The sequence below is a fragment of the Ipomoea nil genome, unplaced genomic scaffold (assembly GCF_001879475.1).
Source record: "Ipomoea nil cultivar Tokyo-kokei standard unplaced genomic scaffold, Asagao_1.1 scaffold0415, whole genome shotgun sequence".
NCBI lineage: Eukaryota > Viridiplantae > Streptophyta > Magnoliopsida > Solanales > Convolvulaceae > Ipomoea > Ipomoea nil.
The window spans coordinates 1557384-1695257 of record NW_017616843.1 but is presented as its reverse complement, the minus strand read 5'-3'; the positions used below and the strand labels follow the sequence as shown (position 1 = coordinate 1695257).

At 36.8% G+C, this 137874-nt stretch overlaps 8 protein-coding genes, 1 long non-coding RNA gene, 1 other non-coding gene and 1 pseudogene across 12 annotated transcripts; 3 read left to right on the top strand and 8 right to left on the bottom strand.

Annotated features, from left to right (window-relative positions):
• Positions 1-42759: 42759 nt before the first annotated feature.
• On the bottom strand, positions 42760-46075 carry LOC109172185 (protein FAR1-RELATED SEQUENCE 5-like). Its single transcript, XM_019321333.1, has 3 exons — positions 45918-46075; positions 44324-45519; positions 42760-42806 (listed from the first exon to the last, which is right to left on the bottom strand). The coding sequence occupies exons 1-3, from the start codon at positions 46073-46075 to the stop codon at positions 42760-42762; spliced, it is 1401 nt and encodes a 466-aa protein (XP_019176878.1).
• A 7515-nt stretch (positions 46076-53590) lies between these two features.
• On the top strand, positions 53591-57427 carry LOC109172137 (calcium-transporting ATPase 12, plasma membrane-type-like). The gene is made up of 2 exons (XM_019321281.1): positions 53591-54238; positions 54863-57427. Exons 1-2 carry the CDS (start codon positions 53975-53977, stop codon positions 57308-57310), a joined length of 2712 nt encoding a protein of 903 aa, XP_019176826.1. The 5' UTR covers positions 53591-53974; the 3' UTR covers positions 57311-57427.
• A 2756-nt stretch (positions 57428-60183) lies between these two features.
• On the bottom strand, positions 60184-60905 carry LOC109172184 (putative B3 domain-containing protein At1g78640). Its single transcript, XM_019321332.1, has 2 exons — positions 60798-60905; positions 60184-60639 (listed from the first exon to the last, which is right to left on the bottom strand). The coding sequence occupies exons 1-2, from the start codon at positions 60903-60905 to the stop codon at positions 60184-60186; spliced, it is 564 nt and encodes a 187-aa protein (XP_019176877.1).
• Positions 60906-67968: 7063 nt separating this feature from the next.
• On the bottom strand, positions 67969-68596 carry LOC109172182. The gene is made up of 3 exons (XM_019321331.1): positions 68483-68596; positions 68292-68396; positions 67969-68184 (listed from the first exon to the last, which is right to left on the bottom strand). The coding sequence occupies exons 1-3, from the start codon at positions 68594-68596 to the stop codon at positions 67969-67971; spliced, it is 435 nt and encodes a 144-aa protein (XP_019176876.1).
• Positions 68597-72186: 3590 nt separating this feature from the next.
• Positions 72187-72258, bottom strand: TRNAM-CAU. Its single transcript has one exon. It is a non-coding gene; the product is annotated as a tRNA-Met (tRNA).
• A 4364-nt stretch (positions 72259-76622) lies between these two features.
• On the bottom strand, positions 76623-86710 carry LOC109172267 (calcium-transporting ATPase 9, plasma membrane-type-like). Its single transcript, XM_019321433.1, has 3 exons — positions 86706-86710; positions 82851-82855; positions 76623-78395 (listed from the first exon to the last, which is right to left on the bottom strand). Exon 3 carries the CDS (start codon positions 78201-78203, stop codon positions 77202-77204), a length of 1002 nt encoding a protein of 333 aa, XP_019176978.1. The 5' UTR covers positions 78204-78395; positions 82851-82855; positions 86706-86710; the 3' UTR covers positions 76623-77201.
• LOC109172268 lies at positions 78405-80630 on the top strand. Its single transcript, XR_002052703.1, has 3 exons — positions 78405-79499; positions 79604-79708; positions 80225-80630. It is a non-coding gene; the product is annotated as an uncharacterized LOC109172268 (long non-coding RNA).
• Positions 81416-84641, bottom strand: LOC109172264 (pentatricopeptide repeat-containing protein At5g64320, mitochondrial). Its single transcript, XM_019321428.1, has 3 exons — positions 84475-84641; positions 84067-84400; positions 81416-83926 (listed from the first exon to the last, which is right to left on the bottom strand). The coding sequence occupies exon 3, from the start codon at positions 83759-83761 to the stop codon at positions 81599-81601; it is 2163 nt and encodes a 720-aa protein (XP_019176973.1). The 5' UTR covers positions 83762-83926; positions 84067-84400; positions 84475-84641; the 3' UTR covers positions 81416-81598.
• Positions 86711-98472: 11762 nt separating the features above from the next.
• On the top strand, positions 98473-101928 carry LOC109172265 (heterogeneous nuclear ribonucleoprotein 1-like). Its single transcript, XM_019321429.1, has 4 exons — positions 98473-98709; positions 99244-99466; positions 100167-101352; positions 101440-101928. Exons 2-4 carry the CDS (start codon positions 99251-99253, stop codon positions 101451-101453), a joined length of 1416 nt encoding a protein of 471 aa, XP_019176974.1. The 5' UTR covers positions 98473-98709; positions 99244-99250; the 3' UTR covers positions 101454-101928.
• Positions 101929-107459: 5531 nt separating this feature from the next.
• Positions 107460-108584, bottom strand: LOC109172181 (annotated as a pseudogene).
• Positions 108465-112164, bottom strand: LOC109172266 (ras-related protein RABA5a-like). 3 transcript variants are annotated; one of them, XM_019321431.1, is made up of 3 exons: positions 111810-112164; positions 109302-110018; positions 108465-109010 (listed from the first exon to the last, which is right to left on the bottom strand). In XM_019321431.1, exons 2-3 carry the CDS (start codon positions 109639-109641, stop codon positions 108679-108681), a joined length of 672 nt encoding a protein of 223 aa, XP_019176976.1. In that variant the 5' UTR covers positions 109642-110018; positions 111810-112164; the 3' UTR covers positions 108465-108678. The 3 variants fall into 3 exon arrangements, with proteins under 3 accessions (XP_019176976.1, XP_019176975.1, XP_019176977.1); XM_019321430.1 differs by having other exon boundaries at positions 111814-112164; XM_019321432.1 differs by having other exon boundaries at positions 109302-110013; positions 111814-112164.
• Positions 112165-137874: the final 25710 nt, after the last annotated feature.

Genomic DNA, 137874 nt, shown 5'->3' with positions numbered 1-137874 from the left:
CGACACCGTCGCCCCCACCACTGCCACCGCCACCACCACCTACCACCCCAGCACCACCATCACCACCGCCACCACCACCATCACCTACCACCCCAGCACCACCATCACCACCGCTACCACCACCATCACCACCGCCACCATCACATATTTTTATAAGGGTATTTATGTCTTTTAAAACATATTTCATTTCTATTCCTTAAATCAACCAAACACTGTAATATAATTCCTAAAGTCTATTCCTTCCGCGAACCAAACAATAGAATACAATTCCTATTCTATTCCTTGCCTATTCCATTCCTTATGGAATAGCATTCCTATTACCTCAAAATTCATTCCGTGAACCAAACGTGCTGTAATAGCATTACTTAATTTCTATAGTTTCTTTATTTCCCTTATTATTAATCAAATAATGTTGAAAGATAAATTATTTTATTTATTTTGTACCTATCACCATTAATGTATAGAAAATAGTAATTTCTAATTAAACTAAATGTGAAATTCAACTTATTAAAATAAATTAATATTAAATCCAAACTTTTATATATATATATATATATATATATATATATATATATATATATATATATATATATATTGAAAGGTCCCCGTGCGGTTGTGCGGTTGATTAATGCGCGTGAGATTTGTATTCAATGTGTGTGAGTTTTGTACTTAAGGTGTGTGAGTCTTGTGCCTAAGGTGCGTGAGTTGTGTGTTTAATGTGCGTGAGTGTGTTCTTCATCCATTGCTGTGAAAATTATGCGCATCCACTGTTGCATTTTCTTCTTGTTTTTGTTTCGAAGTGGTGGAGAAATGGATTTTGTCTTGTTTTTCTTTGCATACTGAGGGACCTTTTGAGTTTTCTTACCACCCTCTCCAGTCTCCGATCCTTTGTTTCAGCCTCATTCACAATGTCTTTTATGCTCTCACAGATTGAAACATTTTCGCTCTCATTAGCATTCTCTCTCTCCTGTACAGATAAAACATAAAATCAGAACAGCCATATGTGCGTATATCGATCCATTCACACACAATCAGAAAAGCTTCACCCACCTTCTCTTTCTGTTCTGCTTCCTTCTAAGCTCGTAATTCTGAAATCAAGTCACGCACATTATGTTTGTGTTTTGAAGGTTGAAATGATTATACTCGGATGTTATGCTTGCTTTTAGGAGTTAAATTTATGGTAAATTAGGATTTTCTTGCTCATGTACTCTTATTCTTCCCGTGGGGTTCTTTCTCCATCTTGCTTTGAGTTTTTCTTCTTCTGCATTTTTTTTTCAACTTTAGACTTAAGTCCATTTTAAAAAAAAATTATATATCATTTGTGTATAATATTGTCTATATTTGTTATTAACATATGTGTAGTTTTTGCGTACAATGTACCGGTGTGAACTGTGGCTCCGTAGGATGTTTATTTGCATTGTCTATTCGTTGCAGTTGGGTTTTCGTCATATGTGTATACCTCACCGTGGCCTAGTGTGCATTTTGTGTTCATGTGATGTGTGTATGCATTGTAAACTTGACATGTGTGCACTATAGTACATATGCATGTGCATTTACTTGTAGTATGGTTTGCATCTAATGATGTGTTTGTGCACTAGTCAAGTATGTAAATCAAGTGGATTTTTCATCCTTGTTTTCTTTGCTGGTGGTGGTGGTGCATGATGCGTATGTGTGCATTTCAATGCGAGCGTGTACACAATGCAATTTTAGAGTGTGTACAATGCAATGTATAAATGTGGCATGTGTGCACTATAGTACATACGCGTGTGCATTTGTTTGTGGTGTGGTTTGTATCTAATGATGTATTTGTACACTTGTTAGGTACATGAATCAACTGCGATTTTTTATCCTTGTTTTCCTTGTTGGCGATGATGGTGCATGATGTGTATGTGTGAATATAAATTTGAACGTGTACGCAATGCAATATTGCAGTGGGGGACACAGACAGTGCAATGTATAAGTGTGCACAATGCAATATAGATGTGTGCACACTATTTCGACAACAGTGCACACTATTCCGACAACAGTGCACACTATTCCGACAACAGTGCACACGATGTTGTGCATGTAGTCGTCCAGAGCACAACAAACACCCCCATTTGTTGTTGTTTTTACTCCGCGTGTTTGTCTCGCTAAATTAAAACTCTGACATTAACAAAACAATTAGATTTTCTTATATCTTTTCTTTTTTAATATAATATAGCAGCAAGAAATGACCAATGAAACCCGCATGGGCAGCTCAACTGGTCATAGAGGTGAAATGTTGGAAGAATGACCAGGGATCAAGTCTCACCAGCGACAGTGTGGGAGCTACCCCTCCTTGTGCGCAGTAAGCAAAGGTCTAGCATCTATGGTTCATGTCTAGTTAAATTACCATGATTTACATTCTCCCACATGCTCTGTCGGGGTTGGGGTTCAACCTTTTGGAAGAAGAAATGACCAATGAAAATGGTTAGAACTCCCGCCCAAAGAAAACGTTACCATTTTGGTCATCTTGGTTGTTAAGTTTTTGGACTCTATTATTATTATTATTATTATTATTATTATTATTATTATTATTATTATTATTTTGCTTTTCTTCTTGCTAATTGGATATATTGCTTTTTCCTATCAATGTAATGTGTGAGTTTAAATATAGGCATTCTGAAAGTTTTAAATGATCGTTTTCCTATTAAATATAATCCTATTAGGCTTCTAATGGTGATCTATTACCAATCTTATTGGTTTAAAAGCTATTTATGTATTTTTTTTTAAAGCCATCATTTGTCGTGAGCACTTATTTTCATCTACACGGCATGAAGTAAGCGTAATCATGCATGTTTTATAATACACAATGATACAAACGTGTGTATATATATAGATAAGGTTTACAAGCAAAAAACAAGGGCTATTACATACATTCTGCGAAGATTGCTCCATTTTAAACAACACTAGTTCAAATGTATTGGGTCTCAAATCCACCATAATCACACTGCATTTAGTGCGCATCTAGAAGTTTCTAAGTCGAGAACAAAAAAATAAAAATAAAATAAAAATAAAAATAACGAATGTTTATTTCATGATGAAGAGGTAAGTAATGCAAGTTTCAATATTTGTTTTAAGAATATCAATGTTTTGTTGGTTCTCAAATAACTTAATTGTTGTTTTACCTTGAGGAACTTTTATCCATGCTCATATTCCTAAAGAACATGTTAATACAGAAATCAATTCAAGGAAGGTAAGGTTTATGGCATCACGAATTTTCTCTATATTACAATCTTATTAAAATGAAAAGCAAGCACACACCATTATGATATACAATTACGAAGGAGTACAAATGAATAGAATTCTCTAAGCAAATGTTTCGTTTAAAGTGTTTCAAAAAATGATAGGCAAACAAGCTAAGGACTTGATGAGAAGGAATTGATAGGTACTCTCTCTCTCTCTCTCGTTGTTGAAGTTTCAAAGCTAAAGATTTGGGAGGCTAATGGCCAATATATTAAAACTATTTAGAAGCTCTCGACCCAAGAAGGTATGGCATGTTGGAAATTTATATAGTAATGGAGATATTTCCAAAGAACAGTTTCCTATTACGGAAATATTTCTAAATGAGATTTTCAAATTTGGTGGTAAGGATGACACAATCTATAAGCTTTAATGTTATAAACCTGTGATCATTGATCTTGTCTTGAAAGTTTTGAAGGCAAGATGTTAGGCGTGAAAGAACAGTTTCCCATTACGGTAAATTTTCGGAATGAGATTTTGAATATGGTGATGGGAGGATGACATAAATCACTTTTGGGTTTGTCTTTGTTTATATACAAGAAGATTTTTGTGTAGATGTTTGCATGGTGTTCATGGCAGGTCGTGTGCATGCAGTACATATGGATTTGATCCATGTTATGCAGTTTTTGTTTTCATCTTCACTAAAAGTCATGAGGCGTCAAGTGATGCCAAGATGATTAGTGAGATGTGTAAAATGATTTTATTTAAATAAATCATTTTGTTAGCCATGATTAATTGGCATAAGATGTGTACTTCCCTAGAGTGAGTGTGCGGTTTCAGTGTATCAAAGGCCGGAAGTGATGATTATCAAGGCAGATATAATTTACAGGATGAGATCGGTACAGTACCTTTTATATCTTTGTCTCGGTCTTGGCAGGTACGTAAGTTTTATTTTACTTACTGGTTAAGTTCTGGATTATGTCTAGAAGATATGCATGAGATTCTTTTGAATTTTGCATAGCCTGTTAAATACAAGGATATGTTTATGCATGTATATAAATATTTTATATTGTGACTTTGTCTCGGTTGCATGCATAGTATACAAGCACTAATTTCCAACAATGCATGCATAATATGTTGTGACTTTGTCTCGGTTGCATGCATAGTTTACAAGGTACATGATAATATGTTGGATCTTGAGGTGCTGTAAATCTGCCAAATTTGAATTAATTTGGTGTTATCAATTTTTTTTCTTATGCATGGTTACAATGATTACTGATTGTAAGTTGAAATTAATTTCAATGTCATGCATGAAATTATTGATAACGTTAGCACACAGATAACTTTATCCTTGTGAAAGTGTGAAATACTATGTTATATATATTTCTGAGTACGGCAGGAAGCCTTTGAAATATCTTTATTATATTTTTGATAAAGGAAGAAAACTCAGGAAATATTCTGTTATATTTCTTATAAAGACATGCAGTAACTTTTATGCATGAGATATGCATAATGAAATTCATAAAATTTATGAATGTCTTTAACACAAAGTTTCTCATATTGAGAATGTGTTAAAATATTGAAAAGTTTATGGTTTATCTAGTATGAAAATTAGTAGTGAAAAGAAAGTTTAGATTTAAATAATGGATTATGATTTAAGATGTCATGATTCTTCAGTTTAGAAGAAACATGAAAAGTTAAAAGCTTAAAATCAAAATGGTTTATTCTCCAAAGTTGATGTTCTCTGAATGGAGGAGGTTTATTCTCCAAAGTTGAATGACTCAAATGGAGGAGGTTGAATTTTTATTTTAAGGAGTCCTCACTGCTAATAAGTTCAACTTGATGATTGAAAATCTTGGTTATAGAATTTGCAATATTTATTGATTGTGAACCTATAAAGGGGGTTCCGGTATAATCAATTGAATATTTTATTTCACCAGTTCATTAATAGAATATTAAAATTTTATCTATCAATCATGTTTAGTTGGCTAAGTGGATGAGATTAAAAGGAATTTTGATATACTTGAATAAAACCATTAATTATGGTTTAGTATATTTAATAGAAATTTTCATCCTGAAAAGATATTCTAATGCCAGTTGAATGTGTAATCATGAAACTTGTTCCTCATTTAGTAGATGGATATTTCTGCTTGGAGGAGGTGTTGTTTTATGGGTTTCTAAAAGTAAAGTTGCTTTTTCAACTATGGCATCGGAATTTCTTGCGTTGGCTTTAACATGTAAGAAGTTGATTGGCTAAGGAATTTAATTATTTAGATTTCGGTTTGGCCAAAACCGATGTCACCAGTTTAGTACATTATGACAGCGCTACTACACTGGCCATATCATATAAACAAGTGTTTATAATGGCAAGTGAAGACACATGGGCTTGAGACTTAGCTATGTGGGAAATCCTAGGTAATAGTGTTGTAGCACTGGACTTGGTACAGTCCCGGTTTTAACGGATCCGTTTGCAAGAGTCATTGCAAGGGACATGGTTCATCGGAAGGGATACGGAAAGCCTAAATTAAAATTGCAAGTGAAGGAAAGCTCAACTCACGTCTAAGTTATTACGTTAGACCTTGAGTTCAATGTAGATGAGTACTTCATTTTGTGATTGCAAGCATCTAAAGTTTAAATTAAAAATTGTATCCCAAGAAAAGGTGATGTTTGGTTCTGCATTGAAGTAGGGATGAGTTTTTACTCTTAACTGATCTTTTGAAAAAATGCAAGGTGCAGTGCATGATATAAAAGATTAGCCTCTGTGAGCATGAAGTGTGGCCGCTTCAAACAAGTTTGGGCTTTACTTGGTATGTGCTCATTAATGGATACGGACACATGGCCATAATAGTGTCAAGTTACAGTGAGTTGTAATGACTGTAAAACTTGTGTGTGTTATATCTACGTTTCTTCAAAGAGACCGCGTGATTCAAGGTTCGTCCATCACTATAATCCGAATTAATGTAACGCATATAATACTATGTGAAAGTTCAATCTCTAAGACACTTTCATTTATGCATAATTTTTGGATTTATCTTGGTACAATATTAATTTTTACCATATAAATGGAGGAGGAATGTTGGAAATTTATATAGTAATGGAGATTAATGTTTCAGATGAACTACCATGAAAGCTTAAATAATATTTGGAGTTGTGGAGTTATAAATATTATTTTAGTTTGGTAGAAAGTAAGTTGGGAAAAATGATTTGGAACCGAAGTTTCATGATTCGTTGGTGTTAACGATTCGTTAGTTTTAAACGGATCAATGCTTTCGGTGTCCATCAAATTGACTGGCATCTGCTTTGTTGATTTGGTGTGGTTATGCATGCAGTATGCATGGAATATATATATATATATATATATATATATATATATATATATATATATATATATATATATATATATATATATATATGTGTGTGTGTGTGTGTGTGTGTGTGTGTGTGTGTGTGTGTGTGTGTGTGTGTGTGTGTGTGTGTGTGTGTGTGTGTGTGTGTGTGTGTGTGTGTGTGTCCTTTTTTACTCTTTGCATGGTCACATGCACTCAAGTAAAACATAGGTTATGCCGACACGATATCCGCCATACCAAGGTCTCCGTGGCGTATCCGCAGGCCAACGGGCAGGTCGAAAATGTGAATCGGACCATAGTGGACGGAATCCGAAAGAAATTGGAAGACATAAGAGGAAATTGGGCGGATGAGCTCGACCGAGTCCTATGGGCTTATCGCACCACGCAGCGGCGAGCGACCGGAGAAAGTCCATTCTCCCTCGCGTACGGCTTCGAAGCCAAGGTCCCGATTGAAGTGGTCGAACCCACTCACCGGGTCCACACTTATTCTGACACGGAGAATGAGAAAAATCTTCGAATTGAGAAAAATTTCCTAGAAGAAAGAAGAGAAGCCGCGAGTGCTCGGATGGTCGAGTATCAACAAGCGGTAAAGAGATATCGCGATCGAAGGATTCGCCCACGAACCTTCCAGGTCGGCGATCTCGTACTACGAGACCGGCAAGCAAGCCAGCCCACGGAAGGTGGTAAGTTTGCGGTAAAGTGGGAAGGACCCTATCGCATTGCCACGGTGGTCCAGGTCGGCACCTACAAGCTCGAAACTCTGGAAGGCAGGCCCGTAGACCAGATCTGGAACGTCGTCCACTTGAAGAAGTTCTATCAGTAGAAAAGGTTAGGCCATGTATAGGCCCGAGGGTCTTAAACGACTTGAATAAAAGAATACGAATTACTGTTAACCACCGCCTGGGCTCGGTGAGAGAAAGTTAGGAAACAAGGGCCCAGACCCTTAGTCGTTTCCGAGAAAAAGCCAAGAGGAGTCGCCTCGACTGAGGGACTCGGCAAGTATATAAAGAAGCTATGGGCACTGACCCTAAACGTTTCTGAGAAAGAAAAAGCCTAAGGGGTCGCCTCGACTGAGGGACTCGGCGAGAGAAAGTTAGGAAACAAGGGCCCAGACCCTTAGTCGTTTCCGTGAAAAAGCCAAGAGGAGTCGCCTCGACTGAGGGACTCGGCAAGTATATAAAGAAGCTATGGGGCACTGACCCTAAACGTTTCTGAGAAAGAAAAAGCCTAAGGAGTCGCCTCGACTGAGGGACTCGGTAAGAGAAAGTTAGGAAACAAGGGCCCAGACCCTTAGTCGTTTCCGTGAAAAAGCCAAGAGGAGTCGCCTCGATTGAGGGACTCGGCAAGTATATAAAGAAGCTATGGGGCACTGACCCTAAACGTTTCTGAGAAAGAAAAAGCCTAAGGAGTCGCCTCGACTGAGGGACTCGGCGAGAGAAAGTTAGGAAACAAGGGCCCAGACCCTTAGTCGTTTCCGTGAAAAAGCCAAGAAGAGTCGCCTCGACTGAGGGACTTGGCGAGTATATAGAGAAACTATGGGGCACTGACTCTAAACGTTTCTGAGAAAGAAAAAGTCTAAGGAGTCGCCTCGACTGAGGGACTCGGCGAGAGAAAGTTAGGAAACAAGGGCCCAGACCCTTAGTCGTTTCCGTGAGAGGCTAAAAGGAGTCGCCGCAACAGCGGGATTTGGCGGGCACCCGAAGAGTTAACAAGGCCTCGATCCTAAGTCGTCCCTCAGAGTTAGCAGGGCCTGATACCTTAAGAATATTTCTTTGATTTGCAGAACCATTAAAGGTTAAAGAAAAAGCGTCGAGTCCAAGATAACACGGGAAGAAAGAGAAAATGGGAATTTCATTAAAATTAAAAAAGGCCCGAGAAGGAGGCCAGCCTTTACAAAAGGGACTATCATAAAATAATAACCCTAAACTACTGGGGAGGGGGTGTCGACATCGACCCCTTCAACTTGTGCCCCCGCCGTTGGTCCAGCTGGAGGAACAGAAGAAGGGTCCCCTGCCTGAGGGGAGGACTCGGTAAGATCGGGAGGAGCCGCCGCAGGGAGAGCCGCTGGATCAACAGCCGTCGCCGGACCTTCAGCCGCCGGGAGAGCGTCTATAACCGGCTTAAGGCCCCAGCTCTCGGGGGTAAAAGAGGAGTCGCGGACCAGCAGGGCGGAGTGAATTTCTGTCTGCGCCTCGCGGAAGCCGAGGCGATAGTCGCGCTCGCCCAAATCCAGAAGGAAGTCGTCACCTTCCGGCGTCGCCAGCCACGCCTTGGCGATCTCCTTCTGCCGGACCTCTATCGCCGCCTTCACGTCTGCCTCGAAGGACGCCGATTTCTTGTAGTCTTCCATCGAGGTCGCGGCAATGGTCGCCACCTTGTCCCGCTCCTCCTCCCACTGACGAGTGACCCTCAGCATCTCGGAGTTATGCACCTCCACCGCCTTGGCGTGCTTAGCTTGCTCCTCCAAGAAGGCCTCCTCCATTTTGTGCACTCGGATAGCCATAGACTTCAGCCCGGTCTTGTACTCCCTCAGCCGCCTACTCATCTCCATTTGGAAAGTGAGGTTCTCAAGGTAAACCAGAAGTCAGATAGTGAAAGAAAAAAGAATGGAAAAAGAGACGAGTCGGAAACACTTACGCGGTATGATGATGACCTCGTCCCCCAGGCCACCAGTCACCGCCACGTCTTTGGGGAGAAGGACGTTCGAGGCCCACTTGCGGACGGAGGAGTTACCTTGCCAGATCTGGGCATCCTCGTCCACCTCGTGGCTCAACCGGATCTTCTTCGGAGCCGGCATGTCCGTATGCTCGGCCGGCCGTTTTGAGCTCGGATTCTCAGAGTGAGGAGGAGGCAATTGTCGAGTCGGCGACACGATGGGCGACGACGTCAGGTCGACCACGTTATGTGGTAGTGGAGGAGTCGACCTTGGAGCCGGCGACGGTTGGGAGGAAGAGGCAGCAGCAGTGCCGGAAGCGCGCTGGGTCAACCGACGCCTCATCTTTTCAGCTCTGTCCGTCATCTCTGGAGTCGGTTCGGCAGCCTCGTCGGAACTGGAGGAATCGGAGTCGTACGGACCTGCGAAAGAAAGGAAAGTCATAAGTATTCCGAGTCGGAAGGAGACAGAATAAAAAGAAGAAGAACGAGAGGCAATGAAAACTACCTACAGCGGCCGCACCCTCCGGCAGCAAGCCACGCTTAGCCATGGCCCGGACTCGGGACCAGTACTTGACGGAGTACGGCTCAAAGCCCTTCAAGAACTCGCCGCCCCGGACCGCATCGTTGGTAGGGACGACACGCCGGAGCAAGGCTTGAATAGAGCGACAGGCCACAGGGTCGGAAAGGTGAAGGAAGAGAAAGCAGGTCGGACAAAGAAATAGAGGAGTTTCCAGTCCTTAATGGAGTCGGACAACCCCTCGAAAAGCTGTCGCCCCGGGCGAGCGGCGACTTGAACAAAGCCCGGCGAGTGCGAGCCGACCTTGTTCACGGTAAAGAGATACCGGAACAGGTCTAGATCCGGCTCGCACAACCACCAGTGGCAGAGGTTGACGAAGCAGGTGAGGAGTCGGTGAGAATTGGGCACTAATTGGCCCGAAACTAAGTTGTAATGGCGATAAAAAAGGGAAAGGAAAGGACACGGAGGAACTCGGAAGCCAAAGGCAACCGAGTGCAGATGAATGCCGACATAACCCTCGGGTGGGTCGTAAATTTGCCGGCCTTCCGGGGCAAGGACTAAGGCTGAAGGACCAAGAAAGTATTGGGCCATTTCCAGGTCCGCCGCAGTAACGACGGACGGTGGCCCGGAAGGAGGGACGATTGAATCGAACTTGCCCCGCGGCCATCCGATGCCGTCCGGCAGAGCCGCCACCGTCGTTAAAGGAGCGGGGCTCATCGGAGTAACCGCCCCCGAAGAAGAGGGGGTCGGAGGAAGAGAAGACGTCGATGGAACGTCCGCCGGAAGTTCCATACGACGGGGAGGAGAAGAAGAAGACGAAGAAGGAGAAGAAGAAGAGGGGGAAGTCGCCGCCGGGTTATCGACCGAGTAACGACGGGAAGAAGAAGGGTACAAGCAGTAAGGAGCTTATTACAACAAGGAAAATGAAAATGCTCCTAAATAAGACCCCTCGGCAATATGAGGCCGACTCCGGCCAAGACGATCACTCGCCAGGCGAGGAAAAGCCGCTCCCGAAGGATCCCCCCGATGGTCCAGGTGGAGATGGACAGAACGAGTCCCAGAAGGCTGGCATAAGTGGTGGCACAATCGGCTCCTCATCATCCGGATACGTCTCCAGGTAGCGGACGTAATCCTCATCATTCATTAGGCCCGTAACCGGCCCGTCCAAGTCATCCAGCGGAATGGAGAAGGTCATGCGGAAAGTTAGCTGCTCTGGAACGGCCACTTCAACGAAGGACCCGTCCTGAGAAGTCACTCTGGCAGTTGTGGGAGTAGGCAGATGGTGTGACGACGGGGCGACCTCGCGTCGAGAAGGAGTCGGCGGCTGAGGAGCCGAGGGAGTGGCGCCGGCAGGAGACCTTTGGGAAGCCGGGCGAGGAGTCTTCTTTTTGTGCTCTCTTTCAGGACGAGTCCGCTTTGAGGGTAGCGGACGCCAGGGAGACCCAAAGTCAATTCGTTTCCCCCTCAGAGGTGAACGACCCATGTTGGACTTATGTATGAGAGGAAGAAAATGGGAGGACTTTTATAGGTGCCAAGTCAAGCTGGGATGATCCAAACGGTCCCACAGAATCCGGGAGAGGGGCAAAGAATCCGGGCGTTACGAGGGCTATTCAAGGCACGGATACGGTGATGGAAGGAGACGGACGGTTACTACTTTTCCAAACCCAGGTTAGCGGACCGGGTATGGAAAAGTGAGGGACTAGTTGATGGGGTAAGGACCCCGGCCCAGGAAAGATTGGCCCACAGAAGAGAGCCCAAGGCAATAAAGGTGGGCTAGCATCGGGAGAAGCCCAGAGGGTGCTTGGGCCGAGGTCAGGAATCGGCCCAGGCCCAAGTACGAGGACCTAGCTCAGGATTGCTAAAGAAGAGCCCAGCAGGAGCTTGGGCCGAGGGTGAGGAGTCGGCCAGGCCCCAAACCCAGAGAGAGATTCGGCTCAAGGAGCCGTTGGGATCATCAAAGAGACTCTTAAACAAGGAACCGTTAGAGCATTAAAAGGTTGGACTTGGTCCGGCTGTTACGAGCTTGAGAGAGCCGTTGGCCGACTCAGTAAAGGCGACCAACGGCTCGATACTTAATTAGTCTTGAAGTCGGCTAGTAAAGGCCTTCAAGCCAGTGGGGGGGGGGGGGGGGGGGGGGGGGGGGGGCTATATAAAGGCTCCTCCACTCTTGTAGAGGACAGACACAAAAAAAGAGGACCCGGAGAGGGGAATAGGAGAAATTCTGAGCAAGCACTTTCTTTCCTTTGAGACACTCATTTTATTGAAAGGTGTATCCTCCAGCTAAAGGTTGTGTTGGACCTCCTTGGGCCTGAAAACCCAAAAACCATCACTACTAACTAATGTATTTTCAATATATTAAAAATAATTATTTATTCATGGTTCTTAGTATTTTTTTAAAAAATAAAGAAGTTAATTCATTAATCATATGTTGAAACGTTTACTATAAAGATTCATGGAATGGTCAAACATTCCATATAGTCAGACATAGAAACAACTTCCTTATTAATGCTACAGAAAACTTGATTCCCAAACTGTTTCACAAATTTGAAACTGAATTCTTTGGAAGAACTTAAACTCCTTTAATGATTTGGTCAAACGTACCAAAGACTGACACTGGTTTAATAGTATTGCACACCACTTGAGTATCTATTTCTATTCTTCTATCCATTGACAATATCTCCATCGGGTTGAACTGCATATCATAGTTTAAAGGAGTCTCTTTTTCATTGTCATATTTGTCACCCAGGATGAGATTCACATACGCCATGACCAGTTTTATCGTTTCACGGGTTATGAAAAAAAACTCGCCAAGTAAATGAGATGAACAAACTCGTCAAAACAACGAGAGGAAAAACACAAAAACTGCAAACAAAATTAAATCAATAAAACAAAGTAAAGGGAAACAATAGTACAAAAATAAGGGAGAAATGACCGGTAGCGGTGGAGATGGAGCGGTGGGGCAAGGCGTAACCGGTGGTGAAGGCGGAGAATGGAAGAGAAGACAGTGAAAGCAGAGAAAATTGACATGGAGGTGACGGCTATGTAGAAAATTGAGCGGTCGAAAACCAGAGACTAGAATTCATGGTTCTTAGTATAATTTGCTTATGGCATCTCCAAATATTGTTGTATGTTTCTGTTGAACTCTTTGAAGACCAGAATAGTTATTTTTATATATTTTCATATTCTTATATTAAAAATCGCCCATCTTAGCTGGAAGCTAAGGCTCTTCATTGAAATTAAAATATATACAAGCCCTTCACCAAGAACAAAATTTTTAAGTCCAAAAACCCTTCAAGCATCAGCCATCATCAAGGAGTCAAGCTGTTAAAATTAAAGAATATTTAAAATTTCTAGTGAAGAATTAGGAGATAGAGATATTAATGTATTCACATGTTTTTCATATATTTATTGTAACAAATTTTGGGTTGAATATATAAATTTGAAAATTTGTGTTTACAATAATTATTTGTAGAACGCAACAAAACGGACAATTTCCCATTTTAATATGTGAATTCAATAAAAGAAAAAGAATATTAATTCCACAATTTTACCTAACACTTTTACAGAAGATCCAATTATGACATATAGTAGATAATCATAATTACAAATTATTTTATATTTAAAAATAATATTAAATTAAGTTATCGACTATACACGTACACCTACTTTTACTACTCATAAACAATTACTACTTATCACATTTGATGAAAGATTAAATGAATGGGGTCATGAGTTTAATTCTTCCCAACACTTTCTTGGTTCAACACGTTACGTTTTGTTTTCCTAGGCCTTGTAGAGTTTTCAAGCTATTAGATAGAAGTAAAATTTATCATGTCCACGCAGAAATAATGGTTGCACATTTCCTCATTACCAAAAAAAGAAAATTTTAAAATTTAAAAAATAGTGTATAGTATTTTGCCACATCATTATGTAATTATTTTGAAAATAATAATTGTATGGGTAGTTATCATTTTCCTTTTATTTATTCCATTAATATGGCGTTTGGTTGTGCGGAAGGAATTAAGGAGGAAATGAATTGTAATTCGGTGGAAAAAGAATAAATGTGAAAGTAAAGTAGGAATTCAAATTACATTATTTGGTAGAGAGGGATAAAATTATTGAGAATATGAAGGAAATAAGTAAAGACTAAAATGTCTTTATGTAATAATAATATTAATAATAATCAAAGGTAAAATAGTCTTTCTCTTCCTTTTTCTCTTTCCTTTCCTAATCGAATTGCAATTCATATGAGGAAAGTATGAATTGGGATTCAACAAAATGAAGGAATTAACCCAACAGGATAACTCAAGTTGTAAATGAGTTTTCTTTGTAGGAGAGAATTTATGGATAATCCAAATTCAATTTTCAAAAATAACAATACGATTCTGTTTAGATCAACTTCCGTTACCCTAACCTACCAAGCTACCGGATCTAAACCGTTAAACAGACGGATAGAGAAAAACCCAAACCTCCCCACGTAACCCTCCTAAACATTATTCTTCAATCTTCACTGCGCGCGGCGCGGACTACAACTTCTTAGTAACGACAAAATAAATATTTGAATATTGCTCCTTAAATCCTGTGAAATTTCCAATTGACCCCATTACTTTTCTTTTTCTTTTCCTTGTTAAGCTCCAACAAATACATCACCTGTGGTGTCTCTAGCTTGCAAACCTACCGACAGCACGCAAAAGAACTTAATTGCCACCTCAGACTGTTTTTTTTTTTTTTTTTTGGGTTTTTTTTTTTTTTTATAATTTTCCACATTTTTTTTTCCAAATCAATCTATCTTGTTTATGTTCTTGTTTTTCTAAAACGTATAAAAAGGATAGATTAATTGCTAAGCTTGAGAATATAGAATAATGCTATTTTCTCTTTCAAATTCTCCAATTATTGTATACATCTCAACGTTACAATACAATTATTTTTATTTATTCAGTGTTTATAAATTAATTGATCTCAGATCATCATAAGCTTTTAAAAAATTGACTTAATAATCAAATGTTAGAAAATATAATAATAAGATAATGCCACCACTGAGAATATAATGAGTCTCTCTCATTCACTGGAACATTAGCATAAATAAATAAATAAATAAATAAATAAATAAATAAATAAATATATATATATATATATATATATATATATATATATATATATATATATAAGGACTTTAAAAATGTTACAAAATAAAATGAAATTTAATACTAATAATATCTATATCACTGCGGAGAATTATGGAATTTCCGACCACTTAAAAGTGATCTTAAATCAAGTAAAAAGTGGTCGCGAAAATAGCAACAAAGATTTTTCCTAATATCAAAAGTGGTTGGAAAAGACTTTCGACCTGATTTAAGATCAAATTCAGGTGGTCGTGATATATGAGAAAACAGTCGTCTACGTATTCAGCCTTTCTATTTTTGGACGTAAGCATAGAAGTAGCAAGACACCATCAAAGAAAAAAATATAATTCATATGTATATATATATAGAGAGAGAGATGCAATGAGTAGTTTATTAAAGTGGATACAGATATATATAAGATTATGTTATAGAATTCGATCCATTAATTTGGCTAGAGGTGAAGAGAAGTATCAACATCAGGATAAGGATCATGGTCATGTTTGATCACGACCATAGGAAGAGTGCTATGCGCCAAGTTCATGTCGTTGATCCGCCTCTTGCCGGCAGAACACTGCGGCGCTCCTTGCCGGGAACAGCTTTCCGGGGAGCTTGCCGGCGGCCAGAGGGAGAGGGAAAGTTGAGAAGATGGCTTGGTGGTGGCGCTGCCGGGAGGAAAGAATAAATCATTAGTGTGGAAAAGCGCTTTATGTTTGGGCGGCGGCTCGTAATGCATTTGATCGCGATGGTGATGAGGGTACGATGGTGGTGATGATGACGGTGATGATGATGACAACGAGGACGACGAGGATAGCGTTTTCAAGAGCTCTCTCTCTTGCCTCATCTCCTTTGCCCTTTGCAACTGCCTAAATCTTTCTTGAAGCAAGGCAATGGAGGAGTGATGAAGAGCTATATGGTGATGGTGATGATCACCACTAGGTCTTCCCATTCCCATTTGTGTGAGAGAGAGAGAGAGTATTTTGAAGCAACAATAATATATAATTGGATCTTTTCCTTTTCTCCTTCAATCTAATAAAAAAAATGTTATAATGTGTATTGGTAGGGTTTGTGATGGGGGGAGATGATTGGTCATGGGGGTTGAAGGCATGCAAACTAAGGGTATTTATATGCATGGGAAGTGGGTGGGGGCGGGGGCATTTCGGTAATTGCAGACTCCATGCATGTACATATATAAGTAGACATGCAGTGATGAAAAGGAAGAAAATAAGGAGAATCGGCCACAAAGGTAGAAAGTCCAAGAGGAAAGGAGTTGGGAACCCAATCTAAGAAGTACTTTGTTTGAGGATATTTGAGGGGTTTGGGAGAGGATGGAGGCCAAAGTGGAGGTAAAGAGAAAAATGGTGTGAGGAAAACTCCAAAAGTAGGTTAAAGAGTAGCACATGGAATTGTGTGTTTGGTGGAATAATAGGTTGGGTGACTCTCTGTCACTTTGTCCCCAAAGCCTCCCTTTTAACTTTGGGGAAGATGATGGTGCCTCTTTGGGTGCATATATATCAAACCTTTTACCTTTTCAACTATTAATTTCTTTTATATTTTTTTTTAGCTCAATATAGTTAAATCAAAAAAAAAAATTCTCCAACTTAGTTCTAAATTCAGTTCTCGATTATGAAACTGATTAGATTTAAGGGGTGTTTGGTAAATAATTGTTAACTGATTGAGTTAGTGTCTTTTGACTAGTTGAAAATAACATTAGCTATTGTAAAAAAAAATGTTTAATAAATTAACTGTTAACTGATAGCTAATAGCTGAATACATGTAAAATTAACTTTCTTAAAAAGCTACCAGGACTATGTGGTCTAATGGTACCCGGGTTGGACTTCCATTTGGAAGATTATAAGTTTGAGCCTCAGTGGAGGCGTTATTGGTTCTTTGTGTTTCAGTAGGTTGAGAAAGTATATGAATAGATACTACAATGTAATAGAGCCAGTAACTTTCTTAAAAAGCTGATTGAAAAAATTTGTTTTGAACAGTTTTTTGAATTTTAACATTTTAATTAAACGAGTCAAAATTAACTGATAAGTTAACTATGTTATCAAATAGGGTCTTTGTGATTACTCTTACCTTTCGATCTGAAGCCACAAATGCCACACAAGGGAACATGGCTTACGGTTGCCGGATTTGACAAGAATGCCCCTCTATTTAACGTTTGTTAGGCAAAAAATCTCACCAATGATTAAAATTATATTGTCTATCAATAATCAATGACTAAATTTGACCACTTTAATAGTCGAGGATTGAACTTGAAACTATTCTTAAAGTGGGAGAACCATTATCAAATACAAGGTCACATATCACAAACTTCAATATAATTATAAATAAAATGAATTAAGTGTAAATTATTTTAAGCAAAATTAACCATCTTATTCAATTCAGCCTAGTACATGTAATAATTTTTACTTAACTTTTATTGTTAATAACGGATGTTAAAAGTTCAGATATGAATTGTTATTTATGTCAAAATTAACTTCAACAATTCCTTCCTCTCTCAAAAGGTTGAATCCTCAACTCAAGGACACCTTATACCTCGGCCCGATAGAGAATTTGAAAGAATGTGAATCACGGTAACTCAATGACTCAGTAAATATAGTCAAATGTCAGTGTGCAAAAAGATATCTGCCCACAAGGGAACTTCAACAGTACAATTTCTTAGCTTCCTCACCAGATGGGGGACTATTTTTCTTGTTATTGTAGATTTGGAAGGTTGTGGTTGGAAGGAAGGGGAAAAGAAAGGGGGAAAAGGACAAGCATTAGCAGTGGGAATAATCTTAGGAGGTCATGATTCTTTGATTGAAACCACAATATATTTGTACTATTATACATTTTAAAAGTTTTAAAAATTTTTAAAAATTTGGGCTAACATTCCTCCTATATAGAGATATTATATATATCTATCTCTTTGATATTAGAAAAACAAACCAACATTCTTCCCCTCTCCTCCCCACCCACCCTCCACTACCCCTTCCCAAATTAAATCAATTTTTGTCTTCAAATAATTGGATGGTAATGGCATGCAGGGATGAAAGCTGCAGATGCTAGTGTTGATAATACATTTGCTTTATGAATTATTTTATGATCCAAAAATGACCCCTCTTTTATTATTATCAAATATTATCTTGGAATGTCTTTAACTTTGGAAAACGAGTTTCTGTTTAATTTTATCTAAAAGTTAAAAATTGGTAGACAAGGCGTGCATTTTACATTTATTTTACATTTGTTTTGTATGGTATGTGTATATAGATTTGCATTCATATGAGAACATCCTCATTCATAAAAATTATGAACAAATTTACTCTCTAAGCTATTTAGGTGATGTGTGTAGTTGTGATTTTATGGTTTTTATTATGTTTTTTAAATTTTAATCATTTTCAAAATGGTAATTGGTGTTATTTATGTTTGTTTTAAATAAATATGCATAATATTTTATATGGCTATTATGTATGATTTTGGGGAAAAAATTTTATGGTAGGTTTGAATTTTCTTGTTGACCTACTCTCCTTCTGCGTGTAGAGATCTTTCTCCATCTTGCTTTGGAGTTTTCTTTTTCTACGTTTCTTTTATTCAACCATGAATTGAAATTTATTTTTGTGTTTTTTAATTGTCTATCATTTGAGTATAATATTGTCTATATTTGTTATGGACCTATGTGTAGTTTTCACAGGCAATGTATGGGTGTGCACTGTGACCTCTGCGTGTGCATTGTAAACTTGGCCTGTGTGCACTACAGTACATATACATGCGCATTTGCTTGTAGTAGTGCATGATGTGTATTTGTGCATTTCAGTATATATCAACGTGTGTACAATGCAATTTTAGAGTGTGCAGAGTATAACGTAAGAGTGTGACTTGTTGCGCGTGTGCACACGATTTTAGCAACATCCTATGGTGCACACCATATTGTGCATGAGTGCACAAAATCGTCAGGAGCACAATGTCACGTGTTTATCTCGCTAAATTAAAGCACCAGAAATTAATGAAACAATAACATTTTCGTATATTTAAATTATAACGTTTTCAAAAAAAATTAATAACAATAATTAATTATTTAAATGAGATGATTTAATAATATAGAAACTCAAATTTTATGTTAAGTTACTTATTCATACGGAAGTTTATACTTTTGCTTGGAGTGATTTTTCCCTTAATTCATATTTATAGGGATTGGATTGCTAATTATGCGCATGAATTTAGGATGTTGATTTTTAATCATAATCGTTGATTACTTTTTTCTTGACTAAGATTTGTCCCTAGCTAGTTTATATGTGGGAGGTGTTTTCACGTGAAAGAATGCATATATATATATATATATATATATATATATATATATATATATATATAGTCAATTCTATTTTTGGTCCTACTGTTATCGGGGCGTTTCCAATTTTAGTCCACCTTAATTTTTTTTGCCACTTTACAACCACTGTTATTGAATGTGTTCCACTTTTAGTCCACCGTTAATATTTACGTCAAGAGGTTGTATAATCCAATGGTATTTTCGTCTTTTTATGTTTGTCTCTTCTCTTTTAATCCAGGCGCTTTGGGAAGCCAAAGCTACATCTTTTTGTTCGTTCCAACATGGGCCGGCGAGGCTTCTTAGCTTTTAGGTTTAATATTCTCATTTCTTTAGTCAAACATAGTCTTGGATGAGAAGAAAAGTCAAAATACCCCTAGATTACACGATCTCTTGATGAAAATACTAACGGTGGGACTAAAAGTGGAACACATTCAATAATAGTGGTTATAAAGTGGCAAAAAAATTTAAGTTGGACTAAAATTGGAAACACCCCTATAACAGTAAGACCAAAAATGGAATTCACTCTATATATATATATATATATATATATATATATATATATATATATATATATATATATATATATATATATACTAGTATTTCATATGCGCGATGCGCAAAAATATATGCCAAATATTAATACGTAATGTTAAAATCTTAGTTATATAAATGTGTGTGTGTGTGTTTATATATATATATATATATATATATATATATATATATATATATATATATATAATTGTAGAATTCATATTAATATTAATGAAGTAAGAATTATAGAAATGGTATATTACTAAATATAACTATGGTAACATTTAATTAAGATCTAAATAAAATCAAACTTACCAATTGAAGAATGTAAGAAAAAGATATTGTGTATGCAAGTGCATGATAATAATAATGTGAAAGATAACAGAAGTTATAACGGCAGGGATATTTTTGTCTAAATAATTATGTAGTACAACATTTATAGCATAAGGTACAAAAAAAGTTAACAGAAAAAACGGACATAAACCAGGGACATAACCTGGATTGAAACTTATTATGTTTATATATATATATATATATATATATATATATATATATATATATATATATATATATATATATCAGATCACGTGGATCATGTGAAAAAGAAGCCTTAGGTGAAAAATAGGATTTAATCTCATCTATTGATTCAATCCAGATCAACCGTCATAATGAAGCAATTTTAAAAAAAAAATGCAGTGTCATTATGGTAATTTTGTGTAAGTTATTATTATTATATTTTTGTTGTCTTTCAGAGCATTTTTCCCTTCTTGCAGAGCACATTGTTATGTCTTCCAGAGCACAGTGCTGTGCCTTCCAGAACACAATGATATGCCTTCCAGTACACTTCGCTTTGGGTAAATAAGTTATCTTTTTAATCTTCCAGTGCATTTGAGCACATTGTTGAACCTCCAGAGTCCATTTTTGTGCCTTGTAGTGCACATTGTTGTGCCTTCAGTTTTAAGATCATATAGTAGGTGTTATTTATGTACATACATACATACATACATACCTTGTAGTGCACATTGTTGTGCCTTCAGTTTTAATATCATATAGTATGTGTTATTTATGTACATACATACATACATATATATATATATATATATATATATATATATATATATATATATATATATATATATATACTATGTATTTAAAGAGCATCTGATCTTGAATAAATCAGTAATTACTAATTTTAGTTGAATATTGTGATCGTTTATGATTTGTGTTGAAGATCATGTATTAAATTTAGTCTTTTCAATAATTATTTCATATTTTTCTACCTTACAATGCACATTTTTTGCATTCCAGAGTTCCAGTGCATATTGTTATGCCTTGTGCTTTTCAGTTTTAAGATCGTAGGTGTTATATATATATATATATATATATATATATATATATATATATATTAGAAGCATTTGATCTGGACGAATTACTAATTACTAATTTTAGTTGAATATTGTGATCGTTTATGAATTGTGTCGAAGATCATGTATTAAATTTAGTGTTTTCAATAATTGTTGCATATTTTTGTGGCTTACAGTGCACATCTTTGCCTCCCAGTGCATATTGTTATGCCTTTCATAACACATTGTTGTGCTTTCTGGTGCACATTGTTGTAGATCGTAAATGGCGATTTCTTTTTTAAAGATGAGTTGATCTAAGCCTGAGATTCAACAGCATGTTTCACTTGCTTCCTTCACCACACCTGAACCTAAGCGAGTATGTATATATATGTGTATATATATATATATATATATATATATATATATATATATATATATATATATATATATATAGTGTTAGTTGGATATTATTACATTAATTTATAATTTCAGAGTTCAAGGGTAGATTTGGTCATTTCAAGCATGAGCATTGAGCAATGTATATGCTCTATCACTGTAAGAGTAGTTGAAGACTTGAAGGTTGACAAGAAAAGAATATATCATAAATACTGTATTCTAATAATGTGGCTTAAATGTTTGGCCTAATTAGGAATGTTGGAGCCAATAATGAGAAAAATTGTCCAAAATTGGACAAGTTCTAGAGAATTATTAGATAACTGCCATTAGTCTTATGACAATTAGATATGTTTTAAGGCACCAAGCACCTTGTACTCAGATGATATTTCTGTGTCTTTTTTTAAGGGAAGGTCACATGATTGAATTTCGGTGGTGAAATATTGAGTAGTGGTGGAGAGCTCAATAGATAAAGAAAATATAAATTAAACATATACCACTTAATATGTTCCGAGGCTATCCTTATTCTTAAAATTTACAATAATAGTGATGAAATATAATAATTTTTTTAATGTGATGTTAAATGTGGGTTCACCTTTAAAAATGTGTTGAAAATGCATGAATGTAGAGAAAATAGTGAAGAATTACAAATATGATAATGTGGAATTTTGAAAATGAGAAAGCATTGCAGATATAAGGATTGCCTGAGAAATTTGTATTTTGGAAAGGGAAATGGTTGTTTTACCCTTAGTTGTGGTTTAGGTGTAAATTTAGTCTCATGATTATTTTTTATTTTGGGAATTAGTCTCATGATTATTCATAATGTGTATTCCATAAATTCTTAGTTAAGTGACGGATTTGGTTACTATAATTTTAATAATATCTTAATTTCAAAGATCAAATCACTTCATTTGAATGAGTATTACATTTCTATTTAAATCTGACTAATCACACAAAAAATGATCGTGAGATGGTTTCACCGTAGACGTACTATGGAATATATATATATATATATATATATATATATATATATATATTCTATTATTATCTAGTCGTGATTGGGGTGAAGCATTTGAAGTATGAATTGTTTAATTGCTAAGCCGAAATCAAACAGAATATTTTAAATAGACATTTTTACAAAATATTTTGATTTGATTTTAAGGCGAAATTGAAAAAAAAAAATCAATTCAAATATAATTGGTATAAATAAAAATTTTTAAAATTTGTTCAATTGTGGAATAATGGAATACCATAGTTATGTATTAAATTTTTATTTGTCATATAATTTGTTATTTGTGGTTAGGTACTAAAAGTTGGTATAGTTTTAGTATCGTGTTTTCATATAGTTCATTAAAAATTTTAATTCATAAAAGATGAAATTATATATATATTGCATTAAGCGTTTGTTCAATCAAATTTGTTTAGGCAGAAGAGTCAAATAGGCCTATGTACTAATATTGATTGTTCATCTAGCCTTATGAATAAAAACTAGTTCATTTACGCGCTTTGCGCAAATGAAATAATGCCCAATGATTATTTTTTAATAAGTATTTTCAAGTATATCAATTCAATATTATATCGGAGATGTTTATACATAGGTAAATAAATATTGAATTTGTTTATCAATGCAATATTATATCGAAGATGTTCATACATAGGTAATGTACAATTGTACCATTATAAAAATACATACAAAAAATATTAATACTATAACGACCTAAATCATACCAATAATGAAAAGTATAATTAAAATATTAAGTTTGTTATGATCTAAATAGTCAAAAGAAGATTAATTAAACAAAAAAAAAAAAATTAACCTAAATTTGTTTTTTTTTTTTCTAAATGCATAAAAATCATATGATTTTTAAAGTTTTTGATTTATAATCTTTGATGCTTAACTTTGAACGTTATGTATTTAGCCGGACTAATTATTTGAACAAAGTTTATGTTAAATTTTATATTATATATTTTTAAAAATATTTTTTAACATATTCGTAGTATATGTTTAACAATTATGTCAACTCTAATTGGGATGATGTTCGAACCTAAGACCTTTCTTATCGAAATTAATAAGTTAAAAATAATAAATAGTTAACGAAATATTCCGTTATTAAAGTTTATATACTAACGGAGTTTAGGTTATTTAATGTAAGAAAATAATATAATAGAGGGTAAGTAAGGAAAATCATTAAAACATACTAAAATCAAAATAATATGAACCATTCATTTTAAAAAACAATACTATCGACATTTTTTTTTGTTCTAGTTAAGGGCCTAACATTATTGGCTCTTATTAGAATTGTAGATGTAGATATGGTCCATCTAAGTTATCATACTCTCAATTATTTGGCAATTTATATCGTGCACCCCCGAGGCACAAAACATGTGCGTTTCATGCTGACATCATACTGACATCACTCCGTCCATCTGAACATACCAAACCTCATTATGTGTATTCAGTTAAATTTTATGTATATTGTGTTAAGAGTTTATGTGTATTCGGGTAAGAGTTTATGTGTATTATGTTAACCAAACCCATTATGTGTATTCAGTTAAAAGTTTATGTGTATTATGTTAAGAGTTTATGTGTATTATGTATTATGTTAGATTATGTGTATTCTGTTATGAGTTGATGTGCATTCAAAACAGGGGATTTTTTTTAACAACTTAACAAAACGACGTCATTTTGGGAGGCGCGAGGCGCACAATGCTATGTCCGCCCTGGTGCACGGTCTAACGATTGCAATTATTTTTCATCTAACATTTTTAGCAAGTTTCTAACAAGTAACCCATCTAATTTACTTACATGGCCAAAAAAAAATGCTGACATGTTATTTTTTCATCTAACTTGCTATTTTTGTCACTTCTTTTATCTGCAGAAATATTCAATTTTTTTTTTTTTACGTATTTCTGGATTATGTTGATTTCTGATATGGCTTGAAAGATTCCAACTCCTGCTCTATTGCGAGTGTTGAGTGTGAAAACACGTAGAGGTATTCTAGCGGAATGCATCCATGCTGTTGTTACCATAAATTGGCCCTGCAAAATATATATTTTTGTCGTGGTGGGGGTACCCCATCGGCTTAAAAAAACATGGTCGCTTCCCTCGGGGACATATGATGGTCTCATTTCTTCGCTGTTTATCTCTTTCTCTTTCCAGTGCTACACATTATCTCATAACGCTTAGCTTCTACTTCAGTCAAATTGTGGCTGCAGCCAATAAATGCAAGCATGTCCGTTTAGTATCTACACTCAAAGGAAGTCAGTTAATTAAGTTACACCTCAAACATTAAATCAAAAGTTGTGTGTGTTATTATACTTCAAATGAATAGCAATATACAGATCATCGTTGTCCCTTAGTTTATTAACTAGCTCTTTTCTAAGCTTCTCAATCTCAGGTATGTACCTAAGAGCCTCATAAACGCACCATCCAAAACTAAAATAAAAACCAATGCCAATGCCAATAAATGAGTTCAAAAACCACAAAAGCAGTAGCATACTTATTTCACAGTCGGTGGAAAAATAAATTCACTGTTTTCTAGAAAGTTTATAGAAGAAATCAACATAATCTGGAAATACGTAAAAAAAATTTGAATTTTTCTACAAAAAAAAAAAAAAAAAAAAAAAAGTGACTAAAACAGCAAGTTAGATGAAAAAAAATAACATGTCAACATTTTGTTTTTATTTTATTTTTTCATGTAAGCAAATTAGATGGGTTACTTGTTAGAACCTTGCTAAAAATGCTAGATAAAAAATAATTGAAAGTATATTAGTCTAGATGGACCATATTTTAATTCATGATGCTAGATGAATGGTAAATTATGCAGTGGACTCGTGTCCACAATGCATTGTGGACACGAGTCCAAAACGACGTCGTTTTCAGGAAAAACGCGTCATTTCAGTTAATTTTTTTTTTTTTTTGATTTTGTCGCGCCGTTAACGCTGTTAACGGCGTTATTCGTTTGTGCCATTATGAATGTACAGTTATGGGATTATGAATGTACAGTTATGGAATTATGAATGTAAGTTATAAAATTATGAACATCGAGCTCTAAAATTGTGAACATCGAGCTTTGAAAATTATGATTTTACAGTTATTGCATTATGAATGTACAGTTACGGAATTATGAATGTACAGTTATACAATTATGAATGTACAGTTATGAAATTATGAACACAGAGCTCTGACATTATGAACTTACAATATGAACATATAGTGATAAAATTATGAACATGTGAACATAGAGCTTTTAAAATTATGAAGTTACACTTATTGAATTATGAATGTACAATTACGGAATTATGAATGTACAGTTATGGAAGTATGAATGTACAGTTATGGAATTATGAACATAGAGCTCTGACATTATAAACTTACAATTATGAACATATAGTAATAAAATTATGAACATATACTCCTATAACAAAGCGGTCTGAAATTTAAAAAAAAAAAAAAAAAGAAAAAAGAAAAAAAGAAGAAGATAACAGTGCCTACGGTACTGTTACCCGTGTCCAGCATGCATGCTGGACACGGATCCATAAAATAACGATTGTAGATGAATAATCAATGTTAGTATATGTGCCTATTTCACATTTTGCCATTTATTTATGATTTGATTTGACGATTCAGATTATGGTCTTATGGGGTTTATCTTTGATTTATTTATTTTAGTTTTAAGTGGATTCGAGAGTAAAATACATATTTTTGGTTTTGGTTTGAATTACTTTTGTTCAATCATTATTGCATGGAACACGTTCCAAATAAATATTATTCTAATATATAAAATACATTATTCTCACTCATAAAATATACGGAGTATTATCTTATCCATAAATTTTATTATTCTAAATTTCTAACACATAAAGTACATTATGCATTATTCTAACTCATAAAATATATTATCTTACTCTAAAAATTTCATTATTCTAATACATATAAAGTACATTATTCTAACTGATAAAATACATTATCTTACCACAGAATGTTAATTATTCTAACACGTGTGCAAAGTAAGGATTTTTTTTAACATCAAGACGACGTCGTTTTGGACTGTGGTGCACACAATAATTTGTCAAAATTTGAGGCAAATTATACCATGGACTAGGGTCTACCTTGCATTGTAGGTCCAAAAATAACCTTCAGATTTTGTATATATATTTGACACATTTTGTACCTGCAATTGATAGTTTCTGTACCCGTAGCTATCATATTATGTAACCTTCAGATTCTGCATATATAGTTGACACATTCTGTACCTGCAGTTGATAGTTTCTGTATCTGTAGTTATAATATTATGTGTCAGCAATTATCAATTTATTTGTTTACATGTACAAAAATTGTTAACTGTAGGTACAAAATGTGTTAACTAAAGGTACAGAATTTTTGTATCAAGGTTCATAATGCCAATGATTATTGAGTTAATACCCAAAATCGTCCTCGACTATAGTGGTTTTTCTCAATTTCGTCCTAAACGACTTTGGTGACCTAATATCGTCCCAGACTTTTGTGTTTCGCTCAATTTAGTCCCAGACTTTTGTGTTTTTGCTCAATTTAGTCCCTCATTTGTTATTCTGTCCATTTGGTGTTAAATAAATAGACAATTCAGTAATTTTAATATTGGCATCTCTTTACTCATAGACATGTGAACTGCGAAATCCTTTTTTTTTTTTTTACGAATTACTCCCAAAAATTACTCCTAAAACTGCGAATATAAAATTTGATTTGCTGGTCCGGGAGTAATTCTGGGTGTAATTCGTACAAGAAAGAGGAATTTCGCACTTCACAAGTTGAAAGTAAAGAGAGATCAATATTGACATTACTGAATTGTCCCTTTATTTAACACCAATTTGACGGAATAACAAATGGAGGACTAAATTGAGCGAAACACAAAAGTCTGGGACGATATTAGGTCACCAAAGTCGTTTAGGACGAAATTGAGAAAAACCACTATAATCGAGGACGATTTTGGATATTAACTCAATGATTATTACATGGACCATGGTCCACATAACTGTCTGGACCATAAATAAAAATACATTTTTAATATACCAAAATTATATTATTTATGTACGTAAAGTAAATTATTTAAGTACTACTAAAAGTATATTATTTTATATACTATCAAATAATGTACATTAAGTATACAAATAATATACTTTTACTATATAAAAAAATATATCTTATATTCATAGTCCACACAATTATGTAGACCAGAGTCCACAATCGAAATTTGGTGTGTGGCCAGTGGGCTTGCACGCCCCCCAAGCCTTGGCCGGGGTGGGGCGGTGTAGTATTTTCTAGGCCCACTTTACTTTGCTATTTTACTTTGACAGTACTATGCTAGAGTAAATTATTTGATTCAAATGTTTTGTTTTTATTTGTTAAAGCTTTGTTTCATTGACTTAGAGGTTATTAAGAATGCCATCTAGATGAGTAAATTTGAATATCTAACTCCGAATTCAACTACATAACAATTATGTTTGCCAATGACCTTATAATTTAGTGGCACCATGTTGTTCTTCTATATAAAAAATTGTGGGTTCAGGTCTCAATGGAAGCGGTATTGACTCTTTATACTTCAGTAGATTGAGAAAATAATTATGAACAAATACTGCATTGTAACAGAGTTAATAGTACTAAAAAAAACATTTATGTTTGGGATAAATCCAAGTATTAACAACAAAACTCAACTCATACTTAGATAATTAGGTTCCTTGCTGGCGCGCACATACTTAATCACTTAGGGGGTGTTTGGTTGGATGGAAAATGTTTTCTTCAAAGTGAAGGAAAATGTTGGTTTATGTTGTTTGGTTGGATGGAAAACATTTTCCATTAGAAAATGGATTCCTCAAAGTGGAGGAAAATGAATTCTTTGCAAAGGGGTGGGATTTTGTTTTCCACAAGGATTGGGAAGAAAAATAATATTAGTGGACCATTTTACCCTTATGAAAATTTCTTAATTACATAGACACCTATTTATTCATTCATCTTTTTAAGGGCATATTGGTCTTTATATTCATTATTCCTTATTTTTCTAAACCCAACCAAACAATGGAATCCATATTCCCAGTAATTTCATTTCCACCAACCAAACAATGGAATCAATTTTCCTGGAATTCATTTTCCATGGAATTTCAATTCTATTTCCCTTCAAATATTTTCCAGCGAACCAAACGAGCTGTTATAGTTTTATTTTTTATTTTTATTTACTTATATAGTTAATTCTAAGAAATATCACTTGACTATTACTCCGTAATATTTATAATTTTTTTTTAATCTTCGACTATAAATGATTATTTGATTATTGATTTTGTTCAAGATTTAATCATCCGGTTAAATATCTATTTATTAAGTATTAAATTTAAGGGTAAAAATATAAAAATTGGATGGTTGTTAAGATGAACAAATTGAGTTCATAAACTTCATACACTAGGTTCATCATTAGTGGGATGTGAAAAACAAGTTTGATACATAAGTCAATTTTTACTAAGCTATTGATAAGTCTTTGTCCCATATTTGAGGCAAGTGTTTCAAACACTCTTAAATATGCAAATTTTGAGATGCGATTCTACTAGCTAATTTTTAAATTCTTATCGCCTAGTTAATTTTTACATTAGTACCCTTAAATTTAAGGCATATTAAATGAATATTTTAATTGAATGACCAATTTTGGAACAAAACCAATAACAGCCAATGGATCGATTATAATCAAAGTAAAAGTCGATGATAAAAATTAATAGTCAAAATACCATTTTTGGAATTAACTTTTATTTATATGTTGTACTTTGTTAAATGGACAAGTAATTGCTTTGCTACCGTCCCTAAAACTTATAATTAATTAACTTTCATGACAGGATCAGAGCAGTAAGAGACCTTTAACTACCGTCCCTAAAACTTATAATTAATTAACTTTCATGACAGGATCAGAGCAGTAAGAGACCTTTAACTCTTTAAGTTTGACGTTTAAATTTGTAATTTTTTTTTGAATGCTACTGACCGCATTACAGTGTAGTATCTGTTCAAACATACTTTCTCAACCTAATGAAGCACAAAGAGTCAATAACGCTTCCACTGACACTCGATCTCATGACCTCTAACATGAGAGATGTCACTACATGCCATTGAGCACAAGGTGCTTGGCAACTTGTAATTAGTTATATGTTTTTTTTTTGTTTTTGAGGAGGGGAATGAGTTTCTAGTTGTACTCTTGTATTATTATTATTATTGTTGTTGTTGTTTTTATTACAAAGGAAGGGGGATACCCATACAATCTATGCCTACACTGAGGCTCGAAACCTAAACCTCCCACATAGGGGAGCAATCCGATACCAGTGGACCACAAGCCACCGGTAATTATTGTTGTTGTTGTTGTTTATTAAAATTAAGAGTTTGTAATTCTTTTATAAAATTATTATACACACTATTGTAAATTTTGGACCAGCTGGACAACTTAACAAACATAAGTACACTATGACTATGAGCGAGTATGACAATCTATATGGTTCTCAACATAAAAAAGTTTAGTAACAGTGAACATGAAAAGATACCTTATGGGGAACACTTTTGTCCCGCAACATGGTCCGCATGTTCAAGTTGAGGGTATAACATGTTTATTTTAATGCTTTGCCACATTCTTTTGTATTGATTGATGAATAAATTGTTCACATTTGACCTGATATTTATATTCAATTTTTTTTTTTTTTTGGTGTTCTTATACTGTACTAATTATATATTATGATTATAAATTAAAATTTATATACTTAATTAGTTATAAAGATTAATAATTTTAATAAAAATATTTAAATAAATAATTTTTTGTTGTGAATTAAGGGGTGTTACGTTGTTGCATGAATCATATATAGAAATGAAGGGAAGACAAGATAAGAATAAGAGTAGAGTATCATCAATAATCTATTCTTATTCATTCTTCAGTCCAATACATATTGGATATATAAAGCTCAATCAACATATATAAGTTTATGTAGGATAAAGATGTATAATAACAATATAAGCCCTCTAGTAATGTATGCATGCATGTATTTATTTAGAACACTCACCATTGGATATTATTATATTTCTATATCATTCTATGCCATGTTAAAACCTGACAACTATACTCTCTCATATTCATTACATGGTTTTATCAAAATTTCTCTGGAAAAAAAAACATATTTTCCGCTGTATAATTTGTTAATTTTGACTATTGAGTTAAGAAGTCAACATTATTGTCTTTCGGACGTGTTGATCGAAAACTTAACTTAATTAGTTAAGAGTGAATTTTAATTATTTAATTACTTTGAAAATTTTAAAAACTCTCTATTAACCCCACGCTTACCCCACCACCTCACCACCTTTAGACTTTTTAGTCAGTTTAACCGGGACCAATCCAACAAGAAAACATATGGTGAAGAAGAATAATGCAGCAAATTAAAGGTTGAAATATTGGTGTAAATGAGAAGGCAACTTGGGGGAAAATTATTACCATGTTATACGAACAAAGCAGATGGAATTTTCAAAAAAAAAAAAAAAACAAAAAAAACAAAAAAACAAAAAACAAAAAACAAAACAAAACAAAACAAAAATGCAAAAACAAAGCAGGTGGAAATATTGAATAAATTTTGAGGACTGAAGCACAATTAGTTCAGAATTCTAAAGGAAGGCAATTAGGTTCCAAAACGACACCTTGAGGAATGATAGTTAATTTAGTTATGATCAAATTGTCCATTTTGCCTAGCTCTATTAGTTACGTTGATGCAACTATACAAACCATTAAACAAGGATTTATGTTATTTTGAGGTGTTTGGTAATTAGATGATAGTTGGTTGGTTTAGTTGATAGCTGATTAAGCTATTTATTTTGATTAATTGATAGTATCAACTACTCAGTTAGTTATAAAAAAAGGTATTCGGTAAATTAACTATTTACTTTTAGCTGATTATATGAAAAAGATAATCTATAAGGGAATAAATATATTGTGCTATTTACTTAGTGTAAAATTAATGTTACAATTTATTATTATTAGTTGTAGTATTGTTTTTGTTATTATTGTTGTTGTTGTTGTTGTTGTTGCTGCTGTTGTTAATAATTTTTAACTATTATTTTTTGTTTTATTATTAATATATAATGTTATAATTATAAATAAATAAATATTCCGTAGTTAATAACAATTCAATATTATAAATATAAATTTAAATAAAAATAGAATAAACATAAGTTGATAAAATACTACAACTTATATATATATATATATATATATATATATATATATATATATATATATATATATATATATATATATAATTGTAATTTTTGTCCTTCTATAATATGTCAATTATCAATGTCATCCCTGGATTATTGCTAGTATAAATGTTGTCCCTTAATTTTCAAAATAGTACATATATTGCCCATTTCGTACCGTACGGGCCGGGAGGGGCAATATATGTACCATTTTGAAAAATGAGCGGCAATATTTACACTACTGGAGGACACTATATGTACCGTTTTGAAAATTGAGGGGTAACAATTACATCACTAATAATTCAGGGGTGACATTGATAATTGACATATTATGGAGCAACACAAATTACAATTTTTCCATATATATATATATATATATATATATATATATATATATAGAGAGAGAGAGAGAGAGAGGGGTTTGCATTCAAGTGAGAACCACTTCTTAAGTAAGAACTGCGAACTTGTACATGAATGCACACACTCCAATATACCAGACACACAATGGACACAATCTACCATGGAGTAGTTTGTGTACATTCATGTAAGGGCCAGATTTTAGGCTGCAAAATGCCCAAGCGCATATGATAGGGCCCAATATTTATTTTTGACCTAGCTACTTAAAAAAAATGCAATCAATCATGAAACTCCACAGTTTTTTTCCCCAAATCACTCCTCTCTTTTAATAATTAAGACCTAATTAATAGAGCATGCCGCAAGGCAAAACCTTTCTGCTTTTTCCAACGACACACATGATTCTCAAGCCTTGAATTTGCAGGTTAATGACAGAAATATGCAAAAAATAAAGGAATTTGACAAAATAGGAAGCTTTTGAAAGTTGGACAAAAATAGAAAAAATTCATTTGCCAAATGCGTTTTTGACTTTTTTTTTTCCTTAGATATACTAGACACGTAAGTCCCACATGCATGTTTCCTTGACCAGCGAATTGTGGCCAGTCAAAAGCGTCTCTCAGTACGGCAGGGAGAGACGCAAGTCCCACTTGGTCTCTCCTTGCGTTTTGATTTTTTTTTTTTTTAAAACACTTATACTCACTGCGCTCAAACACGACAACAAAAACACCACCACTCTAAAAACAACAATCTCCACCTCAAAGCAGACTCTTCCCATTGGGGATATTTGAAAGCTAAAATCAAAGAGTCTTCTTCCACTAACACTAAAACTGGAGACTAAGGTGAAAGTGAAGGTCAAGTTGCCTGAAAACCAAGATAGTTGGCATCAGAGTCACCTACGACGGCATCCGCGTGAACGTTTCAGGAGGAAAGTCGCCGTCAAAAGCCACAAACTCCAATGTCGACTGCAAGGTTGATCTTCAAATCAAGATCAGGAAATGGACTCTCTGACTAAAAAGATCAATGAGTATCATCTTATTATCAATTTGTTTTTAAATTTTCAAAAGGCAAGGAGAGAAAGTCTCTCCATACCGTACTGAGAGACTCACTCACTTGCGTGTCTCGTATATCTACGAAAAAAAAAAAAAAAGAGTCAAACATGCATTTGGAAAATGAGTTTGGCCTATTTTTGTCCAACCTTGAAAAGCTTCCTATTTTTATCAAAATTCTTTGTTTTTTTGCCTATTTCTGTCATTAACCCACAAAGATAACTTGAAACATGTATGATTCACTAGTTCACCATCAATTCCTCTTGAGAAATTGATTATTCTCCCTAACGATTCGTTCTACTTCCATTCCAAACGATAGCGGCAGCTAAGCGGGTAGCCACTAGCCAGGTAGTTTCAAGATGTTTAAAAAAAAATTTTGTTTAATTATTTGGATTTAGAAATAGTAACTTAGTAGGATTTTTTTTGGTTTGGTTTTAAAGATTGCGCTTATACTTTTGGTATGGTCTCATTTATTTACAAGAACTAGGCCACAAAAATCTAAAAATCGATCCTGATCCATGTAGTAGATTGTATGCATTCATGTGGTTCTCACATTCTTACTTAAGGATTAGTTCTCATTTGATCATTATATATATATATATATATATATATATATATATATATATATATATATATATATATATATATATATATATATATATATATATATACATATATATATGTATATATATATATATATACATATATATATATATATATATGTATATATATGTATATATACATATATATATATATATGTATATATATATATATACATATATATACATATATATATGTATATATATATATATGTATATATATATATATATATATATATATATATATATATATATATATATATATATATATATGTATATATATATATATATATATATATATATATATATGTATATATATATATACATATATATATATATATATGTATATGTATATATATGTATTTATACATATATATATATATATATATATATATATACATATATATATATATATATATATATATGTATATATATATATATGTATATATATATATATATATATATATATATAGTGGATTAGGTGCTAATATATCTTCCCGTGTGGTTGTGCGGTTAACACAAAAAGACGCACCTTAAGCACACAAACAAAGCACCTTAAGAACACAAACCACGGATCTAAAGTTTTAAAATTGCGCACCTTAAGCACACAAACAAAGCACCTTTAAAATACAAACCACGCGCCTAAAGTTTTAAAATGGTGCACCTTAAGTTTCACCAACTGACGCACCTTAAGCATACAAATCACGCACCTTAAGAAGGAAAACAATGCACCTTAAAAAGGAAAACCATGCACCTAAAGCTTTAGCCCGGCGCACCTTAAGTTTCAACAACTGACGCACCTTAAAACACACAAATCACGCACTTTAAGAAGGAAAACCACACACCAAAAGCTTTAGATCGACGTACTTAAGTTTTCAACACCTGATGCACCTTAAGCCACACAGTACAAAAATCACTCACCTTAAGCACAAACCCACGCACCTTAAGAAGGAAAACCACACACGTTAAGAAGGAAAATCACGCACCTTAAATTTGACCTAAATACAAAAAGACCAAATTGTCACCACCCGTTTTTTAATCACTGTTAATCTTGGACATTGATTTAAGCAAGATCAATGACTCATATTTAACCGCACAACCGTAGTCAACTGCACGGGAACCAATTTCTATAAATAAATAAATATATATATATATATATATATATATATATATATATATATATATATATGTATATATATATATATATATATATATATATATATATATATATGTGTGTGTGTGTGTATATATATATATATGTATATATATATATATGTATATATATATATATATATATATATATATATATATATATATATGTGTGTGTGTGTATATATATATATATATATATACATATATGTATATATACATATATATATATATATATATATATATATATATATATATATATATATATATATATATATATATATATATATATATATATATATATATATATATTGAGGATCAAATGAGGACGCATTCTTAGGTGAGGACGTGAGGACTAATCTTATGCGTTTGTTTTTTTTTTTATTTTGATGGCCCAGATTTGATTTCCTAAGATGACATGGATTGATTTTTTTGTTAAAGTTGGGTAGTAGTGTCTTTTCTATTTTTTTTTTTTAAGTGTGAAAGCATGTGTAATCCTTGCCTTAATTGGTTTCCTATTTTTTTTGGATCACCACCGTCGCGATTTGGAGCTGCGATTTCTTCACCATTGATTGAGTGTTCGCCCATGCAATGTAATCGGTATTTTTTATTTTTTTTCGCTCGTTCTTTTGAATATAATATTGTCTATATTTGGATGATCGTGTATATGTACAAATGCCTGGATAGTACGATTGTGCTTTCGTGTGTGCTGGTTGTGCAACCTAGTGTTATAAGTTGTGCACCGTGGGCTGGTGAGTTGTGCATTAGTGCACATATTTCAGTGCACTGTAGGACATTGAGATGTCCACTGTAGGATTTTTAGGTGGTGTTTAAATGCACAACTTTAGACTTATCGATGCACAATACTTTGTATAGTAATGCACAATATTTTGTATAGTAATGCACAGATTCTAATTTACCCATAAATTTATATTTTTAAATATTTTAAAGGGATTTGTTTCCTTAATCCATGTGATTTGTTCCTTTTAATCTCAGCCATACTTTTATTCTGATTTAATGGTTTAGATTAATCCTCACGTCCTCACCTAAGATTATGTACTCACTTGATCCTCACCATATATATATATATATATATATATATATATATATATATATATATATATATATATATATATATATATATATATATATATATATATATATATAACAATCGTATAGGAACCCGTTGTTAGATAGGAACGTAAGAACTAATCTAAGCCGTTTATTTAATTTAATCCACGGTGTATGTTTTATTATTTTTTTAATTTTGTTTTACGGTGGAGTGGGTTTAATTTGGGCGGGTAGGGGTCGTATGGTCATGTCATGGGCGCGTGAAGGGTTTTTTGATTTTATATCTCTTTTATTTCGCGTTGGAGTCCCGCAGAAGTTGGCAGGTTTCCACACGGTCGAAGCTCTCCAGAGAAGGTCGAGAAGGTCGAAGCTCTCCATATTCCTCCACAGCGTCGCACACTCGATTGAAGTCCGGTTTTGATGGCTCGCACTGTGACTCGGAACCCCTTGCGTCCACGGCCGGCGGCGAGGTCGGCCGCTGCTGCGTCGCCCCGTGGGTCGGAACCCAAAGCGTCCACGGCCGACGGCCAAGTCGGCCGCTGCTCCAGGTCCATTTTTTTTTCTTTTTTAATTTCGGATATATGAGGTGTGTTTTTGTGGGCATTGTTTTGATATATGAGTTGTGGCTTCTTTGTTATTTGATTTTGGGGTTGCTGCTTTGGTTGGGTGGTTGTGCCGATGGGTGGGGTGGCAGTCGGGGGGGGGGGGGGGGTCTTGGGGGTTTTGGCTATACTGTGGTGTGTTTTGGTTGGGGGGGGGGGATGCCATTGATGAATGGTCTATTCCTTGGGTTTTTTTTTTTTTTTTTTTTTTTTTTTTTTTTTTTTTTTTTTTTGTTAATTGAAATGGGTAGGAGAGCCATGATCCACCATGAGGTAGTAAACTTCCTTCTCAAACATCCCAGATAGTCTGTGTATGTGTGTTAAAGTACTGAAAGTCGAAGAAAATTGAAAGGTTTTTTTTTTTTTTTTTTTTTTTGAATGGAAATTGGTAGGTTTTGAGTCCAAGTAGATAAAATAATGTAAAATAACATATCACAGCGTGGTTTATGTGTTTTTTGGGTGTGTGTATTTTAGTACTGTTGTGGGTGCCATTATGGTGTCTTGGAGGTGGGCTGCTCCCGCTGAGTGCCTTTGTGGTCTCTGTTGTGTGCATTTAGAGTAATACTGTATGGAATTTAGTCTATTAGATTATTTGTCCTTGGTGTGCAGTGGTGGGTGTAATGGTAATGGATTTTGTAAGTGTGCCGGTGTGTTCTTATGTGTGTGCATTTCAGTGTTTGATTTGGGTGTGTGTATTTTAGTACTGTTGTGGGTGCCCTTGTGTTGTGTTGGAGGTTGGCTTTTCCCGCTATGTGCCTTTGTGGTCTGTGTTGTGTGCATTTAGAGTAATACTGTATTGAATTTAGTCTATTAGGTTATTTTTCCTTGGTGTGTCATTGTGGGTGTAATGGTAATGGATTTTGTTAGTGTGCCGGTGAATAATGGAAAATAGCATATCACAGGGAGGTTTATGTGTTTGTATTTTAGTACTACTGTGGGTGCCATTATGTTGTCTTGGAGGTTGGCTGCTCCCGCTGTGTGCCTTTGTGGTCTCTATTGTGTGCATTTAGAGTAATACTATATGGGATTTAGTTTATTAGATTATTTGTCCTTGGTGTGCAGTGGTGGGTGTAATGGAAATGTATTTTGTAAGTGTGGTGGTGTTTTTTTTTTATGTGTGTGCATTTCAGTGTTTGATTTGGATGTGTGTATTTTAGTACTGCTGTGGGTGCCCTTGTGGTGTCTTAGAGGTGGGCTTCTCCCGCTATGTGCCGTTGTGGTCTTTGTTGTGTGCATTTAGAGTAATACTGTATTGAATTTAGTCTATTAGATTATTTGTCATTGGTGTGCACTAGTGGGTGTAATGGTAATGGATTTTGTTAGTGTGCCGGTGTGTTCTTACGTGTGTGCATTTCAGTTTTGATATGGTGTATTTTGTTTTTCCAGAGGAACAACCTGAGGTTGAGGCAGCTGTGCCGGAGGATGATGATGTTGATGTGTCGGAGTATGAGTTGACTCCAGCGGAGGCTTCTCGGTTCGAGAGTTTGAAGACTAGGTGCTCTGCACGCATACTTGTTAAGGCTCGTAGGAAGTTCTCACGCCGGCAGCGTAGTGCAGTGTGTGATTTGGGGTTTGGGAAGTTGTTAGAGTTGGAGGTTATGGAGACTCCTGGACGCATGGGTCGTTGGATGCTGGAGAATTTCGACCCTGGTACGATGTCCTTGCGTTTGGGGAATGGTGTGTCGGTGCCTATTCGTGAGGAGGATGTAGAGGCGACGCTTGGGCTTCCTAGAGGTGACATCACGATTACCAAGCGTGGAAACAATGATGTCAGTGACTTTTTGCTGCTTTGGAGGGCCGAGTTTGACACAACCACCCATGACATTACGCCTACCCGTATTGCATTAAGGATGGATGAGTTGCGTGGTGGGTGTGAGTGGTTTAAGCGCAATTTCACTGCTTTGATGGTGAGTACTTTGATTCAGTGCATGCATAATGGGTATGCATACCAGATGATTGTAGATGATTATGAGGAGGTTGAGAAGATTGGTGATTTGAACTGGTGTAAGTTTGTCCTGGATAGTTTGGTTGAGACTCGCGCGGCGTGGTTGGTTAACAAGAGGCAGCGGTTTGTTGGGCCCCTATTGTTTTTGACGGTAGTGTCTCCGTTTTGTTTCATTTTGTTTATGTTTGTATTTTTGGGATGTAGGGTTTGATGTGTGTGCACGTGTGTTTCGTAGGTTTTCTATGTGGATCGTGTTTGTGGTGCCGCTCGCGCTGTTCCCAGAGCCGTTCCAGCCTTTTTAGGTTGGATAAGTCAGTTGTTGCGTGAGCGCGAGTTTGCAGAGATTAGGGGTGGTGGGTTTGGTGGAGGGGTTGTTCAGCCACGGTTTGTTGATGTTGGTGCTGTGGGGGCCTCGGATGGTGTCAATGTGGGAGTACTGAGTGGAGGTCAAGGTGGTGCATTGGATGGCCACCGTGAGCCAGAGAGTAGCAAGGTAAGGCTATGTTGTCCATTAATGCCTTTAAAGTTTTGTTTGCTTTTGTTGGCACACGACTGCCTTCTGAGTGGTTGCCTGTGTGCACCCACTCGGGGACGAGGGTTCACAAAGTGTTGGAAAGCAGTTGTGGGTCTCTTTGGGTGTTTTATATATTATAGTTGTTGTTTTTTTTTTTTGATTTTTTTTTAATTTTTAAATGTCATGTTTGGATGCTTGGTGGGTTAGTCCATTTGATGTGGGCGTCTGGTTGTTAGGTTGGTGTGATAGTGGTTTTTGTGCTGATGTGCACAGACTTAACATGTGTTGGGCTTTTTCGGAGTTTAAGTTGTTTCTGTTGTGGTAGTTATGACTTTGCCATTGGGGTGCACACACTGATGTTCGTGTGTGCTCACTGGTGGGCCATTTGCTTGGTAAAACATACTTTCTTTGTTAGTGTGTGGTTTATGTAGTTGTGTAAGTTGGTGTTCTCTTTTTCGCAAACCTGTGATTGACTGTTCTCTGTTGTTGTTTTATGCTGGTGGTTGCAGCCGTTGGTTGTTCGGGTGATCGAGAATACACAGGCTACGGCCACATCTATGCTTCGGTTGATGCAGGTTTTACAGGAGGCTTATGGTGCTGGGTCTGATTTGCAGACAGACAGTTTGGTCCAGGTGTTAGATGCATCGCGCGTGATGCTCGGTGTTGGTCATGCCACTGGGGGGTCTACCATGACTTCTCAGCCGACTTCACAGTCGTTGTTCACGCCGTCTCAGGATGCGATTTGGGCTGACCCTGCGAATTTGCATGCTCTCGAGGAGGTTGAGCGAGCGATCCAGTTGCGGAATGCTATGCATGATATTCCATCTTTTAGCTTGGGATTGACGCAGGATTTTCAGGTGCAGCAGGGGGCTGATGTTTTGGAGGTTGCCCATTAGTATGGGTCAGGTGATGTGGCTGGTGGTTCTCCGCCTGGTTGTCCGTTGCGTGTCCCTGATGTTGCAGTAAGTATTGTCTACAAGCGTAGGAAAGCTAAGGGGGCGGGTTTGTAGGGTTGTGTACTGGGGCTTTGTTTTGTTGTTGGTGGGATGTTTCTGTACTTGGTGAGCAGTCTCCTTGTACTGTTTTTTTGCTGTGCTGCGGTAGTTGTATAGTGTTGATAACTTTTTGTTTTGTACTATGCACATGCAGCAAGTTATTGTACTTGGTTTTAGATGTTATATATCTTGTTTCGTATTAGTTATGTCCGATCCGGTCGTTGTGTTTTGATTTTAGATGAGACTTGCAGAGTGTGTGTGGTCTTTGTGCATGTTTAGTTTGGCCGTGGGAATTACGCGATTGCTCCTTGTGGTTTTAATTTTGGAGTTTTTTCTTGCCCATTTAGTATTGTTAAGTTGTGGGGGGGGGGGGGGGGGGGGGGGGGGGGGGGGGGAGGGTTCGTCCCGTTCACAATGCTTATGTGGTTGGTGCATGAATATGTTCTTATGCATATGCACAGGTGCACACACAGTTCTGTCAAAGTGCACAGGCCACACTGTGTCTGCTTTGCGTGCACTTGCGTAATAACGTATGTGCACGTGCTTCTAGTTCTGAAAGTACACCTAGGTATTTATTTTTTTATTTTTTGTTCTTCAGCCTTTGCGTGGCGCGTCAATGCATGCTGTTGTTGGCATCGCGAATCCACCATCTGGGGGAGTTGCTTTGCCAGTAGGTAGTGGAATTGTTGGTGGGGTCTGTTCAGTAGCTTGTGATCTGCAAGTGCTTACCCCCGTAGCGGTATTTTTCTTTCTTATAATTTTTTTGTTTATGCTATGTTTTCGTTGGTGGTGATTAATATTTGTATGTAGCAAATTATGCCGCGTGTTGGGGATCTATCGGCTCAAGTATGTGCGCCTCAGTTGGCTGCTCCAGTGAAGACGCGGCGCCCTCACGCGGTTGGGGGCTTAGTACGAGGTGGTGATGGTTTGATATCCAGATATTTGCCTAGTGTCCCTGATTCGCATGTGTTTTATGACTGGATCGTGGACAATCCCCGGGCTCACATGTAAGTTTTCCACTTTCTGCTTTTGTTGGGTAACTGTTTGTGTGGTTGCTTATGTTATGTGTTTGTTATGTTTTTGTTCCAGCCACGAGGAATTATTCAACTACAACAGGTGGGCAGCGACACGTGAGGATTTGTTGTCCTTGAAAATTGGATCTCAGCTGCATGTGGCCGTAATTGATAGTTGGTCATGTATTTTGAACGTAAGGGAGTTGGCTCGGACGGACGGTGCTCCTTGCAGATTTTTTGCTTCGATTGAAACTACGGTACGTTCACTTGTATTGTTGTTGTCTTGTTTTAAAAATATTGTGATATGTAGATAAATCTGGTTTGCGATTTTGTGTTGTGGTTATGTGTAGCTCAATACAGTGGTGTCTCAGTCTCAGTCACGTGCACGTCGACTTGATTGGTTCTCTCAGCGCATGGAGGCGGGTTTAAAGTTGTCTCCTTATGCGTCATGGCGCAGCATTAACATGGTATTTGTAATTGTTTGTTTGTTTTCTGTTGTGTGGTGGTGCATTAGTTCTCTGTGTGGTTTTGTGTCCGTGTGGGGGTTAGATTAATGTGTATGTCTGTCTTGTTTTTGGATGTTTGTAGTCGTTATGGTTGTTAGCTAATTATTTTTCTCTTGTGCAGTTCATTTTCCCCATTCTTCAGAGTGAGCACTATTATGTTATTAGTGTTGACATGGTTCGGAAACGCATTGACATAATCGACAATTCGTCGGCTAGTGGGACTAATGGGAGTAAGTATGGGGGTACACCTGATGTGCTGGTATGTTATTGAATTCCCACTGCATGTAGTTTTGGTTATGTTGTTTGCTATTCGTTGCGGGCAATATTGTGATGCACTGTATCCGACTGATGTGTATACGCACACAGTTGCCTGTGGGGCACACAGTTGTTCACTGAGGTGCACCCGGTGTGCGCCTACGATTCTGTGTTTCTGTGGGGGTTATATGCTTTGGCACACACGGATACTTCTATGTGCTCACACTGTTGCTTAGTGGGTTTCATTTCCCATCACCTGTGTTTTTAGGAATGCTGTTTGTTGTGTTTTTTTTTTCCTGTTGCTTCCTAACGCTGTTGTGCCCTTTGACAGAAAGATTTCTTGTCTGTGTTCCTTGATGACGTGGTTGACGAACGGTATGAGTATATTGTACGGAGAATTATCCCTAGGAGAATGCAGATGCGGTGGCGGGATGTGCATAACAAAGTGGACTGTGGAGTCTTTGCTATGCGGCACATGGAGTGTTTCTTGGGGCAGCCCGTTAATGCATGGGATTGTGCTCTACACAAGGGGGATAGTGGGGTCCTTGATTTGCTTAGGGCAAGTTATATGTGTCAAATTTTGACGGCCGAGTTGAACGTTCACCATTCGAAAAACATTCAAAGTGCTGTTGAATATCGTGACGATGGGGGTGCAACATAGATTTGTGTGTAGCTAGTCCGTTATCTATTTTTCTTTGTTTCTCTGCTCGTGGTATTATGGACCTTATTTTTTGATTCATTTGACACATTTTTCTCTAAATAAATGGTGGGGTGATGGTCGTTGGTGTTAGATTCCCAGTTTATACGCGTGCTAATTAATTTTTGAGTATAGTAATGCTTGTTACGCTGTTATTAATTCTTGGGTATAGGAATGCTTGGTGCCACGCGTTTGGGTCATATGTGCAGCGGTGCACAGACACATACAAGTATGTGGTCACGCAATGTCTAGCTCGGCACACTCATACCTTCACATGTGCACACACCAGTATTCTGGTCGGGTGCCAAGTAGCACCCCCGTACCCGGTTTGGTATGTGTGGCACATTCTGTTTACTAGGAGTGCACATTGCCATGTACATCTCCTACTAAAAAAACTGCATCTGAAACATTTTTTTTCAATGATTCATGATATCACGTATATAGATATGTGTTGAAACAAATTCGTTGACAATTATTCGTACAGTAGTGCAGTATGACTGGATGGCACACACGTGCAGTCTCAGGTGCTCACTGTTAGCATGTGGTCTCACTCCATACAATACTACAATAATACCGTTTGGGGAAACAATACTGCACTCTAGTGTCGTTGGGAGGCACCTAGTATTGTGGTGAGGTGCACAAGAGCCCCCCCTTAGCCAGTTGATGTGTGTGGCACACTCTGATTACTGGGGGTGCACATTTCCATGTAACGCTCCTATTACAAACGCAACATCTCAAACATTTTGTATGTTTCACGGATACATGATGTGACGTATACAAATATATGGAAAAAAACAAATTCGGTGACAATTAGTCGTACAGAAATACACTTATAAAGAATGAGGTTAATAAACTGTTATGCATTAGGGCTGGATGGCACACTCTGTCCATCTAAGGTACTCACTGTCAGCATAAGGCCTCTTTCCATTAGTTTTTTATTTTTTATTTTTTTATTGTTTGGTTTTTTGGTGGCATCTGGCAGGTGCGGCTATCCTTATGTTCATATGCCTAGAGATTTTACCAACCCAGTTGGGGGGGGGGGGTGGTGGTGGGTATGGTGGACTCACCTTGTTAGTTTGTTATTAATTCTTTCGTGGGGTAATTCTTGGTGTCATGCATTTGGGTCGTATGTTCATAGGTGCACGGACACATACAAGTATGTGCTCACGCAATGTCCAGCTTGGCACACTCAGGACTTCACATATGCACACACATGTATGCTATACCTTCATCCACCGCACAATCTGCTATTATTTGTTGGCCGCCATTTACATCGCCACGTATCTATTGCTGCCAAATAATATTGGCGGTCGGGTATTCATAATCAATTGCAATAAAATCATTTTGGGGCAAAATACTACATTCTAGTGTCGTTTGAAGGCACCCAGTACTGTGAATGGGTGCACAAGAGCACCCTGTACCCAGTATGAGGTGCGTGGCACACTCTGTTTACTAGGGGTGCACATTGGCATGTACATCTTTCATGGATTCATAATGTCACGTAAATATATATATATATATGTAAAAACAAGTTCAGTGATAATTATTCATACACAAATACACTTCTAAAAAATGATTGTAAAAAACTGTTATGCAGTAGGGCTGAATGGCACGCACTGTCCATCGCAGGTGCTCACTATCAACATATGGCCTCTTTCCATTAGGCAGTTTTCTTTTGTTTTTTGTTTTTGTTTTTTTGGTCGTAGTTCGCAGTTGCGGCTATCATGGTGTCCGTATTTGTTGCAAGTCCAACATTTCCTTACATCCTTTGCAGCTACATCCGATGCGATTTTCTTTACTGATTTCAATCGCTTTCCCGAACCTTTGTTCTTTGCAACGGCGGGGGGGGGGGGGGGGGGGGGGTGGTGAACCAAAATGTTTGGTGTTGAGGTTGACCCACAGAAGCTACGTATCATACCAGTTTTCTTTGCTCTAGTTTCCATTTGCGGCATGCTTTCTGTTGTCTTTTCTCTATACTCTTTCAATATTTGTGCTAGCTCTGTTATTCGATCAGTGTTACCGTACGCGTTCCCAACACACTTGAAGAACTCATCGAATACGGTACCCATTCGCGTATCCCCACTTAAAACTTCTGTAGGCCCGCCTTGTTCGGGGTTTGCATAAAGCTGTGCGTATGGCCAACATGTAGTGCGGGTCCATCGTGGAGTGATATATTGTCCTGGTATTCTTTCTAAACATGCATCCTTAAACGACAACAACGCATGCCTACACTGTAGCCCAATCCTATTGAACATGTTGCATGTGCAGTGTGTTGTCCGGGTGGCAGAATTGTATTCCACTGAGTGCATCATCTTGTTTGTATCCTCTATTTCAAGTCTGACAATGTTTCCTTCAACTGTTTTGTTAATGATTTGGGATGAGAAGCATGCTTCAAGTATCTCTTTTTGGACATCATAGAACACAGCGATTGTATATGTTGTAGCAGCTTGACGCTCTAGCAATAAAGTTGTCTTCAACTCTGGGAATTTGTCCTCACAATCTGCGTTTAGCCTTGTTTGGGTGTGGCGTTGTTTGTCTATTGCTTTCTCAAACTTTATGAAGAAGTCCGTTAAACTTAGATGTGGGGAAGTGCAGCTGTTGAAGACGTTGTTCTCCGACTCCGACCTTGAGGTTGTTTTCATTAAGCCACCCATGAACATGTCGTTAAAGAATGCTGGTATCCAATATTCACGTATCTCAAACAAGTGGGTAAACCATCTGTGGTCAACCAGTTCATGTTTTTCCATTACTGTTTGCCATGCTGCTTCAAACTCACTAATTGTTTGCGTCTCATTCCAAACCACACTGTTTAGGCTTCTTAAGAAATCTTCGTTCCTTGCTAATGTGGGCCCTACCTTTTCGCAAACCTTTGTCATGATGTGCCACATGCAGTATCTGTGGCGTGTTGTATCAAAAACACGCGATATTGCCACTCTCATCGCTGGATCTTGGTCGGTAACTGTGCACGTGGGTACTTTACCCATTGCCATTTGGAAGTGTTCGAGCAGCCAGGTGTAGGAGTCCACATCTTCTTTGGCAATTAATCCGACTGCGAATGTCACACTCTTCTTGTGGTGATCCACCCCGGTGAATGGCACGAACACCAACTTGTACCTGTAGTCATCACATGGTGTATAAAAATTTAATGGTTAGTTACTAAGTGGGGGTGGTGACAACCAGAAAGCCGTAGCAGAACTAGCTGGTTTGTGTTACTAGGTGGCTGTGTGCACTACTAGCCTCTGGGGGTGTGCACATCTGGCCCCGACTCTGTGCCCGACGGGGTCAGACTATGTGCCCCACTCAGCAGGGTCATGCCCAGTCTCCATGGTATATTGTAGTGCAGACAGCACTCACCCTTAATGGGTGTGCACCCCGACTGGGCCTGCCATATTGGAGACCATTTGTGGTGCCAGGGCAACCATTCGCACTAATTCTGTGCACTCACTTTGTAACATCATATGTGAACATGGGTCCATGAGATCATAAAGGGAGGCGTAGGGTGTGGTATGTACCTGTTTGTACTGTATGTGGCGTCGAAGGACATAACATCGCCGAATAGTTTGAAATTGTGTCGAGCTTGTGGGTCTGCCCAAAATATTCGACATAGTTGGTCAAGCTCATCAACATCGTGGGCAAAATAGAAGTCGGTGGACACTTCTTTCTTTGCCATGTACTTGTCAATCACTAATTGGGCATCTGCGCCTTTTATGTACGCCATTATATCTCTTTTGTAATTCCCGAAATCGATCTGTTACTGTAGCTCCAACATTCTCAAACCCTCCAACCATCTCTTCATATAGTGTAAATGATTTGGTGTACCCGATATTTGCCTTGGCACAATTGATGATGAAGTTTTGGTGCCCAAGGTCTAGGTTCCGGTTTGCCTTCATGAAGGGCCTAGAAACTGCAGTGCACAACAAGTGGGTGTGGCGCTTCTCAATTGCCGCTACCTCATAACCATTACCGTCCTTTGCTCTCTTGAATATTATTTTAGCGTTGCACCCCACCCTATTCGTGACACGGCGCCTTTTAGTTGGGGCATTATCTTCGGCTGATAGCACCCCTACCCCATCCCCTTGGCCGGTAGGGAGTTTGAAGCCAGAACGTGAACACAACACATACTTCCACGTGATTTGCCCTTGCCGGTCCGTTTTTTCGGAAGCGCGCCGCACATCAAACCCAGTAGTAGTGGCATAAGCTTTGTAGAACTCAATTCCTCCCTCCAAAGTAGTGAACACTTGTCCCTCAAAAGGCGTTTTGGCTGCTTCACACTGTGGGGTCCAGTACTTCGTTGATCCGGGGGAAATGTTCATCAAACACCCAGTTGGTTTCCCTGTTAAGCCGTCTTCACCTGTCAAGGGGTGCAAATTTGTTAGTTCAATATATTTTGGACTTGTGTGGCACTCAGGGTATAACCAAAGTGCACGGCCGTTGGGTTTGACCACCCGGTTGGCACATTAATGAGACCGTAGGTGCACCCACTGCCGTCACGTGCGTCCCGACTACGGGGATTATGCCATGAGCAGAAGTTAGTATCACTAGTCCGACATTGTGGCTAAGTTTGTGCCCTTATGGGCGAATTGCTGTGCACATAATGCTACATGTGGGTTCGTCTGTGCACTTCCTCTTAAATGTGGGTGCACATAGTCGCGTATGCCTAGGGCAGTGTGTGCCCCGCAGCGTTTCGGGTGATGCACATTAGGTGTCCAAACCCAGTAGGGCAAGACATGCACAACACTGTTTCCGCCTGAGTGTATGCGTAAACACTCCATTACCATTCCCCACCCCCCAATTTAAATTGCATACAAAATCATGGGTACATATTCATAAATTCTACTTACTGTTGTTGTATTCTGTTGACATCTTGCTGCTTTGGATGCTTCACTTGGCCGGCCGGAATTCGCAAAGGGTTGTCGGAGATTATGTGGAGCAGGGTTGTCGTGCAAATACCAGTTTTGGTCCCACGAGTATTAGTAAAATGACGATTTTGGTCCACATGTTTAATTTCTACCAATTTTCATCCACGACTATTGTTTTAGTACCAATTTTAATCCACGACTATTATTTTAGTACCAAAATTCATCACGTCGGTCACCCATTTATTTAAGACATCCCGAAATCTAAAAATTTTAAGGGCATTTTCGTCCTTTTCAACTTAAGATTTCAATTTGAGCATAAATAAATTAATTTAAGCCCTAAGATCGATCTCAATTCGCAGTTCTCCTCCTCATCCTACCTTAATTTGAGGAAAAAAACTACGAATTGGGATAGATCTTAGGGCTTAAATCCCTTTATTCATGCTCAAATAGGGATCCTAATTTGAAAAGCACGAAACTACCCTTAATAATTTCATATTTCGGCATGTCTTAAACGAATGGGTGACCGGCGTGATGAATTTTGACACTAAAACAATAGTTATGGATGAAAATTGGTACTAAAACAATAGTCGTGGATGAAAATTGGTAGGAATTAAACATGTGGACCAAAACTGTCATTTTGCTAATACTCGTAGGACCAAAATTGGTATTTGCTCTGGCGTTATTTGTAGTCAAATTAGAGTCCTTGAGCGTTGCATCTCCTAAATTATTGGGATGATATCTATTTAATATTAATTATTAATTGGTTGGTGTTGAAAATTACCCTAATATCTTTTTAATTATATCTTTTAATGATCTCCTTGTTAATGTTTAATCAATCTAACGCATTGATTAGATGGGATTCAAAGGCCTGGATTAGTTCTTACGTTCCTACCTTAAGATGGTTCTCACTTGAAGCTCTCCCTATATATATATATATATATATATATATATATATATATATATATATATATATGTGTGTGTGTGTGTGTGTGTGTGTGTGTGTGTGTGTGTGTGTGTGTGTGTGTGTGTGTGTGTGTGTGTGTGTGTGTGTGTGTGTGTGTGTGTGTGTGTGAGAAAAATTGTAATTTATTCCCCTCCATAATATACCAATTATCAATATCACTCCTGAATTATTAATGGTATAAATATTGTCACTCAATTTTTAAAACGGTACATATATTACCCCTCCCGTACCGTACGAGATGGGCAATATATGTACCATTTTGAAAAATGAGGGACAATATTTACACTACGAGAGGACACTATATGTACCATTTTAAAAATTAAAGGACAACATTTATACCATTAATAATCATATGTGACATTAATAATTGACATATTATGGATGGGCATAAATTACACTTTTCCATATATATGTGTGTGTATTCATTCATATTGTACAAAAGTCATGGACGCGTCCACAAATCGAACACGCCTCTGAACTAAATCCCGTATAGTGAATTTTCATGAAAATTCTTTATGGAAATCGGCTGGTTTAATTTATGGTCTCAAATATACAACACACAGGCACACCGACTCTTATATATCAGCCCACTATTACTACTACGTAACGCAAGGCCGCCATTTAGCTTCAATGAAATTACATTTGCTTTTCCTGTTCTCTAACTTATGAGAAGCTTCCTAACGCCATGGAATGACTTGTTCAAACTTCGAGAGCCAGAACTACTGATCATTCAATTCCATACTCATCATCAGTAGCTATATATATATAAGGGCAGCTACACATACCGTACCCATCATTCGTTTCTCATAAACATCTTTCCCTGATAAAAGTTTGTGATACGTACTTTTGTTGTTGTCTTGTCTCTGATCTGCGTGCGGGCTTGGATACAGGCGGAGAAAATATATATGGAGGAAGGCGACACGAGCACGGAGATGGAAATGAATGAATGTCCACTGCTTACAGCATCTGATGATGATGATGATCATCATCATAAGACGAGGCAGAATTATCTGCTGAGAATCATTTTGTTTTTGCAGTCCACAGAAATCTTCATTGCCGGAGCAAGGGCGCCAGCAAGCCGATCATCTTCCCTGTCTAGGGTGTCATCTTCCCTCACTTCATATAGCGTTCTTAGCGCCACTGATGCTAAAGATGGACTGGTACATACATACCTACCTAGCTAATCATCTTTAATTTGTCTTTGCCTTTTGAAGTTTTGATATATCTAGCTTTATATATTTGTGTAATTGTTAGTGTTGAGATTATCAAGAACAAGAAAAATAATAATGATGGCAGAAAGGTAAAGAAGACAAGATTTACGTGGTTCAGCAATGTGCCTACATCCACGGGAGTGAAAGTATTTGGTGACCCACCCCTTTAGGGATACAACCAATACATTTATAGGCATCCAATCCCTATACAATAGGTCTACCCGTTTCACTCCTACTCCTGATATGAGACAAACACTTATTCCTAATCCATATATGAGACAAACTCAACAGTTAGGATCAAGTGCTTATCGTTACGCCAAAAGCATTTTTGCTGCTGCTGGGACTGGTAACCTGGCTCTAGCTCTGATATCACTTGTTAGAAGTGAGCTACGCAAAAAGCTATAGCTCATCGTAGCAAAGACGCAACTTTATTTTCTTACAGACCATCACGATGCTGGACTTGATCCTTTGTTGGTCTCTGTCCAACAATCCCTTAGCCACCAATTGATGGACTTGATCATTTACCGACTTCCGCTCAATAGTAATTATAAATCTTTTGTTCAGGATTTGGAAATTGTAGTAGTTGATGATGATGATGATGGACCTGAGCCTGCAGTTTTTGGGCATAACAATAGTTCAGCATCTCAAACAGACAATATTGGTGTTGAACTGCAACGCCAGAGCAGGAGTTTCAAAAAGATTTTCAGAGAGAAGAACCTGCAATCTCTTGATGATAGACTTGGTGGAGTGGCGGGCGTTGCATATGCATTCAACACTGACCTGGGAACTGGAATTTCGGATAACAGTGAACAAATTTCCCAGCGAAAGATGATTCAAGTTTCTCAAAACTGGGCTCTATCACAGAACTACCTCCATTTCCTCAAAAAATCATGCAAGAGTAGGACTATTGTGCTGCTCTCTTTGGCATGGGTGCTGTCCCTTGGCTTTGGCATTAAAGAAGAAGGCTTCCAGAGTGGTTGGATTGATGGGGCAATAGTGATGCCCCGGTTATGAAAGAAGCAGATATTGGATTGGCTATAAAGAGCGAGTACTCAGAGAAAACCACACAGAGTGCTAATGTTATAATTATGAAGGGGAGCTTCAGTTTGTTGATTGACATGATCATTTGCGGAAGAAATGAGAATTTGCAGAAGTTTATCCAAGTCGAAGTGATCATGACCATAGCTAGCTCACTCATAAACTTCATATCAGCAGTTTCCTCGGGTGACACCCCATTATCCCCAATCCAACTATCCTGGATTTACTTTCTTGTCTCATTCCCAGGAGGCCTGGCATTGCTGTCTGGCCAGCCAAACAAAAACCTCCAGGACACAATTAGACCAACTGGGCCACTTATAACCAAGGCAATGTGGGTGAACATTTTACTCCAATCCTCCTATCAGACTGCCATTTTTGTGACCCTTCAGCTCAAAGGAACAGCTATCCTTGGAATCAGTCAAGTGGCTAATGAATCTATGATCTTCAACGCCTTCGCCTTCTGCCAGTTGTCTAACATATTCAGTGCCAGGGGGATGAAAGAGTTAAACATTTTCAAGGGCATCGGTCAAAATCCCTGGTTTTGGGTTGGATCAGCTGCTTTTATGGTGTTTCATCTTCCATTTGAAGCAGTGTATCGGTTCATTACGCGTGGTGCAGGATTGAATTGGAAACAGTGGCTTGAGTGTGGTTTAATTTGGGCTGTTTCATGGCTTATGGATTTGATAGCGAAGCTCCACATCACTGAAATAGCCAGACATTGGGCTTCAGAGCTCATCAGAATAATGAGCTTGACATATATCCAACACAGTTCAAAGCAACAGTTCAGGTTGACATATATCTTACACTGCTAGAGATAGATGTTCATCTGCAGCAGTTGAGGGCTTAATCTTACATTTCTAGGATAACCATGTTAGATGTTCATCTGCAAACACTTCAGACTTCAGAGTGTTACCTTATGCTTCTCTATTCTTTTATTTCATTTCATTGTTATTGTTCATCTTTCACATTCTGCAATCTTATATTTGTATAATTCTTTCCACTTTGGTTTCAACACTTGTATGTCCAAGTTTTTTTATTAGACCACGTGATGTTCTGGGTAAGTCTTAACTATAGGAGTGTTGGGTGGAGGCTAGTAAAGACCAAATCTAACATTTAATCGTTGGGGGATTGTTGGGCAGAGGTCGGTAAAAGGGCTTAAAAGGCCAAGTCCAACACTCAGTGTCTTGAAAATGTGTGCGCAATATAAAGAAATAAAGTTGCGTCTTTGCTACTAACTATAATTTAATTCTAACAAATGGTATCAGAGCTAGGTCACAAGTTCGAATCCCAACAATAACATTCAATTCTGGTTGATGTTGGATTAATTTGATAAATATGATTAGTTTTTAATATTAGTATATTTGAAATATTTTAGATAATATTAATATTATCTAATTTGTTAATTAGATAATATCAAAAGAGTTTGAATACCTATCAAAACTCTTCTATCCTTAAACTATAAATATGAGTTCTTATTTCTATATATCCATCCTAGGAAATAATCATGTAAACATCCTGAAAATATTATTCAGAGATCACAATAAAAATGTGATCCTGAAAGTAAAAAAAAAAAATAACACACGACAACAAAAACACCACCACTCTGAAAACAACAACCTCCACCTCAAAGCAAACTCTCCCCGCCGGAGATATTTGAAAGCTGAAATATATCAAAGAGTATTATTCCTCTTACGCTAAAACTGGTGACTAAGGTGAAAGTGAAGGTCAGGTGGCCTGAAAACCAAGAAAGTCAGCATCAGAGTCATCTGCGGCGGCATTCGCGTGAACGTTTTAGGAGGAAAGTCGCCGTCAAAAGCCACAAACTCCAATGTCGACTGCAAGGTTGATTTCCGAATCAAGATCAAGAAATGGACTCCCTGAATAAGAAGATCAATGAGTATCATCTTATTATCAATTTTTTTTTTTTAAATTTTTAAAAGTTAAGGAGAGACACAAGTGGGTCTCCCTGTCGTATGAGAGACGCACTCACTTGCGTCTCTCCTGACTGGCCTATTTTTGTCCAACTTTCAAAAGCTTTCTATTTTTGTCAATTTTTTTTGTTTTTTGCCTATTTTTGTCATTAACCTACCGTGATAACTTGAAATCTGTATCATTCACTAGTTCAACACCAATTCCTCTTGAGAAATTGATTATTCTCGCTAACTAATCGTTCTATTTGCATTATAAACGATAGCAGCAGCCAAGCGGGTAGCCACTAGTCATGTAGTTTCAAGATGTTTAAAAAAAATCATTTTATTTGGACTTTGGAGATAGTTTTTTGGTTTTGTTTTAAAGATTGCGCTTATATATATATATATATATATATATATATAGTAGATCAGGTGCAAATATATCTTTTCCTGTGGTTGTGCAGTTAACACAAAAAGACGCACCTTAAGCATTCAAATGGTGCACCTTAAGTACACAAACCACGCACCTTAAGCACGCAAACAAAGCATTTAAGAACACAAACCACGCACCTCTAAAGTTTTAAAATTGCGCATATTAAGTAAACAAACCACACACCTTAAACACACTAATAAAGCACCTTAAGAACACAAACGACGCATCTAAAGTTTTAAAATGGCGCACCTTAAGTTTCAACAACTGGCGCACCTTAAGCATATAAATCACACACTTCAAAAAGGAAAACAACGCACATTAAGAAGGAAAACCACGCACCTAAAGCTTTAGCCCGACGCACCTTAAGTTTCAATAACTGACGCACGTTAAACACACAAACCTTGCACCTAAGGAAAACCACGCACCTAAAGCTTTAGATCGACGTACTTAAGTTTTCAACACCTGACGCACCTTAAGCCACACAGTACAAAACCACTCACCTTAAACACAAAACTCACACACCATAAGAAGGAAAATCACGCACATTAAATTTGACCTAAATACAAAAAGACCAAATTGCCACTGCCTTTTTTAAATCACTAGTAATCCTGGATGTTGATTTAGGCAAGATCAATGACTCAGATTTAACCACACAACCGTGTGTGTATTCATTCATATTATATTGTACAAAAGTCATGGACGCGTCCACAAATCGAACACGCCTCTGAACTAAATCGCGTATAGTGAATTTTCATGAAAATTCTTTAGGGAAATCAGCTGGTTTAATTTATGGTCTCAAATATAACACACACTATATATTACACACAGCCACACACACTCTTATATATGATATATGATAAAGCAGCCCACTACTACAACGTAACGCAAGCTCGCCATATACATTCAATGAAATTACATTTGCTTTTCCTGTTCTCTAACTTCTGAGAAGCTTCCTTTAACTAACGCCATGGAATGACTTCTTCAAACTTCGAGAGCCAGAACTACTCATCATATATATAAGGGCAGCTACACATACCCATCATTCTATTCTCATAAACATCTATAACTGATAAAAGTTTCTGATACGTACTTTTGTTGTTGTTTGTCTGTCTCTGATCTGCGTGCGGGCTTGGATACAGGCGGAGAAAACATATATGGAGGAAGGTGACACGAGCACGGAGATGGAAATGAATGAATGTCCACTACTGCTTACAACATCGGATGATGATGATGATCATAACGGTAATACTACAACTAGGCAGAATTATCTGCTGAGAATCATTTTGTTTTTGCAGTCCACAGAAATCTTCATTGCCGGAGCAAGGGCGCCTGCGAGCCGATCACCTTCCCTGTCTAGGGTGTCATCTTCCCTCACTTCATATAGCGTTCTTAGCGCCACTGATGCTAAAGATGGACTGGTACATACCTACCTTTTTTTTTTTTTAATGCTGGTGACTCTATTACAATGTAGTATCAGTTTACAACTACTTTTCCAACCTACTAAAGTACAAAGCCAATAACGCCTCCACTGAGGCTCGAACTCACAACCTCCCATATGGGAGTCCAACTCGGGTGTCATCCTCCCATATGGGAGTCCAATCCGGGTGCCATCTGAGCACAAGGTGCTTGGCGGTACATACCTACCTAATCATGTTTGTCTTTGCCTTTTGAAGTTTTGATAAATCTAGCTATATATATTTGTGTAACTATTAGGATCAAACGCTTATAGCTACGCCAAAAGCACGCCCAGCACCTGGCAGTTTTAACTACAAAATTTTTGTTGTTGCTAGGAACCTGTAACCTGGTTCTAATACCACTTGTTAGAAGCAAGCTACGCCAAAAGCTATATCTTATCATAGCAAAGGCTGGATTTGACCCTTTGCTGGTCTCTGTCCAACAATCCCTTAGCCACCAATTGATGGACTTGACCATTTACCGGTTTCCGCTCAATAGTAATTATAAATCTTTTGTTTTTTATTTCTGACCTGGATTTGGAGACCAGAGAAGTTGATGATGCTTTTTGCTATTGGATTTCTAATCAGGATTTGGAAATTGTAGTAGTTGATGATGATGATGATGATGGACGTGGACCTGCAGTTTCTGGGCATAATAATAGTTCAGCATCACAAACTGACAATATTGGCATTGAACTCCAGCGCCAGAGGAAGAGTTTCAAAAGGATTTTCAGAGAGAAGAACCTGCAATCTCTTAATGCCAGGCTTGGTGGAGTGGAGGGCGTTGCAGATGCATTCAACACTGACCTGGGAACCGGAATTTCGGGTAACAGTGAAGAAATTTCCCAGCGAAAGATGATCCAAGTTTCTCAAAATTGGGATCTGTCACAGAACTACCTCCATTTCCTCAAGAAATCATGCAAGAGTTGGAGTATTGGTCTGCTCTCATTGGCTGGGGTGCTGTCCCTTGGCTTTGGCATGAAAGAAAAAGGCTCGCAGAGTGGTTGGGTTGATGGGGCAATAGTGTTTGTGACCATATTTTTACTCCTCCTGTTTAGCTCAATACGAAACTGGTTCGAAGCAAGAAGAGCTAAGGAGAAACCACAGAAGGATGTGAAGGTAGGTGTTGTTAGAGGAGGAAAGGAGGTTCTGGTTTCTGTCTCTGATCTGGTTTATGGCGATTTAGTTTGTCTAAAGGCCGGGTGTCTAATTCCTGCAGATGGCTTATTCGTTTGTGGCGAAGGGTTAGAGATAGATGATGGCACATTATGCAGTGTATCCAATGAACAAAACCCATTCTTGTTTTATGGATCAAGAGTGGTTAAGGGTAGTGCCAAGATGCTGGTTATATCGGAGGGCTTGGATGATACCGTGTTGGGGGAGATGATGAGGGAGGCAATGAACTCCTCGTCGTCTACTCAGAAAAAGACGAATATTGAGACTTCCATTGACAAGTTGAGCGAGTGCATAAACGTAGGAGGGATTCTAATCTCGATTCTCATATGTGTGGTGGCGTTCTTGCGGTTCATGAAGGGGAAGATAGATGATGACTCTGGTGGGAACAGACCAGATTCTAAGGGAGCACCTACTGAGCTTGAAAGGATACTCCACTCCCTTAAGGTCATTTTCGCAGTATCAAAGGGAAATGCAAGAGTTTTAACAACCTTACTAGGTGTCTTACTGGTGGGAATCATGGAAGGGATACCTTTTGTTGTAGCAATAGCAATCGCACGGTGGAACTCAACGACACTATCGGATAGGGCCTCAGCCAAAGACGTATTGAGTTGTGTCAAGATGGCAAAGGTTACCACGATTTGCACCGACCAGAATGTTGGTTGGCTAAACCATACTACTCAGCAAGAAACACGAGACCTCGTGGAAAGTGGCATAAAGATCATACTTTTCTCCCAAAATGATGATGTTGCCGAGGTCAAAATGGTTAGCAGAGAGTGTGGGATATGTGAAACCGATGCTGAGGTACTTACCGGTGATGATTTGCAGAAATGTACCACCAACGAAGAGATGTTTGAGATGTTGGAAAGTGTCAAGGTTGTGGGGAAATGCAACTCGGCTCTCAAGCAACGTATCGTGAGGTGTTTAAGAAGTAAAGGTGAAGTGGTAGCGGTGGTGGGAGAGCGATCTTATGATGCCCCGATGATGAAAGAAGCTGCGATTGGATTGGCCATAAAGACTGAGTTCTCAGAGATAACCATAGACAGTGCTAATCTTGTTATTGTGAAGGGGAGCTTCGGTTTGTTGATAGACATGATCATTTGTGGGAGAATTATCAATGAGAATTTGCAGAAGTTTATCCAAGTTGAAGTGATCATGACCATAGCTAGCTCACTCATAAACTTCATCTCAGCACTTTCCTCGGGCGACACCCCGTTATCCCCAATCCAACTATTCTGGATTTACTTCCTAATCTCATTCCCAGGAGGCCTGGCATTGCTGTCTGGCCAACCAAACAAAAACCTCCAGGACACAATTAGACCAACCGGGCCACTTATAACCAAGACAATGTGGGTGAACATACTACTCCAATCCTCCTATCAGATTGCCATTTGTGTGACCCTTCAGCTCAAAGGAACAGCTATCCTTGGAACCAGCAAAGAGGCTAATGAATCTATGATCTTCAACGCCTTCGTCCTTTGCCAGATGTTTAACATATTCAGTGCCAGGGAGCTGAAAGAGCTGAACATTTTCAAGGGCATCGGTCAAAACTCTTGGTTTTGGGTCGGATCAGGTGCGTTCGTTGTGATTCACGTTTCGTTGGTTGCAGTGGATCAGACCATTGCCAGTGATGCAGGACTTAACTGGAAACAGTGGGTTGGGTGCTGCTTAATTGGGGCTGGTACATGGCTTCTGGATTTGGTAGCAAAGTTCCACACCACTGAAATGGCAATAAGACATTGGACTCCAAAGCTCATCAGAATTTGCAGTTCAACTCCAGAGTCCATTATGTCTAATCTCCAAAACCCACTTATGACTACTGGATCAACACCCAACACAGTTCAAGGCAACTCTTCAGGTTGAATCTGTAGCTACCTAGCTAGTTCTAGTTTCAGGGCTTAATCTTACATGTCTAGAATAACCTTATGCTTTCTCTGTTCTTGTAATTCACTTCCATGTATAGTTCCTCCCACTTTGGTTAGTAATGCTATGGCATTCACAGTGATACTAATAGTCTAATACTGTCTCACCCCTTCACGCATAATTGTTCTACTATCAAATTAAACTATAGAATGCATAAAGAAAACCATGAAATAAGACACTAATAGGTAGGGAAATGCAATTTTGGTCATAGGGGTGGTGGAGTATTCATATCAGAGAGAGAAATTTTGGTCTTACCTGAGATTGGGTTAGCAGAAAATGGAGAGAACAAATTGGGAGGGATGAAAGCTTTGTCCAGAGTAATACACAGTTTGGAAGACTCCAAGGTAGAGATTTCGGCTAAGTCAACGTTGCCCATCTTAAGTCTTCTCAATGTAATAAACAATTAGGGGATGTTTGGTTCATGGAAAATGTAATAAACAATGACATTAACTTCATTTAAAAAAGAAAAAAAATTGTATTTTTGGTCTCTGAGTTATATTTATGTTTCGACTTAGTCTCTTAGTTATGACCGTATCCGTTTTTAGCCCCATAGTTATGAGCGAAATAGAGAGTTTAGTCTCTGATGTTAGTATTCCGCCTACAATTGACGAAAAACTTAAAAACAATTTAATATAAGAGGGGTAAAATAGGAATTTTAGTTGTTAATCCCCTTCTTATGTTGAAACTCATTGTGCAGTAGTATTTTATACTTTCAGGCGGCGAAATTGAAGGTTCTTCCACTTCCAAGCTGCGAAGTTCATAGAAAAAATTGCTCTATTTTATATGTCCAAGTAATTAAATATTAAATATTCTCCGTATTGATGAACTAATTTAGCCATTATTTATAGGATGTCATCTCTTAGTTGTGGTACTTCATCTTTACCCGAATTTAGAGATGATTTTCGATGTAAATATGGTGATTTATTACCCATGAAAATGTCATAGAGTTATGCTAATCCGGGTAAAAGATACCAAGCTTGCCCATGTTATGGAGTACGTTTTTTTACTTGTCTAAAAATTATAAATTAAGTTGTGTTTTATAAATAGAATTGAGTCAAGGACCTTGTGGTCCAATGACACCAAGTTGCCCCCTCATAGGGGAGGTTGTAGGTTCTCGCCTCAGTAGAGGCGATATTGGCTCATACTACATTGCAATAGACAATGGCGGATCTAGCCTATATCTAATACATGTTTTAGTATATCCATTAAAAAAATAGATAAGAATTAATAAGAGGTTGTTAGATCGGGTGGCAAAGCACATGAATCTTGTCATATGGTTTTATTCAACACAGCTTTAATAATGTGTTTTCTATTCCAATTATTTTATCAAATTAATTATGTTTCATATTTTGTTGTGAATATATTCCAATTATTTTATCAAATTAATTATGTTTTTTTTTGTCAATATTTTTATAAGAGTTAATTCCACCAGAAGTCTCTTGTCTTTGTTGTCAATTTCAAATTTAGTCACTCACTATTGTTTTTGTCATTTTACATCCTAGACTATCGAGTTTTGGACACTTTTAGTTATTCTCATGATTTTTTTATTTTTAGTAAGGATATTTTTGTCTCTTCATATTTTTCTTTTGTTATTTTTTTGATTTCAACCAGTTTAATTGGTTTAGAACTTGATAACCTCTGATTTGTAGTAACCATATTTTCAACTAAGTTGTGTTTTATAAATATAATTGAAATATTAAAATTTGATTTTTCAAAAAAAACTGGAAGTTGTGGAGTTTTTAGATGGGTTGATATGAAGTTGTTTCAATGTTTGTCCAAAATGTAGTGCACCGAAACAGGAAATGTTTGAAGTCTGTAAAAAGTAATAAAATGAGAATGACATTGCGATTCTGTCCTGGACCACTTTCATTTCTTCCAGCCCCAGATTATAACCCAATACATCGAATGGTGTTGTCTTTATCAGCTTCAGGTCCTTCTTCAATTCATTGCCAAACAAACATTCATCCATGTAGGAGCTATCTTTTTCAGAAGTCCTTAACAAACATATAAAGGCAATAAAGACCGTATGTTAAAGAAGAAGAAGAGGAAATACTATTAATTGGTAAATGAAAATTTATGCGTACCTTGTTAACAATGACAGGAGAATTTCCAATTGGATCAATGTCTGTCAGTTATTGGCCCCTTCTCCTCTGGGAAGAACTTCCTAAGAATAGTCCCAAACAAGAACTTCCTAAGAATAGTCCCAAACTTTTTGGGTTCAATGTAAAAGAAAGGGAATGCAGCTCCGAGGCCATTCTTAACTCATTCAAAGTTCAACATTTGTTTCTGTTCTATATTATTAATATTGGGAATAAAAGGGGAATGTAGTTCCTTTTATATATATATATATATATATATATATATAAATTTAAAAAGAAAAACAGAGCATACTTGAATTGATACCACAGTAAATTCAAGATTTTATACCTAATGATAATCACAAAAACTCTTGCACCATTTCATATGTTTATTGAAATATCTAATGAACAAAAAACTGTCTTAAGTGGTTTAATCATTGTTTTTGGTTTATAAAGGAAAAATATGAACACCTGTAAGGCTGTAACCGTAACCAACTGAAACAAAACAAAAAAAAAAAAAAAACATATATCAATGAGAAAAGCCAATATTATTTACTAATGTCATATCTATCATATTATATCAGTGGAAACAGCACAAAGAATCCTCCTAGAAGTCAGCTAAGCTAAGCTAATCTGCACAATAACAACTAACTAAGATTTGGGCATTGAAAACAACACAGAGAATCCTCCCAGAAGTCAGCTAAGCTAAGCTAATCAGTACACAATTACAACTAACTAAGATTGGGCATTAAACTTGTGGAAGAAGAAGCCTACTTTTTCAAAGTCCCACATCAACCCAATGCTATCACCCTCCTTCAAATTCCTTCTCTTCACGAACTCCATACGCCAATTGCTGGTTAGCAGAAAGCTCCCAGTCTTCCATTGCTTCAGCCTCAGATCGTGTTCCGAAATGGTGTCCAAATCCCACACTTTCACTCCCAATCCTGCCGTGCTTTGACAAGCCGCCCGCCTCTCATCATCCATCAATGGAAGGATGTATTTCCTCACATACTCCTTATCCAGCAACAGCCTCGACGAATCATTCACATCGCTCAAACTTAGTCGCTTCTTTATCCACTGCCCGTCCCCTTCCCCCTTCTGTTTCTTCGCCCCTCCCTCATCTGATCCGGATTTATCGGTTCCGGAATCTCCAATTTTCTCCCTTTTGCGTTTCAGTGAGGGAAACTTGTCCTCCAAGAAATCCCCAAATATCGCAGAAACCGGAAAGAGATCAAGATCAAAGGGGGGATTTGAAAGAGTTGATGGAGACAAGAGCGTAAATGCGAATTGTTGGAATTGGGTAGGGCAGAATTAGCCGGCGATTGTTGATCGGCGTTGAAACACCAAACAGAGGGACAGAGATCAACGCCCGACGGCTTCCTTGCCTGGGAACGAGAAGTTCCCGGAGATGGGTGTGGAGTGAGGCAGAGGACGGTGGAAACAGAGTGATCCGCCATGTTTGTTGGTGAAGAAGAAAGGCTATATATATTATCCACTGCACTCTGTTCGTTAATGGCGGAGAATGAAACTCAACAGAGAATTGAAGCGCCGCAAAAACGAATGAACGGAAAGTGCAGAAGATGAGTGAGGGCGGAGGCGCCTACTTATAGCGGCACAACGGAGCCCTAATTCCGGTGGGATTAAGGCGGCGTAGAAGAAGTAGCCGTTAATGGAAGCCATGACGCGGCGGTTTTCAAATTCAGAATTTATTACTCCCTAACAAACTTCTTCCGCCAAAGATTAAGAAACAAAAGGATTAAGAAACATAAGGATTAAGAAACAAACGTCTTTTTACTCATTTCTTGGGATCATTTCTTGCTTCGAATGACTGAGGTACAGCCAAAGGAACCCACCAAACTCCGACCCATTTGGTTTTCTTGATTTTATATTTGATATTATTTAAAATTTAATATCCTATTTATTATCATATTTTGTAAACATCTTGTTTATCTAACTATTATTTAAAGATTTTGTAAATTTTAATTTTAATATTAAATAAATTTTAATGTCCTTTTAATTTAACTATTTCATTTTATTTTTTTTAAAAAATAAAATTATATTACGGAGTATTTAAATTTTATTTTTTTTAAATAAAGTCTAATAAATTTTTATTTTACTATTCTATTAATTTTAATTTTAATATTAAGTAAATTTTAATATTTTTGTTATTTTAATATTAAATAAATGTAAAAAACTTTTGGATTCAATTTTAATAGTTCCTCATATAAAAAGAAATAAAGAATCATTAGTATAGGCGTTGATTTGTGGACTGACTAAAGACTTAAAAGGAACAGAACATGCAATAGCTGATCATCCAAAAGTTAGAGTGCAAATAATTGATATGAGGTGTATTTACAAGTTTATTCTTAATTAATCGAGAGATCATGATTTACTCTCAATTACCGCCTCAAGGGTGAAAGGATAATTTGTTCTACATGAAAAATATCTTGGAACTACCCTCATCCATTTCGTTTTAGAGAGAGAAAACGATAATGGTTATGCTAGAGATCAAAAATTAATTGGAAGCTCTCTACAAGAGTTACTCAAGAAATATTCTGAAAAAATACTTTCTCAATATATTCTTTGAAGATTGAAGCTGATAAGATCTTGAGAAAGAAACAAGATATTTTATTTTTTTTATTGGACCGTATTTCATATTAGCTCTGGTAGAGCAATGAGTGAATCCGTGAGATGAACAGCGAGGCTATGAATCTCCAATCTTCTTCGGACAGCTTAAGCGTGGATCTCCGAGCTCAACAATCCATCTACAATGACTTGCAGATTGGATACTTACAGTGTTGGTATATTACATACTGGAGAGATCATTCACTTACCGTATGTCGGAATAGCTTTTGAGAAAGTGGATTAGATTCAGTGTTGGTGGCCCCCCGATGTATATGTGATTACATCAAATTGGGTCTTTTTACGAATTATCAATAAATCTTTGTGTCTTGATTGCATTTACTTACTGTTTGATTAATCTTTACTCCGTAATTGATAATCTGAACCATTAATGGGCTAATCAATAAATTGACTTTGAACACATAGTTTAAGAAATTGTAATTGCGTTAAACATTTTACTGTTTGATTAGTTTGCTGCACAAATTTCTAATATGTTCTTAACGACTTATTAAACCTAATTTGAGTCAGTGTTCGTAATCAAGTTAAACAGTTAAGTGTTAATATATGAATCAAGATTTTATCAAGAATCTCTTACTCTCAATATTAAAGGTAAAAACGGCTAGAATAAATCCCCTTCAAAAATGAATATGACAAAATATCAAAATTTGATATAAATCACAAATACATTGGTAAAAAAGCTATAATAAAGCTTCTCCCCAGTTATGAAGGTGTAGAAAAAGCTAAAATAAAGAAAGTGTTGCTAGTGAGGTTTGAATCCATGAACTATGTCACCAAGTATATGACGGTCCAACCAACTAAGCTACAATAGTTATACCATGGACCCAGGTTCACCATGCAAGGTGGACTCAAGTCCAAAATACACAATTTACATACTGAATGTTCACAATTTATATACTGAATGTTCACAATTTGAATTGTGAACCTTTAGTATGTAAATTGTGAATATTTAGTATGTAAACTTATGAAAATTCAGTACATAAATTATGAACATTCAGTATGTAAATTGTGTATTTTAGACCCGGGTCTACCTTGCAAGATAGACCCGGATTCACATAATAATTTGCCACTAAGCTACCTACACATCTAATTACTTAGTAGAGTTAATTTCACTTTTAGTCATATGACTATTGAGCTCTTGTTAATTTCAGTCCATGAATTTCAAAATTGTCAATTTAGTACCTTAACTATTCAATTTTTTTCAATTTTGATCCATCCGACCAATTTTTGAATAAAAAATACCTAAAAAGACAAATTTACCCTCAATTTTTTTAAAATAATAACTGAAAAGATAAATTGTGTACTGTTTCAAGTTGGGTATCATCCACAGTATCGCATCTTGACGGAGCTCCGCTGCAACAAGGTTGTGGCTCGTTCTATGAATGAATGTAACAAATGTTCAATTTCCCGTGCATCAATGCTCTCTTCATCATCCTCGTCCTCTGAACATCTATTGACTTTCACCTTTTTCAGAGTTAACAAAGATTAGTTTTAGGCACGATTTGCCAAACACCAAACATCAACCTCCTTTGTTGCTCTCTGTTCTCCATTCTCACCGGATTTAATGGTGGATATATATATATATATATATATATATATATATATATATATATATATATATATATATATATATATATATATATATATATATATATATATATATATATATATATATATATATATATTCAATGAAACAGAAACTTCACGGGAAAACAGAGGGACAAAATGATTTTAAGAAAACAGAAAAGAAATCAGCGAAATTGATTCCCATGGAATTGGGATTTCATGTATATATAAAATTAGCTACAAAATTGTTTCGCTGGGAAACTGAGGACCGTCTAGATGAACTTAGCCCTCTGTTCTCCATTCTCACCGGATTTAATGGTGGATATATATATATATATATATATATATATATATATATATATATATATATATATATATATATATATATATATATATATATATATATATATATATATATACACGTAGGCCAACGTTCTGGAAAGGGTCGGCGAGAAACTGTCGTCGGCAATAGCAGGTGGAAAAACAAATTTAAAATACTTCGTATTTTTAAAATTTGAGGGTAAAATTGTCTTTTCAGTTATTTTTTGCCGAAAATTTGGTGGGATGGATCGAAATTGAGAAAAATTAAATATTTAAGGTACTAAATTGACAGTTTTGAAATTCATGGATTAAAATTAACAAGACCCCAATAGTCATATGACCAAAAGTGAAATTAACTCTTACTTAGTATATTTTAGAATAATATCGATTCAAGATGTGTTTTTTTTTTTTTTTTTTTTTTTTTTTTGGTGAATATATTACAGAAATAGTAAATTTAATTAGAATGTTGCAAAAACTAGGAACACTATTTAATAAAAGGGGAAAATGCAATTTTAGTTCTCAATTGGTCTTTGCTAGCGGTTTCAGTTAAAGAATAAAAATGAAAAATACAAGAAAAATAAAATAAAAATAGAATAAAGATGCATTTAACTATCAACAAGATGACAGTATACTATAACAAAGCATATCTTGGCACATGAAAACTACGTAGCCTGTGGTAAAGAGAAAACTATTGGAATGACAAGATTGAACATTAGCTTAGTACTGGAAGTTCAAGATATTATGGTCCTCTGGGATGGTGGATGAGATCATGAGAACGAGCTTTGTGTTAGGCACTAAATTGTCGATGTATACAACTATACCTTCTGATAGTGTAGAGAGGAGATAATTAGACTATAACGCTTGCTTGGAACCCCAGTTGGGAATGTTAGCAGTGGCTTCATTTACTCAGGGACGGAGCCAGAAATTCGGTTGAAGGGGGGCCAAAATAGTATAGACGGATTCAGAAAATTTTTCCAGGCAAAACATTAAAACAAAAGAGATAATTTAAAAATAAATAAATAAATTACCCAAGAAATATAGTTGTAAATATTGTTGGATATTGACGAAAAATGAAACACATCGAAACTTTATAAAAATATTCATAACGAAATATGAAACATAATTAATTTGAATAGAAAATACATTATAAATTATACATCTTATTATTAATATAAAAGAATGTTTATATATATATATATATATATATATATATATATATATATATATATATATATATATATATATATATATATGTGTGTGTGTGTGTGTGTGTGTGTGTGTGTGTGTGTGTGTGTGTGTGTGTGTGTGTGTGTATTAAATATTAAAAAAGAATTCATAGGGGAATGAGTAAACAAAATTGTAAAATTATGTTAATGCCAAGATTTGAACCCTTAAAACCTTGTTATTATTGCCAAATATGTACTCTACCACCTAATCTAACTCACTTCTTATTAATATATTATAGTTTTTTTATACTAATACTAAAACATGTACTATATATACATATATGCATACAAAGACTATATATGGGGTGTGGGTGAGGTAAGGTGGGCAGCTGCCCCTAGTGGCGAACGCAGAAATTTTGTCCAGTGGGGGCGAAATATTAAAACAAAAGAGAGAGTTTGAAAAAAATAATAATAAAACACTTAAAAGTATAATCATAAATATTATTCGATATAGCAAAAAATAAATAAATATGTAGGTGACCAGGACTATGTGGTCCAATGGTACTCGGGTTGGACTTCCATTTGGAAGGTTGTAAGTTCGAGCCTCAGTGGAGGCGTTATTAGCTCTTTGTGTTTCAGTAGGTTGAGAAAGTATATGAACAGATACTACAATGTAATAGAGCTAGTAGCATTCAAAAAAAATAAATAAATAAATATGTAGGTGTATATGAAAATCTCACTATTAGGTTGTGTGTGAGAATGTCACTATTAATATTTGAAAAGCCAAAATTTAAAGAGGTATTTAATTGATGTGTAGAAGCAAAGCCAACCAAAATATAACAATGTTAAACTAAGGGAAAAATAACTGTATTAGAGAAAGGATTCAAACCCGCGCCAATCCTAAGAGTCAAGCGCATGTCTTTCCATCTGGTCTATGACATCCTTTGTTTATAATTATATGTTTTCTTTTACTAATACTAATATATGTACTATATATACATACATATATATACAAGTGCTATATATAGGGGGGGAGGGGGGAGGGGGGAGGGGGGAGGGGGCAGCTGCCCCCACTGTAGGTCCGCCCCTGTCTGCCCTCCCTTTGGCTCCGTCCTTGGAGGCATGAAAACAAGACTTACTATACACGGTAGACAGTGCAAGGATCGAACTTCAGATCAATATTCAGAGTTTAGGGTTTATAGTATCTATATCCGTTATAGTTTTTTGTTCAATTTTTTGTAAACCTCAACATCTACTTCATCATCTACTATCTCACTCAATCACAAAATTTTATTTTTTTTTCATATTAGTTTGTGAACTTACCATTTTCTATCCTATATTTTACTTATTTCTTTATTTATTTAAATTATGAAAATTAATTAAAATAAACATATTTACATTTAATTAAAATGATAATTCTAAACATTTAAATTAATTTTTGTTATTACTCTATTTATTTTAATAATTTTAATTTTAATTGTAATTAAATCATTCAAAAAATATATATTACATAATTGAAATATGTGAAAATTTTAAAATATAAATAATAAAATAATAAAAACAAACAAATTAAATGTTAAAAGAATTGTTGTGTTACTGCAAAACGGATAAGAATTTGTTTTTTTTTTTTTTTTCTAAATAAGAAATATTAAAAGTGTCCGTCAACTGGCGACCACTACCAACAATACACGCACAAGATCAGATTCTATAGCTTTTCTCTCTCTTCCGAAGCTCACAAAAAACAATTACTCCAATTTCTCCACTCTCTTCCAAATCATCACTCTCACTTTCAACTCATATTAAAAAAAAAAAAAATGAAAAAATCACTAGTGTGAATACTCTTATCCTAAAGCTACAAAAGTCATCAAATATAATTTTTACTTATTTTTTATTCTATTAATGTCGACGCAAAGAGTTGCACATTATTTTTATTATTTTCTTTTTCTTATTAATAAAATTATCACACGTGATCAAAGATTTACTTCATAGGAGTTTATATATCATTTTCCTTTGTATTTAAAATATTACTTTCTATCTACTCAAGCATCCAATAATTAATAGTCATATATGGTTCTTTCTATCTACTCAAGCATCCAGGGATTAATAGTCATGGTAACGAAGAAACCAAAATGAAATTTTCCCTCCGACAAATTAAAGTAGCTAATATTGTTGATAATGTTAATTGATTCAGGATATGATCGAGAATGCAACTAGGAGGTGGTAAATTGACTATTAAAATTTTCAATTTTAGTGCATGACTATTCAATTTGTATTACATTTAGTCCTTAACTATAAACATTTTTAAATTAGGTTCATGATTATTCAACTAATATCACATTTTTCGGTCAAAATTTCAGCTATTTCTTTGTGTCTCTAGCAATCTCAAAGTTTCTTTTTGATCCGATCAAATAATGAAAAAATCGTGACTTACATATTCTTAAGTACCCCTTGGCATGAAAACAAAAAAAGGTTTGTGACACTGAACTCGACTCCCAATAGATGAAAATCAGAAATACCTTTGAGTTCATACTCCTCGATACATAATCGAATGTTCGGGCTAATTTATTTAATTTTTATTTTAAATAAATTTTATTTTATTTTATTTATAAATTTATTGATTTAAAATAAAAATTAAATAATTAGTCGATTACTTAGTCAGAATTTTGACCAAAAAATTTAACGGCAGGACTAAATGTAATACAAGTTCAATAGTCATGCACCTAATTTGAAAATGTTAATAATCAAGGATCAAACGTGATACAAATTGAATAGTTCATGCATCAAAATTGAAAACTTTAATAGTCAAGGATTAAAACTGATACATGTATTATAGTCGAGGGACTAAAAATGATATTCTTTCCTTCCGGGTGCAACTCTCAATTTTCAACTCATCTTCTCCTATTAAATCAAAACCAAGAGCTTCAAATGTTTCAACAACATCTTTCTTCAGATTTTTGGCCCAAAATGTGACGGAATACGCCATACCCGCAACAACCTCGCACAGTACCTTCTGTAAGCTCACAAACTCGTAAGTTTCTCCTGACTGTTAAAAATTAAAGGAATTAGGGAGTGAGTCAGCTGAGTAATTAATAAGTAATTATATATTAAAACATTGAAAAAAAAACTGGCATAATTTGTATGTATACATACCTGACTATTCTCGTAATGAGTAAGAGCCAATTTGCAGAGACGACGGATCACAGGGCCCTCTTTTTTAAGGCCTTCAGATGAAATTTCAAGCATTACGTTCACCCACTAAAACCACAATATTCAAACAAATTAATGAAATGGGTGGATGGATTTGAAATGAGATGAGCAAATCGGTAATAACAAACGCATACCGCATCATCATCATCACTCCAAACATAGTCTTCTTCATCCATCTCGTAATTCTCGCTATCCCGTTTCGGGTTCTTCTCCGTCCGATCGGAGATACCAGACGTGTTAGCGGCCATGGCTATTCCTCAAATCCAAACAAATAATCAACCCCTTTATTGAATTGAATGGCAGCCCTTAGGCTTTACTTATAGGGAGTGTTTTCCGGGCAACCCAATTTTTACTTAATTTTTATGATGTTTGTTTTGATTTCATCTAACAAAAGAGTGAATTATTATTGTTTTTAGTATTCTCTTTCTCACACTTCACCATAAATTTACTGAATTGGAGTCCACATATCATTTTTTTCTTAATGTATTTATTTATAATATTTCTTTAAATCTACGACTCAAGCATCCAGGGATTTAGTGATATGAGGAGTCTTTGGATCAAGGTACATGTTGCAACATACACCCAATATATACCAAATTTAGTTATGAGTATGTATAACTGGATAAAAAATCAGTTACGGACAAAAATTAAGTTAATTATTTTTTAATTAAAATATTTCAGTTTAATTAATGATTAATTTTTTTTAATTTAAATTAAGAGTTAATTCAATTTGAAAGTGACAATTAATTGGATTGCGTGTGTTTTTTAATTTGTTGTCATTCATAATGATTTACCATCTTCATCAATGTAACATGCAACATTAGTTCAAAATTGCTAGTGAAACTAAACTCGATAAATGAGGTCAAAGGTAAAGATTCCTATACTTTTGGGTGTACTTAGTTAATGAGGAACAAGTTTTAGTGACATATAGTTATACACACGGTTAAGAGTCCCACAATGTTAATCCATTATTTCTGAATTGAGCAAATACTAATTTTGGTCTCACGAGTATTAGCAAAATGACAGTTTTGGTCCACATGTTTAATTTCTACCAATTTTCATCCACGACTATTGTTTTAGTACCAATTTTCATCCACAACTATTGTTTTAGTGCCAAAATTCATCACGCCGGTCACCCTTTCGTTTAAGACATGCCGGAATATGAATTTATTAAGGGTACTTTCGTGCTTTTCAAATTAGGATTCATATTTGACCATGAATAAAGAGATTTAAGCCCTAAGATCTATCTCAATTCGCAGTTTTCCTCCTCAAATTAATGTAGGATGAGGAGGAGAGCTGCGAATTGGGATCAATCTTTGGGCTTAAATTCATTTATTTATGCTCAAATTGGAATATTAAGTTGAAAAGGACGAAAATGCCCTTAAAATTTTTAGATTTCGGGATGTTTTAAATAGATGGGTGACCGACGTGATGAATTTTGGTACTAAAATAATTGTCGTGGATTAAAATTGGTACAAAAGCAATAGTCGTGGATGAAAATTGGTAGGAATTAAACATGTGGACTAAAACCGTCATTTTGCTAATACTCGTGGGACTAAAATTGGTATTTGCTCTTTCTGAATTTGCTGCAATCCAAAATTACATTTTATGCAGCTATGTATCCGAGTACCTTACTAATTGGATATGCAGGAAGAATATCCAGAGAAGCAGATGAACAAGCGGCACTGTTGCTGTTCTAACCTTCAATCCATAGTAAGGAATTATGGCATGTGGCAAAATCTGTATAAATGCAGAAATATTAGTTAGATCAGAACAATGGTAGGTTGAAGATATGAGCAAATATGTACAGTATTACCTCTGCAAACATGAGAAGCAGTGTGATAGAGACAAGGATTGCAGCCCAGGAAGCGAGAATATTGTCCAAGAATATGGGAAGAGACTAAAGAAAAATAGTGAAGAGAATCAAGAAAACGAAATAATGTTAACAGACCAACAGAACTAACTAACTGCCATCAACAAAATGATGTTGTTGTTCTGCAGACCTCCATTGACAGCCCGTTGACAATCAGGAGTGTGTAGAGCAAAAGGTACTACCTTTTCACCACCGAGAGGATCTTATATCCACATCCATTTTACAAGATGAGCGTGGTCTCTAGGGCGCCCGAATTGCTGGGAACTTCAAGGTCGATGCAGGGCACCCGGATTGCTAAGAACTTCAAGGACAAGATGAGCGTGGTCGCCCAGGTTGCTGAGAACTTCAAGGTCGATGCGCGGCGCCCGGATTGCTGAGAACTTCAAGGTCGATGAGGCTAAGAGACATGAAGCCGAGGGTGGTCTCTAGGGGGCACCCGGATTGCTGAGAACAGGCTATGAGACATGAAACCGAGGGTGGTCTCCGGATTGCTGAGAACTTCAAGGTCGATAAGGCTAAGAAACATGAAACCGAGGGTGGTATCTGGGGAGCCCAGATTGTTGAGAACAGGCTAAGAGACATGAAGCCGAGGGTGGTCTCTAGGGGGTGCCCAAATTGCTGAGAACTTCAAGGTCGATGAGGCTAAGAGACATGAAGCCGAGGGTGGTCTCTTGGGGGCACCCGGATTGCTGAGAACTTCAAGGTCAATGAGGCTAAGAGACATGAAGCTGAGGGTGGTCTCTGGGGGGGGGGGGCGCCCGGATTGGTGAGAACAGACTAAGAGACATGAAGCCAAGGGTGGCCTCCGGATTGCTGAGAACTTCAAGGTTGATGATGCTAAGAGACATGAAGCTGAGGGTGGTCTATGGGGCGCCCAAATTGCTAAGAACTTCAATGTCGATGAGGCTAAGAGACATGAAGCCGAGGGTGGTCTCTGGGGCGCCCGGATTGTTGAGAACAGGCTAAGAGACATGAAGGCGAATGTGGTCTCCGGATTGCTGAGAACTTCAAGGTCGATGAGGTTAAAAGACATGAAGCCGAGAGTGGTCTCTGGGGCGCCCGGATTGCTGAGAACAGGCTAAGAAACATGAAGCCGAGGGTGGTCTCTAGGGTGCCCGGATTACTGAGAACTTCAAGGTCGATGAGGCTAAGAGAAATGACGCCGATGATGGTCTCTGGGCGCCGGGATTGCTGAGAACAGGCTAAGAGACATGAAGCCGAGGGTGGTCTCTTGGGCCGGATTGCTGAGAACAAGCTAAGAGACATGAAGCTGAGGGTGGTCTCTTAGGCCGGATTGTTGAGAACAGGCGAAGAGACATGAAGCCGAGGGTGGTCTCTAGGGCGATTGTTGAGAACAGGCGAAGAGACTTCACCATGAAGCCGAGGGTGGTCTCTTGGGCCGGATTGCTGAGAACAGGCTAAGAGACATGAAGCTGAGGGTGGTCTCTTAGGCCGGATTGTTGAGAACAGGCGAAGAGACATGAAGCCGAGGGTGGTCTCTAGGGAGATTGTTGAGAACATGCGAAGAGACATGAAGTCGAGGGTGGTCTTTAGGGCGCCCGAATTGCTGAGAACATGAAGCCGAGAGTGGTCTCTAGGGCACCCAAATTGCTGAGAACAGACTAATAGGACATGAAGCCGAGGGTGGTCTCTAGGGCGATTGTTGAGAACAGGCGAAGAGACATGAAGTCGAGGGTGGTCTTTAGGGCGCCCGAATTGTTGAGAACAGGCGAAGAGACATGAAGTCAAGGGTGGTCTTTAGGGCGCCCGAATTGCTGAAAACAGGACATGAAGCCGCTGGGGCGCCCGAATTGCTGAGAACAGGACATGAAGCCGTTGGGGCGCCCGAATTGCGAGACGAAGCTTGAGGGTGGTCTGACCCGAGACATGAAGCCGAGGGTGGTCTCTAGGGCGCCGCTGGGGCGCCCGGATTGCGAGACAACCCCAAAATTTTAGAAATCACTCTATCAGAGCCAGGTTTCGATCCTGGGACCTGTGGGTTATGGGCCCACCACGCTTCCACTGCGCCACTCTGATTTGTTGAATATTGAGCTATTATTTATGTTTATTAATGTCTACGACTTCTCCGTTTATCCACTGTAAATAAAAGGTCTCAATACACTGACTTACACAAGATAGAGCGGAGCGGTTGGCTAACCGATTACTTGCCCATTCACAATTTTTCCATTTGTATTAGAAATGTATGTTCGTACATCTATCTACTATATCTACTATACTAATAAGAGTTAATAAATTTAAGTCTATAACGAGAATTAAAAAATGTCTGTTCATAAAATGAATAATTCATATTATTTTGATTTTAGTATTTTTTTAAAAAAATTTCTAATTTACCATCTATTATATTATTTTCTTCCCTTAAATATCCACGCATTTCGTTAGCAAGGCCAATTTTTAGATTTTTGTGGCCCTGTTCGGGTAAATAAATGAGGCCCTACCAAAATCACAACCTTTAAAACCAATATCGTAATTTTTTCTAATAATAATAATAATAATAATAATAATAAGGTGGTAAAATGTTATAGTGCACAAAAAAAAAAAAAAAAAAAAAAAAACAAAAGACATATTATGGAATAAATTGCAACAACAACAACAACAACAACAATAATAATAGTGTGAGCAAACTCGCAATGCAAAACGATTAATAGAAATAGAAGAGACGCAAGTTTCAAGCCTATAACCTCGAAGTTGAAATACAATAAACACATATTCTTACCATTACTTCATAGAGTCTTTTACATTTAATTGAAAACTTTTAATTTTTATTTCTACACTAGCTAGGTAAAATTTAAATATTGGGCCTCTAAAATTTGGGGCCCTGTGCTGTAGCCCAGCTTGCATAGCCCAAAATCCGACCATGTTCGTTAGTATAAACTTTAGTAACGAATTATTCCGTTAACTATTTATTATTCTTACTTATTGATTTTTATAAGAACGGTCTTAGATGTTCAAACCTCATCCCAATAAAAGTTGGCATTCAAATTCATTAATTAATTATATTAACTATATTGTCCATTGTCTTTTTTTAAACTATCTTATTTTAATTAAATATCAATGTTATAATACAAAGTAATGTTATATATTTATTTACCTAAGTATTTTTTTAATACCATGAAGAAAATAAAAAATAGTTTGAAGCCAATCATATTAACTATTTGGGGAGGATTTATTGACAAAGAGGGTATTCAAATAACCCAAGAAATTGAAGTGGAAAACTACCCCATTACATCTCTAGACTACATCACATGTTCACTTTAAAGGAAAATCGTATTTTTTTTTTATTAAGATGATTTAAAATGTATAAAATTTTACTACTTTATCTAATCTTATTTCTTAAAAATAAACTAGGAATTCCTATATCTATAAGAACTCATTCAACAATAATGGTTGAACTAAAAGTATCTCGAGCAAAACACCTAAAGAATTGGTATGCTTTTATGCTGATAATAATATGTAAATGATAATTAGATCATTATCTTACATAGCAACATTTAAAACTCATTATTAAAAATATCAATGTAGGGAAATAGAACATCGTAACACATTTGATGAATTAAAAAGATGCCAAGACTACACCAATATTGCAATCAATCTTACAAATCCAAGAAAAGAAGAAATTTCAAAAATAGCCACCGTTGCGACATCCATTGATCTTGTATTCATGTATGTAAAATGTTGATTGCGCATCCTTTAAATATATTAGAACTGAAATAAATTTACAATTCATTTCATTTTCTAGACTCAACCTACTTGGAGTAAAGGAAAAATCAGCATTAACCTTGACAACAATAACACTTGGGGTATAGGATTTAGCCACTGTTGAAAAAATATTTATGGACAAAGTGGAAAATTATTTAACTGCATGCATTTGTAATAAAAAAGCAACAGTTGGGTACTCCAAGGTTAGTATCAATTCAACAACAAAAAAGAATTACAAAAAACACATACACGCACGCACACACACAAAATAAAGTACTATACTCATTTTAGCTATAAAAAAGTACTATACTCATTCATACTAATTTTAAAAATATGAACTTCAAAATTAACATGTGCAAAATGGATGTGAAAATTGTTGATGAAATTGGACACATTGCAGCATCAGTATTCAGACTACTTGCAAAGTCATTGTTGTTACTGTCAAGTAAACTAGTTATGAAATTATAACAAAAGGTACTACTCATGAACCTTCTACAAATATAATAAATATTACTCCGTAATATTTTGTTCAATACTTTTACATGAGAATTTAAAACTAACACACTTCTCACAACACATGAAATATGTAAGGGAAAAAACAATCGCCGCCAAATATCAACAGGCGTTTGCAAGATCAAAAGTTATAGTTCAACGAATAGTAATTATCACCCCTATTACTATGTAGACTAGAACATTAAAATATACACTTCTCATAATTTTCAAAAATGCATTAAATTAAAAACCCTATGTTGTGTTTTGGAGACAAGAAAGAGGAGAATTGAGATCTACAAGTTGTCTTGGGAAGCAAGAAAAAAAACTACCAAGATTTGGGAGAATCACTTGGTTTATTCTTTTACTCTCTTTGATAATTTGTAAACTCTTTATTATTGCTATGAATTCTATATTAGCCATGTGTGGCTAAGCTTTCTTAGAGATTCTTAGGTAAAAGTATTTATGAACCTTTGTGCCTAGTTCTCATAATCTTTAATATATTTTTATTTGGGTTTTAACTTGTGTTGCAATTGTGATTATATTATTGTTGTTAGTAATTTAGGGTTCGAATTACTTGTTTCACATCTATCTTTATGTCTTAATGGGAGTTAGGGTATAATTGTGAGCACTCACAATTGCACTTAACTATTGCACATTGGGAGATGTCATATATGTTAGGGAGTTCATTCTTAGTTATTGCACATCGGGAGATGGTAGTAGTTGAGAGTTTATATTGAATACATGTTCTTTTATTGTTTGGGTGTTTATATCACGGAAGTGAATATTCACTTAGGTTAGAGATTACGGGAGTAACTCTTTCCAGTGTTTGCATTCTCACACTTGTTTAAACCCAGATTTAATATTGTTCTTAAGATTGGCACTAGGTAATTAAATACTTGAATCCCGTGAATTTCATTCTCTATCTATTATTTTCACAAACTTCATACTTTGCTCTTTAAATTAGTTTTATAATTAATCAACCATCCATGATTTTCGTTAGGATTAACTTCACAAGAATAAATTAGTAACTAGTACTTGATACGCCCGGCTTCCCTGTAGATCGATAACACGATACTCTGGGTAATTATTTATTTGAGAAATATACTGCAATCAATCCTCACGGAGTTTAAGTTTTTTTTTAAAAATGAATTCCTACCATTTGGAGTCCTCCGAGTATAGTGATTTTGCCACGTTTAGTCCTAAACTTTCAAATTGACCACTTGTGATTCTTCGAATTTCATATTGTTACCATCCGTGGTCCAAGTTAACCACCCATGGTCCTACAACTTTCGAAATCTAACTAGTTGCAATCTTCCTAGAAGGACCATATATGTGTGGTTAAAATTTGATAGCTGAATGACCATGACTGGTTAACTTGGATCACGAATGGTAGAAATTTGAAAGTCGAAGAACCACATGTGATCAAGTTAAAAATTTATAACTAAACGTGACAAAACTACTATACTCGGAGGATCCTGATATTAACTCTTTAAAAAATAAACTTAACGTTGTTATTATTATATTTTGAGAATGAGTTGAGATGGTAAAGATGTATAGAAAATATAGGTAAATTGTAATTGTAATCGTGTAATGAGTCATTTTTTAGAGTGAAATTATTTTAGAAATGCATATAACCTAAAACGGTAAAATAGAGAGTCTTCTCCACTATTCAATCAATGATTGTTTATTACATTAAGGAGACTTAAGATGGCCAACGTTGACTTGGCCGAAATTTCTACTCTTCAGTCTTCCAAATTGTGTATTGCTCTGGAAAAAGCTTTCATCCTTCCCAGTTCATTTTCTGCTAACCCAATTTCAGGTAAGACCAAAATTTCTCTCTCTGATATGAATACTCCACTCCTATGGGTTAAACTGGACTTATTCGTACTGCACTATACTGATACTTGCTTATATATATACATTTGCTTTCCCTATCTATTAGTGTCTGTTTCATTGTTTTCTTTATGCATTCAGTAGTTATATACACACATAAAGTCTTGCATTATCACTATGATTACAAGAGTCCTAATAGTGGTGAGACAGTATATATTAGTATCAGTGTGAATGCCATATATAGCATTGCTAACTTGGACATACAAGAATCACTTAATTGGCGTGAGTGACCGTGCATTTTCATCCTTTAAGAGAAGATCACAGTTCAAAATGCCACTATGCCAAATGCCCGGGTGCTAGACTTATTTTTACTGGCCTCCATCCAACAATTCCCTCTCTTAGCACCAACCAGTATTAAATGTTATTGTTGGGACTCGAACCTGTGACATGACTTTGATACCATTTGTTAGGATTAAATTATAACTAGTAGCAAATACGTAACTTTATTTCTTTATACCGTCACACATTTTCAAGACACTGAGTGTTGAACTAGGCCTTTTAAGCCCTTTACTGGCCTCTGCCCAACAATCCTCCAGCCACTGGGTGCTAGACTTGGCCTTTACTGGCCTCCACCCAACACTCCACTCCTATAGTTAGTACCTACTCAGGACATCTCGTGGTCTAAAGAAAAAAAACTTGGGACATACAAGTGTTGAAACCAAAGTTGAAAGAATAATACAAATATTAGATTGCAGAATGTGAAAGATGAACAATAACATGGAAATGAAATAAAAGAATAGAGAAGCATAAGGTTACACTCTGAAGTCTGAAGTGTTTGCAGATGAACATCTAACATGGTTATCCTAGAAATGTAAGATTAAGCCCTGAACTGCTGCAGATGAACATCTATCTCTAGCAGTATAAGATATATGTCAACCTCACTGTTCCTTTGAACTGTGTTGGATACATGTCAAGCTCATGAGCTTTGAACGTCGCATTATTCCGATGAGCCAATCCCGGGTGCTGCTGAGCTCTGGAGCCCAACGTCTCGCTATTTCAGTGACCTGGAACTTGTCTATCAACTTTGCTATCAAATCCATAAGCCATGAAACAGCGCAAATTAAACCGCACTCAAGACACTGTTTCCAATTCAATCCTGCACCATGCGTAATGAACCAATACACTACATCAAATGGAAGATGAAACACCACAAAAGCACCTGATCCAACCAAAAACAAGGGATTTTGACCGATGCCCTTGAAAATGTTCAACTCTTTCAGCCGCCTGGCACTGACTATGTTACACAACTGGCAGAAGACGAAGGCGTTGAAGATCATAGATTTATTAGCCTCTTGACTGATTCCAAGGATATCTGTTCCTTTGAGCTGAAGGGTCACAAAAATGGCAATCTGATAGGAGGATTGGAGTAGAATGTTCACCCACATTGCCTTGGTTATAAGTGGCCCAGTTGGTCTAATTGTGTCCTGGAGGTTTTCGTTTGGCTGGCCAGACAGCAATGCCAGGCCTCCTGGGAATGAGACAAGAAAGTAAATCCAGAATATTTGGATTGGGGATAATGGGGTGTCGCCCGAGGAAATTGCTGATATGAAGTTTATGAGTGAGCTAGCTATGGTCACGATCACTTCGACTTGGATAAAATTCTGCAAATTCTCATTTCTTCCGCAAATGATCATGTCAATCAACAAACTGAAGCTCCCCTTGGTAATTGTAACATTAGCACTCTGTGTGGTTATCTCTGGGTACTCACTCTGTATGGCCAATCCAATATCAGCTTCTTTCATAACCGGGGCATCACCAGATCGCTCTCCCACCACCGCTACCACTTCACCCTTTCTTCTTAAACACCTCACAATACGTTGCTTGAGCTTCGTTTTGCATTTTCCCACAACAGTGATACTAATTCCCAACTTCCCAAACATCTCTTCGTCAGGGCATTGCTGCAACTCATCACCGGAAAGGGTAAGTACCTTATCATTAGCAGCATCTGTTTCACTTATTCCAATCTCTCCGCTAACTATCTGTTTAAGCTCTGAAACATCATCTTGTTGTGAGAAAAGTACTATCTTTATGTCACGTTCCAGTAGAGATGCGATTGGACGATCTCTTGTTTCTTGCTGAGAAGTAGTATCCTTTAGCCAATCAACATTATTGTCAATACAAATTGTAGTAACCTCTGCCATCCTGACACAACTTAATTCATCTTTGTCTGAGGCCCTATCTGAGAGAGTCTTAGAGTTCCAACGTTGAATTGCTATTGCAACAACGAAAGGTACCCCTTCCATTAGTCCCACGAGTGAGACACCTATTGCCAAAACTCTGGAGCGGGATGTGAAAATGATCTTAAGGGAGTGGAGTATCCTTTCCAGTTCAGCAGGTGGTCCCTTAGGATCAGGTCTGTTTCCAGAGTCATCATCTTTCTTCCCCTTCTTGAAGCGCAAGAACGTCGCCACAAACATGAAAATGGCAAGGACAAGCCCTATTATGTAGATGATTTCACTCCCCTTGCCAATTTGAGTCTCAGTCTTGGTCTTTCTCTGAGTTGACAATGCCAATGGCTCCCTCATCATCTCGCCCAACACCGTATCATCGATGCCCTTGGATATAACTAGCATTTTGGCACTACCCTTAACCACTCTGGACCCATAAAACAAGAATGGGTTTTGCTCATTGCATTTGGATACTCTACCATCTTCATCTATTTCTGATCCCTCACCACGAACAAATAAGCCATCTGCAGGAACTAGACATCCAGCCTCTAGACAAACCAAATCGCCATAAACCAGATCAGAGACATAAATCAGAACCTCCTTCCCTCCTCTAACAACGCCTACCTTCTGCAATATTTGCTCCTTCTGTGATTTCTTCCTAGCTTTTCTTGCTTCAATCCAGTTTCGTATTGGGGTAAGGAGGAGGAGTAGAAATAGGGTCCCAAACACTATTACCCCATCAACACAACCACTCTGCAAGCCTTCTTCTTTGATGCCAAAGACAAGGGACAGCACTCCAGCCAAAAAGAGCAACGCCATAGACCACAACTTGCACGGTTCTTTGAGGGAATGGAAGTAGTTCTGTGACAGAGCCCAGTTTTGAGAAACCTGAATCATCTTTCGCTGGGAAATTTGTTCACTGTTATCCGAATTTCCGGTTTCCAGGTGACTCTTGAGTTTATTTGCAACGCCCTCCACTCCACCAAATCTTTCATTAAGAGATTGCAGGTTCTTCTCTCTGAAAATCGTTTTGAAACTCCTCTGGTGTTGGAGTTCAACACCAATATTGCCTGTTTGAGATGCTGAACCATTGTTATGCCCAAAAACTGCAGGCTCAGGTCCATCAGCACCATCATCAACTACTCCGATTTCCAGATCCTGATCAGAAATAATCCAATCCCAAAAGCATCATCAACCTATCTGGTTTCCTAATCCAGGTCAGAAATGCTAAACAAAAAGCTTCATACTTACAAGTAGATTAACATAACTGTTTATTCTGAATTTGACAAAACCTACATGAAGATGGCCTGTGCCATGACACAAACACACACACATCTGTGTTTCCAATTGACTGCGAGTACAGCTATAAAGATATATGCACATATAATCATATATATCTATCAAAACTTCAAACACTGGCTGAGGCTGGTGAAGGACCAAATCCAGTACCAGGTAGCTAAGGGATTGTTGGGCAGAGGCTTAAAGAGCCAAGTCCAGCATCCCACTCAAGATGGCTAGAGAATTATTTTGGTCCTGTTTGGTAAAATGGATGTTAGCTGATAGCTGTTAGTTGTTAGCTGATTGTGTCAATTAGATGGTATAAATAGTTGATAACATTAGCTGATTATAGAAAAATGTTTTGTAAATTAGCTGTTAGCTGATAGCTGTTTGGTATAATTTCTTTTTTCAAAAAGCTAATTGAAAAAGTGTTTGATCCTATTACGTACCTGCAGTCCATCTTGAGCATCAGTGGTGCTAAGAACGCTATAAGATGGCACCCGAGACAGAGAAGCTACAGCTGCAGCTGCCCTGCCAGCTCCAGCAATGAAGAGTTCCATCGACCAGTACAGCAAAATGAGTGGTCTCAGCTGATTATTCTGCCTCGTAGTGTTACCGTCGTGATCAGATATTGGAAACAGTGGAGATTCATTCATTTTCATTTCTGTGCTCATGTTGCCATCCTCCATATGTGCTTTCTGGGATCTGTTCCAAACAGAGAGAGACAACAAAAAGATTAGAAAGTAGAAAATTGATATATGGATCGAGTATAATATGATGAATTCGACGCTGCTCTTTTTCTAAGTGTATATTTGGAACTTGGAAGCTTCTCAGAAGTTCGGGCTGCATTACGTAGTAGTGGGATATGAATATATGATGCTTTATCATACATGTATATACATAATGTGTATATTCATACGTTTGAATGAATGTGTGTATTATCTCATTATCAAGTACTTTATACTTGTTTAACAGTCATTATCATGTTTTAACAACATCTATTCATATGTCGGACAGAGGTCAGTAAAGGACAAGTCAATCAATTGGTGGCTAAGGAATTATTGGGTGGAAGTTGGTGAAGGACCAAGTTCAACAGCCTCGACTTGAAAATATAATGACAGTCTATAAGAAAATAAAATTGGACTTTCGCTAAGAGCTATAGCTTTTATCGTATTGGAACCAAGTCATGGGTCAATTAAAATTAACAAGTGACGCAGTGGTAAGCATTTGATCCTAACACCATCTATACACACAGACCCACCAATTTTAATTTTTGCAGATTTCATGGATGTATTTTGATGTTTCTACACTTAGTATTTTACAATGTCTACACGTATTTGACAATGTCGTTTTGTTCATTTGCATAATCCGGATCTGATTTGATTTTCTGAAATAGTTTTCATGAAAATTAACTATACGCGACGATTTAATTCAGACGCGGGCATGACTTTTCTACAAGAATGAAGAAACGCATCAGCTAGGGGGAAATGGCTATTGAATTTACCTGGTGAAATAAAAGTTTTATTTTATAAGAAAGAAAATCAGTTTTATATTTTCATTACATGATTCATTGAAAAAAATGGAAACATTAATCCTTGTCTAATGACTGGTATAGTTGCAACAACAAATTGAGGCAAAATGGACACTTTAGCTCAACTAATTGTGATATTTAATGACATAACCGTCTTGGCAAACCCAACAGATATCAAAACCAAATGTCAGGAAAGGCAGCAACTTCCAGTATGCAATCAGAGATCAGAAACATACTGGCACCAAGTTTAAAATGAATAAAACAATTCTTGCTCACATTTAGTGAAACAATAACTGTGTCAACTTATCGATCTACTGAAATATAATCCTTCAACAACAAAATTATTCACTAGTACATGCCATGTTATGCCATTGGGAATGAAACCATTTGATACGCCTCTGACCAATAACATATAAGCATCATCAAGCATGCCCATTTTACAAAATGTAGAAATTAAGGTATTGTAAGAGACAGCATCAGGGGAAACTCCTTCAAATTGTAATTTTTCAAAGAGGTTCTGAGCTTCTCGAACTTTCCCCATCTTACATAGGCCATTTAACAAACTGTTATAGGTAACTATATCAGGTGTCAATCCTCGGTGTACCATCTCTCTCAGAAACTCCATTGCATTTTGCACCTTTCCCACTCTGCAATAGCCATTAATCAAAATATTACAGGATATGTTATTAGGTTGAAAGCCCTTACTCAGCATTTCTTCAAAAAGAGCTAATGCTTTCTCAACTGCTCCATCTCTGCAAAGTGCTTTGATTAGGCCATTATATGTGATTTCATCAAGGGCACATCCTCTGAAGAGCATATCATTCACTAGCTTAAGTGCGTTTTGGGTTGCACCTTTTCTCAAGAAAGAATGAATCAATGTATTGAAGGTTACTGTATTGGCAATGACTCCCTCCTCAAATATTTCTCGGTACATCCCTAGTGCTTCATCCATCTTATCAATTTTGCATAACCCAAGAATCAATGCATTATAAGTAAAAATGTCGGGTTTGCAACCTTTACTCCGCATATCACTTAAAATTTCAAATGCTTCTTGGATATTCCCTTCCTTGCAGAAAGCTGATATAAGGCAGTTATAACCCACAGTATTCAGACTGAGACTATTTGCAGACATCTCATTGATGACCTTGTAGGCTTCCTTTAGCTTCCCTTGTTTACAGAACCCATCAATTAAAATGGTATATGTTACCACATTGGGCTTAGAAGCACTAATAGACATTTCCTTCAGAGCTTCAAGAGCAGAAGACAAATCTCCATTCTTGCAATGACCTCGAATCAGAATATTATATGTATAAACATCTGGCTGACAGCCAATAGGCAACATGCTCTTACTAAGAAGAGCTTTAGCTTCATCCAACTGCCCATTAATCACATAACCATTGATCAAAGTATTAAATAGGACATTGTTTGGATCAGGCACTTTATTTAGAAGAGTCCTTGCTTCATCCACCTTTCCACACCGACATAAAGCATGCATTAAGACTCCATAAGTTATAGCATCTGGGGCGAAGCCCCGAGCAAGCATCCGATCAACCAACTTAGCAGCCTCATGAATTCGATCAGCATGGCAAAGCCCATGTATAACATCATTGAAAGTATTAACATCTGGAATGCAACCCATAAGAAACATCTCCTCCAATAGTTGCAGTCCTTCATTCACCCTATTAGCATGTGAAAGTGAATGTATCAGCATTTGGTAAATTACTGAATTCGGAACACATCCATGTTTCATCATATCCCTTAGAAGTGAGCATGCAGTATCCACCTCGTTGACCATGCAAAATGATTGTATAACTCTAGCAAAAGTGTGCACAGTTGGAGAGATACCCTTATTCAGCATCTCATAAAAAACATTTTGAGCTACCTTAGGACAATTGCCAACCACCAGAATATCTATCACAGCATTGTATGAAATAAAAGTCGGTTGGCAAGAGAATGTACTCCTCATATCCAAAAGTAGCCTGGTTGACTGCCCAGGGAAACCAGCTCTTCCGTAATGCCTCATAATCATTATAAAAAGGGACTCTCTGAAAACTATGCCTTCTTCTTTCATCTGCAATAACAGCCTATCTATAACCTTAAAATCCTTTGCAACCCCCAGCTTATCAATCAAAGTACAGTACACATCATATGTGTGGGAATACCCTATCTGCCTGCCAGCCCTTTCAAATAGCTCCATTGATGTTGGTACATCCAGAGGGAGTGCCAGTAACTTATTAAGCTGATAGGGGCTAATCTTGTTAAGTGATTTTCGGAGTTGTTTGAGGTCATAAGGCTTAAGTAAATTCTCCCATTCATTCTCCGTTTCTGATCCATTACCATTAAAATTAGTACTCGCAGGTTTGTCACCAAAGGCACAAGAACAGAATGTAAAATTAGAGTTCTTGCAGAAAAACTGTAACTTTCCATGGATGTTAATCAAAAGCTTTCGTCTTTTTATCATGTTTCTATATGGGTATCCTTGAAATTTCAAGAACTGACCGAATCAATAGACATCCAAAGCCATTGACGATTAGGAAGGCCATGACACTCTCTCCAGTTTGAACACTTATTAATGGGTTTGCTCCTTTTGAGCTTGTTTTGAAAACAATAAAGGGAGGCTTTTCACCTGTAAAACAAAATGAAAGAAGAAAGGAGGTTCTTCAAAGTTGAAATTAGAGCTGAAAAATTATATTGATTACCTTAAATATCAAAAGTCTTTAGAAATCTCGATGAAATGACAAAGTAGAGAGAAGAAGCTTTGATTACCTTAGAGAAAAGATCGACAACATAGGAGAGAATGTCACCCTTTGCCCTTGAAATTTCCCCCTTACTACATTTTACTCCTTCATGTTCAGCATGAACATATAACCATAATGTTTGCATTGTATTGGAGGTTCATTTAGGTACAGAATTGGGGTTAAGTAGGTGGAATGAATGGATTGCTTCTTAGAAGACTTTTGTCAAACATTTGGCGGGTGTTTGAGATGATAATAGTGATTTGTTTAATAAGGCTCTGTTGCAGCTCAAAATCAATAGCAACCAATCAAGCATCAAGCCGCCAACAACATAACCCGAAACAGAAGATTGATTCAACAAGCCGCTGATTCCATATTCAGAGAATTAATTGTTGGAGCTTTGCAATGGAGAATGAATTTGAAGGCAATAGGGACTCACCATGCACCGGGCAGCTGCGAATTGCGATTCATTTCTTCTTTTTTCTTTTTCTCCTCCTCCTCCTAGTTACAACTTACGATGTATACTTTCAATTCATTGAGTCGTAGCAGAAATAATTGTAGGTAGCAGAAGTTGAGGAATAACTACTGCAGCTAGAAGCTTTAAAGGGACTTTACGCCACGCAGAGATAGTCCGGCAAATTATACTTGTGGACCGCGCATCAAAACGACGTCGTTTTGTTTAATAAAAAGAAACGACACCGTTACGCGCCGTTCGCAAAAAGTAACTCTATTATTTAGTTTCATTTTGTATATATTGCAGTTTCATTTTAACACAACTATAGTTTCATTTTAACACAACTACAGTTTCATTTCGATATTTAGTTCATTTTATATACACTATAGTTTCATTAAAACACAATTACATTATCATTTCGATATAACTACAGGTTCATTGCACAATATACACTCAAATATGTGAAATGTTATTTAAATTCATTTTATATATATTACAGTTTCATTTCAACACAACTACAGTATCATTATGATATAATTACATTTTCGCTGGGCAATATTTACTCAAATATGTGAAATTGTTATTCAGTTTCATTTTGCATACACTGTAGTGTCATTTCAACACAACTACAGTTTCATTTCAATTCAATTGTAGTTTCATTCGATAATATAAAAATAATACGTGAGGCAGTGTCAGTTTAGATACACTGTAGTTTCAGTTGGTAATTAACACACCAAAATATGCACGCTCCGTTAACTGTAAGTCTGCAACGGCGCGCCGTTTCTTTACTTAAAGAAACGTCACCGTTTTTGGACCGCGGTCCACAATATAATTGCTGGAGTTGGTCCTGAATTGGCCTGGAAGAAACCGGGTCTGGGCCGGACTTAGCCCAAACCTAAATTAGTGTATAAATGATTGGTTTAAGTTTTATAAAAAAAAATAGTCTAGAGTCCAATTCGATATCGGTCCAGGTTCAAACCCAGGCACAGTCCAGGGGCAATTTATATCGTGCACCAGGGCGCACATTGCAATGTGCGCCCTGGTGCAAAACAACGTCGTTTTGTACTTCTTCTTTTTTGAAATTCTGATTTCCATGTCTGTTGTTAACTTCTTAAAAAAAATCTCATGTTTTGAAAATGTACATAATTGTATAATAGAATGTACATAATTGTATAACAGAATACACATACTCTTTTTTGAAAAGATAATACACATAATCTAACATAATACAGATAAACTCTTAACAAAATACACAAACTTTTAACTCTTAAATAATCCCTGTTTCGAATGTACATAATTGTATAAAAGAATGTACATAATTGTATAACAGAATGTACATAATTATATAACATAATGTACATAATTATATAACAGAATACAAATACACTCTGTCGCATCAACTCCCCCACACAACTTAACAAAACGACATCGTTTTGGCAGGGCGGGACGCACAATGCAGTGTGCGCCGTTGTGCACGATATAACGATTGCAATCCAGGTCCCTAATTGACTCAAGTGAATCTCAAGTCCGAGTCTAAACTCGAACAAAATCTAGCATGGACTTTATAAATTATAATCCTTTATATAATAAAGCTATATGGTTTGGGAAATAATTAATGTTACAATTAATGCCACAACATCCTTTATTATAAAAAATAAAATAAAAAAAAAACACAACATTTAAAAAATAAAATAGCTATATATTATATAATCATATAAAAAAATATACTTTTGAAAAATAAAATAGCTATATATATTATATAATCATATAAAAAATGTGTTCAATTAGAGTTTAAATTTACACATACAAAATTTGAAATTTGTTTTTCAAATGTAATTATCTTAGTTATTATTTGTATTGTGAGAATTATAATATAGATAAAATACAATTAAGAATAAATCAATGTAATTATGTAAATTATCTCTATAAGTTTATTTGAATATGCACATAATTAGAGATTATATTAACCATACAAAATTTTAATTTTAATTTTAATTGTAATTTTATATTTTATAAAAATAATAAATACTTGACCAATGGAAGCTCAAAAATATTATTATATTAAATAATTTAAAATATTTTAGTTTTTTTATTTTTTATTTATATTTATAATAACATAATTTTTTTTCCGTGCATCGTACGGATGAATTACTAGTAGAGTTAATACCACAAATGGTCCTCTGATTATTGGGGTAGTATTCCTTTTAATCCTTGACTTTCAATTCTACCAAAACACATATCTCGACTTTCATTTTTAACCACAAATAGTCATCAGTCAGTCTTTCTGTTAAGTGAGTGTTAATTTAAGGGTATTATCGTGAAATTCGTTAATTTAAAAAAAAAAAAATAAATCTAGTAGTCTTTCTTCGTTCTTTACATACATTTCTTCATCTTCTTCATATATTCCAGATACAACCATATCTGTTCACTCAGAAGTGTTCAACAAGATTTCCACATATAAAGAGGGAAATTATGGATTGAGGGAGCAATTTACAGGAAGCTTGAGCAGGAAGGGAGAAATCAACAATGTTCAACAAGATTTCCACGCATATTTCTTTCTTCTTCTACATACATTTCTTCATCTTCTTCATCTACTTCATGTTCCCAGTATAAGCTTGGGAAATTACTCTTACAAGGCATATGGGTTTTTGCAGCACGGTAAGAGTAATCATATGTAAATTAAAGCATTGGCATAATATTTAGCTTAGATTGATGAGGTTGTGTCGCATTAGACAACCAACAGCGACTCTTATCTGAGGTGATGACGTTGGAGTTGGCAATCAAGGAAGACAACGCAGTCTCTATTTTGATTCGTTTAGTGCTCGGATCAATTAGTTCCATTCTTAGAAATCTAAAATTTAAAAAATATATAAATTTGACCATAGTTGTTCAAAAAAATTTCCACAATCATGGTTATACTATTTTTGGCGGAATAATTTGTTTTGGTTGCCTGGGTTGCATGCAGCCGGATATTACTGCTCCTGGACTTAACATATTGGCAGCATGGAGTGAGATCAACACATTCCATCCCATGCTTATACTCGAACATAAAGAAGATGAAGAAATGTATGTAGAAGAAGGAAGAAAGACTAACGGATTTGACGATAATACCCTTAAATTTAATACTTACTTAACATAAAAACTAAGAGGACTATTTGTGTTAAAAAATGAAAGTCGAGGTATGTATTTTGGTCAAATTGAAAGTGGATGACTAAAAGGAGTACTACCTCAATAGTCAGAGGACCATTTGTGGTATTAACTCATTATAATACATTTTATAATATTTATAAGTTATAAAAAAAAGTTATCAATAACACAAGTTTAAATGTTATTAAAGTTTTATATATTTAAAATTTTGTAAAAAATTACATTAATTGTTTATTTAAAATTAATGGTTAAACTATTATTTTAAACAAAAAAAAAAAAAAAAAAAAAAAACTTTGAAAAAGCACACATGAGTAAATAGTGATAATTGAGGGATCAAAAGTATATTTTCTCTAAATTTAAAACTCAAGATTTATATGCAACATAAAAAAAAAAAAAAAAAAAAAAAAAAAAAAAACCTGGATAGTTTTAACCTACCTTGAGATATTCGATCACGGTTAATTGTCGCCGATTTTTTTTTTATTTAAAGAATCGACGGAATTTTCGTAGGAATTGTCGCCGGAATCTTGATGATTGGCTATTTCAGGTAAATTACCGGTAATTGGGTTTGAATGCACTAAAATGATAAGTTTAAGGTTTTTTTTTTTTTTTTTTTTTTTTTGAATACTTAATTTAAGGGTTTAATTGCACCTTTTTGAAGTTCAGGGGCCTAATAGCACTTTCGAATAAAGTTCAGAGGCATATTTGACCCTTTTCGCTAAATTTTATTACTCCGTATATTGTATAAAATTTGACATATAAATTATATTTATAACTTAATAATAAGTACATCTATTTGTTTCAAATATTCAAAGATTCAAATATATATATATATATATATATATATATATATATATATATATATATATATTTATCTATAAGTGCAGGTGTGGAGCGTGAATACCTCACGCTACACTCGCCTACATACCTGTTGTCCACGGGTATAAAAAAAATTTCCCTATACCTACCCTTATTACTCAAATCATGCGGATATTTTACTACCCAATAGGACGGAGATATGGGTAACATGTTGAGTGCGGATAGAATTGTCATTCCTATCTTGAGATTTCAAAGAAGGACCCATCGAGAAAAAGCCTTAGTGATATTGCCCTAGCTCAAGGTTGAAGAGCATTCAATGTGTGTGTAACACCCCACTTTTTCTAAATCTTAATTAAAATTCTAAACCACAATTAACATAAACTAAGCAGCAGATAAACAACTAGATTAGCAAACTAGTGGGAATGTCACCGCCACAACCACCACTCCATGGTGATTGCACAGGCTAAGGGTAGAACTAGAAATAAAGATAAATTAACTAGCATCCATAAACTTAACTGAAAGTCATAAGGGGCCGGGGAATAAGACACCCCGAAGTCTACATCATCAAACGTCATCAACAACATAAGTCTAAATTCCGATCAATAACTTCATAATCAAAACATTAAGAGTTTAGACTTCTATAACTACTAGACTAGTATAACTCGTTCACTTCCCAATGTTGGGCCCACCTGAAAGGGGTTTTACAAACAACACATAAACAAATAGGAAAACACCCGTTAGCACGAAGTTAAGTATAACCACACTCAACCCTGTAAAGTACTATAGAATATACTTGGAAAAACATTTGATCGCATTCATAATCAACAATCTCATCGCAAAAGCAATTTAGATACATTTCAGTCTTTCTATATGCTTACAACCTATAGTATCAACAAGCATGGTTTAATACAAATGACTCAATAACATAGATATTCCAACACATAAACATCACAACAACATTATCAAAACGAACTCATGGTTGCAAGTAATTTCATACTAATAAACCAAACGAAAGTTGCTCTCATGCTTTCAAGTTCTCATCATGCAACCAGGTTATACAATACTTCAAAATGCAACCAAATAATCATTCTCATAAACGAACTCAGCTAGTCATTCTCATTATGCAATTCATGCAATACTACACTCTCATGCAATCTCGTGCAATACTATACTTTAATGCAATCTCGTGCAATATTATAAATGTACTCAAATGCAATCTCGTGCAATACCATAAATATACTCATACACTCGTTGTAAAATAGAATACTTTCTATGGAGGTCTCATTGAGTCATAAATGACTTGCTTTCTTTCTTTCTTTCTTTTCTTAGAGTCGCAATGACTCACTTCTTTCTTTCTTAGAGTCGCAATGACTCACTCTTTCTCTTTAAATGGACAAGGTAGGAACTTCACCATAGTGTGAATGAACCTATCCGGGCACGGCGTCTAGCTGACCTAATATTCTGCTCGTCCACCGAACCACTCTCTTGGTTCTATGCTCAAACTCTGTGGAATCAGGTATCGAACTATTAGTGTGCACACCCCCTGACCAGGATTCAAAGCCTAGCGGGCAGTTTCCAACCACGTAACGTGGGAATACACCGCGTTACATATACTGGGACCGCAATGTCCATAAAATCATCCGAGAGGACATAGTCCAAACGGGATCCTCCAAAACCTCACCAATATAGATAACATATAAATATATCTCTCATGCATCATTCTCATGCATGCAACAACTCAACAACTTCTCAATGCATCAAATAATGATATACCACATGCTTATGGATTTTGAAAGTAATACTTAGGCTCACGTTGGCCACTTATGCACTTTTTAAAACATGATATACTTGAGATGCAAAAATACTATACAACATGCTCCAAATCTATGTATATAATTCATAAAATTCTCAAGAATACAATCTCATGCTAGGCTTGCAACATAACAAATTTTATATAATTCCATCATCAAAATATACTCCAAATCCCATTGATCAAACAACACATTTTAGACATGCTTTTCTAATAAGTCACATTCTCAAAGTGATCATGCTTCTCTACTCAACGCAAAAATAGCATCAGGCACAAAGCAAAGCATTTCTCATATACAGTGAACTTCACAATATATACTGTGAAGCAATTTCTTCAATAAATCCATCACAACATGCTCATTTTTTTTATCCAAATTCAACGAAATCAAAGCCAAAACGTGCGTCGAGATGGCCCCGAGGTATCGAGCCACAAGGGCCCGTGACACCTGGCCCGAAACGACACATAGCTGAGCCACAAGGGCCCGGCCACTGCACAAAACACACTCAGAACATACTCAAAGACCTGGGGGCGGGGCTCCTCATGAGCCGCCCCCTAAGGCCGTAACAGAGCCGGGCCTAGGCAACGGCCCTCTCCTATGGCCGTGCCCTAGGCACGGTTGGCCCCGGCTCTAGCCGGCGGCCCCCTTGATGGGCCGCGGCTAGGGCCGTTACACTAGTCTGGTGCACACTGTGTGTGCACTAGATAGGTTGTATCACCTGCAAATTCAATCCCAAACCAGTCCAACACATCCAAAACATTATCAACACCTCATAAACAAGTAATAGATCACTTCCTCGCTCAAACACAACAAGAATCTACCATTTCTACTCATTTCTATTCAAGAAACTAGGCTTTACAGAGCCAAAATAAAGAGAGGGAGTCCATGGGGTTATATCTTTGTTGCCTCTTCTTCTTGTATGGATCCCCTCTTCCTCTCTACTTAGCTAGCTCCTCCCTCACTTCCTAAACTCCTCAAACAAACCATACAAAGAACACATAAGGGAGGAATCTCAGAGATTCAAGGCAAAGAGATGAAAACCATAAGAAGGAAGATGAAGGCTAAGAGACTTACTGTGTTTTTGTTTTCTCCTTCAACAAAGAGCTCAAAGAGAGGCAAAGAAATGGGATCAGGTCAAACAATGAGGTTACTATTCTATTTATATGGCTCAAAACCCTAGGATAATCTCCAATTATTGGTGGAGGGTAAATATGGCAAAAAGATTTGCTAAAGAATGCATCAGGCAAAGGCTTTTGGGAGCTTGTGGTTCACCTAGCAACATGGATCTAAGTCTAGAAGGATAGATTTAAATAGTTTGGGGGTCAAAATAGATTTTTCCAAAAATGATTTCTATATAAACACTTAGTTCAGGTTTCTCAGATTTCTCTCGGTTTCACTCAGATAGGTTTCTCAGTTTAAAACTTGGTACGCGAAATACCCGAAAATTTAGGATTTTGGATTAAAAAAAAATTTTGGTGTTGAATTAATTTAAAATGTGTCCAAAATAATTTATTCAAACACCGATTGATCGCAAAAAATTTTAATGGAGTGAAAATGGCTATTTTGAAATTTCTTAAAATTGAATTTATGAAATTAAATTTTGGATTGTTACAGTGTGGTCCTAGCTTGTATATGACTTGCACGGTTAAATTTGCAATATTTATAAAAATGATACGTTCATTTTTTTCTTTATTTTTATCAACCCTTAAATCACTTTTTTACTTAGAAGCTTGTTATCATCGAAACCCCCCTATACAAACATACACACTTATATTTTGGAAAAAAAAATTCAAGATTTACATCAAATTAAGAAATATTCATATCATTTGCATGCACGGGTAACTTAATTGGTTCCAAATTGACAAATTTGGGTTAAGACGCATGATTGAGACCTGAGAGTCACAATGTGGAAATTTCACCCTCTTGTGGGATGGCTCATTGTGGGCACCAGACACTAGTCCTTCAACTTATTGGGCCACTAAGTCACCGTGATTTATCTATTCACAATCTTGTCGGGCTAATATGTGAGGGCCATTGGAGTGAGTGATTTCACCATTTGCAAGTAAGAAATACATTTCATTTTAAAAGAAAGTGGATGAAAAATCTTACTTAAAACTTACTTCCAACATCATGGTGAGAGTTCTTTGTGAGCAGAGGTGAATATTTTGGTATTGAGTCTTGAAACCAATCATTATACCATTAACCAAGATGGACCAGTGACATTAAGGTACATTTTTAAAATACTAGACACATTTTTAATACACTAAAGATTTATTTTTTGAAGGTACATTATTTGAGTATACCAAATAATGAACCTTCAGTCCATGCCACAAACAATGTACCTTCAATATATTAAAAATGAACATTTATTCATGGTCTATAGTATAATTTGCCGTCTTGAAACTAGATTGACTTAATTTATCTCTTCATGAGCTTGGAAGCGGGTTCATGGATCCAAGATATAGTTCGACGGCAAGTTTTACTCTGACCATGGTCTACGTAGCATCGTGGACCATGAAGTAAAACAACGTAGTATTATTTTAATTACACATACATCGGTTTCATTTGACATATACGTTATTGTATGAGCTCTGTTTTTTAGCTTCATTTTTTTACACACTAGTTTCATTATTTTTTTTTTTTTGAATGTTACTAGCTCTATTACATTGTAGTATCTGTTCATATACTTTCTCAACCTACTGAAACACAAAGAGCTAATAACGCCTCCACTGAGGCTTGAACTCATTTTAGTAATGCTGAAGTCTCATTTTAATTACACTTCAGGTTAATTTGACAATATACGTTATTGCATGAGCTCTATTTTTTAGTTTCATTTTCACACACTTGTTTCATTATAGTAACGTTGAAATATCATTTTAATTAGACTTTAAGTTCATTTGACAATATATGTTATTGTATGAACTATATTTTTTTACTTTCACTTTTTACATACTAGTTTCATTATAGTAACGGTCAAGTATCAATTTAATTACACTTCAGGTTCATTTGATAATATACGTTATTGCATTGACTCTATTTTTTAGTTTCATTTTTCACACACTATTTTTTCATTATAATAACACAAAAATATTATTTTAATTCTACTACAGTTTCATTTGACAATATACATATCTATAACGTGATACACCATTAATTTATGATAATAGTAAAATAATAATAATAATAATAACACCGTATTACACTATAGTCTATATAATGTTGTGTAGACTATGATCTATTATATAACTATTAGGACTCTATGTATTTGAGTTAGATTATAACTCCCTATCCTAATCTTCCTGTGATTCTCTCTTGTATATATTCCTATAGTCTGTACCTATTGTAATAAATCTCATTCAATACAATTCATACAGTTCTCATCGGTTATCAGCTAGCTAGGGATTCTTTCCCATGGCTGACGGATCTGTTAATTCCTCATAACGGACTGTCTCTAATATTGTTATCTCTCCAGTCACCTCGGTCGTGAGCTCTTTATCCACCGCCCACCACTTCATCAGTATTAAACTGACATAGAACTTCCTGTTTTGGCAAGCTAAGGTTGTTCATTTTCTCTGCGGACATGACTTGATGGGTTTTGTTGATGACACGAACCCTTGTCCGCCCGGTTTCCTCCCTACGGGCGACAACGGCACACCGGCGCAACCGAACCCGACTCATACCGCTTGGGTTCGCCAGGATCAGGCTCTTCTCTCCATGATTATGTCTTCTTTATCAGAGGAGTTTATGTCGTTGGTGATCGGACATCGCACAATCAAGGCGGCGTAGGAAGCCGTCGTATGCTCCCTGGCATCGTCATCCCGAGCTCGGTCTTTGAACCTTCTCGGTCAGCTACAATTACTTCGACAATGCGATTCTTCGGTTGTGGACTATATTGGACGAGCGTGGTTCTTAGTGGAGGACCTTGCTCTCGCCGGTCATCCGATATCCCTTGAAGAACAAAATCTCTACGTCTTCAGTGCCTGTTTGGTTCATTGTAATTTAGTTGTAGTTGAATTGGAATTCAATCGATGCCTCAATTACGTTGTTTGGTTGGGGGGGAATTGTAATTCCACAGAATTGCAATTCCCTCCTTTTGTTGAATTGTAATTCATGGAGTACCCCAATGAATTGCAATTCAATGGATGTTAGAAAGGAAAAATATATGAAATGACACTACTACACTTGGTTATTATTATTACACAAGGATATTTTAGTCTTTATCCCACTTCTTTCTTTCTCAATTCCAATAATTCTATTTCTCCCTACCAAACAACGTAATTTGAATTCCTACTTTATTCCCACCTTATTCTTTTCCCATCGAATTACAATTCATTTTCCCCCTAATTCCTTCCTTCCAACCAAACACCCTAAGGGTTTACGGCCTGAGTTCCACAGATTAACGTCATCTCTCAACATCTGTGGGTAGTCGGATACTCTCCAAGAGTTGGCGGACTTCTTGGGGGCGGAAGAATTCATCACAGGCAACGATCACGGTTCGCCGGCTGCCTTTGCGGCTCAGTGCTGCGGCGGACAGTAGTGACGGGGTGGGCAATCGCGTGGTGGTGGCGATCGCAACTCCGGGCAGAATAGCGGCGGTTAGTCGCATGGTGGAGGTGGCGGTCGGAACCGCGATGGTGGCGGACGAGGCTGTGGTGGTCGGAACAACAATTGGCAGCCTAAGTATCAAATATGTGGGGTTCTTGGTCATACCGCTGTTACTTGCTACAATCGATATGCTAAGGACCCTCAGGCTCATATGGTTTATCAGGATCCTCCTTCATATTCGAACCAGGGTTCTCATACCTGGTTCCCAGACAAGGGTGCAACCAATCTTGCCACTCTAGATATAGTAGCCCTTTCTATCTCAGAGGAGTATAAGGGTAATGACACATTACGTGTTGGTGATGGTAAGAGTTTATCTATTAGTCGTGTTGGTCATGCTTCCTTTTCTACCCCTTATAGTTCGTTTCAATTGTCTGATATTCTTCATGTTCCTACTCTTTCTACTTCTTTATTATCCGTTCAAAAATTCGCGCTAGATAATAAAGTATTTTTTGAGTTTCACTATCTTTCTTTATTGTGAAGGATATCAACACCAAGGAAATTCTACCACGGGGCAATAGTTCCGGGAGCTGTACAGTCTGCCAGTCTCGAGTTCACTTTTTTTTTTTTTTTTTTCCAGCTCGTGCGTCTGCGTCAGTTTGGCATGATCGTTTGGGTCATCCACACTATCGTGTCCTTAGTCGTATTTTACAGTCTTGTTTGGTTAGTGGGTCCAGTAATATTATTCTTTGTATTTTGAACTTGTGTAATGCATGTCAATTGGGAAAGTCTGCACGCTTCCCTTTGCCACGTGTTGAGTCTTCTAATTCGCAAATTCTTGATTTAATATACACTGATATGTGGGGTTCAGCTCCTACGTTATCTGTTGATGGTTATTTGTATTTTGTTATCTTCGTGGATGATTACTCTTGCTTTACTTGGTATTTTCCCATGAAACAAAAATCTGATCTCTATGTCATGTTTGAAAAGTTTCGTGTTTTGGTTGAACGTTCATTCAATTGTAAAATCAAGTCTATTCAGTCTGATATAGGAGCAGTGTACAAAAAGCTACATTCTTCGTTAGCTCAATTAGGAATCAACCATAGACAATCTTGTGCATACACTAATGAACAGAATGGTCGTGTTGAAAGAAAACACAGACATATTGTCGAAACTAGTTTAACCCTGATGGCTCATGCCTATGTTCCTTCTAAATTCTGAAATTTTACTTTTGAGACTGCTGTTTATTTAATCAATAAAATTTCATCTACTGTTTTGAATAACTCCAGTCCTCATCTTCTCTTGCATAAATCCCCTCTGTCTTATTCCTTTCTACATGTCTTTGGTTGTTTATGTTATCCCCATTTAAGACCCTCCAATCATCACTAAATGTTTTACGTTCCTCACCTTGTGTTTTCTTAGGTTATCCTAAGTCTTTTTTAAGGTATAGGTGCATGGACTTACAGACTAATAAGATTTTTGTGTGCAGGCATATCATATTTGATGAGGCAGTTTTTCCCTTTGCTACTAAAAATGCTTTGCAGGAATCATGGTCATGCAGCTTACACCTGTTAGATGTGATGATGAGATTTTACTACAACTGGCCAGCAGCGTGGCTGCGGAACCAGTGCATTTTGCCCTATCCTTGCCGACTGCACTACTTGCAGTAGCCACCCGGCGCCGTGGCCGCCCATGAGGAATGTCCACCCGACCAATGATTCGGTCACATGCCATGGAGGCTCGGAGTCGATCTCAGACTCCTCCTACGGCATTGGCTGCACAGGTTTGCTCCACTGATCCTACTTGTTATACATAGGTAGTTAAATACCCAGAATGACGTGAAGCAATGGATAAAGAGTTTAATGTTTTATTACAGAATCATACTTAGTGTTTTGTTCCTTCCTGTTCTGATGTGAATGTAATTGGATGTAAATGGGTTTTTTGAACCAAACGAAAGGCAGATGGTTCAATTGAGAGGCACAAGGCAATGTTAGTAGCAAAGGGATTTAATCAGGTTCCTGGTCAGGATTTTTTCGACACATTTAGTCCAGTGGTAAAACTAATTACTGTATGAATACTTCTTTCTTTAATTTGGCTATATCCTCTAGTTGGGTTGTTAGGCAACTTGATGTTCACAATGCCTTTTTAAACGAGAATCTAACTGAAACTGTGTACATGAAACAACCACCTGGTTACATTGATACTTAGTTTCCTAACCATGTTTGTCTGTTAAAAAGATCATTGTATGGTCTAAAATAGGTACCCAGAGCCTGGTTTAACCAGTTACATACTTTCTTGACATCTGTTGGATTTCAAGCATCAAAGAAATATGTGTTTTTATTTTATTACTCATAGAATTCTACATATGTGTATCTTTTGGTCTATGTTGATGACATACTTGTGATGTGAAGTGATCAGAATCTTGTAACTCAGTTACTGTCAAAATTATTCACTGTTTTCATGATTAGGGATCTTGGTGAACCAAATTTTTTCCTTGACATTGAAACTGTTAGATGTGATGATGAGATTTTACTATCTATCTCAACATAGATACATGAATGATCTTTTGAAACGAGCTAGGATGACAGAATGCAAGCCTCTATCTGCTCTTATTCCTGTTTCAAAATCTATCTCATTCAATGCAGATTTGTATGATGATCCTACGCAGTACAAGAGCTTGGCTGGAACATTACAATACCTAACTATCATGCGACCTGACCTGTCATTTGCAGTCAACCAACTATGCCAGCACATGCATGCTCCAACGGGGTCACATTGGGAGCAACTGAAACGTGTATTGAGGTGGTATAAGGAACTCTCACTTTTAATTTGGCTTATGTATGCGAAAATCAGTATCAAGAGACCTTCATGCCTTCTCTAATTCTGACCGGGTTGGCTGTCCTAAAGACCGTAAGTCTACTAGTGGTTATGCTGTGTTTCTTGGGTCCAACCTTGTTTCTTGGGTCTACAAGAAACAAAGAACTGTTGCTAGATCTTCTACTGAGGCTGAATACAAAGTACTAGTAGATGTTTGTGTTGAGGTAATATGGATTCTACCACTGCTTCACGAGAAGGTTCCATGTATTTCTATTCCAAAACTATGGTTTGATAATCTTGGTGCCACATACATGTGTGCAAATCCTATATTTCATGCTCGCACCAGGCACGTAGAGATTGATTATCATTTTGTTAGAGATAGAGTGAAAACATTCGAGTTAACTTTATTTCTATAAAGATCAGCTTGCAGACATCTTTAGGAATGTCCTACCTGATTCTAGATTTTCTTTTCTTAGATACAAATTATAGATTTCTAATGTACCCTGTGTTTGATGGGGATTATTAGGATTCTATGTATTTGAGTTAGATTATAACTCGCTATCCTAATTTCCTGTGATTCTCTTTTATATATATTCATATAGTTTGTACCTATTGTAATAAATCTCATTCAATACAATTACTATAGTTCGATATTGTCAGAAACTTAGATTATTAAAAAAAAAAAAAAAAGAAGAGAAATAGCAAGTCACCATCTTCGATCGTTTCCCAACTTCCACCATAGAGGATAGCTTTAGGGTCTCTCTCGTACAAAACACACTACCCATATATAATTAAGATATAAATGGTGTTAACCTTAAAATTGTAAATTAATATTCTCAAACCACATTTTCTCCTTCCTCTCCGTTGCTTGTTTGCTAGAAATTCTCTCTCTCTCTCCCTTTTATGTCTCTTTCTCTCTCTTTCTGTCTATATATTTACTGGGGCAATTGAGCCAAAGGGTAAATATATATAGGAGAAAAAGCAAAGAAAGCGAGAGGAAAAGAGAGGGCCTTTCTAGCCCTCTTCTCTATATATGCCTCGCTTCAGATCTTGAATTCTATTCATTTGTCATCTGGGTCTTCTCCGTTTGGTAATTCTAAGCGCTTAACTTCCTTGTATAATTGTATATCGGCTTATTGTTGATCGGTTCACGTCAAAAATAAGACTTTCTTGATCCTTAAGGGATCCTTGATCAGGGTCTTTTGATTTTATTTCATTTTATCCATTGGAGATCGAATAGTCTTTTTCCTGATTCGTTGATTCTATATTTTGTTTTGTCTGATTGTTTGAATATTTTTAATTTTGGTAGCTTCTGTTGTTTTCTATGATGTTCTTGTCGCATATTCTGCATTTTGACATTTCATATTACATTCGCTTGGTTGATGAGTCAATAGGTTCTTGGCTGAGATGGTTATAAGAAAAGCTTGAGTTCAATCTTGGAATTACTGGTTGCTAATCAAATTTGTCCTTAAGTGGTTAGATCCTTTATTATGCCCTTTCTGGTTAGCTAGAGATTTTGATTTTGTAGGGAAAGGGAATTTTCATTTGGTAAATTTGATCTGCTCAGTGTTTGCGTCTATCCGTTTTTGTTGTCATGTGGGATGATTGTAATTGCTATTTGCAGATTGAAAATGGAGCCTGGAAAATTATTTGTTGGTGGAATTTCTTGGGACACCAATGAAGATGGTCTCCGAGAGTATTTCCAAGCATTTGGTGAAATAGTTGAGGCAGTGATCATGAAAGATCGAACCACTGGTCGTGCCCGTGGTTTTGGTTTTGTTGTTTTTGCTGATCCTTCTGTTGCTGAAAGAGTTGTCAAGGAAAAACACATGATTGATGGAAGAACCGTAAGTGTTGTTTTGTAATTATTGCTACTTAATTTTGTTCTGTCATAGGTTCTTTGACAATCTCATTGAACTATTTAGTATGGGTTATCTTTCATAAATCAATACTTAGCGGCATGCTAGTTCGTTGTCTGGCTTAAGAAATTCAGTGATTGCATTGGTAAAAATTTAACACTGAGGCTTGTAATTGTTCAACACGTGCCTCATTAAGGAGGCATGGAAGTACCTAAACTAGACAGAAGCAATGCACTATTAGTCTAACTCATCTGTTACATGTATATTGGACTGACTTTTATTTAGAATGTGGTTCAGTTTATTTTGTCATCTAGTCTATTTTTCCATTTTACTCGGTTGTGTATGGCCTTAGAGTAAAGGAAACATATTAAGTTATTGGCCCTATTTGGTAAACAGTTAGCCTATTAGCCAATTTTGGCTTATTTGACCATTATTAATTGTTTGGCTTGGTTAAAAATCAATATAAGTGTTTGGTTAATTAGCTTTTTGAGAAATAAAATTATACAAAACAGCTATCAGCTAACTGCTAATTTATCAAACACCTTTCTGCAATCAGGTAATGTTATCAACTAGTTATACCCTCTAATTAACCCAATCAGCTAACAGCCATTTACCAATTTGATCTTCAGATTTTGGGGCGTGAACTTATCTCTTTTCCCTTTTTTCTTTGACCTACTTATGACACCAGGTAGAGGCAAAGAAGGCTGTACCTAGGGATGACCACCATGGGAACAGAAATAGTGGAGTTATGCAGTCTTCACCAGGTTCCATTCGCACAAAGAAGATTTTTGTGGGAGGTTTGGCATCTTCAGTTACCGAGAGTGATTTCAAGAGGTACTTTGATCAATTTGGGATGATCACGGATGTCGTGGTGATGTATGACCACAACACACAAAGGCCTAGGGGATTTGGATTTATTACTTACGACTCGGAGGAAGCAGTGGATAAAGTTTTGTACAAAACGTTTCATGAACTTAATGGCAAAATGGTTGAGGTAAAGCGAGCTGTTCCTAAGGAGCAATCTCCAGGGCCAATCCGAAGTCCATTAGGACCATATAACTTTGGTGGCTTGAACAGAGTACAAAATCTCCTCAGTCCTTACAATCAAGGTTACGGTCCAAGTTCAATTGGAAGTTATGGAGTAAGAATGGATAGAATTAATCCAACTGCCATTGGTCAAAACAGATATTCTTCGTTTAATCCTTCGAGCTACTCAATGGGACTTTTAGACTCGACACTGAATTCAAATAACGGGGGAGGTGGGAACTTTAGTCCTAACCTTGGGTATGGACGTATTTATGGTGGGAATTCAGCCAGGCTAAATGGTCTAATGGGATATCCCTCTGGGAGGATTGGAAATGGTCTTATGTTGAATTCGACAGTTCAGAACATATTGGACAATGGCACTCTTAATTATAGTACACAGTCCCCCGCTAATTTTAACAATTTTGTTGGCTTAGGAAGTGGCAATACTGGATTCTCTGCTGCTTTTGGAGGCCCCCCCCTTGAAACAATTTGGGATTCATCTATTCTTTCTGGTCAAGGTGGAAGGAACGGTTCTTCTGGGAATGACCATATCGGCTACAACAATGCTGGTGTTGGAGGGTATGGACCCTATAATGGTAATGGTAACACTGCTGGTGAAACATCCACTCTTACTGCAACAGGAGATGTTCGTTCTCCAAATTTTGGAAGCTTGTACGGGACTGGAAATGGTTCGTTCTTTGAGGACCAAACCTGGCATTCACTATCTCCCGAGCTGGAGGGTTCTGGTTCTTTCCGCTATGGGCTTGGAAATATGGCTTCGGATGTTATACCTAAAAACTCAATTGATTATGTTGGTGCTTATAGTATTACAAATAGATCAAATACAGGTACCAGAATTTCTTTTGCTCATCTTACATTTGGCTTTACTAGTTTATCTCTTCGTGACACTTGCCCTCTTTTTTATTATGTCACAGGAATCGCTGCCTAGCAATCCTGTGTGGGATTCCAATGTTGATTACAAGTCGAAATTATGTTTTCATGCAAAATTAAAGATTTTGATTATTTCAATCAGCTGCGGAGGAAGACTTCGGGATAGAGGTACATAAACTTAGAGCTAATTCAAGAGCCTCGCTTAGAACTTATCTCAAAGAACATTTACGATACGAATATGCGGTTTTACTGGGAGATAGGATCAAGTTTTTTGTTTTGGTTTTGCCCTGATTATAAGGTTGAGAATTGAGATGTAAAATTGGATAGCAGAACACACTTAAGATTATTGTACCATGCACATCACAGCAAGTCAAGAAAGTAGATTTAGTCATTTTTATCTATATTATATTGTATTATTTCTTTCATGTGTTTGTAATGTTTTTTGTTCTTTTTGGGAATGTTGATTTGTCATTATAATTGTATATTGTAAGACATTTTTTATTATGAGAAAGGGAAACAACTTTCAGTGTTTTGTTTGATTTTCTTTTATTTATTGTTGAAACCTAAATGAGCCGAGTAGCTTGCTTGTCGCTCGGTTAGAACTTGAGCTCGAGCTCAAATGTTTTAGGTTCATGGCTTATCGAGCCGCTTGCGAGTCATATATATATATATATATATATATATATATATAGTCGATCAAACTCGCTTCGAGCTCAATCAATTTTGAGCTCGAGTTGAATTTGAGTCGGCTCGTTTCATAATTGAGCTGAGCTCGAATTTTAATTTTTGAGTTCGACTCGGCTCGTTTATACAAACCTTTCAAAAATAGTTTGCATTTTCACTAATTTAATTTTCTATTGTAATTTTTAAATATATAAATTTTATATATTAATATATTAATGTTAAACTAATTATCAAGAAAAATTAAATTGTAATTGTAAATCTATACATAATACATTCTTCCAAATCTATACCTACTACATGAAAATTTGAAAGGTAAATAGACACAAAATTGAACAAAAGAAGTATTCATTGTTCATTATTTGGTTTTAGGTACAAACTAGCATTTGCATTTGGCTCATAATTTTTACATTTTTGAAATTAAAATATTAAAATAGGAATATGGTTTTAAGATGAAGAATGAAATTAAAGCACCATCAAATGATAAAATGGTATATATCTCCAACTTCATCTTTTTAAAATAAACTAATGGATCTCAACTTGTGACTATGTAACTCAAGCATGTTTAATCATAGAATTTTTGGCTATTAATTAATAAGTAGGTGGACATTAATCATTTAACCACATCCCTTCATGGTAAGCCACAACACCACGTATTGAATCGAGCAAGGGCTGAACTCAGCCAACCCAGTTGACGCCTAACAACCCCGATGATCTCGAAGCAGCCCTCCTAGACTAGCCAATTGCGATAGGGACTCCAGTTTCCAAGGCAATACAAACTAGTCGACTATGTTCGTCTGTATTTTTTGGAAAATTTGGAAGGCGAGAAATGAGTGGGTGTTCAGAGTTTAGACAAACTTGGAATAATATGCCGGAGGTTATTAGAAGAGTTGAGTGTCTTGCTCGAGACTCCTATAATCTTTTGGGCAACAAAGACAAATTTGACTAATGTAGCTCGAGGTGTGTTAGGTGGACGCCGCCAAGGATTGGTTAAATCAAACTTAACACGGACGGGGCAAGGTTAAGTGGCTTGGGCTTGGCTAGTCTAAGAGGGCTCTTTTGAGATCATCGGGGTTGTTGGGCGTCGGTCGAATTGGCCGAGTTCAACCCCTACTCGATTCGAGACGTGACGCTGTGGCTTACCATTGAGGGATGTGATTTAACGATTAATGTCCACCTACTTATCACTAATTGATTTATCACTAATTGATTTTAAGTAGGATATGACAACCAGATAGTCAAAGAATTAAGTGGTTAAGTGTGCTTGACTTACAAAACTCACAGGATGGGTGACCCCCTACGAGTAACATGGGATGGGTGACTCCCTAAAAAGTTGGGAAGTAAGCATAGTGTAGCCCTGAGCATAGTACTGGGATCCCAGGATGGGGTAAGCATAGTGCAATCTTGAGATCCTAGGATGGGTGACTCCTGAGAATTAAGCGCTTAACTCGGTCGATGTTTTTTTTTTTTTTTTTTAGTTAGCCGCATAAGCGACCTATGTCGTCTAGACACTAGGTACTATTCTACCGCTTGATTAGCACCTAGCGCCTACTGCAACCATGCCCTTAAGTAAGCAGCCTTGAGATCCTAAGATGGGTGACCCCCTGGGAATTAAGCAATGTGCAACCCTAAACTCCTTAGGAAGTAAGCATAGTGCAGCTTTGAGATCCCAAGATAGGTGATTCCCTGGGAAGCTAAGCTGGGAAGTAAAAATAGTGCAACTTTGAGATCCCACGATGGGTGGCCCCTTAAGTAAACATAATGCAGCCCTGAGATCCCCTGAGAAAGCTGGGAAGCCCTGAGCATAGTACTGGGATCCCAGGATGGGATAAGCATAGTACAACCTTGAGATCCCAGGATGGGTGACCCCCGGGAGGGATGCCTTGAGTATAGTACTGGGATCCCAGGATCCTATGATGGGATAAGCATAGTGCAGCCTTGAGATCCTAGGATGGGTGAACCCCTAGCCCTGAGATCCCAAGATGGGTGACCCCCGAGAATTAAGCATAGTGCAACCCTGAGATCCCATGATGGGTGACTCCCTGAAAGTAAGCATAGTGTAGCCTTGAGATCCCAGGATGGATGACTCCCTAGAAAGCTGGGAAGTAATTAAGCATAGTCCAATCCTGAGATCCCATGGAAGCTGTGAAGTAAGCATAGTCCATTAACTCGATCTTGCTAATTTTTTTTTCATATTATAATATATATGTGTGTGTGTGCGCGCGCGCGTGCTGTTTAGACACTAAGCACTACTTTACCGCACGACTAGCGCTTAGCGCCTATTACAACCATGAAGGAAAGAAAGGAAAGAAATACCCATTGCTTTTTCTTTCTCCTCAATCCTACGATTGAAACCCGAATCTTGCATATGTTCTTTTCTTATTACAAAATAAAAACTAAACTAATCCTAATGTAGCAAGAATTCCTCCTTTGTGACCACATTTTGGAAGAGATTTTTTAGAGCAAAAGGGGAAGGGGAAATGGACTGCTTAGGGTTCTCAAATGGGAGAATTAAAAATATTTATAGGTGAGCAAACGAATTGACAAAAAATACATTTTTACACAATATATATATATATATATATATATATTTGGAGCACCTCGCTACATTGAACCACTACAGAAGAACATTTCTACCATTCTACCCACTTTCGCTGTGGCAAGAAGGATTCTTGTGGCACTAACAGGGCGTTTGGTTGGAGGGGGGAATTATGTGGGAAAGGAATTGTAATTGCATGGGAGTTGAATTACTGGGAATAAAGTGGAATTTAAATTCCAGTGTTTGGTTGACAGGAATAGAATTACTGGGAATTTCAATTTCAATATTTGGTATACATGGGAATTAAAAGGGAATAAGTAGTATAAAGTCAAAAATGTCCATTATTGTTGTTAGACATTAATTTTAGGTTAAAAAAGGAAGGGGTAATTTTGACTCATCAATATCTTTTTTTCCCAGGAATTAAAATACCAGGGGGACATGAGATTTTAATTCCATGAAAATGGGGGAATTGCAATTCCCTCCAACCAAACTACGGAATTTAATGGCCTTTGGAATTAGGTGAGAATTAAGTGGGAAGGGAATTTAAAATCCCTCCAACCAAACGCCCTGTAAGAGTACTATGATGCACAACTTTGACTTTCATAATGATTTTGAGCCTTTTATCTTCAAAATTTGACTATGTAGTCTTCATAAGAGTTGTATTCCTTTAAGCTAGCTTTCCAATGCCATTAAACACATCCTAATTAGACCTCTTTACATCAAGTTATGATCAAAATACTGAAAAATGTCAATTTAGACAAAAATATAATTTTACAATATTTTGTTTTGACTCTGTAATGGTTTACCAATTACCAACATCAAAAGGACCATTCAAAACATATCAAAAGTCATTTAAATCATGCATTAAAATATCCTTCAATTAAAATATAATAAACTTAATCATTAAGCACAAAATATAATCATGAAGATAAGACACAACTTAATAACCAAATATGAGCAAAAGTTTGTTCATTTTGTGCATTATCAATTGTACCTTGTATTATTGAAAATCATTTCCTATAATACTAGGTAAAATCATGGATTGCGCACAAATGCAAAATATTATTAGAATGGTTTTTAATAGTACTAGGTGCAACTTCATATTAATAGAAAGGGTTTCAAATAATACTAGATACAATTAAATATCATTGCAAACCATTTCAATAATATCATTGACATGTCATTTATATAACTTTTAAGGTTGATGTTACTTCCATATGTCAAATTAAAAGTTTTATCTTTATATTTATAAAAATAATTGATGAATATATTGGGAGCAGGTCCGGAGCAAATTGATCCTAGGAGGCAGAGAAAGGCAACCAGAACCAACTCCCGTGGTTGGCCCTACAGCCAGTCTCATGGCCTTAAGGCCGAGCTCGGCACGCGGCCTTGGAACCGAGAGCGGGTGCAGTAGACGAACGCGATCAAATGGCGCTAACCGCTCACCCATTTATTGGGACGTTACGAACGAATTTAGTATATATTTTCTCTTTGTCTTTGTTAAGACATCACAAAATTTTAATCACATTACAAGAGTTCTTAATACAATACAATTGTCTCCTTAAGTTCAATACTTTGTCTTTACTATCTATTCATTTAATTATTGATTTTGGTTAATTCGAACCATCAAGATTAATTAATTCTATCTATAATAAATATTTAAAAAAAAAAAAGAAAAAAAAAAAAGAGAAAGAGGCGACCATATTCCTCTTAATTGTCGATCTAGAGAAAATGACAATCAAAAGGCTTGGTGTATTTGAAATATAATTTTTTTGAAAATGACAAGCAAAAGACTCGTTTTGGTGAAGGTTTATTTTAAAAGTATTATGACTCTATATTTTAGGCACACTAAAATTCATTCTTTCCTTATATTATTATTAGTAATATTATCATTTATCATTCATATTCTAACTGTGATTCTTTTGTATCCTTATAAAATACATCTTTTCATCATATACTTTTTCCAATAAAACCCTGCAAATAGTCCATCATTTTATCTCCATTAAACATACTTCCTCAAACTATTTGTTATGGAAGATTCAACTTGTTCCATTTCTCTCATTTCTGCGTGGTCAAAATCTCAGGCTTTGGATGAGTGTCCTATTGTAGCCGCGCTCTGGATGAGTGTCCGTTGTAGCTACACTCCGGATGAGTGTTCCGTTGTAGCCGATCCTGCAACCGAAAATTTGATCCGTTAAGATTCTTTTATTTTGTTCGTGACAAAGTAGCATCAAAGGAACTACAAGAAAACTACAGGTCTACAAAAAATCAACTAGCAGACATCTTCACCAAGTCATTAATCACAACAAAAGTAAATGATGTAAGGGACAAGCTCAATGCTAAATGGTGTAAGGGACAAGCTTAATGTTCTCACTAGAGAACCTTAAGTTTGAGGGGCGTATTAGGATTCTGTATTCTAGGCACACTAAAATTCATTATCCCTCTCCCTATATTATTTATCTCGACACTTACTCTTTGTATCCTTATAAATAATCTCTTCATCATGTACTTTACTTCATATGAATTGATCAATAATAAAATAAATTCTCAAAACTATTGTCCTCATATAAAGGACCCATATCTTTTTATTTTCCAGTATTTGTTAGACGTATTAAAGGATAAAGTACATAAAAAGTTTATTATCGAAATGGTCCCTCAACTATTGTAAAATTATCAATTTGATCTTCGACAATTTCGTGCCCAATTAAATCCTCGACTTTGAAAATGTTAACCATTTTGGTCCTCCGTTAGGTCAGGCGTTAGAAGTCCGTTAAATTAGAGGGCATTGATGGAATTTCACATGAGAATACTCATTTCCTATATTATTTAATTGATTAACCAATTTCAATTTGAGAAGAACCATCTGCAGATCATCTTTCTTAGTAGATCCTTAAGCTTCCAGGGAAACTGACCGGAAAATCTTAGCGGGAAATCTCAAGTTTGCCCTCAGAATCGTCTCAAACGTCTTCGTCGTAGTATCACTGCGGAACGTCGGAACTCCGACGAGCATTATGTACAGAATCACCCCCGCGCTCCAGACGTCCACCTTCTCATTGTACTCCTGCCGCATCAACACCTCCAGGGTCGCGTAGTACGGCGTCTCGACCACCACCGACATCCGGCTGTCGTCGCACCATCCGAACCACTCCGTCAACCCGAAGTCGGCGAGTTTAAGGTTCCCCTGCGCGTCGAACAGCATGTTGTCGGGCTTCACGTCCCGGTGTGCGACGATGACGTGGTGGCAGCAGCTGATCGCGGACTTTAGCTGCTGGAAAACGACGGCGACCACGGGCTCCAACAGCAGCCCCCGTGACACCCTCTCTTAGAGACCGCCGCAGTCGCAGAGCTCGGTGACCAAGTGGAGGTAATCCTCATCATCTTCGTACACCTTGAACAGCTGGAGGATGTTGGTGGCGCCGGGGAAGAGCTGGAGAATCTTGGGCTCTTTTTTCCAAGCAATCGAAGCCGTGGTTGCGAAGGAGGCTCTTCTGGATAGTGTTGTACGCGAAGGATTGGGCGGTCGCCGGCGAGAAACAGTGATCTTCTCATGTGACATTCCATCAATGCCCTCTAATTTAACGGACTTCTAACGCCTAACCTAATAGAGGATCAAAATGGTTAAAATTTTCAAAGTCAAAGACTTAATTGGACACGAAAAATTGTCGATGACCAAATTAGTAATTTTACAATAGTCGAGCAACCATTTAGATAATAAACTCGTACATAAATGTGTATTTACATTTAGGGACCTATAACCCCTACGGAATTTCCTTATATACTATAGTACGAGATGATTGAGATCCCAAAAAAAAAAAAAGAAAAAAAAAAGGCATGTTTGCAACATAAAGATGGAAAGGAATAAGCAACAGAAGAAGATGAATTTTACAGAAATTCATGTACAGTACTAAATACCACCCGAAAACGTTTCTTCAACCTTGTGATAAATTTACATTCTACAACACAGTTCATCAATAGCTGGAAATTACATGTCCATCACTGCTTGCAACCATAACAAAACTCTGTATTAAAACGGGGAAGAAACGCTTTTCATGTAGGGAGGGACTTAACAGCACCCGCTTTTCGCTTCCTCTCCCTCCGCTTCTTGATCTCCACCACCCTGCAAAACTACTGTTTTCCCATTCGCTAGACGGCCAGAGTCTTTGTGTTGGATCTCTTGAGATTGCATCACTTTCCGGCTCAAAATGTTGTAGATTTCCCTAACGACCATTTGGAAAGCAGAAGCCACGTTTGAGGAATCGAGAGCTGAAGTTTCGATAAAAAACAAACCCTCTGCCTCGGCCAAGTCTTTGCCTTCAGCGGTGGTCACTTCCCGGGCGTCCTTCAGGTCAGATTTGTTGCCAACAAGTATTGTCACCACATTCATGTCCGAGTGAGCTGCTCGGAAAGTCAGCAGCAAACATATCAATCACAACGAAATGCAATTCACCGAAATGTATAATCCTGTAGTAAGTAATCAAATGGCTAACTGCCAATGACCTTATGGTCTAGTGGCACGAAGTGACCCTCCCATATGAGAGGTCATAGGTTCGAGTCTCAATGGAGGTGATATTGACTCTTTGTAACTTCAGTAAGTTGAGAAACTAACAGAGTCAGTACTAAAATAAACGCAAGTCAAAATGTCATAAAACCGAGCATAAGACACAAAACAAGAACGAAATTGCTTACTTTGGAGTTCATTAAGCCATCGTCCAATGCTCTCGAAAGTCGGCCGTCTGCTGATGTCATAAACCAGAAGAGCGCCAACCGCACCCCTGTAATAAGCAGACGTGACAGCCCTAAACCGTTCCTGTCCCGCCGTATCCCATATCTGGGCCTTAACTTCCTTCCCATTTATTATCATCTTCTGCGTCTGGAATTCGACTCCAATAGTCGATTTCGAGTTAGGATAAAACTCATCTCTAGCAAATCTAGCAAGCAAATTAGATTTCCCAACAGCCGATTCACCGACCAAAACAATCTTGAAAAGGTAATCTTCAGGTTGTTCGTCTTCAGAATAAAACGCCATCTTCTCTATACTACTTTAAAACGCTGGCTACAAAACCAATATATGTAGCCTAAGGGAACCGCAGTCCTTCCAATAGATAAAAAGCCAAAAAACGGAAAACAAAATCAAAGTAACAAAGCCAAAGAATACACAGACAAAAGCCTTTGGAGCCAAACTTCAAAGGCAGGATAGGTATATTTAGGACAAAAGGTTTAAACTGGTTGAGGACAGAAAGAAAAGAATCCTAGATGACCACTGTTCATAAGAAACTTAAAGCTAGGCCAATTATTGGTATCAACGGGAACTTTCGGGCTGTAACCCGTCACGCAACTTTCAGCCATCGTCATAACAACTACTCCATTTCAAATCCAAAACTCTTGGCGCTCAAGGCACCTGCACTGCAACCAAAGAACGGTAGGCTTAAACTGCTGCAAAAATGGTTAAAGAAAAAATTTTCACATCATAAAAAAATACAAAGAAAATTCAAGAATAACCACAAAGCAGGCAACTAATAAACCCCCCTTCTCCCCTCTCCTGCTCGGGTGGTCCCAATTTTCTACTTGCACTTGTCTGATTTGGTACCTGCATGAATCTCTCCTACCCCGAGGAACTCTCTTCTACATTAGGCGCAAATAGTACATGCACCTAACAGTGTATAACTTCAAACAATACATAACAATTATTGGATATACTTATAACTTATTAATAAGTTTTCCATTGACTACATCAGTGATAAAAGAAGGCAGAATGCACGAAAATAACAAGAAGTTGATGACATTCAGAGAGTGAATGGAAACAAACATAGTTTTAAGGTAGGGACTATCATGGTTTAATGTAACAATCAGGCTGAAAACGCGTTACAAAACCTTATTTATCACCTTATCTATCAAGCCCACCCTTCACCTGTCCTCACTATCTCCGATGGAAAATTAGCACAATATATCACTTTGAACGTGACAGAAACTAAGAAAAGGCAATGGTTAATGGTTTCTTGTAATTATTTCAAGATGGGAAGATCAAGTTGAGTTATATGGTGGTTCAACTATTCTTGATTTCTTGCATAAGGGAAAATATAATAGATAAGAAAGCAGGACAAGATGCTTAAATGGGGCCCACATAGTCATTGATTATAAAAAATGCAAAAACTCTCAACTCAAATAAATCACTAAGCAACAGAGCAAGTACTCAAGAAAAGAGACTAGCAATGCTCCACCCAATAGTTCGACAATACAAGCATCTTAGCTGGCCCTGCTATGGGCAATTGCTAGTGAAATATGGAATGGCAATCTATACCCTTTTTGGTACAAGTCAAAAGTTCCATTTCAACATTTACATAGTAATGGACTAACAGCTTTCTGACAGTGTGAACTGTTCATAGTATACCATGATATTGTCTCTAACCTAGGTGCCTAACCACAAACAAAGGGCATTTATGATTAGAGAACAAAAGGGTTCTGTTAGGATCAAGCGCTTACCACTCACGCCAAAAGTTGTTCAAGACAAGCTCAAACCCTAGACATAGCCCCTTTATCAATTGTTATTGCAGGGAATCGAACCCGTAACTTGATTCTGATACCACTTGTTAGGATCAAGCTTTTACCATTCACACCAAAAGCTATAGCTAGTAATAAAGGCGCAACTTATTTGAGACAAGCTGAGTGCTGGACTTGGCCCGTAGGGGCTTTACCAGCCCCCGCCCAACAATCCCCAGCCACCGGGTACTAGACATAGGCACATAGCCCCTTTACCGGCCCTGCCCAACAGGTTCATGTCATGGTTCTGGACTCCAAGTACCAGAATCAAAAGGGTGAGGTTGATTCCTGGAATAAATCATGGCCTAGCTATATATGAACTGGAGATCACTAGACTACACCCAATTTGGGATGATAAAATGATGAAAAGGCAATACTATACTAAACCCAATTATCAAACCTCCCCTTTCAGAACGCATCTCACCAGTTTTGACTCACATTTCCAGATAAAGCAATAATAAACAGGAAAATTTTCATTTTTTTTTTTTACAAAACTATGAAATAATTAGCAAGAACAGAATCAAGCTTCTTCTTCTTTTTTTTTTTTTTTCAGAAAATTTACAAATAACACACTGTTAAAGAAAAGTATATGATAAAACAACAGGTGTAAATATTTTTTTTTTAAAAGAAAAAAAAAAAAAAGAATATGGTAGATACCTACTTCTTGACTGATGGGATAACACTTGCCCTTGATCAATCTGTCTCAACTCTCAAGCATGTGATCAAATCAAAGCCGGTGGTACCCACTTAGCCAGTGGCAGATCAAAAGCAAAAGAAAACTGATAGAAAATGGGGTGAATTAAAGAATGTGTTTTTGGGAACTGAAATGACTAAACGATTCTGGGTTTTTGAGAGTTTAGGGTTAGGTTTCAAGATTCCAATGGAAGAAGATGGAAGACGAGAGGAAGAGGGAGAGGGAGCAGTGAGATTTTGAGCTGTTGCAATAGGAAACAGCTGAAATGGACCTAAACGTTGGGCCTCGTGAAGTGAACAATCTTGGACGTTCAAACCCAAAGACTAGCGAAAGACTCCAACATTATCTTTACACTCTCTATTAATCCGTAGGATGTCTTCGTGTTGTCAGGACTTGTGTTCATTGTTTTGTCTCAAATGCTGCACGATAAGATACAAGCCTCTCAATTATTACTATTATTAATTTTTGGGAAAAATATGACGGATTTAGTCCATTAATTATAGGTAAATTATAGTCTAGACAGCGGTGTAAATCACGATTCAAAATAACGTCGTTGAATATTATGAGTTAAAATAATGTATTTTATAAGTTAAAATAATGTATTTTACATGTTAAGATAATGTATTTTGTGTCAGAATAATAAAACTTCTGGGATAAGATAATGTATTTTATGAGTTAGAATAATGTACATTATGAGATAAATGTATGTTGTAGCGGATCGCGTGAAAAATAATAATAATAATAATAATAATAATAATAATAATAATAATAATAATAATAATATTGCGCGAAACGACGTCGTTTTAGGACCGTGGTCCACACAGCTGTGTGGACCACGGTCCAAAAATGACGTCGTTTCGCGTAATTTTATTTTTTTTCGCATGCTTAGCTGCAACATACATTTTTATAGCTCATAATGTACATTATTCTAAAGCATAATGTACATTATTCTAAAGCATAATGTACATTATTTTAAAACATAATGTGTATTATGTTACCCCATATGTTTCATTATTCTAAACATGTAATGTACATTATTCTAATACATAATGTACATTTTTTTTTGAGAGAGAGAAAATGTACATTATTTGTGCTCATAATATTTACGACGATATTTTGGACCGTGGTCCACATAGCTGTGTGGACTATCTGGACTAATTATACATAAATTATAGACCCAGTCTATAAATTATTATCTTATATTTTTTTTTTCCTTTTAAGTATGTTGAAATTGGCAGATTTAATCCACTAGTAGATTTTGTTATCACTAATAATTTATTTTGAATTCCTAAATTATTAAAGTATATATTAATTATTTCGTAAAATTTTTTTAAACTCCCTCCATGAAATCTTTATATATAAACCATAAACTCCCTCCATGAAATCTTTATATATAAACCATCATATCCTCTTCATATTAAAAAAACTAAATCACTAGGAATTCATTTTTCATTTTCACCATTTGATCTCAATTATTTTAGCACATCCAAGACTACCACCTAGTTTCAATTTCATCTTTTAGTCATTTCTCCCTATATGTTAATTCTAATGTTCCAAGCTAGATAATTATACTTTGTATGTCTTTTTTCTCAATATTTACTTCATCTAAAGAATAATAAAGATAATTATTTCATTCACCCACCTTCTACTAAATCTAAAACCAATGCTTTCAAAAAAAAAAAAAAAATCTAAAATCAACAACATGATATTGTGAAATAAGGATTGCATCTCCAACGAAATACAATAATACACACGTACTATTTAGATTAAAATAGTAATTCATTGCATTCACCTTTTGTATAAATATGTACACACAATCAATTAACATATTAAAATCACTAAATTGCATGTATTGCTCATTATGGTATGAACTCAATGAGATATCAAAAAGAGTAATTTACGTACAACAAAATAAAAAATTGTAATAAGCTAACATATTAAATTTATAATTTTGTGTATCTTCAATCCTAAGTAATTACATGCTTGTCATTTTTGCTTCTAAGATTCCTCCTCAATCAAGACAGTATTTAGCGAGAGTTTTAGCATAAGAGTACCGTATGAAGACTTAGGGAGGGCATTTGAAAAAATACGAAATGACCAATTTATCCTTTAATAATTTGAAATTTTAAAATAAATTATTAATGTTAACAAAATCTATAAATTATAGATTGAAACTAAAACTTTCAACATAATTATAGGGGAACTTTGTATAGAGTGATAATTAATGGACTGACTCTATAATTTAGGTATAACTAATGGACTAAAATTGTCATTTTTTTCTATTTTTTTTTTAATACATTAGATTCAACCTCAAGAGCTTGCTTGTACACTCTATGCACAAAGAGTCTTCATCACATCTGATCAATCAAGGTCTTCCAATGATTCCCAAATTCCTAGTGAAATATGAACCCTCACACTGCCGTAGTGGGATCCCCCAATGATCTTTAGATTTGTAGTTTAAACGTAATGCACTATCACAAATAATTTTACACATAAAGTTCAACTTAATTTCATTGAAGGTTACAAAGACTGGTTTTATTATCAGTTTTAATACCATAATTAATGCAATTTAATCCTTCATATCCTATATAAACATTCTTCCAAAATGCTGAACCCCAACCCTAAGGCCCCCCACACCCCGACCCGACAGAGCATTTGGGAGGAATATCCTATATAAACATGGTTGAATAGCAGATCGACTTTAAAGACATACAACAATTGCCTACGTTTTTGTTCAAATTTTTGTGTTCTACCCGTGTTCTGTTCGCCGGGCTCACTTGTTTGAGTTCTCAAACATTGAGTCGTAGTACGTTTTATTTTGGGAAACCTAGACCACAATGCTCTTACCACCTTTGGGAGGTATCAAATAAGGTATTAAGGAAATAGTGTTTCGCTCGACTCGTACTAACCACTTAACCTTTCATTCTTGTACTTGTTTTTTTTTTTTTTTTTTGGTAAAGATAATCTTTTTCGTAAGATGATTTTGCTAACAATTAATTCTATGTTTTTGAATAATCAATTAATTTTGCGCAATCGAATGTGTGTGTCTATATATATATATATATATATATATATATATATATATATATATATATATATATATATATAACACAAACCTTCAAGTATATATAAGATTTAAACATTTGATAACTATACGGAATAAAAAAAAAATTGGCTTTTAATTTCTAGAAATTGTAGTAACAAAATAAAATTTTGAAAAAAAAAAACAAATATTTTGTTTTTTAATTTCTAGAAAAATAAAAACATGTATTAGTTTTTTTTTTTTTTTTTTTTTTGAATGCTACTAGCTCTATTACATTGTAGTATCTGTTCATATATTTTCTCAACCTACTGAAACACAAAGAGCTAATAACGCCTCCACTGAGGCTCGAACTCACAACTTTCCAAATGAAAATCCAACCCGGGTACCATTGCTTAGTTAATAAACCAACTTTAAATCTTTATGCTTTGCTATATGGCAATGCACAATACCAAAAACAGATATGAGATATTTAACAAGGCATTACTGAAGTGAGTTGCATAAGTGCATTAATACAAACATTCTTCAAATAATCATGCATTATATTCACCCTAATTCAAGCTTAATTAATTAATAGTTATTTAGCAATTAGGTAATTTTGTATGATGAAGAATACGCATTCATGACTTCATGTCATGGGAGTGTTGTACCACAAAAAGGCCAAAGGCAGCTTTGACAAACTACCAACAGGAACAGAAGCCACAACATCAGAAGGTCAAGAATGAAATTCAAACTCATGTCCTCTCAGACCAGTACTTGAAACTAACACCTTAGACCAACTCGGTCATCTTGACTTTGAACACAATAATTTAAATTATCATACAAATATGTATAAAAACTTTGAGAGTTATTTTGAAAACCTTTCCAAATAATTCTATAATTGGCGATAGTTAATTATTTATCACTATTTTTTCTATTACTGTTTAGATAATCAATTATCTCAATTGTTAAATGTTTAGATGGACACTTAAATTCTGATAAATTAAATACTCCATTTTGTGTGCTTTGGTTGGAATATATATGAGATCTAAATAAATATTTTTTTTTTCAATTTCTATCATAATTAATAATTAATTGAATTATTTTCTATATCATTGTATATCTATTTGATCCTATCGTTACAAATTATCTTCGAATTGTTTTGTTTTATATTCTCCAAGCTCAAACTATTTTTTAGTATATAAGACTTTGAACACTTGATCTTCTTTTTTTTTTTTGAATGCTACTGGCTCTATTACAATGTAGTATCTGTTCATATACTTTCTCAACCTACTGAAACATAAAGAATCAATAACACCTCCGCTGAGGCTCGAACTCACAACCTTCCAAATGGAAGTCCAACCCTCCAAATGGAAGTCCAACGCGGATACCATTAGACCACATAGTCTTGGTACACTTGATCTTCTTAATTGTCCAATCTTGCAAAATTTTATGTGTCAATCATTAAGTATATAAGTTGTGGTTATACTTTGAATTTTAAAATGCTTTTAAACCACATACTATTATGAAGTGCACAAAAAATATCTTGAGAATATGCCATGAATGTGTACTTATATATTGGTAAAGTTTATTTGATTTATTTTAAACATATCTTCATGCCCAGATTTTGGGCTGTGCAAGCTGGGCTACCGCACAGGGCCCCAAATTTTAGAGCGGCCCCAAATTTTAGAAGCCCAATATTTCATTTTTACAGCGGCCCCAAATTTTAGAAGCCCAATATTTCATTTTTACCTAGTTAGTTTAGAAATAAAAACTAACAGGGCGTTTGGTTGGAGATGGGGAATTACGTGAGAAAGGAATTGCAATTCCATGGGAGATGAATTACTGGGAATAAAGTGGGAATTTAAATTCTAGTTTTGGTTTACAGGAATAGAATTACTGGGAATTTCAATTCCAATGTTTGGTATACATAGGAATTGAAAGGGAATAAGTAGTATAAAGTCCAAAATGTCCATTGTTGTTGTCAGACATTAATTTTAGGTTAAAAAAGGGAGGGATAGTGTTGACTCATCACTATCTTTTTTTCTTCCTAAAATTCCAAGAATTAAAATCTCAAGGGGACATGAGATTTTAATTCCATGAAAATGGGGGAATTGCAATTCCATGGAATTGCAATTCCTTTCAACCAAACAAGGGAATTTTGTGGCCTTTGAAATTAGGTGGGAATTAAGTGGGAAGGGAATTTAAATTCCCTTCAACCAAACGCCTTGTAAAGGTTTTCAATTAAATTTAAAAGGCTCCAAGAAGAAATGGTAGGAACATGTGTTTATTGTATTTCAACTTTGAGGTCTAAGGTTCAAAATTTGTGCACACTACTTTTTCTTTGCATACAGTAACATTTTACCTCATTATTATTATTACTAGTATTTTTACTCGTGCGTTGTAGGGAATAAATTTGTTATAATCTTTAAGAATATATTTTGATTAATATACAAATATAAATTATAACAACGAATATTATATAGTGCAATTTATGAAATGGATTGTAGCGATTATGTTTTTTGATGTTATCCTTTCTTAAATTCGAGCAAATAATTGCCCAATTATCCGTGCAGTGTGCGATGCACGGATAAAATTTTTTATTATATATTTAGATAATAAAATTGTTACTATTTTTTTTAATCCTTTCAAAATTTGCAAAATATTCATTCAAATACGTGTGAATACGTATCAATGCAGAACACTACTAAAATTTTTCGTATGAGCAGAAACGGACATGGGGTCATGTTTCTACATTAGAGAGAAACGCACTGCTGGAAATCAGAGATTTTCCGACCACCGAAAAGTGGTCGGAAATTGCCAAAATCCGGTCAGAAACCACTGTTCCGACCACATTTCTGACCACTTTTGGGGTTCGGAAAAACCCCCCGTCGGTACTTCCGACCACTCCGTGCAGTGGTCGGAAATACCGTCCACAAAAATAGGGGTGTCGGAAACTTTTCGTCGCATGGGAAAGTTGGCTGCCGGGATTTTCCGACCACTATGTGGTCGGAAATTATATTCCGTGTAATTAAAAAATGTTTTCCGACCACTTTTGGTGGTCGGAAAGTTGCCAAGTAAAAGAAACAAAATCTTTTGATATCCACAGGCTGTTTCATTGGCTGCATTTGAACATAGGGGATCTGCATTCTTCAGTTGAATATATGAAATCCACAAGTTGCTTCACCATTGCCCAAAGAGAATTCATCAAACACCTAATTCCAATGTCAAACAAAGGATCAATAAAGCATAAAACAATATCGAACAGTAAGCACTAAGCAAGGGCGTCTAAGTTTGAACTATCAAGTGATTTCAAGATCCAACAGATAAAATGCAATATCAACTTAGCTCTTTTTGGCAAATCAGTATATATGTAACAAGGCAAGAACTTTACATATTTCTGAAACACAAAACATGTAACAAACAACAACAAACTTCCTCCAGCTTGATTGGAGGAATAAACCAAACAAAGTCAAGAAGTATATATGATATCCAGTTTAATTAGTCGGAAAAATTACACAATAACTAGCCATGGATAATATACCTGATACAACTGAGGACCCTTGTCATCAATCCCAGCAACTAAGAGAGAAACACCAAATGACCTTACACCACTATATGAAAGAAACAATGAAACGGAATCAAAAGCGGTTCAACAAGAGTACATCAAGTTAGCTCTTTTTTTAAATATACATACATCATATATTAAAACATCAGACTTTGAGTTGAATTTTGTTTGTCAAATGACGGCAAGGATGTCTAAGTTTGAACTATACCAGTCAAGCGAAAGGTAAATGAGAAGGGATAAAAAGGAAATGTCATTGTAGAAAAGGTGAAAAAATATGACATGCTCTTAAAAGCGAAAATCATCAATTGATTTGATGAAAATAAATTGTTTCCCCAAGATAAGATTTTTCTCAAAGTAATTCCTCTCATTTACTCTTCTTATACTTAGAGGAAGAACATGTTCCCCCAACCTAAATTTCTACCCCTAGATCATTGATTATATTCAAATTTAATCCCCATATCATGATTATATATTAGAATGCCTTGTGGCGCATATTTCAAGACAAAATATCATAGAATAACAATTACCCTGATTAAGTGAATTCCTACATCACTGCTGCAGTTCCCCTCACAAGTTGCGTGGCAGGGATTGGTTCCTGTGTTTAACCATTAACAGACTAATATACAAAATGAGATTCCATATTTCACATATTTGTTAGACAAAATCAGCAAATGTTGCATTGTTGCTGACACCTAAGAGTTTGAAAATAATCATAACCAATTGTCTTGATAGGGATTCTTAATGTAACAAGTTTTTTTTTTTTGTTTGTTTGGTTTGAAGAACATAAAAGGTTCTTGCACACAAAGCAAAAAGATGGTAATAAAATGCAACTTGCAGAGCTTGTACAGAAAGAATTCATACTTTATAGAGGCGGTGATATCATTGAGCTTGCTTCCTACTTTTCCAAACCAAAACTCTAGAACCAGGTCCCATGCCACTGCAAACAAGAAACAAATATTATTTATGCAAAGTTAACAAATGAAAAAAAAAGTTATTTTCATTGAGAATAGGAAATAGATATACTAAAAGAACTTTCAAATTATATACTACCATGCCAAGGACCAACTTCTTAAGCATGATTCATGAAACCAGAAACATATTAATTTCTAATCAATTAATTTTATCACTTATCTCATACAGTGAACATTGGATAGAAACACAACTAACTACGAATACAAGAAGAAGAACTAGGAAGATTATAGATGGACACCAATCAACAGAAGTAAATGATATCAGTGCATATAAACATCAACTACAGTACCTGTATACAACTCCAATATTTAGAGTCAAAATCTGAATCTTTTGCAGCTGTGGTTAATAAACTGAAATATCAGCATCATACCATTGATATTCAAAATACAACCATATATAATATAAAAAATATGATGATGAAAGAAAGACAATACAAGTTAGATGACACACAAGAAAAATTATATGGCATTAGATTCATTGCTTGAAGAGACTGCAAAATTTCAAAACCCCAGGAAAAATTAATCAAATGAGTCACACAAAATTCTTAGCATTCCTTTCAAATTGCTCAAAAGATACCTCAATATACAGAGAAATTGAACTCCGACTAGAATCAATGAAGTTCAGACCTAGCTTATCAATCTTTAATTAATATAGAACATGGCCATATATTCAAAAGCAAAAACACATTCAATGAACCAGAAGCCCTCTACATTAATCAAAACTTTTAAAACCCTAACTTTCAGCATCCTCTGTAAGTTATAATCAAACCAATGAAACCAGATGCACACAACTTCATAATCAACAGCCAACATAACAATCAGAAGCACAGAACTTCATAATCAACACTTATTCATAAATCACCAAGAAATTAGCAAAAAGCAAAGTGAAGGCGGAAGGAGGAAGGAGTGTGAAGAACTTACATCAATGTCATGTTGTTGTTATATTGTCGAGTGTGCCGTTGCGGTACGTCGTTGAGTGAGTGCGAAATGAGGAGCTGCGTTGTTGCTGGTGCAGAGTGAAGGAGTAAGGAGCGAGGACTGGATGAGGGAGGAAGATTTGGGGCAGTGTGTGTGAGTAATATTAGTGTTAATTTGTTTATGCTTATAACCTATAGTTATTATATGTGGTTAGAATAGTCTTCTGTTAATAACCTGTTAGATAGGATCAGTTAGAGATTGTTTCAGATATACCTTCCTGTAATCCTATCTTTTCTGATTGAATTGGAATTTGAATTCTCATGTGGTATCAGCCTAAACACGATCCTCCACCGCAAAACACCCAACCCCCTCCTTACCCCGACTATGTCGTCGCACTCCTCCGAGAGAACTCCATCCGCCGCTGCCGGCGGCTCATCTCCGGCGATCGGAAATCCGTTGTCCGGAGCCCACCATTTCATCTCGATGAAATTGACCTCGAGAAACTTTCTGTTTTGGAGAACCCAGCTTCTTCCGTTTCTCAGAGGTCATGACCTCATCGGCTATGTGGACGGCACCACCCCATGCCCGCCGGCGTTTCTGTTCGCATCCGGTTCCGGCGAGTCGGGCTCCGGCGCAACCACTGTCCCGTCAACTCCCAACCCGGCGCACAAGGCCTGGGTTCTCCAGGACCAGTCTATTTTGAGCCTTCTCATATCCTCGATGTCAGATGAAGTTCTGCATCTCGCGGTTGGCCGGGACACCACCGCTGATGAATGGAGATCCATTTGCACCGCCCTCGGTTCCAACACGCAGGCACGGTGTTTAAGCCTGCTTGGCCAGTTTCAGGCGCTCCGGCAAGGGGGGTCTATACCCGGTGACTACCTCGGAAAAGCGGAGCTGTTGGTGGAAGCGCTTGCCCAGGCCGGTCAGCCGCTTTCCATGGCCGAGCAAAATCTGTACGTGATACGGGGCTTGCGTCCGGAGTACAGGGCGTATGCGGCTTCGTTGACGGCACATGCTCCGGTCTCTCTTCCACATCTCGCGGATCACCTGCAAGCCGCGAATTTTATTCTTGCTGATGATTTTGCAGATGGCGCAGCAAGCAGTTCGCACTCAGCCTTCTATGCTGGCCGAGGCAGTGGGAGTAGCGGACGCAATACAGGTGGTCACGGCAATGCTGAAGGAGGCCGGCAGCATAACTGGCGTGGTGGCCGTGGTCGAAATCAGCGGGGTGGCGGCCGGAATCAGCGTGGTGGCGGTCCATGTTGTCAAATTTGTAGGGCGCAGGGGCACACCGCGGTTTACTGCTACAAACGGTACACCACACAACCACCCCCCGCGCAGGCACATGTCGTCGTTTCGGGCGAGACTCCGGTTACCACCGCACCATCGCCCGAGGCGTGGTACCCTGACACTGGGGCCACGGCTCACGCGACTCCGGAAGCTGGAATGTTAACGTCATTGGAGGAATATATTGGTTCGGACACGTTGAGAGTGGGAAATGGTACAGGCTTAAAAATTTCGCAGGTTGGCCATGCATCGATCCCCTCTGTGTCAAAACACCTGTTTCTATCTAATGTGCTACATGTCCCAAAATTAACTGTCCCCCTTTTATCTGTACAAAAATTTGCTAAAGACAATTCTGTGTTTTTTGAATTTCATGACAGTTGTTTCGTTGTGAAGGATTCCAAAACCAAGGCGGTGCTTCTTAAAGGCCCGACTTCTGGAGGTCTTTACAAGTTACCAATTTCCCGGAGTCCTTTCGCGTTCGTCAGTTCCCGGGCAACATCCACGATATGGCATCGCAGGCTTGGTCACCCTCACAAATTGGTCCAGAATAAAATTCTGCAACATTGTTCAGTTACACCAAATAGTGTTAGTTTCGGGTCATGTACGGCTTGCCATCTCGGCAAGTCTTGTCGTTTTCCATTAGATAGACTCAATACTTCTAGCAATAATGTTCTTGATTTATTGTACACGGATATCTGGGGGCCTGCACCAGTTATCTCGTCTAGTGGCTTCCGCTATTTTCTTCTCTTTGTAGATGACTTTTCACGCTATTGCTGGTTTTATCCATTAAGGGTAAAATCAGACATCTATAAAACCTTTGATGTTTTTCGTGTTCTGGTAGAGCAGCAATTCTCGCGCTCTATCAAGTCCATACAATCTGATTTAGGGGGTGAATACCGCAAACTACACGCCACCTTTCAAACCCTTGGGATTAATCATCGTCAGTCGTGTGCATACACGCATGAGCAAAACGGGAGAGTTGAGCGCCGCAATCGACATATTGTCAAAACGGGCTTAGCCCTTTTAGCTCAAGGGTCGGTCCCACAAAAATACTGGGATTTTGCCTTCGAGACAGCAACATGTCTCATCAATTATCTCCCCACCTCGGTCCTAAAATTTGAAAGTCCTTATTTCCGTCTACATCAGAAATACCACCCTATCAGTTCCTACGCGTCTTCGGATGTTTGTGTTTTCCCTATCTTAGGCCTTATAATCGGCATAAGATAGAGTTTCGGTCCACTCCCTGTGTCTTCCTGGGGTACCCTCTATCTTTCCGAGGTTACAGATGCATGGACCTAACCAGTGGGAAAATTTATGTCTGCCGCCATGTACGGTTTGATGAAACCATTTTCCCTTTTGTTACAGGTATAACTCCACGTGTAGCTGAGGTCCACCCTGTACCGTGGGCATCTGGACCTATTGTGCCCGCTCATACTCAGCCTATGGTGCAACCCAATGTCACAGTATCACGAGACTCTGACGCCCGTCCTATTGCTCAAGAAGAGCCACCTTTAGCAATTGAACCCGCTGTTCCAGCTACTCGGGGGCGGGGTCGGGCTCAACCACAAGAACGAGCTCATATCATGCGTCTCCGTGGTCAGACTCAGGGTACTGCTGAAGACTTTCAGGCCCTCACAGCCGTTTCAGCTGATCCGACTTGTTATTCCCAAGCTGTTGGACATCCACAGTGGCGGGATGCTATGGATCAAGAGTTTAATGCCCTTTTACATAACAATACCTAGAGTCTAGTCCCGCCTAGTCCCACGATGAATATTATTGGATGCAAATGGGTATTCCGCACCAAACAGGCTGCTGATGGGTCAGTCGAACGGTATAAAGCGCGGCTTGTGGCTAAGGGTTACAATCAGGTAGCCGGCGAAGATTTTTTCGACACGTTCAGTCCAGTTGTTAAGCCGACAACTGTTCATCTTCTTCTTTCTTTGGCTATAACCAACAAGTGGACACTCTGACAGTTGGATGTGCACAATGCCTTTCTGAATGGGCATCTAGCTGAGACTGTATATATGAAACAGCCTCCAGGGTATGAAGATCCGGTTCATCCAGACCATGTCTGCCACTTACAGAGGTCTCTCTATGGGCTTAAACAAGCACCACGGGCGTGGTTTAAGCGCTTGCATGACTTTCTCCTTACTGCTGGCTTTAGCGCATCGAAGACGGATGTATCTCTTTTCTACTACAGTCTAGATGGGTGCCAAGTGTTTTTACTAGTATACGTAGACGATATTATTATGCTTGGGAGCAGTGCCACACTTATTAACACGCTGTTGTCCCGTCTTGCGACAGCTTTTAAGATCCGGGATCTCGGGAAACCCAGTTTTTTTCTTGGGGATTGAAACAGTTGACACTTCAGCGGGGGTTATTCTGTCTCAGCGGCGTTACATGAATGATATTCTGAACCGGGCTGGTATGGTAGACTGCAAACCCTTATCCACTCCTTCCTCGACGACTCAGCCGGTTACTCCGTCAAATGAACCTTTTGATAATCCCACGCAATATCGCCGGATAGTTGGGGCCTTACAGTATCTCACGATCACTCGGCCGGATTTGTCTTATGCCGTCAACCGGTTATGTCATTTTATGCACACTCCGACAGAAGACCATTGGGGCATGGTTAAGCGTGTCTTACGGTACGTCAAGGGCACGTTAGACTATGGATTGAGACTGTTTTCCTCACCGACTACTTCCATTCACGCTTATTCTGACTCCGACTGGGCTGGTTGTCCCATCGATCGGAAGAGCACCAGTGGGTATGCAGTTTTTTTGGGCACAAACCTTGTGTCGTGGCTTTCACAGAAACAGCGGACAGTTGCGCACTCCTCGACCGAAGCAGAGTATAAGGCCTTAGCTGATGTGGCAGCTGAGGTCACTTGGGTCGTTTCTCTTCTTCGGGAGTTAGGATTGCACTCTGGGCAGTCCTCGACGTTGTGGTGTGACAATTTGGGCGCAACATATCTTTGTGCAAATCCAGTCTTTCACGCCAGGACGAAACATGTTGAGATAGACTACCATTTTGTTCGAGACAAGGTAGCCAGTGGTGACTTTGTGGTTAATTTTGTATCGACGAAGGATCAGCTTGCAGACATCTTCACCAAACCACTTGCAGGGCCCAGGTTTATTACTCTTCGAGACAAGCTGAACGTTGTGTCCTTATCACCGTCCGCTTGAGGGGGTGTGTGAGTAATATTAGTGTTATTTTGTTTATGTTTATAACCTATAGTTATTATATGTGGTTAGAATAAGTCTTCTGTTAATAACCTGTTAGATAGGATCAGTTAGAGATTGTTTCAGATATACTCTCCTGTAATCCTATCTTTTCTGATTGAATTGGAATTTGAATTCTCATTGTGTGAGTACGGAGGGAGGAGGGATTAAGGGAGAAAGCGTGAAATTTTGGGCGAAAATTTGGGAATACCGCCTTTATTTTCGTGTTTTTTTTTTTTTTTCTTTTGTCTAAAATAGAGTAGAATATAATTGTTTATATAGTTATCTATGCATAATATATTTTATATAAGTGCAAATTATGCAAATTAAAAACTTTAACTAATTATAATACAATATAATAATGATTAATTCTTTTTCATTATTATGGAATAATAATATGCATTTCGTGATGTAGTGAAATGTATCATTTACAATATTATAATTATAATATTTTTTTCATAATTTATAATTGCTATAAAAATATTATAATTTCAATTCCTTAAAAATTTTATTCTAAATTAACAAAAAATCATACTATATCACTCACAATTTATAATATTACCCACAATATATTAAATATGCTAGAGAAAAGGTTTACAATAATAATATATTTCTCTAGCATATTTAATAAATTATGGGTGATATAGTATGAACTTTTGTTAAGTTATAATGATGAATGTTTATATTATGAAATAAAAATAATACACAGTACAATATACAATGATATACAATTCATTACGGCAGTTTGATAGAAACATATTGATGTGCCATTGAAAGGGCAATCATGACCATTGATGTAGGAGACACCGTAGCCGCGCTAAAGATGGTTCCTTCAAACGAAACAGCGGCATAGCCATCAGGAATGGACGTCATGAGAAACCTAGACTACTGATATCATATGAATGTTTGTATTATGAGATAAAAATAATATGCAGTACAATACACGATGATATATGTAACACCCCACTTTTCTTAAATCTAAAACTCAAATTTAACTTAAAATAAGATAAATAACAAGCCTCAAGGACCCACGAGTCCCGGTCCGAACGACATGTAGCTGAGCCACAGAGGGCCCGACTAGAACTATCTTTGGCCTGGCGGAGCTTGGTCAACGGTCCTTGGCAACGGATCTAGCTGTGATCCGTTGCCTTGGTCCGCCTCACTACGGAGATAGCCAACGGATCATGCCTAGATCCGACTAGGTCCGTTTGGTTTACTGGTGCACCATCTGTGTGTACTAGACCCCTTTTTCTTCACCTGTAGCATTCTCAGATCAACAAAAACACTTTCAAACCTCAATAAATCAATCATAGATCATCAACAACACCGTTTATTTAAAAATTTGATTTAAAATATTTAATTTAAACACCATTCTCGAAATAAAAATTTTGCAAGAGTGAAAATAGATATTTTAGAATTTTGTAAAACAGAATTTAGAAAAATTATTTTTGAGTTGTCACAATATACAATACATTATGTAGGAATATGGAACTGATAAAACTATGATTGTAGAGTCTTAACAAGAATAAAGGTTTTAAAGAGTTGAAATTAGAAATGATTTCATATATGTATCTACATGGGAAGGGGAGCATGGTCTTATTTTACATAGCAAGAATTGTGAAATGGTATCTACTAGTAAACTCTCTACGTCATGGTCGGTTAAAATTGAAAAAAAAAAAAAAAACAAACAAAACAAAGAGCATGAGTGAAATAATCAATGATAAAAGAAATCATGCGATTTTCATACCATTGAACCACAAACAATAAAAATTTTAAAAAAAAAAAAAAAATCCGACCACCTTTACTTAATGGGGAATTTCACACCACTTATGTGGTCGCATACACTAATTTTAAAAATTAAATTTGGCAAAATGTTTCCGACCACAATGTAAATGGTGGTCGGAAATACCGACCACTTGTTAATAGTGGTCGGAAATTCCGACCACCATAACATTTCGTTGAAAAAATGAAAAAAACCACCTTTTACGACCAAATTTTTGGGTGGTCGGAACTGAAGTCAGAAAAACGCGAATTTCCAGCAGTGACGGTCTCCCCGAATATGTTTTTCCTTGGTTGATATCTGATTAGAATAGTATAGATAAGATTTTGATTTTGGTAAGGCCTCATTTATTTACTCGAACAAGGCCACAAAAATCTAAAAATCGGCCCTGATACAGTCGGAGCAGAATGGGTGAGAGCAGATGCCCCTGTTCTTGAATTTTCTTGGCGAGAGCATGGGCTCGATGCAGATTTCGCAGGTGAATGGCTCGTTTTGAGCTCGGTCTTCAAGGTCAAGCCTTGCGGGTGGGGTTTCTTGCGGTTGCTCAGACATCCGAGAAAGAGTAAGAGTTCGCAGAGTGTGCTCAAGATTTTCTTTGCGTGTATTAGCTACTTTTCTGGCTAGCGAAGAGGTCAATTCTTTGAGGTTTCGCTTTATGTTTTGTGCTCCGTAACATATAAGACATCTATCGATCTATCTATAAATAAAAAGACTACTACTATATTATAGTCTGTCCGAGTACCGTCATTTGTCTTCTTCCTCACGTATTTTCAATTTCTCGACATCATCAATATAATTTCTTACGACCTCCATACCTTAATTTCTAGGACCAAAAAAAAAAAAAAAAAAAAAAAGATCTTTAGTCTTTTAATAATTGGCGTTGGTTATTTTGTTTTGTTTCTTTTAAGATTGATGAATAAAAGACTTGACTACAGTCTTAGATATCTCCAATATATTAAAATAAAATATATTGACTAAATCATCTTAAAATAAAATACTAACTCAATAGTTGTTTACAGCTATAGTTCAAAATCTCGACAACTTTCTTGTGAATGAATAAAAACAATTATATCTTATTAGTATGGTGTTTAGTTGGAGTTTAAACTTTACCTAATGATGCTTGAGCCTATTCTTTGTGCAAATATGATGTAAATTGTTCTCACATATCTTACATTGATGATAAACTTATCTTATGCAAAGTATTTCAATATAGTTTATATCTTGATAATGATATATGAGATTTTTTTTTGAGTAAATGCGATTATATATTAGTATTACAGCGATTATATATTATCGCCAATTATAGAATTAGTTGGGTAGGTCTTCAAAATAATACTCTCAAAGTGCATATATGTATCTATAAGATAATGTAAATTGTTGTGAACAAAGTCAAGATGGCCGAGTTGGTCTAAAGTGCTAGTTTCATGTACTGGTCCGAAAGGACATGGATTTAAATCCATTTTTGACATTCTCTTCTGTTTTCCAAAGCTGCCTTTGCCCTTTTTGTGGGAGTATTAATTAATTAAGCTTGAAAAAAGCTGCCTTTGCCCTTTTTGTGATAGAACACCCCCATAATTGCTAAATAACTACGGAGTATTAATTAATTAAGCTTGAATTAGGGTGAAGGCATGATTTGAAGAATGTATGAATATAATGCACTTATATATGCAAGTCACTTTACTAATACTTTGTTAAATATCTCATGTTTTGGTATTGTGCATTGGAATTGCCCATATCTTATCTAATCATTTCAGACTAGGTTTGGTTTAGGTTTTTCTCTCGCCTTCCTTCACGATCGAGCTTTCTCCCTCCGCGTCTTCTGCAGTGGTTGTTTGCTAGGATTTCTTCGCCTGTTTCTTACATGTTCTGCATGGATACCAACATAGTTGCCCAAGATTTTGCCAATTTTACGCTTGTTGACTTGGATGATTCAGAGGGCTTACAGCATGTAGTATCTGTATAGTACCTCAGAACCAAGTTGTTACTACGCCAGAGTTTTTGGTGGTTGAACGCTGGCCTTGCCAATTCGCTTTCTCTATTTTTGAGATACTATGGCCTTTGTTGGAAGACCAGCGCTTGGGATGAATGCTAAGGAATTACAACCTCACCTCTATTTATTCAGATTCTTCCACGAATTTGATGTCAATTGTATTATTGATGATGGTCCCTGGACATATGAATTCGATGTCAATTATCGTATTATTTGCTAGGTTTGGTCCCTGGAGTTATCTTATTACCTACTCCCTTGGTTAGGCAGATTGTTGTGATGGCATCAATGGTCTAGGAGCTTCTTCTCCTTAGCTTGGTCTTGGGCCTTTTTAGCTTGCTATCCTTCCTGAAATACTTTGAACCCGAGCTAGCTAGCTACCAGAGCCATGTTTAATCTAATAGCACCATGACACTTCTTACTTAAACAAGTTGTGCACCTAAGTCCTTGAAAAAAAAAAAAAAAAAAAAAACTCCCATCTGATTGACAATAGTTATGTGACCAGGGCATGTGCCCTATGATGGTATGAGCTAAAATATTGTGAATGACCTCAACTCTTTGTCACATAATCATGTTGCTTTATACATAGATCAACTATTAATGGGTTTGGATTCATCAAAGTGCAACTTGAAAATCTGGAAAATGACTTGGAAGTAAGGGTGGGCGTCGATTCGATTCGAGTGATACTCAAATTTTATATCGAATGTTTAAAAATTTTGAGTAATATTTTTGACAACCGATAACCGGACTAAATTTAATTTGGATATGTTCAGTTCGGGTGAAAATATTTCGAATTTATTTTGGGTTAGTTTGGATATACCCAAAAAATTATTTTTATCAATTGAGTTTTTTAATGATTTTATTATTTTGTATATATATTTTTTCATATATATCAAATTAAAAATAAGACGAAAAACTAATAATTAATTAAGAGATTTTTGAAAATTAATATATTATTAATTATGAAATATATTTAAAACTAAATATATAGTTTATATTATTATATTTATAATAAAATTTTGGTTACTTCATGTTTTTGGTCGGGTATGGATAACAAGGTCGTGTCCACCAAATTTCCAAACTAATTGAATGAGCATATATAATCATTTTGATAATATTATTGAAAGTATTCAATATATATACTTGAGTTAAAATACTCACGTTCACATTGAAATGGACACATTCACATCATGCAACACCACCACCAACAAAGAAAATAACGTTAAAAAATCCAATTAACTTACATACGTGATTAGTGCAAAAACACATCATCAATAATGCTATGCCCAATTTAAGTGTCCATCTTCCCAAAAGGTTGAAATCACCAACCCCCTGCCTCAACAAAGCCAAACTCAACTAAGCACATTGGCTAGACTTTTTTTGCATACTGCGCACAAGGAGCCCCTCTCACTTTGAAAGGTTGCTCTACCTTAGACTATTGCTGGTGAGATTCGACCTCGGGTAATTGTTCCCAAGCTTCACCCTTGTGACCAACTGAGCACCCCATGTGGGTAAAGATAATTAATTTATGTCAAGACAATGAATTAACAACTAATAGCAAGTCATAACTAAAACGTAATAGAATAAATAGTGATAAATAATTAAACTTTGGCCATGATCAAGATGGTTGAGTTGGTCTAAGGTGCTAGTTTCAAGTACTGGTTCAAATTCCATTCTTGACATTTTCTTCATAATTTCGCATAACCAAAACAGAAAGATGATTGCAGCTGCGGTGTTGTAGCTTCTATCAATTCATAAGTTTAAATGTTATCTGGCATTCATAGCATATGATCTTCTTCATCGTGAAAAATTACTTAATAATTGCTAAATAACTATTAAGCTTGAATTAGGATGAAGAATGTTTGTTGTGCATATGCAACCTAGTGACCTACGATTTATGAGTACGATTAACCATTATCTGCACACAGAATAACCTACATACTAAATATGCACACAACCCGTACTTCTCATAGACTCATAGGAGGGTTAGTTCTCATATGATCACAATTCGTACTTACTAGAGTAAGATGTAGACAGATTTTAATTATTAATTATGATAGAAATTAAATAAAAGATATCTGTATTTTGTTTTTATATTCCAATCAAAGCATACAATATGGATCAGAGTAATTAATTTATCACAATTTAAGTGTCCATCCAAACATTTAATCATTGAGATGATTGTGGATAATTCCAACCAAGTTGGTTGAACGGTTGATTTTGGTAATCACAAGATTCTAAGTTCTACTCTCAAAAGAATATGATTAATATAGATGGTTAATATCTTTGAATATCTCAACAACCTTCTTGGTTTAAACAGGTCAGCTATGAACAACCTAGATTACACACCCTCATATAGTGACGGTGAATTTTTCTTATTTCCCAAAATAATTGAGATAATTAATTTAGGTCGAGACGATGAATTAACAAGTCATAACTAAAAGGGAAAACGACTCTTTTAGCCCCTCAATTGTTTTACTTTTAAAAATTTAGCCCCTATCAATTGATTTGAACAAATCTAACCCTTTAATTGTTCATAATGTAGCACATTTGGTCCCTCATGTTATATAATTAGAATTGTTTTTAATAATTTATATAATTTATTTATTCAAAATTAAAAATATTTTTTAATTATAAATAAATGTTGGGTAATATGGTTGAAAATTCCAAAAAAATAATAATAATCCTACGGAAAGATTAATATTATATGGGAAAACAGAAAATTGGGAAGGAAAAGGTTGAGTGTTTGGGTAAAGGTTTAGCACGAGTTCGAACACGGAGTTCTTTTCCTTAAAACCTTATTTGCTACCTCCCACAAGTGCTAGGAGCGTTGTAGCCTAGGTTTCCCAGGATAAAACGTGCTACGATTCCTTGTTTAAGCACCTAAACAAGGAACCCGGCAAACAAAGCAAAGCTGGAACACTGGTTGGCTAAAAGAAGAGAGTAGAGGCAGAGTTTTGAGATGAAAAGCTACTGGAATTCCTTTTGTTTTTCACTGTGTAAAAATGCTACTGCTTCTACCTCTCTTTATATAGGGATGTTGGAAGGGATAGCATTCAACATGGCCTTTAATTGGTATTAAACCAATTGTATAACACCTGTAACGGTCACCCACTAAGTAGGATTAAACTCAGAATTTAAAATTGGAATTAAAACAGTATTAATTCCGTAACAGATGAGTTTAATTTGTACAACAGGCTGAACTTTCGGGTTTCAGACCGTTGGGGTGCAGGTTCACACGAGAGCACACGGACCAGGCAACACGAGAGTACATCTCTCGTGTGCACTGTGGTGCAACCCGAGAGTGCACTACTCTCGTGGTCACAGATGCACGAGAGTTATGCTCTCGGTGCACCACAACCTCTCGTGCTACACACGAGAGTAGGTGTTCTCGGTTTGGTTCTGGCCGAACCAAGTGACTATACCAGATGGAAAATGATACCGAAGTTAGGCATAACTTAGCCCGCAAGGCCAGCCCATTTCTGGACGACATTCGTGCCCGCAGGTGCCGGCGCACGCGAGCTCGGACTTGATTTCAAGCCTTTTTGATGTCCTCTAGTTGGATTTTGATTTGCACCGCCCCCCCACGCGAGAGAACCTCTATGCTATACAATTCTACAAGCTTGAAAAGAGCTCATGTATATAAGGGGGGCAAATCTTGTTTCCAAACCAATGTGGGACAAAGTCCTACATTTTCCCTTCATTTCCCAACTTAAATGGGTCTACTTTGAGAATCAATATCTCATTCACCCATTATCCGTTTTGAGCGTACAATATATCAATCTCTTCGTCTTACTACGAAGAATCCGAATCCACTTTGACCCGACCCAAATCGGTAGTGGACCCCACTGATAATTGTACCACAAAATAGCCACTTAATATGCCATTTTATGCCATTTTAAGCTAATTTTTCCAACAATCCCCCACATGAATGAAAATTGATTTTCGGGGTAATTTTAAAACGGAAACAACTGTGTTCAATGGTCGATCCCTGCATAGGATAGGTAGGGTCACACCCTTTGAACCTTCCCTCGTGAAGATACATTTACTCTACTGACTGTACGGTAGAACGTGATGTCTTTGAACCGACTGCCGTTTGTGTAGACGATGACATATCTCACACAGGAACCTCCCAACCATGCTTTGTTCTCATGATTGTGCCAATTTTGGTAGTGGGTCACCATTCCTGGTTCTGCAAGAGTTTGTGAAGAATTATGCCCATCAATTCTCCTTTGAAGCGACCCTCACTTCTCTCTCACATAGGTGATTCTTTCCCGAGTATCCCGCATACTCACATATGTCAACCGACATTCGAATCACTAAAGCATTTAACAAGCTAACCTTGTGCGGGAGCCACTGTTTCTAACGAGGAGTGGTAGGGAATCCGAGACCCCCACAGTGACACGCTTCGTTCCATAATTTAGTTGTCCCATTGAACCTAGGTGCCAGCTAGGTTGGGTGTCCACTATAGAACTTTATACCACTCCTCGTCTCAACTTTTCCACAGCTACTCTACATAACCCTTTGGTTAGCGGATCCGCTATATTGTCTTCTGACTTTACGTAGTCAATCGAGACAACACCAGTTGTGAGAAGTTGTCTAATGGTATTATGTCTACGACGCACATGTCTAGACTTACCATTATACATATGATTCTGTACTCGTCCAATTGCAGCTTGACTATCGCAATGCACACATATTGGAGGTACAGGTCTTTCCCAATTTGAAATATCCTCTAAAAAATGGCGTAGCCATTCAGCCTCTTCACAACATTTGTCCAAGGCTATCAGCTCAGATTCCATCGTGGATCTAGCTATCACGGTCTGTTTAGAGGATTTCCATGCAACGGCTGCACCGGCTAGTGTAAACACGTAGCCACTCGTGGATTTGGAGTCCTTAATATCGGATATCCAGCTAGCGTCGCTATACCCTTCAAGTACAGCAGGATATCTCCCATAGTGCAGTCCAAGGTCTCGAGTATACCTTAAGTATCTCAGAACCTTCACTATTGCCGTCCAGTGCATGGCACCGGGGTTACTCGTATATCTACTGAGTTTACTAACCGCAAAGGCAATATCCGGCCTAGTGCAGCTCATTAGATACATCAAACTACCAATAACCCGAGCATATTCTACTTGAGAAATACACTCCCCGTGGTTCTTGGTTAGATGAACGCTTCGATCTAATGGCGTCCTAGTCCCTTGATGATTATCCTTGTTAAATTTTTCAAGGATTTTATCAATATAATGTGATTGGCTTAACACCAGACCATCAGGTCTTCTAATGATTCTAATCCCGAGGATTAAATCAGCCAAACTCATATCCTTCATGTCAAATCTCGCATTTAACATGTTTTTGGTAGACTTGATCATTCGATCGTTACTACCAACGATGAGCATGTCATCTACGTATAAACAAAGAATGACATAACCGTCTATCGTTTCTTTAACGTAGACACATTTGTCACTTTCGTTTATTTTAAATCCATTAGTCAACATCGCATGGTCAAACTTCTCGTGCCATTGCTTAGGCGCTTGTTTTAAACCATATAGCGATTTAACCAACTTACACACTTTCCTTTCTTGGTCCGGAACCACGAACCCTTCGGGTTGTTCCATATAGATTTCCTCATCTAGTTCGCCATTTAGGAAAGCGGTTTTAACGTCCATTTGATGAACTTCCAAATTCCGCAACGCGGCTATAGCAAGTATCATTCTAATGGAATTTATTCTCGTCACGGGAGAATACGTGTCGAAGTAATCAAGGCCCTCGCGTTGCCTGTAACCCTTGATTACAAGCCTAGCCTTATACTTCTCGATGGAACCATCGGGTTTCATCTTCCTTTTAAAGACCCACTTGGATCCTAAGGGTTTACTACCCGGAGGAAGATCAACAAGTTCCCAAGTGTGATTCTGTAAAATAGAATCCACTTCACTTTTAATAGCCTCTTTCCACATTGGTCCTTCTGTAGAAGTCACGGCTTCTCCGTACGTTCGAGGCTCGTTTTCTATCAAACAAGATAGAAAATCGGGTTCATTTTCTAATAAACAAGTTAGAGTACTCGAATCATACTCCAACAAGTAAGTTAGGAAATCAGGACCGAATGATTTTCCAACTCTCGCCCGCTTACTGCGTCTTGGCTCGAGCTCGGGTTCTCTCTCGGATTCCCCACTATCATTATCCATAGCTTCGTCAAACGTTCGTTTTGACGAACTCGGTCCCTCATTGGACCTACAAGGAAATACATTTTCAAAAAAAGATGCATTCCTTGATTCTATTATCGTGTTCTCGTGTACGTCCGGATTATGGGACTCGTGTACTAAGAACCGATAAGCACTACTATTATGTGCATAGCCAATAAAGATACAGTCCACCGTCTTAGGACCTATCTTTACTTTCTTAGGTGTTGGCACCAAAACTTTGGCAAGACACCCCCACACTTTCAGGTACTGGTAGGAAGGTTTCCTACCGTTCCACAGCTCATAAGGAGTCTTATCAAGCTTCTTGTGGGCTACCTTATTTAAAAGGTAATTACTTGTCAAAATAGCTTCACCCCACGCGTCTTGAGGTAGGCCCGAACTTATAAGCACCGCATTCATCATATCTTTCAATGTACGATTCTTTCGTTCGGCAACACCGTTCGATTGAGGTGAGTAAGGTGCAGTACGCTCGTGTATTATACCTACACTCGCACAGAAGTCACCAATAGGTGCTTCGTACTCACCACCTCGATCGCTTCTAACTTTCTTAATCTTACGATTAAGTTGGTTTTCAACTTCATTCTTATAAAGAATGAATTTTTCCAAGGCTTCGTCTTTGCTTTTAAGCAAATACACATAGCAATAACGTGTGCTATCATCGATAAACGTGATAAAATATTTATTACCACCTCTCGTTTGTATCGATCTAAAATCACACAAATCACTATGGATTAATTCTAGTGGTTCAGTTTCCCTTTCAACCGATTTGAAAGGTACTTTTGTTAATTTTGCCTCAACACAAATTTCACATTTGTTATTTGTGTTAATTTGAAAATTAGGAATATGGTCCATGTTAATTAATCTACGTATAGAATTATAATTAACGTGACCTAGTCTACCATGCCACAAATTGGAAGACTCAAGCAAGTACACGGAATTAACTTTGCTCTTATTCATGATAATAGGCATTACATTGAGCTTAAAAAGCTCATCAGTTACATAACCTTTGCCTACAAACATTCCTAACTTAGACAAAACAACCTTGTCTGACTCGAACACCATGCGAAAGCCATGCTTGTTCAACAGTGAGCCAGACACCAGATTCTTCCTCAGCTCTGGAACATACAACACGTTATTCAACGTCAGTTCCTTCCCGGAAGTCATCTTCAGAACCACCTTGCCCACGCCTTCCACAGCAGACTGAGCAGAGTTTCCCATCCAAACCTTCTCGCCCTTAACGGTCTCAAAGGTATTGAACATCTCTCTGTTGCAACACAAATGCCTTGTTGCACCAGTATCGATGAACCACTCTCGTGGGTTCGAGTCCACGAGGTTCACCTCGGTCACCATAGCCGAAAGGCTAATCTCGACCTCCTTCTGATTGCTTTCTTCAACCATGTTGGCTTCAGAACTCTTGTTCTTCTTCTTTGGAACTTTGCACTCAGAGGACTTGTGGCCAGTCTTGCCACAATTGAAGCATTTTCCATGAAATTTCTTCTTGGTAATGCCTCCTTTCGGACCTAGCTTTTGCTTGTCCTTCTTGTTCTTCTTGGAGTTTTTAGCATGCTCCACAACATTGGCTTTAGCGCCAACAGTGACAGAACTTCTACCATCATTCGTCCTGTTCCCCTCCTCAATTCGGAGTCGCTGGATCAGGTCCTCCAGGTTCATTTCCTTTCGCTTATGCTTAAGGTAATTCTTGAAGTCCTTCCACCCTGGAGGCAGCAAGTGGATAACAGATCCCACTAGGAAGGCTTCACTCAACGTCATGCCTTCGTCACGGATTTCATCAAAGATTAGTTGTAAATCTTCAACCTGACTTAGCACGGTTTTGGAATCAACCATTTTGAAGTCAAGGAATCGGCCAACCACAAATTTCTTTGCGCCGGCATCCTCACTTCGGTATTTATGATCCAAAGCTTCCCACAACGCTTTCGCTGTGCCAATCTTGCGATATACATCGTATAACGCATCACACAATCCATTTAGGATGTAGTTTCAGCATAGGAAGTCCGAATCCTTCCAATAGCCAACTGCCATCATGGATTGGGCATCCTGTTCCCTTAATTCGGGAACCTTCTCGGTCAAAAATCTCGCCAAGCCGAGAGTTGCCAGGTAGAACAACATCTTTTGTTGCCACCTTTTGAAATTCGATCCAATACCGGTGAATTTCTCCGGTCTTTCGGCCGAACCACTCGGTACCGTAGGTACCCGAGTCATGGGAATATATCCCTCGGTGCTCCCACCATCTTGTGAACCAACGTTCACTGGTGTAGCCTGGGAATTAGCAACATTATTGCCATTCCCACCACTGTTGTTCTCAACAACATTCTCCTCCCCGAGAGCTAGCAAAACTGGATTCTCCATTTCTTCTAGGAAATTAGAGATAAACAACCAACGGGAAACGGAAATAAGGTTTTAAGATTGTTGGGTAATATGGTTGAAAATTCCCAAAAAATAATAATAATCCTACGGAAAGATTAATATTATATGGGAAAACAGAAAATTGGGAAGGAAAAGGTTGAGTGTTTGGGTAAAGGTTTAGCACGAGTTCGAACACAAAGTTCTTTTCCTTAAAACCTTATTTGATACCTCCCACAAGTGCTAGGAGCGTTGTAGCCTAGGTTTTCCAGGATAAAACGTGCTGCGATTCCTTGTTTAAGCACCTAAACAAGGAACCCGGCAAACAAAGCAAAGCTGGAACACTAGTTGGCTAAAAGAAGAGAGTAGAGGCAGAGTTTTGAGATGAAAAGCTACTGGAATTCCTTTTGTTTTTCACTGTGTAAAAATGCTACTGCTTCTACCTCTCTTTATATAGGGATGTTGGAAGGGATAGCATTCAACATGGCCTTTAATTGGTATTAAACCAATTGTATAACACCTGTAACGGTCACCCACTAAGTAGGATTAAACTCAGAATTTAAAATTGGAATTAAAACAGTATTAATTCCGTAACAGATGAGTTTAATCTGTACAACAGGCTGAACTTTCGGGTGCACACGGACCAGGCAACACGAGAGTACATCTCTCGTGTGCACTACTCTCGTGGTCACAGATGCACGAGAGTAGGTGT

Bases quoted from the DNA above. Each gene is read 5' to 3' on its own strand.
- LOC109172185 (XM_019321333.1), bottom strand. From the start codon at position 46,075: ATGGCAAAGAAAGAAGTGTCCACCGACTTCTATTTTGCCCACGATGTT. The intron at 45,520-45,917 runs GTACATACCACA...TGATGACTACAG, and splicing joins GCCACATACAGTACAAACAG to GTACAAGTTGGTGTTCGTGC. The intron at 42,807-44,323 runs GTATGATACGTA...AAAATGTTTCAG, and splicing joins AACTAGAGCAAAGAAAACTG to ATGCAGTTTTTTTAGTAGGA.
- LOC109172265 (XM_019321429.1), top strand. From the start codon at position 99,251: ATGGAGCCTGGAAAATTATTTGTTGGTGGAATTTCTTGGGACACCAAT. The intron at 99,467-100,166 runs GTAAGTGTTGTT...TTATGACACCAG, and splicing joins ACATGATTGATGGAAGAACC to GTAGAGGCAAAGAAGGCTGT.
- LOC109172264 (XM_019321428.1), bottom strand. From the start codon at position 83,761: ATGATAAAAAGACGAAAGCTTTTGATTAACATCCATGGAAAGTTACAG.
- LOC109172267 (XM_019321433.1), bottom strand. From the start codon at position 78,203: ATGTTTGGGAAGTTGGGAATTAGTATCACTGTTGTGGGAAAATGCAAA.
- LOC109172137 (XM_019321281.1), top strand. From the start codon at position 53,975: ATGGAGGAAGGTGACACGAGCACGGAGATGGAAATGAATGAATGTCCA. The intron at 54,239-54,862 runs GTACATACCTAC...ATTTCTAATCAG, and splicing joins CTGATGCTAAAGATGGACTG to GATTTGGAAATTGTAGTAGT.
- LOC109172266 (XM_019321431.1), bottom strand. From the start codon at position 109,641: ATGGCGTTTTATTCTGAAGACGAACAACCTGAAGATTACCTTTTCAAG. The intron at 109,011-109,301 runs GTAAGCAATTTC...CTTTCCGAGCAG, and splicing joins ATGGCTTAATGAACTCCAAA to CTCACTCGGACATGAATGTG.
- LOC109172182 (XM_019321331.1), bottom strand. From the start codon at position 68,596: ATGGCCGCTAACACGTCTGGTATCTCCGATCGGACGGAGAAGAACCCG. The intron at 68,397-68,482 runs GTATGCGTTTGT...TTGTGGTTTTAG, and splicing joins GGAGTGATGATGATGATGCG to TGGGTGAACGTAATGCTTGA. The intron at 68,185-68,291 runs GTATGTATACAT...AATTTTTAACAG, and splicing joins CTCATTACGAGAATAGTCAG to TCAGGAGAAACTTACGAGTT.
- LOC109172184 (XM_019321332.1), bottom strand. From the start codon at position 60,905: ATGGCGGATCACTCTGTTTCCACCGTCCTCTGCCTCACTCCACACCCA. The intron at 60,640-60,797 runs GTTTGGTGTTTC...GATTTCTTGGAG, and splicing joins GCGTTGATCTCTGTCCCTCT to GACAAGTTTCCCTCACTGAA.